At 38.7% G+C, this 143288-nt stretch overlaps 4 protein-coding genes across 5 annotated transcripts in view; 1 reads left to right on the top strand and 3 right to left on the bottom strand.

The window, feature by feature from the left end:
* Positions 1 to 26728, bottom strand: part of LOC121380881 (probable G-protein coupled receptor 19) — a 32482-nt gene extending 5754 nt beyond the window's left edge. Inside the window, exon 1 of the mRNA XM_041509885.1 lies at positions 26600 to 26728. The gene's annotated coding sequence lies outside the window, so the exon portion shown is untranslated. The remainder of the gene's footprint in view (positions 1 to 26599) is intronic.
* Positions 50 to 559, bottom strand: LOC121381774. The gene has a single exon (XM_041511126.1). It carries the CDS (start codon positions 557 to 559, stop codon positions 50 to 52), a length of 510 nt encoding a protein of 169 aa, XP_041367060.1.
* LOC121380882 (UPF0565 protein C2orf69 homolog) lies at positions 24843 to 36913 on the bottom strand. 2 transcript variants are annotated; one of them, XM_041509886.1, is made up of 2 exons: positions 36533 to 36913; positions 24843 to 26878 (listed from the first exon to the last, which is right to left on the bottom strand). In XM_041509886.1, exons 1-2 carry the CDS (start codon positions 36785 to 36787, stop codon positions 26159 to 26161), a joined length of 975 nt encoding a protein of 324 aa, XP_041365820.1. In that variant the 5' UTR covers positions 36788 to 36913; the 3' UTR covers positions 24843 to 26158. The 2 variants fall into 2 exon arrangements, with proteins under 2 accessions (XP_041365820.1, XP_041365821.1); XM_041509887.1 differs by having other exon boundaries at positions 36659 to 36913.
* A 30083-nt stretch (positions 36914 to 66996) lies between these two features.
* LOC121380871 (CD9 antigen-like) lies at positions 66997 to 142970 on the top strand. The gene is made up of 8 exons (XM_041509876.1): positions 66997 to 67460; positions 121733 to 121933; positions 124870 to 124944; positions 126059 to 126151; positions 129030 to 129119; positions 130109 to 130192; positions 133672 to 133724; positions 136865 to 142970. Exons 1-8 carry the CDS (start codon positions 67398 to 67400, stop codon positions 136869 to 136871), a joined length of 666 nt encoding a protein of 221 aa, XP_041365810.1. The 5' UTR covers positions 66997 to 67397; the 3' UTR covers positions 136872 to 142970.
* The last annotated feature ends 318 nt before the right edge of the window (positions 142971 to 143288 follow it).

Raw genomic sequence — 143288 nt, 5'->3', positions numbered from 1 at the left:
TACAATTTCTTCCATGATAATGAAAAGTCAAACATGTGCTGAGGTCTTTTTATACTGTCTGATATCGAACAACGTCTGCTTCTTGAATCCACGAATTGTACTTCTTAGGCCAGTGAAGCCATTTGACCAACACTTCTTTCTGTTTGTTACGAGTTCTCCTTTTCACAATGTCTTGGATACGATACAGTTGATCAGGATTCTCAGTCACCTTTTGAAGTTCAGCTGCATAGAATGTCCCTTCGATGGCATCACCACCCCAGTCCTTTAATTTGTACAAGTCTTTACCTTGAGACCAGTACCTTTTCTCAATGGTAAATATTTCGTCAGACCATTTCTCTTGGTATTCCCGATCAAAGGTGCCCCGAAGATGACTGACTCGTACTTTATCACCTATGTTAAATGCAAACTTCTTTTTGTGGATAGCCTTTTTAGGTTTGATCAGGTACTGAGACAGACGGACCTCTCCTTCGTTCGTTTGGTTGACACTGGCTGGTGTTTGACCTAACATTCGATGCTTGGTGTGGTTATAGCTATAGACGACTTTCTCTAGAACATCCATGTACTTGTAAGTAAAGTTTTTTAACATGTAGCGACAGAGACGCATTTTGATGGTTTTAATGACCCGTTCGGCATAACTGCTTTGGTTTCATTAGAGCAAAACAGCTGTGTTATGCCATGCGACTTCAACAATGCTTTGACCTTATAGTTCTTGTATTCTGACCCTGAATCGGACTGAAACAGTTTGGGTTTTCTGGACTCTAATTTCCAGAATTCTGTCAAAGTCTCTACCACGTCGTTTCCCGTTTTCGACTTGAGTGGTAGCACCCACAAGTACCTGGAGAACAGGTCAATGATCACCATGAGGTATCTCACCCCATCATTGTATTTAGCCAAACTGACCATATCCATTAGATCGGATTGCCAGTGACTGTCTAACCCTTCCACAACATAGGTATTACGTGGAAACTTTCGCCTCACTTGATGTATCATGGTATAGGTCTCTTGACCTTTCAACGATGACTTAATACGTGTCAGAGGAATTTTAAATTTACCTTCTGCTTTAACAGCTTGATACAGTTTACTAGGACCTGCATAACTCCCATGATGTTTTACATCGTAGTAAATAGACTCTAGGTACCTTTCCCACCGAGACATGGTTCTCAACTAACATACATGTCACAAAGTCATGCTATTTATAAATAACGGAAGGATACAACGCAAAATTTTATTACTAAACAACAAAAATGTAGTACATAAAATATATGACAAAACATACAGTTATGTCAAAAACATTCAAGTGTCTCACACGTGTTTGAAACAGTTAATGTCTGAACACATTATTCACATGGGGACATCTCGGGGACAGTCTGTAATGTTCCATCACTGGGTCGTCCATTCTCTGCCATCGGTAGGCGCGTAGTCCACAACAGTAACAGACGACTGCATCGTGATCCCCTGTGTAGAAGAAACCGGCCTTGGCGAGCTCCCTCGGTTTCTGGCGTAACTGTATGGGCCACCACCCAAATGTCTGCATCCGTGTGTAGACGTGGCGCATTTCGGGACGATGGCAGAACAGGTAACGTCTCGAACAGCAGTCTTCACCATCCCAGGCAGCGTCTGTTTCACAGGCAGCATCTGTTTGATCTACGGCTTCTTTGATTTCACCATCTTCATTTTCATCCATATTGTCACAGGCAACATCCGTTTGATCCATGAAATGTTCTTCTGGTTTGGTAGCCACTCTTTTGATCGTATGTCTTTCTGAACATTTGCAGACCAAGATATCGTCCTCGTCGCTACTGCTGCTGCTACTAACACTGCTCGAATATCCCGATGCCATCTTCTTCGTTCCAGATAGAGTGCAACAAGACACAAGAATGTCAGAATCGTAAAACACGTCTGTTCTCTAGCACAGTCACAAAGCAAATGAAGTGTAAACCATAAATCCATTTTTTTATACCTTCGAGTTCATCCAAAACAAAACTCGTTCACCACTGGTGACACTCGTTAGGGTTGCAGAAGTTACACTGAAGAAATCTCATCTGGTTTTTATGGTCGTCTTGCATGGCGCAGGGCACAATCGAGTTCAGCTCTGGTACAAAGTCACACATGACTGTGAAACAGCCTTTCAGTTTCTCCCATTGTTGTAGAGAAAGGAATATTCCCTTCTTCGAAGGTTTCACGGATTTAGTTTCATCACACCACCACCACTAACGCAGGTCCACCCCAGCAAAGTTCTTGTCGACGCTGACTTGGACGTTGGCACCAAGGTGTCTGAAATTTTTTTCGTCTTTCCCCTCGTTTAATGCTGAAATTGTTTCGTCAATTTGGCTTTTACATCCACACAGTTCGATCCACTGTTTAAGACTAAGGACAATACCTCGCTTGGTGGGGAAAGTTTTCCCCTTGTCACTGTCAAATTTCCTTATGTGAATAGCAGTGTCCCCTTTCCATAACTTGGCCACCACGTAGACGTTAGTTCCAAGTTCTAGACGACATTTCGCTTCATCACTTGTGGAACAGGCCATCTCTGGATTGAACGTAGATCTGATCGTTTTCTGCGAGCGAATGACAATGAAACCGTATCTAGCCTTTTTATACTCTTTCGTGCCAGTCTAAGTAGGTCAGGGGCCGGTCTAAGTAGGTCAGGGTCGGGTCGGTAGGACGTTGCACATGGCACAGTAAGCCAGTCTAAGTAGGTCAAGGTCGGTCTAAGTAGGTCGGGGCCGGGTCAGTAGGACATTGCACACGGTACAAGGCCGTGACGTCATCAATGTCAAGGTCAGTCTAAGTAGGTCAGGACCGGGTCAGTAGGACGAGGTCACGTGACAAGGCCGTGACGCCATCAAGGTCAAGGTCACGGAAAGTAGGTCATGGCACTCAACAGGCCCCCTTACTACTTGGATTATAAGACCAAAACGCAATGTAATAATCACATATGGATTATATGCCCAAAACGCAATGTAATAATCACATATGGATTATATGCCCAAAACGCAATGTAATAATCACATATGGATTATATGCCCAAAACGCAAGCCGTAGATATATGAGACGCGTCAGTCGGGCCACGCGCATTCGCCGCATCCAATCTATATGGGCCTTTAGCTGTTTCTCACACAATTTAAATGTACGTACTAAATGATTTAATTGTTTAATAAAATATTATAAGCTTCATTGCCCCCCAACACCCCCCCAACAACAACACCCCCCCCCAACAACAACAACACCCCCCCACATACACAAAAAAAACCCCCCAACATAAAACACAAAAACACAAACAACAACAACACACACACACACACACACACACACACACACACACACAAAACCCGAAACCAAAACAAATACAATCACGCAAGCCCCCACAACACCTCACACGCCCCACCCTCCATTAATTCTAGCTATCGTTCATCGACTTTTTCCACTAATCAGGAATGGTACTTAGAAATATGTAATACAGCTCTGCAATTAGTTTGATCAATATTGAAATTTACTTTGATGCTCTGTGTTGTCGTATTGTTCCTATTGCCGCGATAGTAATGGTGATTAACCTGTAGTGATTCTTGTTTCTTATTGTACATCTAAACCAGCTTCGGAGCATCCCTCGGCAATTATCGCTTATTTGCCATTTTCCCAGTCTACGGTCGATACATCTTCGTTCAATAATATAGGTTGTGCATTGATCTAATTGGTATCCAGGTATTATAATACAAGAACTGTAGATCGGTTTATTGCATTAGAGAAAAATTCCTTTTCATGTCCATGCTTAAATGACAAGATTCTGCCATTAAAGTGACACGCCCGAGTTCTTAAACATTATAGCATATTTTTCACTATTAAAGCCATTTTTGATAATTGAAATTAGAAGTACTTATGTGGCACAGTAGCTCATTATATAGTTATGTCTTGTCAAATTAAACTTAAAGAAAGAGATGTTCTGTTTAACAGGGTATGTGACTTGCTTAATGTTGAATTATTTGTGAAGTTAGTGGAAGATGAAGATTTGTTTTGTCATTTTTACTTGGCGGTTTGCCTGTAGATTGCCAATTGTCTCTAGATTACGACATGTGGGAAAGTGTAATGCTACTGGTTAGCTATACACTACGAAAGTGGAACATTCTTCTTCAACACTAATAGGAAAGTTATATGAAGTTATTTAGTATTGATTAGTAAATGTTTTTGTATTTTCACATTTATTTATTTTGATACTGTATTATGTTCTATGGCCTATTTGTTATTGTATTTGTAAACTTTTTAATAATCTTCATTTTATGGAGGAAATAAAGAATATCTATCTATCTATCTATCTATCTATCTATCTATTTATCTATCTATCTGTCTTACATTTTATTATTTAGAATATTAATTTTCGTACTCCTGAAGTGGTTCTGGTCACCCATGTTTTTGCAATGGCCAAAAATGCATTTTTCATAATTCTAAAAACACACGTTCGTCTGAGAAATAATTGTTATCGAGACAAGCTCTAGTTATTTTTAAACGGCATTTCCCTGCTTAAACACCAGACTTCAGTTTGATTGTGTTATAACCATAACTAAATGTGTGCTGCAGATTTGTAGATCAGCTGAAACTAGGATCTATGCCTTTAAAGTGACACACCCGAGTTGTTAAACACTACAGCGCATTTCTCACCACAAGTGCTGGTTTTTGATATTTAAAATCAGATATTACTTAAATCTTATTTAGATAATCCATTTCCGTATATCAGAAGTGTTTTTGTCATCCTTATGTTTCTAATACCACAAAATGCATTTTTAATATATTTTTAAAACGCACGCACGTTTGAGAAGTAACGCTTATGGAGACGAACTCTGGTATATTTTTTTAAGGTATTTTCTCGTTTCAACGTCACAAACTCTTGTTTCACTCTGTTGTAACTTACAAATGTGCTACAGGTTTGTAGACTAACCAAACAGACCTACGGGCCTGGATATTTTCCTTTAAACTCTTTTACAGGTGAAACTGTCCGCATGGCCGTTCTCGACATTGTCGAAAAGACGGTCTCAAATTGAATATTCCATAAACGTGGAGTTGGGGGACATAAAAATAAATTTTCGAAACATTCCGGGCACCCCCCAAAAAACCCCCCAAACAAACAAAACAAAAACCCACTCGATGGAGAAATGTCATGTTTTTTATCCTAGAAAGAAAAGAGAATATTATGGCTAAAACCACATGTGAAAATAAATCACCTGATATATAATTTGTAAGCGTGTCTTTAAGTTATTCTTTGATATATTTTCACTAGCCTTTACAAGCTGTACCATACTGTCTTTATGCTACAATCTGTACTATAATGTCTTTAAGTTATTCTCTGATATACCGTTAACTGGTCTTTACAAGCTATACTATACTGTCTTTAAGTTATTCTCTGATATACCTTTAACTAGCCTTTACAAGCTATACTATATTATCAAATTATTTTTTGATATACCTTTACTAGCCTTTACAAGTTGTATTATACTGTCTTTAAGTTAGTCTCTCGTATACCTTTAACTAGCCTTTACAAGCTATACTATATTGTCTTTAAGTTAGTCTCGGTATATCTTTACTAGCCTTACTATATTATCAAGTTTTTCTCTGATATATCTTTACTAGCCTTTACAAGCTATATTATATTGCCAAGCTATTCTCTGGTATACCTTTACTAGCCTTTACAACATATACTGTATTACCAAGTTATCCTCTGATATACCCTTACTAGCCTTTACAACCTATACTGCATTACCAAGTTATTCTCTGATATACCTTTACTAACCTTTACAACCTATACTGTATTACCAAGTTAGTCTCTGATACACCTTTACTAGCCTTTACAACCTATACTGTATTACCAAGTTATTCTCTGATATACCCTTACTAGCCTTTACAACCTATACTGCATTACCAAGTTATTCTCTGATATACCTTTACTAGCCTTTTCAACCTATACTGTATTAAAAAGTTAGTCTCTGATACACCTTTACTAGCCTTTACAACCTATACTGTATTACAAAGTTATTCTCTGATATACTCTAGTTTACTAGCCTTTACTATATCGTGTTTTAGTTATTCTCTGATATACCCTTACTAGCCTTTACAACCTATACTGTATTGCCAAGTTATTCTCTGATATACCCTTACTAGCCTTTACAACCTATACTGCATTACCAAGTTATTATCTGATATACCTTTACTAGCCTTTACAACCTATACTGCATTACCAAGTTAGTGTTTAATATTATCTAGTTTACTAGCCTTTACAAGCTATACTATATCGTGTTTTAGTTATTCTCTGATATACCCTTAGTAGTCTTTACAACCTATACTGTATTACCAAGTTATTCTCTGATATACCTTTACTAGCCTTTACTACTTATACTGCATTACCAAGTTAGTGTTTGATATACTCTAGTTTACTAGCCTTTACAAGCTAAACTATATTGTGTTTTAGTTATTCTCTGATATACCTTTACTAGCCTTTACAACTTATACTGTATTACCAAGTTATTCTCTGATATACCCTTACTAGCCTTTACAACCTATACTGCATAACCAAGTTATTCTCTGATATACCTTTACTAGCCTTTACAACCTATACTGCATTACCAATTTATTCTCTGATATACCCTCACTAGCCTTTATAAGCTATACTGTATTGCCAAGTTATTCTCTGATATACCTTTACTAGCCTTTACAACCTATACTGTATTACCAAGTTAGTGTTTGATATACTCTATTTTACTAGCCTTTACAACCTATACTATATCGTGTTTTAGTTATTCTCTGATATACCCTTACTAGCCTTTATAAGCTATACTGTATTGCCAAGTTATTCTCTAATATACCTTTACTAGCCTTTACAACTTATACTGCATTACCAAGTTAGTGTTTGATATACTCTATTTTACTAGCCTTTACAACCTATACTATATCGTGTTTTAGTTATTCTCTGATATACCTTTACTAGCCTTTACAACCTATATTGCATTACCAAGTTATTCTCTGATATACCTTTACTAGCCTTTACAACCTATATTGCATTACCAAGTTATTCTCTGATATACCCTCACTAGCCTTTATAAGCTATACTGTATTGCCAAGTTATTCTCTGATATACCTTTACTAGCCTTTACAACCTATATTGCATTACCAAGTTAGTGTTTGATATACTCTAGATTACTAGCCTTTACAAGCTATACTATATCGTGTTTTAGTTATTCTCTGATATACCTTTACTAGCCTTTACAACCTATACTGCATTACCAAGTTAGTGTTTGATATACTCTAGATTACTAGCCTTTACAAGCTATACTATATCGTGTTTTAGTTATTCTCTGAAATACCTTTACTAGCCTTTACAACCTATATTGTATTACCAAGTTATTATCTGATATACCTTTACTAACCTTTACAACCTATACTGCATTACCAAGTTATTCTCTGATATACCTTTACTAGCCTTTACAACCTATACTGCATTATCAAGTTATTCTCTGATATACCGTTACTAGCCTTTACAACCTATACTGCATTACCAAGTTATTATCTGATATACCCTTACTAGCCTTTACAACCTATATTGCATTACCAAGTTATTCTCTGATATACCTTTACTAGCCTTTACAACCTATACTGCATTATCAAGTTATTCTCTGATATACCCTTACTAGCCTATACAACCTATACTGCATTACCAAGTTATTATCTGATATACCCTTACTAGCCTTTACAACTTATACTGTATTACCAAGTTATTCTCTGATATACCTTTACAACCTATACTGCATTACCAAGTTATTCTCTGATATACCTTTACTAGCCTTTACAAGCTATACGGCATTACCAAGTTATTGTTTGATATACTCTAGTTTACTAGCCTTTACAACCTATACTATATTGTCTTTAAGTTATTCTCTGATATATATATTTAACTAGCCCTTATAAGCTATACTATATTAGCCATATTTCCTGTCCATTTGATCCAGGTCAATTCACTGGAAAATATAAACAGCAAAATCGATATGGGCTCTGGTTGATAGCGGTCATTATAAAAAACCACGACGTTGCCTGATAATTATCAGGAACATCGACCTGTAGATTTATTTTGACCATTTTGTTTGGTCTCAGTATGACGTCCGTAGAAAATTCTACAAAAAGAACAAAAGCTTTGAATGTAAATTGAACAACAGAATGATTACTATGATATGTTGGAAAGCGTAAACAGTTCACAAAGGTCTGAGGGTCGTCGTAGCATGCACGTTAAAGTTTGTCTTGTTTAACGACACCACTAGAGCACATTGATTAATAATCATCGGCTACTGGATGTCAAACATTTAGTAATTTTTGACATACTGTCTTAGAGAGGAAACCTGCTACATTTTTCCATTAGTAGCAAGGGATCTTTTATATGCACCATCCCATAGACAGATTAGCACATACTACGGCCTTTGATATACCAGTCGTTGTGCACTGGCTGTGACGAGAATAGCCCAATCGATCCCAGACCAACCACGCATCAAGCGAGCATTTTACCACTGGGCGGGTTTCCTCTCTAAGACTATATGTCACAATTACCAAATGTTTGACATCCAATAGCCGATGATTAATAAATCAATGTGCTCTAGTGGTGTCGTTAAATAAAACAAACGTTAACTTTTATTCATTGTGTACTAAGTGAAACGTGGTCAAGTGTTCATGAACTGGGCCGTATCTAGCGGGGTGTGCAGAGGGAGGTTGCTCTCCCGCCTCCCTGAAAAATATGACAAAAGTGTCATTTTTCTTATCTACCTGAAGAATACCAAATATTACTGAGCCCTGGTTCCCTTTTATCACTCATTCATTCATTTGAACTGATTTCCGTGCTTATAACCAATTAAGGTTCAAGCACGCTGTCCTGGGCACACACCCCTTAGCTATCTGGGCTGTCTGTCCAGGACAGTGGGTTAGTTTTTAGTTGTTAGTGAGAGAGAAAAGGGTGTAGTGGTCTTACACCTACCCATTGAGTCGTTAAAAGTCGCTCTGGGTGGGGGTCGGTACCGGGCTGCGAACCATGTACCTACCAGCCTTATGTGCGAAGGCTTAACCACAACGCCACCGATGCCGGGTTTTTTATCATTGCACCTAGGTACCTATAGCAACACCGTATTACCTTTATGAAAGAACTGGTTTGACATCGTTTTACTAGAAATCGGAACAGAATAGACACGTTTAAATATGCAAAGTCGAAAAGTCATTTATTACCCATATGGTTACAAATATCTTGGTACATATCAAAGTGATATATATAAATGATATTGTAAGTGATATTACTTCAAATATACGACTGTTTGCTGATGATACTTCGCTATATATAACTGTTGAAAATCCAAATGCATGTTATAAAATTTTAAACACAGACTTAGAGTGTCTTAATAGATGGGCAAAAAAATGGTTAGTAAAATTTAGTCCTAATAAAACTAAAACAATGACTTTTAGTCGTAAAAATGTAAACACTAATAATCCTGGGTTATTCTTAGACAATGTTCAGATATCGGAGGTTAAGATTCATAAACATTTGGGTTTAACGTTTTAAAAATCTGAAGAATGGGACTGTCATATAAAAGATATTGTGGATAAGGCCAGTAAAATGATAAATTGTCTTAGTTCATTCAAATTCAGATTATCTAGAAAGGCATTAGAAAAAATATATTCTTCCCATATTTGACTATGCAGATATAATTTGGGACAACTGTACTATATATCAGGCAAACACCCTTGGAAATCTCCAATTAGATGCTCTTCGTACAATTTGTAGTGCTGTTAGAGGAACATCTCATCAATTGTTATATGGAGAAACCGGTTTCATACCTTTACTAGAAAGGAGGAAGCGACACAAACTTTGTATGATATATAAACTTTCAAATAACATGTTACCAACTGTTTTAACCCTACAACTACCTCGCTCTACTGCAGAACGTAATGAATACTATATGCGTAATGCGGAGAATCTACAAACATATTTTTGTCGAACAAAATTATTTTCGAACTCCTTCTTTCCTTCAGCAGTAAAATTATGGAATAATCTGTTGCCTGATATTAGAAATTCTTCTTCATTAAAATTGTTTAAAATACAAATGAACAAACACGACTCTGCTGTTCCATCCTATTTTTATGAAGGTGATGGATGGCAACAGATTCTACATAGCCGACTCCGATTGGGTACCAGCGATTTGAATGGTCACAAATGTGTACGACATGTGACAGATACCCCTTCTTGTATTTGTGGCCATCCAGTTGAAGATGCAGAACATTTTTTATGTTTTTGCCCAATATATGCTGCAGCTCGCAATACCCATTTACTGAACTATTATAATCTCAAGTGTCATACTTTGCTATTTGGAGATTCAAATTTAAGTGTCCAAGAAAATATCTTTATATTTAAATCTGTTCAGAATTTTCTTATTAATAGTAAGCGTTTCGAGATCATTTAACCATTCTAACTGTTTGCTATTTATTCTTTGTTTCTTCTACACACTCCTCTCTTCTATCCCCCCATCCCCAATTATCCATGTTATCTTTATTGTAATATTGTTCTAGCCATCTTGATGTATAACATGTATAATTGTTAAATGTAGGGAGAGGCCTTAATATAGGCACTTGCCTGTTGGCCAATCCCAAATTTGACTTGATAATAAATATTGTTTAAACCAAATGATACGTCCCACTAGAATGCCAAGTGGGTCGTAACACTTTTTATCACCCACCTGGTGAACGTATAGCGGTGTCGTACAAATACGGTACGCACCACGAGGGTCGTACCGGATGTACGTCTTTTCATTGGTTGGACAGTAAGTCTACCGGGACTTTTTTTTTCATTCGTGAAAAATTACGTTGTCAACATTCCACAATTTTTACTATATATTTCATTCATTTTTTTCTGTAATAAAAATATACATGTATATATGTAAAACTGGGACGACAAGACAGGTAGCGAACTTGTTTGGGGACGAAATATGGATTTAAAAAAAAAAACGGAAGTAGAAGAAACTATTTTGTTAAGCGGCGACCTTTGGGACATACTGTAGTGCACAGTCTTGTGATATCATTCCGCCACAGTGTAAAATGTTTACATATTCGAAATGCAGGAATTTCTATTTTTTATGACAAATATTCAATTGTTTGAAGGTAGGTAATAAATAAAATACCACACTCGTTTTCGCTAGACATCATTTTTACGAAACTCGTGAACTTCCCAAGGTATCTGACCTCACTTTCGTTCGGTCAGATACCTTGGGAAGTTCACTCGTTTCGTAAAAATGATATCTAGCGAAAACTCGTATAGTATTATATATTGGCGTCACACGATGACGTCATCAAGTAGCGCACTACAACCTTACAGGAACGTCAACAAAAAGAGATGAGTAATATAAATTAAAATTGATTATGGGTAATAAATAGGATATTAAACGAGCTTCCATTTCGTATCATGTTTATGTCCCCCGTAAAAATTGTTTCAACTGGGACATAAACATGATATGAAATGGAAGCTCGTTTAATATCTTATAACTATTTTACTTTACTGTAGTAAGTAGATGTCTGTATAGCTTTAATACACTTTTAAATAGAGAAATACTAGTAGTAGAGATAGTCGTAATTTGCATACATTTTAGAATATATATATGGAATGTAATTATTTACTGACATTATGGTGTGACCAAAACTATCAACTCACGCGGCGAGTCTGTTTCAATCTTATCACTAATTAACCGAAGCACCATGGATAAAGGAATACTATTTATATCTCATTATTTGACTCAGTAAGTATAGTTAACGTCATCGTGTTGACAGTGATTAATTAGTTCGTGCATCCGCCTCCATTTTAAAGATATTGCGACGCAGATCCAACTTGTCATAAAACCCAAATAGGGCCTCTTCTTTTGACTGATATTATCAGTGATTACATATCAGAGAACATCTGATGCCCACCCGGTACCTGATAGCCTTGAAGTGACACTCACGGGGCCTAATTGTTAAACACAACGGCGTATTTTTGACAGGCCCTAATTTTTCAACACGGCGTATTTATCACCACGTGAAATCGGATACTACTTAGATTTTGTTTACATTATCCATTTTCAACCACCCGAAGTGTTTCTGGTCATCCAGGGCTTCTAGATTATGGTAGCCCCACTCCATTGGCTAGTGATATTCAATGTTTGGCTAGTCAATAATTACTATTGCCATGCCCGACGGCTAGTGAAAAAAAGAAGAAGATCAAATGTTGCAGTTAAGTCTATTTTGTAAATATGAACATCCTGATCCCACCCCAAACCCCCAATTTTAGTGTTTTTAGGTGACATATCTGATTATTATTATTATTATTAAGTAAAATTGTAATACAAAAATTCTAGAAGCCCTGGGTCATCCCTGTGTTTCTAATACCTCGAGATGCATTTGTCACATAAAAAAAACCCGCGCATACCTCTGAGAGGTAAGTTGATGGAGACGATATTTAGTTTATTTTTAAGGTTCTTTTCCCGTCTCAACAACACAGACTCTTGTTGCACTCTATTGTAACTTTAACCAAATGTGTTACAGCTTTGTATATTAACCACACTTGGTGCTAATGTTCACGGATTGAAACAAGGATCTGCGACTTTAAGATCGATGGATTAATCTTAAGGCTGATGGAAAGTAATTAATTTAAACTACACATAGAAACAAACTTAAAGAGAAGAATAGCGCGTCATGAGAAGATGCGTAAACAAATGCTTAAATATTCAGTATATTATTACTCGTACTTGAGAATACGGCTTTAAAATCACCAAATCCAGTACAAACTACAGTGAGTGTAAATGTTAATACATATTGTGTGTCTGTACCTTTAAGATACTTAGCCTAAAGACACAATAATGTAGGCTCAAATGTTTCCAGCAACACCGTGGTGTTTGCACATATTATTTTGTAAGCATGTCTCACCTTTCTTGAAGACAACGCTTGTCATTTTTGGGACAGTGAACTACAGACGTCAAACAAACCGGAATCCTTTCTGCCATTGTAATGATCATAAACAATTCAAGTTTAAGCAGTCTTAAAAATTAAATTAAAATTTGTTTTGTTCAACGAAACGAAATGTTTTATTTAACGACGCACTCAACACATTGTATTTACGGTTATATGACGTCGGACTTATGGTTAAGGACCACACAGATATAGAGATAGGAAACCCGCTGTCGCCACTTCATGGGCTACTCATTTGGATTAGCAGCAAGGAATCTTTTATATGCACCATCCCATAGACAGTATAGCAAATACCACGGCTTTGATGTACCAATCGTGGTGCACTGGCTGGAGCGAGAAATAGCCCAATGGGCCCACCGACGGAGATCGATCCTAGACCGATCGCGCATCGAGCGAGCGCTTTACCACTGGGATACGTCCTGCCCCCTTGTTTTGTTCAAAGCACCAATAGTACATCGATGTATTAATCATCGGCTGACAGTCTTAGAGCAAACCCGATTAGCAACATGGGATCGGTTATATTATGCACTTATAACGACCTTTGATATACTAGTCGTGTGGCAATGGTTGAGATCGTGTGTGTGTGTGTGTGTGTGTGTGTGTGTGTGTGTGTGTTGGGGGGGGGGGGGGGGCAGGTACCCAATCAGAGAATTGGTCCACCAAGGGGATTCTATTATATAACCCAAACATCTCAGTCATGCGGTTTACTGACTGAGCTAGACCCCGCCACTAAACAACCTTGAATTACAATACTAAAGATATTGTACCAGATATTCTTAACTACATATATGACGAAATGATCAGGACAAATTTGGTTTGTTAATAACCTTGATTATGCATTAGCCATGCAGTATCGATTCGGTTCCTGGATGCGGGGTGGATCGGTGTAGGTGGAGGAAATCAAAGTTTGTTTTATTTAACGACGCCACTAGAACACATTGATTTTTTATCTTATCATCGGATATTGGACGTCAAACATATGGTCATTTTGACACTGTTTTGAAGAGGAAACCCGCTGTCGCCACATAATAGGCTACTCTTTTTTCGACAGGCAGCAAGGGATCTTTTATTTGCGCTTCCCACAGGCAGGATAGCACAAACCATAGCCTTTGTTGAACCAGTTATGGATCACTGGTCGGTGCAAGTGGTTTACACCTACCCATTGAGCCTTGCAGAGCACTCACTCAGGGTTTGGAGTCGGTATCGACTGGGATCCGAACCCAGTACCTACCAGCCTGTAGTCCGATGGCCTGCCACGACGCCACCGAGGCCGGTATTGGATGAAATCAAAGCCAACTGTCAAAGCAAACGAGGATACCAATAACAGTAGTAGAGAATGAATCACTGATGTGAAAATCATATTGATTTTAGGCTTAAATTGTAAAGGAAAACGTCAGTACATTTATTTTAAAATCATGCTGGCTATTATGATACTGACTGTTAATATCTATGTTTTTGTTTCATCTACCATAGAAACTAACGGATTCGCATTCAGTTAATTAATTTAGAATATAATGCACATTGGCTTTAATTTATGTGACTCTATAGTGATGTAGCACTAGTATTTGCGAAATACAGTTGCGGATCCACCTGGAGGGTGTTGGGGTGCGCACCCCTCCACCGAATTCCACGGTGCCTCGAAAATCCAGTGTTTAATCTATTTATTTCTTTTTAGTGCGAAAGTAAAAAATGGCTTTAAAAGCAATTTTATTTATCAGTTTCAGTTCCTTTTTTGTCTTTGTTTGGATGTGTAATTTTCATATGTAAATTGTGTGAAAAAAATGATATGATTCCAAACATACATGACAAAATTAACAAAAATTATGTTGCAAAAAAATGTCAGGAGTGTAACAGTTTCATGTGACACAGCAATTGTAAGTATATTTGTTGATGATTGCTGAATGAAAATAAGGCTCACTAAAAAGTCGTTTGGTGGTACTGGTGTTTGGGTGAAGACTGACAAACAAATCCTAAAAATCTCTCCCTACTTCTAAAAACCAATAAAAACAATCAGTCCTCAGAGTTTGTCATTTTTTGGGTAGAAAATTATTGTTTTCCAAAAGCAAAGTGAGTGTTTTTAAAAGATTTATATAACTCCTGTAACTTCATCTGCTAGTGTTTATATACACATTTACGTATGTTTTGTGTAACAATAGTGTTAGCTACCCTCAAAGGTTAGGGGTGTAACATACATCTATTATTTGGCTGTATATTCCTATTGTGTTCTTGTTTACTTTCTATGTGTTTCTGCATTTCACTGATATATCCCCTGCGCGTGCTGTAACCTCACCGTGGTGCAGGGGTGTACCATTCTCTTTGAGAATGGCCAATAGAGCACAAATTGAAATTTTGAGTAAAAGTCAGTATCTATCTGTGATATTTGTGTTTTTGCACATTTCTTTACACCTTTTTTATTTAAATCTTGAATTTTTATATTGATCATCACCTTATTTTTTATTGTATCACCATAGTTTGACACCCAATAGCCGATGTACTTTTCGTGTTGGGGTGTCGTTAAACATTCATTCATTCATTCATTCACTGATATATGGGTATGCCAGTGGTAAAGCGCTCGCTCGATACGCGGTCGGTCTGGGATCGATCCCCGTCGGTTGGTCCATTGGGCTATTTCTTGTTCCAGCCAGTGCACCACGACTGGCATATCAAAGGCTGTGGTATGTACTACCCTGTCTGCGGGATGGTGCATATAAAAGATCCCTTGCTGTTAATCGAAAAAAATAGTAACCTATGAAGTGGCGACAGAGGGTTTCCTCTCTCAATATCTGTGTGGTCTATATCCATATGTCTGACGCCATATAACCGTAAATAAAATGTGTTGAGTGCGTCGTTATATAAAACATTTCCTTCCTTCCTGATGCATGGTAGCATAAGGTGGAAAGTTATAATCAATCTGCTACTAAAGCAAACCCTAAACAAAACAACAATAGACAAAGAAAACTACAAAAACAGCGACGAGAACAACATCATCATCATTTCACTGATAACATATTGTTATATCAGAAGTGTAACATTTTCAGCATCACTGTGGTCCAAACATGAATAACTATTTTATAAAATTGTATTATGATATCCATATGGAATTTTCATACAAAATATAACGAACTGCCGCTAATGTAAAAGTAATATATTAGATATTAATTCCAAAGTATTTCTTTAATTGAAGCTGTAATTGTCAAACAACTTTTATCACCATTTGCAACCCTCACTTTTGCTGTTTTGTAGATAAAATTTGTTTTTGTTTACAAACGAAATTGCATATAAGAATGTAATTACTAATTACAACAAAATACATGAAATTTTATTTAATGTTACTGAAATGCATAATCCTAAAATTGTATTTGGTACTGAATGTTTCACTGTGACGTGAATAATTAATTTTGTGATGGAAAGACATTTATAAGGGAACACATAAATAGTAAGAGAACATATTGACTGCTACCAGAATCCTCATCATTAGTATCAGGAAGGTAACTCTGTTACCGACATTCAGTCTCTGTATTGTATACAGGCATAGCTACTGTAATAGTGAATAAACGTTGGTCTCAAATGCCATGTCTTTCCTTATCTCGTTACAAATGGCCTTCTGTGTATTTTCAGCTTACTGCAAAAGTGCAATGTTTATAGACAATAGCTCAGAAGAGATTTAAGTTTTGGTTTCATTGTTTATTAAAATGTGCAAAACTCACTTATTCATCAAGATTTTACTTCCTTTTTTCCCCCCAGTAAAACTGCAAGTTTGTTAATAAATACTTAAAGTGACAAATCCTAGTTTCTAAAAACTACCGCACATTGTTTACTATTAGAGCCGTTTTTGATAATTGAAATGAGACATTGCTGAGATTTTATTGTTTGGATTATCCATTCCCATACATTCGAAGTGTCTCTGGTCATATTACTGGTGTTTTTAATACCACGAAACGTATGTTTCATATATTTAAAAACGCACGCGCGTCTGAGAAATATCTGTCATGGAAACGAACAGTGGTTTGTTTGTAAGGATGTTTCACCGTTTCAACGACATGTAGGCTCGTGGTTGACGTTATCGTAACTTTATCCATATGTCTTACAGGTTTGAAGATTAACCAAACATAGCGACCATAAGGCCGTACCCTGATCAAAATCCGGGGGGAGGGGGGGGGGGGGGGCACTACTTTTTATAAAAAAATTACACACTATACAAATTAAACCCTGAGATATGTATGCTATTTTCTGGAATAAAAAAAAAAGTGAGATTCTCGGGGTGAAGGTACGGTCCTGAGCGTCCATTTTCACTGGTTAAAACCAGGGTCTGCATGATAAATGATATTTCATAAAGGTTCATAGGATTTGTATTGGATATATAATTAAGTATAACTGCACTGATGTTATATCATTGTGTTTAATGCGAGGAGTGAATGTTTCATTTATGTATACAAATTTTACATATACGACCTAATTTTAGTCTTATTGTTACATGTATATTAACACTACAAGTTTTCCATGGGTTCTGTTTACGTAAACTACTCTGACTGTTGGCATACCAAATGTTTGACATCCAATAGCCGATGATTAATTAATCAATGTGCTCTAGTGGTGTCGTTAAATAAAACAAACTTTAACTTTAACCATATCACAGTTTAACCACACAATTTCTTTTTTCAACAATGGCGATTTTAATATGGTTCAACGATGCTAAGTTTTAATCAGTGTATTGTTTATTTAGCTTTAAAAACATAAATATAGCTTCTGTTGTGAAACAAGAAAGGTAATTTTTATTTTAAAAAAAATATAAAAAAATTCGAATTTAAGTCAGTATTAAATACTTATAGTTTCTTAACATTCGTATATCCCCTTAATAAAGTTTAAAAATTTTTGCATACTTATTACATATAGATATATAAATACAGTTTTTCGTGTGTGTGTGTGTGTCTCACTGTGTGTATGCACACACACACACAAATAAGAAAAAAAGATGGAAAAAAGGTTTAAAGAAATATCATTTTCTCACCTGCTAATCGTGAATAATACGACATTACTGTCATAATATGAAGCCTATTCGTGAATCAGACAATCAGGACATCACAGATGTTGGTTTTCCCATTTAATACACTGTTACAATACCACCTTTGACGTACAGTTTTTCTCACCTGTTACAACACTCGCATTTGATGTACCTATCATAGTGTCATCCGACTCGCTCGATCGATGAAACCGCTCTTAATTATCGCATAACAATCCAGAGAAACTTTTATGTAAGACTAATACCATCACCTTGACGTTGATTCCACCACCCTTACACTGTTTAATGTGTCGCGTCGAGTGAGTTGTCTTTTCATTATAATAACCACCCGGATATAACGTTCTGCTACAATATGGTGGCATCGACGGTTCCGAGGCGTGTCCGATCGCCAATCTACGACGTCGTGTACTAATGGCATAGTCGGAACCATATTCTACAAACCATTGCCTAGCAACGCAATATCAACGAAAGCAGTCGCTTCCACTCAAAGTAAATCATATATTTTCTCGTGTCGGATCGGAATCAATAGTCGAGATAGAGTACGCGACGTCACGGTCAGATCAATACCAGCTGGAGTTGAGCATGTTCGTGAACAGCATGTCGTGAGAGACAAACTGCCTATGGATGGAACAAACCGACGTTCAACGGACACAATGGCCATGGGGGACATCACGGTCAAAATGTTAAAGGAACAAAAAACCCAGTGAATTTATCCAGTTACTTCCTGTCAAGGTAGCGGTATTTAAAACCAAAAGCGGTATAAAGGATTGTGCATGACCGAATAGATGATAATAATAATTATGTGGCTGAACAGAAGTCGATAGTAATTACCAAGGGTATCCGATAGATTCCTCTGAAACATCATATGAATATTATTATCTATGGAAGGAAGGAAGGACATGTTTTATTTAACGACGCACAAAACACATTTTATTTACGGACATTATCTATGGAGAGCAAACAAAAAAGGTTGCTATGTAGAGTTTAGTGAGAGTCGTTATAAAATAACAACAATAAACCATTGTTTGTACATGTTGAACTGTAAACTGTTATCGTCTGCTAATAAGAATTTGTTTTCGAGGTACAAAATGTTGCCGTCTGCCAAGGTACAATTATTTATCATGTTCTTGTCATGTTTTTTTTTTTTATGTTTGTGTTGTTGTTTTTGGTTTTCGTTTTTTTTGGGGTTTAATTTGTTTTGGTGGGGGCGCTTTTAGGTGTAGGCTTGATACTATAATACCACTATGTACTGGAGTATGAGTATTTTTGAGGGGGTATATCACATTAAAACACGGCCACGTGCTGGGGTGCATGTTCTGAGGGATATTAAACAAAAGTATGGGATTTGGTACTACTCAACAGAATACTTTTTTAACGACACAACTACAACACATTGATTTATTAATAATCATCGGCTATTGGATGTCAAACATTTGGTGATTTTCACATAAGCCTTAGAGAGGAAACCCGCTACATTTTTTCCATTAGTAGCAAGGAATATTTTATATGCACCATTCCAGACAGGATAGCACATACCACAGCCTTTAATAAACCAGTCTTTGTGCACTACCTGGAACGAAAAATAAACCTAATGGGCTATCGACGGGAATACAAACCTATGATTATCTACCTAAGTGACTGTCATGGAGAGGATATTATAAAGGTTTTATCAACTGATCAAATGATGGCAGGTCAGTATAATATGATATGATATGATATATGATATATAATATGATATGATATGATATGATATGATATAAAATAAAAGATAAACACATTTTGAAAAGAAATCAACTTAATTTTAATCTGAACAATGAATGAATGAATGAATGGATGTTTAATAACACTCCAGCACAAACAGACGTGTGTTTTTATTTTTGTTAATATTAAAGGTCAGACATGTACATGTGACTGTTGGTTTCTCTTCGCATTACAGCAGCAAATGTATCCTTCAGAAAACGGTCCAAGCACGTCTGCCGTGGGCACAGCCTCTAACTAAATATCCAAGACGGGCGTATCTGCTCGTCTCGATTCTCTAATATAATATACATATACTAGCATTATGAACAGAACAGAACACAGAACACATCTTTATTTACACTCAGATCACATAACAAGTGATACATGAGCACATAGTTACAGTATGTGCAATATAATAATACAGCGGTTTTACATATATAATATAATAATACAAGATTAACGTGGGGGCATAAATGTTCTCATAATGTTATCTAAAAATTTACAAGTATTATTTAATAAAGTGATATTCGTGCTACAGAATAGATCATGATATTTAATTGCATTTGGTTTTATATAGTAATATTTTGGTATGTACTTGCATCTTTCATTTCGGAAAAAATAGCATTCAAATAGAAAGTGATATTCATCACCAACAACATCGTGACATAAACAACATTTCCGTTCACACCTGGGAATATTTTCCCCATCTACCAACTTCTACTGGGAGCCTGTGATTGGCAGTGCGATAATTAGTGAAAGTAGACCTATGTTTTGTATTTAAAAGTAATGAATATGGTTCCAAATTTATGATTTCTTTAAAGATCCTATAGTCAGTACCTTTGCTAGAATGGTAAATGTTGTCTCTCCATAACTGCAAGTACTGGTCTTTAAGTCTCTCAAGAATAATATCGCTAACGTGTCCATAATTAACAACATTTTGAGATAACCATATGTGACGGAACATGCTCTTAATTTGTTTTCGCCTGTGGCGATATTAATTGTTTTAGAAGGCCATGTGCAGTTCCAAATTGCACTTATCCAGGTGGGCAACTTGTTACGTAATACTTCTGCGCGACGGTCATCGAGCTTTTCTAATACACACCCAGAGCAGGTTTGGAGGCCATGTGGCTAGTAGTTACGTAATATCTCCGGTAGTGCTGTTTATGGCCGGGGGATTGCTCACGGATTGGCGACAGCCAGACTGACGATCAGAGAGAAATATACCGACTCTGGGAGTGGTGGAATATCAGATGATAGGGGGAGGACCGCCTTGTACCCCCAGGCGATATTCTGATTTTATAATAAATAGCTAGGGTTTAGAGATATCTGGGAGAACTAGGAAGGCTCCAGGGGATCACGGACGTCGTCCACTGAACGATCTATATTAGTTCAGACGGGACTTTGGTAAATATTTTATTTCTGCTCTGTTGTATAATCTTGATGTGATTGATGTGACTTTAAATATTTTAATACTGTATTATACCAATATGCTTTAGACAGTCTTCGGTCATCTGACGAAGTAAATCGTAGACTTATTGTTCTAACATTATACGAGTATTTGGTAATATAAAGCTTAGCCAGTCATCCTAGAAGACCTAGGTAAACTGTAGGTTATTGACTTTATTGTGATAGGTACCAGTATTAATTCTGTATTACAAGGTTACAGAATAAGTTGTTAGGGTTAATTAAAAATTAACCAGTTAGGAATAGAGCTGTAATTCCTTTATTAATTAAGTTCCCCTGGAAGCGTTTCTCAGTTATCACTCGTGTGGGTGTTGTGTCACGGTGAAGTGATTAGCATATTGTGTAAACTAGACACCTAGAGATTAACTAATTAAGTGATCAGTTCCTTGGTTGTTATTATTGTTGTTATTAATTAACTACTGCGGCAGTACATTTGTCAGCGTAGGTTAATACAGATTCAAAAGTGTATTGTGTTTTTGTTGTGTTTTCTAGTGAACTAAACGTGCTATATAATATATACTTTATATAAGATCGTATCTCTGATCATACCTAGAGACGAGCCAACGTGGGTATATACTGCCCGTTACAGAGAGATCTAATAGATATACAGTTAGGAGAGATATTTGGACAATCGTGTTTTATTCAGTTACGGGTATTATAGAATCCCCGTGACACCATACGTACGTAAATCCAGTTTCATTAAAAATATTTTCTACAAAATTAAACCATTTATATGCATGTATTCCATAAACATAATCAGATAAAAGGGCATTGTATATTCTAAAGAATAGCTTATTTTTGTTATCACTATTTAACATCCTACACCAATAGTTAATCATTCTACTTTTCACATAAACAACAAGTGGGTACCTTCAAAGCTCACCATAAATCATATATAGTGGTGTGCTACAATGGACAATGGGTAATCATGTGTTGACATGCATGAGACTACCGCGTCAGCATCATATGGGTAATCAATGTGGATTAATTCTAGTCATTAGCGTCTGGAGACCGCAAAAACACCAATTACACGAAGACGTCTCGTCTCCTTTCATTTACTCTACATAGCATATTTGCCAGTAGTGTAGTATAGTTTATTAGCTTTAAACCTTCCGGTTCAAAGGCATATATTTCATATACAAGTCAATAAAAAAGTTTGTTTTGTTTAACGACACCACTAGAGCACATTGATTAATTAATCATCGGCTATTAGATGTAAAACATTTGCTAATTCTGACTCGTAGTCGACAGAGGAAACCCGCTACATTTTTCCTAATGCACAAAGGGATCTTTTATATGCACTTTCCCACAGATAGGAAAGCACATATCACGGCCTTTGGTATACCAGTCGTGGTGCACTGGTTGGAACGAGAAATAGCCCAATGGGCCCACCGACGGGGATCGATCCTAGACCGACCGCGCATCAAGCGAGCGCTTTACCACTGGATTACGTCCCGCCGCTATACAAGTCAATAACATCTGACATTTGACAAGACTTAGTATACATTAGTATTATGATATATGGTATGGAGGATGGACAAATTAAATATGTTGAGAACGTAGATATAATGTATTTTAAAGCTATTTCCCAGTGTTACATAGTGTTTTGTTTTTTGAACAGACAATAATTGCACAAGTTTTAAACACAGATGGTTTGCGTCTGTAGTATTTCTTAATATATATTGAACGTAAATGTATGTGCAATAGACATTTCAAAATAAAGTTATATGCATCTGACATTTCCGTTTATATCTTTAAATACCATGATATCTATCTTGTTCAACAAACAACTATTGAGAAAACCCCCCACGAAATTCTGGTAGTGATATTCTAAGATAAAACTTCAAGCAAAGCATATCCATTAAATGTTTATATACATTACATTTATAAATGTAGATATAACATTAAGTTTTCAACAACCTAATTTAATATATTTGTTGAAGCCAGGTCTTTAAAATAATAGGATATTAGGGGTGGGGGATGCGGGCACTTAACAAAAAGGGCATCGATGACATTCTTAAGTACATCAATTAACATGCAATATATTACAAGCAATCTTCATCAGAAACTCCCTTTAAAAAAATCTGCCGACTAATATACAACTCCGCCATCAAAATGAACAAATTAATTGAATCCATCTGTTTGGCTAAACACGGTTTAAACACTGTTGTGGAGACTTCAGAGTTTGAGCAGGAGTGAGCATCCTGTTAAATCCACGCTGACTTCGAATTATCAGATAAGCCTAGGTGTACCTCTAGTATCGTACTCATGTCCTGTCCCTTACCGGCCTCGGTGGTGTCGTGGCTAATCCATCGGACATAAAGCTGGTAGGTACCACTAACACTAACCCACTGTCGTCCTGGTCAGACAGCCCAGATAGCTGAGGTGTGTGTCCAGGACAGCGTGCTTGAAACTTAATTGGTGTGACGGTACATGCTCTTAATTTCTTTTCGCCTGTGGCGATATTAATTGTTTTAGAAGGCCGTGTGCAGTTCCAAATGCACTTAGCCCAGGTGGGCAACTTGTTACGTGATACCTTTGCGCGACGGTCGTCGAGCTGTACTTCTAATAAACACCCAGCCCAGGTGCGGAGCCATGTGGCCAGTAGTTACGTAATACCTCCGCGAGTGCGGTTTTTACAACCGTGATTTGGCGACTTGGCGTCATTGAGTCTGGCGATCTAAGAGAAAGATATGCCGTCTTGGTAGCTGTGGAAATTCAGATGATACGTGAGGTACCGCTTTGTGCCCACAGGCGATATTCGCGTTCTCTGAGAGTTTTGAATAAATAGCTAGGGTTTTAGAGATATCGGGGAGAAACATATTGGAAGGCACCAGGGAACGTTAGTCCGTTTGGACTTGGTAAATATCATTTCTGCTCTGTTGTATAACCTTGATGTGATTGATGTGACTTTAAATATTTTAATACTGTATTATACCAATATTATTTAGACGGTGCTGCCGGTCATCTGACGCAGTAATCTGTAGGCTCACTGTCCTAAATAATTATAAAAAGCTTAACCAGTCATCCTAGAGGACCTAGGTAAACTGTAGGTTATTGTCTTTATTGTGATAGGTACCAGTATTAATTCTGTGTTACAAGGTTACTGAATGACTAGTTAAGGGTTAATTAAAAATTAACCAGTTAGGAATAGAGTTGTAATTCCTTTATTAATTAAGTTCCCCTGGAAGCGTTTCTCAATTATCACACGTGTGGGTGTTGTGTCATGGTGAAGTGATTAGCATATTGTGTAAACTAGACACCTAGAGATTAACTAATTAAGCGATCAGTTCTGGGTTGTTATTATTTGTTGTTGTTAATTAACTACTGCGGCAGTACATTTGTCAGTGTAGGTTAATACAGATTCCAAAGAGTATTGTGTTTTTGTTGTGTTTTCTAGTGAACTAAACGTGCTATAATAATATATACTTTATATAAGATCGTATCTCTGATCATACCTAGACGAGCCACTCGGGTAAATACTGCTCGATACAGAGAGATCTAATAGATATACAGTTAGGAGAGATATTTGGACAATCGTGTTTCATTCAGTTACGGGTATTATAGGATCCCCGTGACAATTGGATATAAGCACAAAAATAAGAAGAAATGAAAATGAATGTCCTGTCCCATTTATATGTTGAATCAGAGCTATAGAGTGCTCTCAAGATCTGTATTTCAGCACATCATTACACCTTCCACATCTCGTTCCTACATAACAAGCTGTGTGCCTTCACACCCTTGACATGTGGACATATATGTCCAACCTTTAAACTTTTCGACTTTCGTTAAAAAATTTATGTCAAAATTATTGTTTTTCTATATTATTAAATAATCCTATTTTCTTATCTTTCTCTCATTTATTTTTCGACTGTTCCAAATTATATACATATTCGGCCGATCAGTCAATGTTTTTTTTTTTTTTTTTTGGCTTCTTAACTTCTTTTTTTTTTTTTTTTTTTTTTTTTTACTTTTTCACCAATTGTTATTCCAAAAGTCTGCCAATTTCCAACTCACACCCGTCCCCTTCTGTCCCGGACCCAGTCACTGGAGATTGTGGTAATCCTAGAGTGATCTGTGTAACATTTTTTTTTCTTCAACAACCAAATAGTCGCCAAGTAATGTGTCTTAATGTGTCTTAAATACATAATATATTTTCCTAAATATGATACTACAGACCTTTAGTTTGATCCTTTTCAAGTTTAATCATAATACTAAGCTAACATGTTAGTAACCAGTACAAATTCTACAAGAATAAACCAAAAAGCTCTATTGAAAACACGCTCATTCTGTGTTTTGGAGATGTATGTCGTCGTTTTTTTCTTCTTGTAGTATTCGTACTAGTAGTCAACAACATATAAGTTTAATGTTATGGATGAACTCCAAAATAATAAAATTAAAAGTTTGTGACATCAGATTTTAGAAACTTATGACACAGTACTTCAAGCCCCTTTAGTCGTTTGAAATATCGAAACTGACAGTTTATAATACTAATTGCAATCTAGCTGTATCCTCACACATAAACAGAATAGGGCAAAAAAACATTCGAACTAGCCTAGGCGTTATCGGGTCACTGGAATTAGAATAATAAAAATTCTAGATTATCAACAGGCTTTCTACAAGCAAATAATTTAATGCTACGTAATAAAAACAAGACAGGTCCTAAGTGCCCTACTTATGTGGTTATGAGTTTGATATCTTTGGACAATTAATTTCATGTACGGTACCCTGTCAGATTTCAAGCAGTGGTTCTCTTACTATAAACTTTCGTAAAATTATTAAAATGTTAGAGTACACAATTTTATCCTTCGTACCCTCTGAAACTCTGACCTATACTATCTTATTACGAATAAACATCATCAACCGGATTCTGATTTAAACAGTGAAATATGACAAATTGAATATGTATTAACCTATATACAAAGAGTGTAACTAAAAAACAGTCAGCACTTTGAAATGGTTCTCAATGGATCCTGGCTCGGCATCAAAATGAAGTGCCTCGTCAACGTCTACTCCAAACTCTTTCAGCAGCTTTACAAATCGCCTCTGTTCTTTTCCAATCCAGGCACGCATTGGGTCTTTCACCTGGTAGGGGGTCACGTGCACAAACACTTTCACCGGAAGTGTGGACAAGAACCTTACTACATCTTTGTCCTTCACCCACGTGTTGCGACCACCGCTATGACCACCATCCAGCCAATAAAATTCTTTAATTTTCTTAACAAAGGCAGACAACTCTGGGTCGTCTTCCGTTTCCTTCGAATCGTAAAGCAACTGATTGAGAACTATGCACCCTTTACTGAAGCCTATGACTGTGAGAGGAATCTCACAAGAGGCGGAACAAGAGTCGGTCGTACAGCTGGTATTGCCTACCTTTTCGGAGTCCGTTGACACTGTTAGTAAGATGTTGTCGTACATTGTCTTCAACTGACGCCAGGATCCAAATCCAGGCTGATGTGTTGGACATCCAAAGTCGTTGGATTCGACAAAGTTGGAATAGACACTGAAAGTGTTCAAGTGCATTTTGGTTGCTTTGATAACGAAAATGGCGGACTGCCTGAATCTTTTCTGAAGGATCCGACAAGTTTCTTCTAGATTCCACTGACTGTATCTCTTATTAACGGGATGGCACTGCATGTATTCTGGATAGTCCTGAACAAATTAAAAAGAAAACATGTTTTAATAGTTCGTGAGTTAAAATATAGACGTTCATCATAACAAAATCGAAAATCAGTTCAGAACATATAGTTTGTGAAAGTTGCAAATTCATACACTCACGATTCATGTTGGTTTTCATTAGTTCCCCCCCCCCCCCCCCTCTTTTACTTTAAAAAAAATAAATTGTTATTTATTTATTATATTTCTTCTTCTATTTATCCAATTAAACTATATAACCAAAACAGATGTTATGAGATCGTTTTGAGTATCACTGGTTTACTATCAGCAACAGTTAAAACGGATGTCATTTTTAACACATACTGAACAAAATAAGAAATTCCGCTAATTTTGCTTAAACATAACTTGACGAAAACAAACCGGAGGAATAATTGTTATATATGCGTTTAAAGAGTGTTCCATGATGCATCGTTTGGTGCAAAAATCATGGCCATAGGTTAACAGAAACTGGGAGAAATTTTGACCAAGTGTTTTAGGGGTAAAAAAAAAAAAAAAAAAAAACCCCCACTTAATAACGGGTATGACCACCTCTTGAATTGACCACTGCAGTGCATCGCAGGCGCATAGAATTGACTAAAGTGTTGATTTCTGCCTGTGGAATATTCTTCCATTCCTGAATGAGCGCTTGGCGAAGTTCGTTGACGTTAGCGGGTGGGTTGGGACGACGCCTCAATCGTCTGTCCAGACTATCCCAGACATGCTCGATGGGGTTGAGATCAATACTTTTAGCGGGCCAGTCATCAATGAAATCAATGTTATTTGTCCTAAGAAAATTTACAGTGTCTCTAGCTGTATGAGAGGTGGCATTATCATGCTGAAAAATCGAGATGTTGGTGTTGTTATAGAACAGAGGAATGACGTGATGAGCAAGAATGTCATCGCGGTAACGTTGAGCATTTAAATTGCTATCAATGACGACTAGTGGTGAACGATAACCATGGGTAGTGGCTGCCCCACCCCGAAAAGATCTCGTTCAAGAACACTACAGTCAGCATAGCGTTCACTTCTCCTACGGTAGACGCGCACCCTGCCATCACCACGTTGTAAAGAAAATCTGGATTCATCTGAAAAAAGAACGGTATTCCAGCGTCGCCGTATCCAACGAGTGTGTACACGTGCCCAATTAAGACGATTTAGACGATGACGTTGCGTTAAAACGCATCCGACGTAAGGACGTCGTGCATGTAAACCGTTCTCCCGCAGACGATTACGAACAGTTTGCCCACTGATTCGGTTATTATGAAGCCCAGGTGTGTTGGCAGCAGTAGCAGTTTGGAATCGATTGCGCAAATGCGTGTTCATAATATAGCGGTCTTGCGTTGTAACACGCGGACGTCCACGGCGTGGCAAGTCCTTGGTGCTTCCTGTCGTTCGAAATCTTACGCGAAGATTTCGTATCGCTCGACTAGAACTCCCAACATGCCTGCAACGTCTTCTGTCGACATGCCAGGATCAAGCATGCCAATCGCCCGTTCTCGTAAATTATTGGGTATTCTTGGCATACTAAAAATGCTACAATGTAAAAAACGTTATTTTTTTTACAAATTTTGAAGCGTTTTCATTCACTTGACAACAATGTCAGTAAGACAAGTAAAACAAATTGACCGAATACTACACGGGACATGTCGAACCATGCATGCACGTGCAAATTGAATTTCACGTTGTCGACGATTAACAGTGCAAAAAAAATTCGCTAAAATTCATGAATCCTGATAATACAGCTCACAGCTAATACTACCTATATAATTTCATTACACAATGCATTCTTTAACACAACAAATACTATATGTACAAATCGGAAGTTTCTTTTTTTGTTTAGTATATATGTACGTAAAAGGCATTATGGGACGGGACGTAGTCAAGTGGTAAAGTGCTCGCTTGTTGTGCGGTCAGTCTAGGATCGATCTCCGTCGGTGGGCCTGTTGGCCCATTTCTCATTACAGCGTGCACCACGACTGGTATATCAAAGGCCGTTGTATGTGCTATCATGTCATTGGGATGGTGCATATAAAAGATTCATTGCTAATAATGGGAAAAAATGTAGCGGGTTTCCTCTATTTATATGTCAGAATTACCAAATGTTTGACATGTCATCCAATAGGAATAGCCGATGATTAATAAAGCAATGTACTCTAGAGGTGTCGTTAAACAAAACAAACCTTTTTAAAAGGCATTATCGTCGCACTATATCTAGGGAGTTGTTAATAATGAAGAAAACTATTTTGTAAGCGTATCTACGCAAGGGACTTTTCACAATTTTCGCCAGTGTTAAATAGTATTAGAAAATTTGTTTCTAATTTTCATTATTATTCATACTTACCTAGTGCTAGCACAACAAATATGCTATTCAACCTGAGTCATACCTACACACTGCAGAATTCTCTCCCTTGCCGGATATGCGCAATGCTATCCTTGCACGGCCTACCTGTAACTTCATTCTCATTCAAGTCCACCCACCGAGGGAAAGCCTCATAGGGGTGGGTGGGAGGTATAGTTTGTTGTGCTAGCACTAGGTAAGTATGAATAATAATGAAAATTAGAAACAAATTTTCTAATAGTCTTATTCAACTTACTGTGCTAGCACAACAAATATGCTATAACGGACGTGCAATGACACCGTTAGAGCACGTGAATTCAACATTAATGGGAGGAGGTAAGAAAATAGAGGACTTACCTGTACCCAAAAAGCTCCTTTGAAGTAATGACATGGAGATAGGACGAACCACGACATACGGTAACAAGGAGTCAAAAACTTTTGGGAATAAAAAGGGGCTTCCCAAAAGAAAAACTCATCCCCATGAAAGGGAGGAAAAACATCTCCCCAGGGAGAGGAAACGGTAGACAACACTACAAAAAAACCCATCCCTCAGAAAAGGGTGGAGTGTTAAACATGTCCGAAGCGTGAATCGATGGCAGTCGGACGGAAAAGAGGTCGACCCCTTTCCGTTGCCCTGCGCACAGACACGACGTGTTGAGCTGCAATGACTGTCTGGATCCTACGCGTACCGTCAGGACCAACCGCCATATCCCGGAAATAGAAACGGTCAAAAGTGTGTCGTCCTTTCCAAACCCCTGCATTCATGACCTTTATAATATCTAAAGAGTCATGAAAATTCAGGGAAGCAGAAATGGCTCGGATCTCATGTGGTTTAACAGAGAAATTCCGTAACACATAATCACCCGCCATCTCATATGCTAGCTTGATGGTAGCTGCTATCCATCGAGACAAAGCATTTTTTGTGACATCACCCGGCCTAATGGTATAAGAAATAAACAATCTCTTTTTACCCTGCCGCCGGTTTTTCGTACGCTCCAAATAATACTTCAATGCTCTCACCGGGCAAAGAAGTCTATCCAAGTTATCAGATGACAGTGTACGAGATAAACTGTGAATGACAGAAGGTGGAAACTCTTCCCCCGGAGACTGGCTTTTAGCAACAAAGATAGGGTCAGTACGTAAAGTGACAGACCCGTCCGAATTGTAATCAACCAAGTCATGCAAAAAAGCATGTATCTCACTGATCCGACGACAAGCTGCCAGTGAAACCAGAAACAGAGTCTTCCACGTCAAGGCACGAAGACTAGCAAACCTCAACGGCTCATAAGGCGCACCCTTAAGAGCATGTAACACCAGAAAGACATTCCATTTCAGAATAATGGAAGGTCGTTCAACAGTGGATTGTAATGATTTAAGTAAATCATGCAACACCAAGTTGGTAGAAAAGTCACGACATCCACGCTGTTTAAGAGTAGTGAAAATCGCAGCTCTGTGACTTTTCACTGTCGTAACTTTAAGTTTCCTTTCTTGGACCAACGCCAGAAAGTACTCCGCTAAATCGTTGACAGTAGGCGATAAGGGATCGAAATCCCGTGCATTCGCCCAACGAACCCACATACGCCAGTGACACTGATAAACCGACTCGTTAGATTTGCGCTTTGCTGAAGAGACGAGATGCGCAATTCTTGTCGAAAAACCTCTGCGTCGCAAGGAAGCCCTGATAACCTCCACGCGTGAAACCGGAAGACCTCCGGCTTCGGATGCCACACCGTCTGATTCAGTCGCTGGCTGAGTAGATCGGACAACACTGGTAACCGGAACGGGACTGCCACTAACAGTGACAGGAGCTGTGGAAACCAGGGCTGCGCCACCCACAGAGGAGCTATCAACGTCACGTGACAAGGTTCCTGGACCACTTTGGTCAACACCTTGCCGAGTAAGACAGGAGGAGGGAAGGCATAAAAATCCAGTCCCATCCAATCCATACTTAACGCGTCGTACTCCAACGTCAATGTGTCCGGTACCGGGGACACGAACACCGGCAATTGGTTGTTCAACCGTGTGGCAAACATGTCCACCTGTGGACTGCCCCACACCCGAAGAACCGCTGCGACCACCCCTTTGTTCAACATCCACTCCGTCTGAACACGGGTATGTCGACTGAGGGCATCTGCTAACACATTCACCGATGAAGGAATGTGTTTCGCCCACAGAGTGGTCCCTAGTTGGTCGCAGAATTCCAAAATCGCAAGAGCTTTGCGACCCAAAGTCTCCGATTTGGTACCACCCCAACGATTGAGATATGCCACTACCGACGTATTGTCGCATCTCAACAGAATTCGACGGTGTCGAAGAACACACCGGAAATGAAGACAGGCACGATGCACTGCCTCCATCTCCAAACAGTTGATATGAAGCTTCCTCTCGGAGAGATTCCATACCCCTGAAATGTGTTGATCCAACAGATGCGCCCCGTACCCGTGCAGCGACGCATCAGTGAACAGGATCAGATCCGGAGCAGGGGGGCGCAACGGAACCGATAGGGACATGCACTTGTCCGATCGGATGAGTGAACCATGGGCCCAGAGGCACTATCGTGTCCCAATTGTGACCGTCCCACCGTGGGGACAAATCCACTGGAGTGGTCGTTTGAATCGTCCGAACTGCACGATCAATGAGGCCAGAGATTCGAGGTGGCCCAACACCATGTGGAGAGATCGTACCGTAGTACTTTGCTCCCCCATCAAACGTCGCGCCGACGTTTGGAAATTGTGGATACGCGCATCGGTGGGACGAACCGACGCTACCACAAGATCGAAGACCACTCCGAGATATGTGAAAATCTGAGCCGGCGTTAACTCCGATTTCACCCAATTGGGAATAAAACCCAATTGGAGGATCATGTCCAAAACCAACCCGACATTGGTCTGACACTCCTGTTGCGATGAAGCTGGGATCAACCAATCGTCCAGATAGGTATGCATTCAAACCCCTAACAAATGAACATGACCTACCACCACTTTTACCACACGTGTAAAAGCACGGGGACTCGTCGCCAAACCGAACGGGAGCACACGAAACTCGTATGCTTTCCCGTCGAACAGGAAGCACAGAAACTTCCAAAACGCCTTGTGCACCGGGACATGGAGGTATGTGTCTTTCAGATCGATCGACGCAGCCCACTCCCCAATTTGAAGCAGGTTCTGGACCAAATGAACCGTTTCCATTTTCATGGAAGGAACATCGACGTAGACGTTCTGTGGCTTCAAATTTAGGATTGGTCTCCATTCCCCATTTTTCTTCCGGGCGAAGAAAAGATGAGAATAAAATCCCAGAGTGTCCAGACTGACTCTCTGGATGGCCCCTTTGTCGAGAAACTCGGCAATCATACTCTCCACTAAAACGCGCCGATCCGCGGACGGTAACGGCGGCATTCTCGGAGTGGAAGTAAGAGGGGGGCTTGAAGAAAAGGGTATTTTGTAACCGTGTCGAACGACCGACAGAACCCAGGGGTCGAGACCAGGCAGCTTGCACCAATTTCGAAGGAAATGGCGGAGCCTGCCCCCACGGGTATGGTTGCTAACGGTACCTCCGAAAGCAACTGCCGATCGTTCACGTACCCTCACCTCAACCGCTTACCACCCGTAGGCACAACACCTTTGGTGGACTGAGAACGGAACGCAGTACAACGTTTGCATCCTCGCTTAGCGGAAGACGGGTTGTTACCTGGTTGCCTCCTAGTGTCAGGAACCCTAGGGATCTGAGCCGACTGTAAAAAAGCAGCCTTTTTCACAGGAGGAGGCTTGAACCCCGAAAACGTGGACCGACGTTTACCAGAGGTTGAGGGTCGAGTGTTCGGGACTGGTCGCGACAAATCCTTGTCTAGGACAATATTAAAATCGGGACTGAAAAGTAAATTTTCCCGTACCGAACGTGTACGAAAAAACGTCTTCGCAACGTTTGACGCACTCAAACCCGCCAGGTAATGGTCACGCCGTAACAAAAGACTGTTCGCAAACAATCGGCCAGATAACTGAGCGATATGCTTAGAGGCTTTTGACGCAGCCTCCAAACAGCCTTTCGCCATCGCGGGAAGGCTCTCGACAGCCTTATCCAAGCCAAATAGGAACGTACCTAAATGGTTATTAACCTGGAACATCGACTTAGCCAGCCGTTCGAATGATTCCAGATCCGCGATTGACAATGACACATGCGGCGATGGGGAACAAGCGGCTCGGACACTAGCGGGAACGACCGCCGGATGTTTGAGAAAATCCGCCCCCAACATCTCACAGGAGTCGGCACGAAAAATGCGCGCTTCCGTTAAGATTTTCCCCGTAGACAGTGCCGTTGGGTACTGATCAACACCCACTCCCAGGATACGATCACTGCCAGTGTTCAACACATCAATGTCACAAAGTGAACTGTGCGCCTCCTGTGCAAGTGGTAAACCCGACTCCTCACGAGGAGTGACCAAATTCAAAGAACGGTTCCCAAAGGAGACACCCTTGAATGTAGGCTGGGCCTCAACCTGAGGTATAGCGTCCCAGCATATCTGTTGGACCTGGTCCCTGACAAAAGCCAGAACCGCCGGATAATCGCACTCCTCCTCTACCTCCGAACCGAAGTGAGAGAGAGCTGGGTCAGCGACAGAATCCGGTCCAACCGACACTTCCTCTGAAGCCAGGTCACTGTCCACTGGATCCCGAAGATCTATATGGACTCCTCCCCCTAATCGAGACGCCCCTGGGGCAGCGTCTCTCGAGACGGAAACAATAGGAACCGAACGACAATCCCTAACTGCATCGTCAAACTGCTGTCGAGACGCAGTTTCTGCTGGGGGTTTTTTTTTGGGGGGGGGGGGGGGGAATGGGAGCCGCACCTGACGGTCCCGTCTGCGAAAGCAATGATCCCAACTGAGGCGAAGCGTTCAAAAATTCCACAAAACTCCGAAACAACGTTTCCTGAAAGCCTAACGGTCGTTCCTGGGCCAAGTGCGGAACGGTCGGAGTTTGCGGCCACAGAGTACCCCCAGCCGAGGGGTATCTGCGCGAACCTCGTCCTCTATCGAGTAAAGTCGAAGAGGTAGGGACCAAAGACGGTGCAAACTGTGAGGAGATGTCCGTTGCTACCGAAGTGACCGGACCCTTGGGGTAAACATATGCAAACGGAGGACCCAAACGGGATGAGTCCTCCACCCAACGGTAAACATCGGTCGGGATGCCATCAGAGACGGATCCCGGCATCGGAACAACTGGCTCAGTTCGAAACAAACTGGCAGAACTCTCCTCGGGCCTTGAGAATGCTGAGGTGCCGAAGCAACTGTCAGCAATCGAAGGCAAAGTCGGGGCCACCTGCTCTGCGGACGAAGCAGTGGACCTATGCACAACGGAGTGCATGTGCTTGGTAACCGATGAAGTCGTCAAAACCGGTGCCGCGACGACTCCACCCTGCCCCCCCTTCTGTTTGTAACGGTAACCGTAACGACGATGGCAACGCCCGCGACGAAGCCACACAAACAGAAGAAGGCGCCGTCACTAACGAAGACGGCTCACATACCACGGTCACAATAGGAGCCCGGGGGGGGGGGGGGGGGGGGGGGGCGCTCCCGAAGTATCTGTAACTGTACTCGTAACACGGACCGAAGAAGAAACACCCTTGTGTTTCCCCCCTTTCCGGACACTTTTTAAAGTGTCTACAGACTTATGGGACCTACCCACTAAGTCCGACTTGCCGACTACTGCCGAAGCAGACGATAAGATTTTGCTGGTACCCGAACCCTGAGTCTGCGAACCGAACCGAACCCACTGGTCAGGAGACCACGTGGCGCAGATCTCACACTGACGGTCTTGAGAACAAGACCGACAGTCCGGACACAACACGGGTGTGTCTTTACGTCGTAAAGGAAATGGACAACCATCTCACGCACAAACTTTCCGTGCGCTAGCTGTCAACGAACTCGCGTCGGACATGGTAAATTCAACACAGAATTCCCAACTACCAACCGTATGTCAAGTTCAACCAAAAAAACAAACACAAAATTACAAGTAAAGAAAACTTTTTGCCAAAGCTTAACAGGTGTTAACAGGTGGACTGCAGAATTTAGAATGAAGTTACAGGTAGGCCGTGCAAGGATAGCATTGCGCATATCCGGCAAGGGAGAGAATTCTGCAGTGTGTAGGTATGACTCACGTTAAATAGCATATTTGTTGTGCTAGCACAGTAAGTTGAATAAGACTATTGGGATCTGAGGGGGGTGGGGGGGGGGGGGGATTCTGGCACTAGCCTACGTTTTCAATACGGAAAACCAGTCTATTAACATATCCCTTACAAACTTGACATTTTAAATATACACTTTTGTTGTTAGCCGAACGCAGTTGGAGACGTTGACAATAGTTTAAAATGTGCTGAGACCCGTGTCGTCAAAAATGTTGTATATTCAGGGGGAAATGTAGCCCCGAGTACTCTGACTGTAAGCGAGCTAGACGGACATTTGGACAAATACGCTCTCATTATGTCTCTTTATGTCCAAATGTCCGTCTAGCTCTCTTACAGTCAGAGTACTCGGGCTGGGGAAAATGTAGCTCAATGGTAGAGCACTTGCATGAGATGATGTGGGTTATGGAACTTGTTTTTCTCCGTTTCAACAAGTGCATCGCAGTTGGCACACAGAAAAAGGGGCAAGTATATAAAAGGCTGTTGTATGTGCTATTCTGTCTGTGGGATGGTGTATATAAAATTTTAGCGGCTCTCCTCTCTAATACCATATGTAAAAATTACCAAATGTTTGACATCCAATAGCCGATGATTTATAACTCAATGTGCTCCAGTTAAACAAAAGCAAACTTTAACAAACAAAGGTGGGGTTTTTGGTGTTTGTTGATAATGGGCCTAACTTGATAACTAACCTTTTATTAGTAATCATTAAAGGGACAGACCCTAGTTTTTAAACACTCAGACATATATTTCACTATCACAGCCGTTTAATACGTTTATGATCATCATCACTGAAATAAAACATTACTTATATTTTATTTAAGTAATATTTTATTGTTTAGATTACCATTTTCGTAGAACCGAAGTGTTTCTGGTCATTCTGCTGTTTCTAATACCACAATGCATTTTTCATATTTTTAAAAACGCACGTGTAGTAACGGTTATGGAGTCGCTTTTAGTCTATTTATAAGGATATTTCACTCTGTTTAATCCAAATTTGTTAAGGTTTGTAAATTAACCAAACTTCGTGTCCATTTTTACGAGTTGAAACTAGGGTCTAGATAAAAAAAAATATGCTTTAGTGTTTAAAAAACTAGGGTCTGTCCCTTTAATAGTAAAACAAAAGCAATACACACTTGCACATCTCCTCCGAAGAAAAGCACGTGTTGTTTTGCACTCAGTATATCTATATCACTGCAACAGACAACATTATTTCGTTTTTCCCCTTCACCGGTGACATTTAAAAGACGGCGACATATTACCCGATCACCGGTTTTCGAGTTGTCCACACTTTCTCCAGACGAAGAGGACATTGTGCAGAAGCTATATATAGTGAGACAAAATCTGTGAACGCCGAGAAAACCGCCAGTTCTGTTAATTAACTTCTGCATTCCACCCCAGAAGCATAAAATAAGACAATATTAGTTCGTCTGCCATAGGCGTACAGCCAAAGACATCTAACTGTACGAAACCGTAAGTTATGGCATAACTGCACGACTACATTTCAGTGCTATATCGACAAGCCAACGCAATGTTACCGAATAGATTATAGATTGGTATAGCCTTTTTCTAGACCGTCAATGCGCGGTTTGTACTACGTTTTCGGATTTACTTTTCGATGCGTTCAGTTATACCTTTCGATACATTCAGTTAGGCTAATAACAAGAACAAGAAAGGTACTTCCCAGACAGTGGCTATATTAGACAGATTCCACAGTAATTTGAGTTCGACGATGAGCAAACCGAATTTTGTAGCAACTGAACATGTTTATCGATACTAGATTAATAATTTAAAAAAATAAAAAACTACAAATCACTTGGTATAAGATTGTCCGCATTTTCATTTTTCATTCTTTGTAACACAATAAAACAATAACAGATGCGTAGTGATTGACACATCGTCTCTAAGACTTGCAGGTCCTGCGTTCGCTTCCCAGTACCAACACTATCCCACTTGAAGTCATTGGTGTTGATAATTTTATCGATTTCTTTCACACAACCAACTAACCATTAACGTCCATCCTGAACATATTGTCCAAACAGCTGAGATGTGTCCAAGACAGCGTACTTGAACCTTAACTGGCTATACATGGAAAATGACGATATTCTCAGAACCGAACATACGGGTACTTCGACCCTGGCCGCCATTGTTTATCACGTGACGCGGTGAAGCTTCTCCTTAGTTACGTATGGTTTGATAGTGAAATGAGGCAACTTTTGTCGATCATTTACAACAGTTAACGGTCACGATGCCTAACCCATGTTGTGCAGTTGGCTGCATAAACCATAACATGATGATAAAAAAAATATCGTTTTACAAATTTCCAAAAGAAGAGACTAGGCGCCGCTTGTGGGTAGGGTCATTAAAACGACAAACCTGATCAGGCTGATGGAATTCCATGGCTTCCCTCACAGAATGTGACCACGTTGACATTAATGTTGTTGCTTGTTGACACCAACAGAGATTAATTTAGCAAACAAAATGGTTAAAGCATGTGCAGTGATAAAAATCCCACATTACACTGTAAATAAAATACACAATTCCATCGTCTTCCATGGGGGTCCCAACCTGAAAACAAAGGGTCCCAAAACCACACAAACGACAGAGAGCTGCAGATAACAAATCACGTGTATACTATATGTTTCATTAAAGTAAATTTAACAAGCTGTGTAATTTTTCCTTTCGGGAAATCAATGTCGGTATTCATTGTTTATTCTTTCAAAATCAACATTTCACTTTGATCTGTATAATTATTTGAACCATTTCCTGCTAGCTAAATGACACAATACCATGCGTTGTTTATGAATCGTGCTACTTTTTGTTAATGCAAATCAGAACATTTAACCAATTTGTTTTATTCGCCCGGGAATTTCCGATTGTGTTCGGCCTGTTGACGAGAAGTTCCAAATGATCGCAAAACCGCGATCTCTTTCCGGAAATTACCAACTTTACCCGATTAAGCGCAGCAAAGGATAAAGACGCTGTGTTCCCAGAGATTAAAACTTTTTGTTTTCGATATGGGGAATCCCCATTTGAATACGCGGTAGAAAAGAAATAGTGTGTTACACAGAATGATCGATCTTTGATGGTGGACAGGGTTACTGAAAATGTCAGATATTTTATGCGTCCCACGGGACGCAGTATCTCTATTTTTGCGGGTCCAGTTAAGTTTTAGTGCGTCCTATACGCAAGTTTTGTGCGTCCGGTAAATCCCTGAAAAGGCTTATTTAATCTCAGCGCAGCATGGTGCTGATTAAGGCAAGATGGTGCTAGACTATTGAGGCATGGTGCTGCACTGTGCTAAAACAAGCTAGGGAAAACACTACACATACATACACATAAATCTAAAAATACATAAAAATCTATTCTATTGTGGATCAATGTAATTTGGTGGTTGTGGTACATTTGTAAATTTTACTTGGTTCAGTTAGAGGACTTACCTTTTTACATATATATGTAGTTTCATGGTATTCTACAGTTCAGTGTGTTGTGTGTGTAATCTGCTTTAGAAATTACCTGCAATAAAATGAATGTTCAACTGCCATATCCGATATTTGTTTTCCATTTTGAAAACACTGTTTGACATGGAGAATATAGCATTTAACTATCTCATTCATACATTTTCCTTGAATATGCTACATAAGTGCATCTACATGAGGTAATTTAACCCGGGTTAAAAGCAACTTAGGTTAAATATGTGTAGTCTAGTAGAAGGCATACTGATATAGATCAGTTTATTAACAACCATATTTGCCTCCTTTCTCCAGCTGTATACTATTAAAAATTAGTTTTGTAGATATTACTTAAATTGAACTGCAATAACAATAACAATTCCAATACAGCACAAGACTGAACAAGAAAATATCTGCAATATCCATTGTGACTAGATTCAAAACACCACCAATATTATACATGTATATATTAACCATTATTTACTCAGGTAAGTTTTTGTGTTTTATTTCTAAATATACCAGGTTAAACCCTATTATTAAAACATTTGCATGTTTGTTTGACGAGGTAACACTTACGTTTTATTAGGTTGTAGACCTCGACATGAAAATAACTGAGGGAACTGATTATTTGCTCCCTAATGTAGTTTATGGGGGGCAATTTAAAATATTACCATATTGATACTACATGTATATAAATTCTCATGCCAAAGGAAACTATATATTATTCTCCTTGAAACTAATCTCAGGTGAGGGAACTGATTATTTGCTCCCTAATGTAGTTTATGGGGGGCAATTTAAAATATTACCATATTGATACTACATGTATATAAATTCTCATGCCAAAGGAAACTATATATTATTCTCCTTGAAACTAATCTCAGGTGTGATGGGTAAGTAGAGAGAGATATTGCTTCCCCTAGATGTCAAGGTCTGAGGATGGCTATATTTTATTATTGCTATTTTTTGTTGCCTGCATTCAACCGGTAAGGAAGGGCAACATCATGTGGTAATTTTGCAATCTGTAAAAACAAAAGCATTTCATTATTTCAATAAACTGTATTTTGTTTTAAGAATAAAAGAATGTATTCAGTGAAACATTATACTGTTGCCAATACATCTATATAATAAGATATGACAATATTACTATTGTAATTTTGAACTTGTAAAGTAACAACTTTGCCATTGTTTAATTATTACATATTATTTGGAAATAAAATAATTATTAAATCATAAAAATAATCAACTTAATCATGCATACAAATTTTATTATAAATACAAATAATATATTTTGTAGCCCACATCATAATTATTATATTAATAATTATCTTATCATTTCAAAATGGTTGAAATTTATAATTAACATTGCATCAACAAAAATTATATTCTGCCCAACCTGCCGTCCTCTCGACATTCAAAGTACACGGAAACACATCGGTACTAAATATAGATTATATTAATTCAGATTCCCGTTGTTCGTTTCTCTTATATGGCAACCCAAGCTGTTATAATACTCATAAGACGTATTGCAACTGTGTGTTAGCTACAGAAAATAAATGACAATATGTAAGGCATGCAAAAAGTTAATATGATAACTTTATTCTATGTAAACCAGTAATCACTAAGGCTTTGCTTCACCCCCAAAGACCCGGATGATCGGTAACTAGGCCGTGTGACGTCACGCCGGTTCCGAGAATTGATGAAACAGGACATGCTGTTATTTAATAAAAAGGGGAATAACTGTTGTTCGCTATAAAGCTCGTCCAGTTGTCCCTCTTCCTCCAGATCATCACATTTGACAAAAACTTTATTACCTTTTACTCAAGCTGACTGAAAAAAAAGTTAATGTTTGCTTTGTTTAACGACATCACTGGAGCACAAATTATTATTCATCAAGCTGATTGAAATCAGACCAGCGTGGTAAAGCAGTAGAGCTGCTTTTAATCGGATTGCATTTTACTTTTATTAAAAAAAACCCACCAACATTTCCGTTACAATTGTAGTAATGGCCCTAAAGAACCAATGGGGAGGGCGGGGGTATGTGCTCCCCCCACTTGAAACAAAAATGTTTGGGTGTTTTCCCTACTCTACACAAATGATGATAATAATCTGGCTTGTGGCGGATTGTTTATATATTGATTATTAGATTTTTGTTCAGGCACATTCATTTGAAAAAACAATCTTATTGCCCTTAGATATTTATATATCCTTGACCTATTGAATTCCATCCCATTAGCAGGAAAATGCTACTGTGCATGTTCAGTTCAACAATCTGATAAATTTAACGACATCATTGTTTTGCCTTGTCCAATACATATTCAAGATAAAACAATACATACTCATAAATATAGGAAACTTATATTCTAGTGCTAACAACTTTTATAGGTGGCTGAAAAAGAAGAAAAGCTTTCTTCTACAAACATTAAAAAAATCTACTAATGTTGTTTCTCAATAACAATTGAGGATCTGACACAAACAGCCTTTCACACATCACCCCTCCACACACACACACACACACTTACTTTAAGAGTGACAGTCAAGTGACTTGTAACCAAATATAAACAAAACTCATGCCGACAACAGCGATTACCGATCTGTCAAATCTAGTCTTCGTTTATAAAGATTTTGATATATACTCTTCAAAAAAGATAGGGGAACTCTAATAAGAATTTAAAATAGCCCAAATTTTAAGGTATATTAGCTGTGGGGAATGGTTATATTGTAGTAGCATTATCGTTTTGGAATAAATGACAACTGCATTGTTTAGGGTCTAACAGCACTTTAATGGTCAATAGTATTTTCTATTTTTATCACCCTGTAACAATATAATTAAAATACAATATAACATTACATTCATTATGCATATATAAATCTCAGGACACAATATATAATATTCCTTCATTTAAATAATAGTATTTAACATGGCATGACATATAAAAGTAATTAATGCATAAATTGCCATAATACACAATATGTCTTCTGATTATAACAGACATAGTTATAATACATACATAATATACATTATCACTCACATGTCCAAATAAATGATTTAACATATGAATCCTTTATAACAAATCACAATACACAAGGTATTTTCAATCATATGAGATACATACATGTCCTGAAATAACAATTATATTATTAAAATACATATACAAATATATTACATACCAAGTATGTGACACCAGGGTTTAATGGAACTGGTCGATTTAAAGATTGACGTATCTGCATAAAAGAATTACAATAAATAACCACGCAGACATGTTATGTTTCATAATATATGATAAAATACAACAATTTCTAAAGTGTTCATCACCACAAACATATACATTGCATTCATACTAAATTATATTTATCACATACTTAGATTTAGATTAATAAAATTACTGAATTAACAAGAATTAATATTACACTGTACAGTTTATATAAAGTTATACAAAAATATATAATAATTGCTTATTATAAAGTATTATTTAGTCAATTACATTTACATTAAAGTAGATGTTATTATAGAATAGCAAAATATGATGTGGACCACAATACCAGACTTACAGCAGTAGTTAAGAAAACCGTGAACAGTAAGCTATCACTTCATACAAGAACACTAAAACCACATCAGCTTACACTGTACCCCAAGCTCGAAGAAACAATATATGGTTGTGATAAACTTAAGTTAGTGCTTCCATCAGCGTATGTAAATGATGCTTTAAAAGGTTTGCATACAGACATTGGGCATCTTGGTCGTGATAGAACGTTGTAACTTCTCAGAGACAGATTCTTCTGGCCTGGAATGTCAGCTGATGTTGCGATGCTTAACAGCAGTTGTGTGCCCAATATAATCATCACCTGTAGAAAAGATATCTTGAAATTCGTGAATAACATGTTTACCTTGTTCCAGTTGTTCATCTGCTTCAGAAAAATCATCTTTTTAAAAATAGAAATGTTTTATTTAACGACACACTCAACACATTTTATTTACGGTTATATGGCATCAGACATATGGTTAAGGACCACACATATTTTGAGAGAAAACCCACTGTCGCCACTGCATGGGCTACTCTTTCTGATTAGCAGCAAGGGATTTTTATTTGAGCTTCCCACAGGCAGGATAGCACAAACCATGGCCTTTGTTGAACCAGTTATGGATCACTGGTCGGTGCAAGTGGTTTACATCTACCCATTGAGCCTTGCAGAGCACACACTCAGGGTTTGGAGTCGGTATCTGGATTAAAAATTCCATGCCTCGATTGGGATCCGAACACAGTACCTACCAGCCTGTAGTCCGATGGCCTAACCACGACGCCACCGAGGCTGGTTTTTAAAAATAGAATCAAATCCATTATCTGAAACTGATGTTTTACCTGGCATATCTTCCACAGTGACCACTTGGAGTTCACAACAAAAGAGCTCGAGATGGTATACTGATGGCTCTAGTTGTAATATTGATAACATGAACATCCACATACATTTTGTCTTTACTGTTATAATTCACAATGGTTGGTACAATGTCAAAATCTTCAGGTATAATGGAACCTTTTGTGGGTTGAAGTAAAGCACATGTAGATCTATAAGCCATAGGTTTATCTACATACATTGGCAAAACCACTTCGCTGTTGGCTGGAATCAGGATACGTCTAGAAGATGCACTTCTGACTTTATCCAAAGAAAAATGTTGTCTGGGTAATTCCGTATCCTGAATCAACATACACCTGAAAGCCCGATACCATGGAGTATAAATATCTGCTTCCTGGAGGAAACGATTACCATGTTGTAATATGCACTCATCCATAAATGTAGACAGGACATTCGTACCTAGAAGTAGTGGAACATTCATGTTATAAGAACTGTCGGGAACTACGTGTAGCTGCTTAATTCTATTAGCACCCTTTGCTTATAACTCAACTTCGATATAACCATGATATGGAAGTTGTTGACCATCTGCACATTCAATCTTTAAAATGGCATCCAAAGGATTCATGGCTACATCAGGAAAACTATTTTTATAAAAAACCTTCAGAGATGGTGGATACAGTGGAACCAGTTTCCAACAATGACTTAGTTGGAATATCATTGACAGTTACTTCACTCTCATTTGGATATCCCAACTAAATCAGATTTGTTTTATTGTAGCATACTACTGGGGCGCTTAAACCTAGAATCTACAGGACGCCCATCCCCATAGATTGATTCTAGCTTAAAGGATGTCGGGAATGGTCTAACCTTACCCTGCATCCATACTTCAGGTGTCCTGGTTGTCCACAGCGGAAACAAACTGGTTCACCTCTTGGTGGTTGACGTTCTCTTTTCTCGATAAAAGCATGCAGTTTTGGCTGTTGTGGCTGCTGTTTCCAGTGTCGATGTGGCTGCTGCTGTGTAGAAGGATTAGCATAGTTACCAGAAGAGTTCTTGAGTTTAGCAACATCGGCTGATAGCTGTTTAATCATATCTCCTGTAGTTCAGATGTCTCATTTGATGTAGCAGCTTTACTCAGTCTTCTTCGTCAGCTTCCATACGTCTTAGCGACCTCAGAAGATTTCCAAAGCTTCCACCTTGGTCGAACAGGTATGCTGACTTGTCTCTTAAGATCTGCCCTGAGTTCTGACCACAGTTGATTATGCAGCAGTTCATCACTGGATGTAGGCGTGAGACTATCATGGGCTGAAGCTCTGTTAAGGATCTCCACTAGTCGACATGCCTATAATGTAACATCTTGATGTCTGTCTGGTGTGCGCTATGGAACCCTGAAAGAAGACTGACCACGGACAACACTACCAAACATATCTTCAAGCTTAGAAACTAATTCATTTACATCACCATCAGGTTCCACACTCATAGCAACTGTTGCAGCTTTACCACGCAATGACTGCTGTACTACTTTAAATAGCACCCTATCAGACAAAGATTCATTTTTCAACAAACAGTTATACTGATGTTTCCAAACATCGAACGTAGTTTCGCACTTGGTGTCACCTGAAAAGAAAGGCAATTTTGGAGGTTGATTTAAAGTAATGGATGTTGTGAAATCAGCTTTTGAAGAACCTGGTGTATCTGCTGACTGTACATCTGCTTTTGGTCATGTTTTCAACTTCTGGAATGCTGAAAAAAGTCGTCTAACTTCCTCGCTTGTAGGTTCAGACATAGTGAAACAGTAACATTCACAAAAACTGAAAATGAACAATTATGTACAGAAATATGATATACCACACCAGAATACAAGTAGCTAAATATATTCAGCCATTTTATCCTGTGTATGACGCTGATAAAAACAATGACCAAACAGGAATATGCTGCAAATAAACAATGAATTACATGATTAGTATTGCATGTGCACATAAAATTTAGAAAAGAAAAATGAAATGAATAAGAAAGAGAAAACAACCAGCAACTAATACCACTGAAACAACTAATATTACCACTAACCAACTGTTGTTGACTATAGATCTAACAACCTAAACTTTAAGTTTAAATTAAGTTTAAGTTTACATTGTTTTTACTGCTTTATCTTAGTAAACATTCAACACATCTGCTCAGATGAACACATGATCATCATGTAAACATTTGTTAAAGTATTATAGCCGACATTGTAAACATACAAGAAAAACAATAACACCAAAAATATTGAAAATAAAATAAGAAAAGCAAAACAATGATCAAAAGAAGAACAAAAGAAAATGAAAATAAACAATTATGCACGTGAAAGTAATATAGTCCAAATGTATCAAAACACTTGATTATTGCGCAAAAATAACAAATATATAATATATCTGAGAGCTCAATAAATACTATTCATAAAATACAAAAATATAACTCACAAATGACACAACTCCATAGAAAAGTCAGTACTGCAGCAAACAATAATGTCCAAGTGGAATTCCTTTAAAATGTTCACAAAAATCACGATCACAAATGTCAAGGATACTCATGTTAGGACGTCATTCTGTAAAGGGGCGAAGGTCAATCCTGCATCGAAACCATCTGTCAGTCCGTTGTTGGTCCCTACGTCGACTCCAAATGTAGTAGCATCATCATTTTAAATAAATAACAACTGCATTGTTTTGGGTCAAAAGGCTCTTTAATGGCCGATAGAAATTTCAATTCTTTTCACCCTGTAACAATATAATTAAAATTACAATATAACAATACATACATTATGCATATATAAATCTCAGGATACACAATACATAATATTCCATTATTTAAATTATAGTATTTAACATGACATGACATATAAAAGTAATTGATGCATAAATTGCCATAATACACAATATGTCTTATGATTATAACATATATAGTTATAATACATGCATACATAATATACATTATCAGTCACATGTTCAAATAAATGATTTAACATACGTCTCCATTATAACGAATCACAATAAACAATGAACTATAGTAAGCTATCACTTCAGACAAGAACACTAAAACCACATCAGCTTACACTGTACCCAAGCTGGAAACAATAGGACAGGCGCGGCGCATGGGTTATAGTGCTATTGTTATTAAGTTGTGCAAGGTATCAAACATGCTTGTGCAATTTATAACAAGCCAAGATACCTGAAAATAGTAATCAACTTGTCATTATTATATTACAAGAATAAAAATAATTAAAGGTACACAATCTGTTATTATTCATTACTTGTTTGTGGAAATAAAATCATTAATTACATGGAAACAAATAAAACCAATGCATTAATATAAAACAATAATTATATACAAATATCCACAAGTCAATAGTATTACAATATGATAATAGTGAATTGATTGGGCAAACATTACAACCGGTAGTTCAGTATTACAGCAGGTTTTATGACCACCAAAGATCTTGGAAGGACGATTGGGGTCAGAAGTGAAATTTGAAAGTTGACGTATTTTATCAGTAAATCGCAAATTCAAACAATAAAAATGACTAAACAACAAACAATAACAACTGTATGATCAACAGAATGAAAAAGATTGTACGGGGCAACTGCGTGATGTATGTGCAAACTATGAAATGTGTTTCGGTGTGTTGATAAACAGACCTGAACGTCGTTTACTATGAAATGTGTTTCGGTGTGTTGATAAACAGACCTGAACGTTGTTTACTATGAAATGTGTTTCGGTGTGTTGATAAACAGACCTGAACGTCGTTTACTATGGAATGTTTGTTGATAAACAGACCTGAACGTCGTTTACTATGGAATGTGTTTCGGTGTGTTGATAAACAGACCTGAACGTCGTTTACTATGAAATGTGTTTCGGTGTGTTGATAAACAGACCTGAACGTCGTTTACTTACGGTATGGAATGTGTTTCGGTGTGTTTCGGTGTGTTGATAAACAGACCTGAACGTCGTTTACTATGAAATGTGTTTCGGTGTGTTGATAAACAGACCTGAACGTCGTTTACTATGAAATGTGTTTCGGTGTGTTGATAAACAGACCTGAACGTCGTTTACTATGAAATGTGTTTCGGTGTGTTGATAAACAGACCTGAACGTCGTTTACTATGGAATGTGTTTCGGTGTGTTGATAAACAGACCTGAACGTCGTTTACTATGAAATGTGTTTCGGTGTGTTGATAAACAGACCTGAACGTCGTTTACTATGGAATGTGTTTCGGTGTGTTGATAAACAGACCTGAACGTCGTTTACTATGAAATGTGTTTCGGTGTGTTGATAAACAGACCTGAACGTCGTTTACTATGAAATGTGTTTCGGTGTGTTGATAAACAGACCTGAACGTCGTTTACTAGGATGCTGTGGTCAAAACGTATGTTCTGTTTAAAGGGACAGACCCTAGTTTCAGCCCACGGAAATTAACACTAAGTTTAGTTAATCTACAAACCTGTAACACATTTGGATAAAGTTACAACTGAGTGAAACATGAGTCTGTGACTTTGAAATGGTGAAATACTCTCTAAAAATAGACTAAACCTCGGCTTCATGACTTACCTCTCAGACGCACGTGCGTTTAAAAAAAATATTGGAAATGCATTTTGTGATATTAAAAACACCAGAATGACCAAAAACACTTCGAATATACCGAAATGGATAATCTAAACAATAATATCTAAGTAAAGTATGATTTCAGTTCTCAAGAAAGGGCTCTAATAGTAAAAAAATATGCTTTAGTGTTTAAAACCTAGGGTATGTCCCTTTAACATTAATATTTCAGGTTCCCCTACTTTTTTTGAAGAGTATATTATAACCTTTGGATATGGTTCCTGTATTCAATAATAGAATTACCGGTACTGTACAAGGGAGAATAGTTTAAACCTTTGTCCACCCTCATTTTCTATTTTAATCGATCGAGGCTAGGTTACTTGATACATATGCAGTGATATTAAAGTTTGTGCTTGCGCAGTGTGCTTAGAAAGAGTGCGGAAGTGATATGGGACGGAATTCGATGGGGGACGGTAATTCGCTAGTTTAGGATACATGTGCGTGTCAGTGAGCAGGCCGCAGAACGATTACATACAGTACTAGACATACATGTATGACAAAGATGTGTCATTTTCGAAAATGCATGTTTGTTCTGTTACCGGGATCATAGTTCTTGGCCATTGAAATCAATCCAGTCTTGGAACTGGACCTGGCAGTCATGTAGACGAAATTCCAGGGATGGGTTATCCTGGGATGTAGCCCGAGTACTCTGACTAAAAGAGAGCTAGACGGACATTTGGAAGGTTATACGCTCTCATTACACTCAGAGATCAAGCTATATGTAATTTTCTTTCAATCTCTGCCCACCAAAGATTAGTCAAAGATTCCCGCTCTAATACCACAACAATCCTATGTTTGACGTCAAATACATTTATATCGATCATTTTTGAGTTTCTTGATTTAAAAAAAATCCAGATATTAATCACTAATACACACACTACAGAAGGAAGGAAGGAACTATTTTATTTAACGACACACTCAACAAATTTTATATGGCGTCCGACTAAAAGAATCCTTCATATGCCGTCGCATGAGAGCTAAAAGGTCGTAAGTGGCAGATACGACCTAAAACGTCTTTTTTGCATATTCGGAATCGCCATCCCCGATTACATATTATCACAAAAAATCGTAGCTGTGTTCCTAATTGCATCGCTTATAGTGAAGGATTTAAATGGTCGTAAGTGAATCACAGATACCAATTTGCACGAAAATAGACGTAACTGACACATACGACTTTCCTCCGATTTGCTTGCTGTCCATTATGTGAACTCGACTGGTCATGTCTGGTAGATACACCCTTTTTAAATACAGTTCGTTATATAATTATGTCTGACATAGGTTGTATGTGCCAAATACGACACATATGTATTCTTTGTTAATGGTCTGTGATAGAAATTACAAATGCGAAGTACAATAGAGCATACATTATGACAATATTTTTATGTGCTTGAATCCTTAAAATAATATGACTTTTGTCGTTGTGAGAGTCCGGTCTATTTAAGAAAAACATTTGGTACTGCATGCAATGAACCATTTGGCAACAGACAAGAATGGTGTCTGTATATATAAATAGGAATTGCAGTAACATTAATGTTTGTATGGTTTGCTATTTTATTATTTTCCTCCGATTTGCTTGCTGTCCATTATGTGAACTCGACTGGTCATGTCTGGTAGATACACCCTTTTTAAATACAGTTCGTTATATAATTATGTCAGACATAATTATAATAATAAACATGTTTTGGTGAATTTTCTTGAAAAACAAATATTTGTTTTGAAATGTTTTTAGTTGAAGCAAAGTTTCCAACATGTAATTTGTATCTGTGGATACAATTTTAATTCATAATAATGTTGTATGTGGCACGCGTTAATTAGTCACCTGCGCATCACAATTCTGAACGTGACATACCAGCATAGGGACACGCCGGGTGTGGTTTAACCATCATCTTATGGAATATATGTCGGTCACTAGGAGGTAAACTAAAAGACACTGAATTCTTAAATATACTGAAAAAAAAAAGAAACTTCCGATTTGTACATATAGTATTTGTTGTGTTAAAGAATTCATTGTGTAATGAAATTATATAGGTAGTATTAGCCTTGAGCTGTATTATCAGGATTCATGAATTTTATCTATTATTTTTTCACTGTTAATCGTCGACAACGTGAAATTCAATTTGCACGTGCATGCATGGTTCGACATATCCCGTGCAGTAGTCGGTCAATTTGTTTTACTGACATTGTTGTCAAATGAACGAAAACGCTTCAAAATTTTAAAAAAAATTAACGTTTTCTACATTGTAGCATTTTTAGTATGCCAAGAATACCCAATAATTTACGCGAACGGGCGATTGGCATGCTTGATGCTGGCATGTCGACAGAAAACGTTGCAAGGCATGTTGTGAGTTCTAGTCGAGCGATACAAAATCTTCGCGTAAGATTTCGAACGACAGGAAGCACCAACGACTTGCCACGTCATGGACGTCCGCGTGTTACAACGCGTGGACAAGACCGCTATATCATGAACACGCATTTGCGCAATCGATTCCAAACTGCCACTGCTACTGCTGCTAACACACCTGGGCTTCATAATAACCGAATCAGTGGGCAAACTGTTCGTAATCGTCTGCGGGAGAACGGTTTACATGCACGACGTCCTAACGTCGGATGCGTTTTAACGCAAAGTCATCGTCTAAATCGTCTTAATTGGGCACGTGTACACACTCATTGGATACGGCGACGCTGGAATACCGTTCTTTTTTCGGATGAATCCAGATTTTCTTTACAACGTGGTGATGGCAGGGTGCGCGTCTACCGTAGGAGAAATGAACGCTATGCTGACTGTTGTGTTCTTGAACGAGATCGTTTTGGGGGTGGGGGTTCTGTCATGGTCTGGGCAGCCACTGCCCATGGTTATCGTTCACCACTAGTCGTCATTGATGGTAATTTAAATGCTCAACGTTACCGCGATGACATTCTCACTCATCACGTCATTCCTCTGTTCCATAACAACGCCAACATCTCGATTTTTCAGCATGATAATGCCACCTCTCATACAACTAGAGACACTGTAAATTTTCTTAGGACAAATAACATTGATTTCATTGATGACTGGCCCGCTAAAAGTCCTGATCTCAACCCCATCGAGCATGTCTGGGATAGTCTGGACAGACGATTGAGGCGTCCCAACCCACCCGCTAACGTCAAAGAACTTCGTCAAGCGCTCATTTAGGAATGGAACAATATTTCACAGGCAGAAATCAACACTTAAATCAATTCTATGCACCTGCGATGCACTGCAGTGGTCAATTCAAGAAGTGGTCATACCTGTTATTAAGTGGGTGTTTTTATTTTTAACCCCTACCACACTTGGTAAAAATTTCTCCCAGTTTCTGTTAACCTATGACCATGATTTTTGCACCAAACGATGCATCATGGAACACTCTTTAAACGCATATATAACAATTATTCCCTCGGTTTGTTTTCATCAAGTTATGTTCAAGCAAAGTTAGCGGAAGTTTCTTATTTTGTTCAGTATATAATTTGCAAATATGACATTGCATGTTTATATGAATGTTGGATTGACTCTGACTCTAGTGAAATATCAATACCTAACTATGTAACACACTGTGTACCCAGAGAACATGGCAAAGGCGGAGGTATTGTGATATTTATACGAGACAATCTCAAAGATAAGTGTTTTTGTGTTGAAACAGTATGTGATAGTATTGTTATTTTAAAGATTACAGGGAATTTGGCTACTTTTAATAGAGATGTGTATATATTTGTAAACTACACTACATACCCCCCCCCCCCCCCCCCCCGTTAACAGTGTGTACTATGATATATATGACAATGACGTATTTACAGTTCTTGAAGAAAGCTTATCTAGATACAAAGAATTAGGAGATACTATCGCTATTTCAACAATCGTGTAGGCACTGAGCATGATTTTATCACACATGACACATTAGACGAAAGATCATCACATATATTAGCTAATGTTATCAGTTATGTCCCTGATATAGATTTTACTATGCGGAAAACTGAAGACAAAACCGTTAACCAATGGGGTAAAAAATTAATATCTCTTTGTAATTCTAGTGGGCTGAGAATTGTGAATGGCAGAAATGCTGGTGACAAAGATGGTAAAATTACTTTTTATAATATTAATGGCACTAGTCTTATAGGCTATGTCCTTGTACATGAATCGTGTTTTGATATAATTCAGCAGTTTGCCTCTGGCACATTTAACTGTTTTTCAGACCATGCATCGGTATGTTTCTCAGTAGCACATGCCTTTAATGAAGTGGTTATCGAGGTAATAGACGAACCGAAACAGAATAATACTAACGTTAAGTGGAATGATGAGCACAAGGAGGATATTGTTAAGAAACTTACTGAAAATAGAGATAACCTAATAAACATATGCAATGTGACTGACTATAGTCAAGTAACTATAAATACATGTGTGGATGATTTCACACGCGAATTGAACAATCTCATATTACCTTACTGTTCGGTTACAACACCTACACATTTTGTAGGAAATAGAAAAAGTCCAAATGTTAAAGTTGAAGATAAACCATGGTTTAATGACATATGTAAAGAACGATACAGACAATATAGAAAAACTATCAAAGTTTTTAACAAAAATAAATCAAGAGATAATCGTATTAAACGTATTCAAGCAAAAGTAACTACAAACAATTAGAACGCAAATTGAAAAGACATTACAAGTCCACACAAGGTAACAAATTAAATTATTTACGAAAAACAACCCGAAAATATTTTATAAACAATTTGAGAAACGAAAACATGTCAAATCAGAACTTACTAGTGATGACTTTTATAATTATTTCTATCATCTTGCGTCTAACAACCCGGCAACCAATAGCAAAGTTGAAGATTTCTTAACTAATTATGACATGAATACTGACGATCAAATAGAGTGCTCTTTAGATCAAGACATAACCGAAAGTGAAATATCAAGTGCTATACTTAAGTTAAAGAAGGACAAATCTTGTGGCTATAATGGTCTTCTTAATGAATATTTTATTAATTGCATAAATGTATTGATGCCATGTCTATTGATGTTATTCAATGCTGTTTTTAAATCAGGCCATTTCCCACAGAGTTGGGCAATAGGTTGTATAGTGCCAGTTTTAAAAAAGGGAAATGCCAATGATACGGATAATTTCAGAGGCATCACCTTAGTTAGCTGTTTAGGAAAACTGTTCACCACTATTATGAATGAAAGATTGTTTAAGTTTGACATGGAAAATAATATTATAACTGATGCACAGTTTGGTTTCAGAAAACATATGTCTACTGTAGATGCAATTTTTGTTTTAAATGCTTTGATAAATAGGGCGTTAAAGTCTCGCAAACGGTTATATTGCTGTTCTGTTGATTACAGAAAAGCATTTGATTTTATCAACAGGCAAATGTTATGGTATAAATTAATTAAACAAGACATCAGAGGAAAAATGCTTACTATTATAAGGTCATTATATTATAATGTTAAATGTTGTGTCAAATATAATAATATAATTTCTGATGTCTTTATATGCAAAAATGGATTATTACAGGGAGAAGTGTTATCCCCCATATTATTTTCCATATATGTTAATGATTGTGAATTGCATTTAATGTCTGATAATTGTCCATATATTGATATACAGATGTTAAATATTTTTCTTATAATGTACGCCGATGATATGGTTCTTTTAGCGGAGACACCCGAAGGACTACAGAAAATGATTAATTATCTGTCAAGTTATACACGTAAATGGGATTTAACAGTACATACGAAAAAGACCAAAATAGTTATTTTTAGAAATGGAGGACGAATTCGAGACAACGAGAAGTGGTACTTTAATGTATGTAAACTTGATGTTGTAAATGATTTTATTTATCTTGGTGTTTTATTTTTCTATAACGGCAAATTCGCACGCACACAGAAGCGATTTGCAGAACAAGGGCGTAAAGCATTGTTTTCTTTAATGAATGTATGTAAAAATAATGTTTTCAATATTGAAACAATGCTGTCTGTTTTTGATACATATGTTAATTCTATTTTAAGCTATGCTTCTGAAATATGGGGTTTCCACAAGGCACTTGATGTTGAAAAGCTGCACATACAATTCTGTAAAAGACTATTGGGTGTTAAGTCAGGAACGTGCAACGAATTTGTTTATAATGAACTTGGGCGTTTCCCGCTGCAAATCACAAGAAAACTACGCAACTCCACTAATTATTTAATATGCGGAATATATGAAGAAATGATACAATAAAATGATAATTGGTTAATGAATATTATGCAGGAACTTAACATGCTGGGTTTGAATTACATTTGGAATTTAGATTATGTTGACAATAGATGTTATATTATTATTAAAGAAAGAATATGCGACACATTTAAGCAACTCTGTTATAGCAGGACAATTACAACATCCAAGGGATATCTTTACCAGCATTTATTAAACGAGTTCAAATTACAGTCTTACCTAAAATTACCAATAGATGAACAATATTTAAAGGAAATATGCAGAATCAGAATATGTGCTCATAAATTAAATATAGAATCTGGCCGATATCGTAACATCGAAAGATCAGAAAGAAAGTGTACAATTTGTAATACAAATGTTATAGAAGATGAATACCATTTTATAATGCAATGCCCACAATACAAAGATTTGCGAAATAAGTACATAAAAATGTATTATCACAGGCTGCCAAGTGTTTTTCTATTTATACAATTGTTAACTACAAGTAACAAAAAAGAACTTAATAACCTAGGAAAATATCTAGTACAAGCAAACAAAATTAGAGATCAGCTATTACAGTAAGGAAAACTTTTTTTTATTGTTTTATTTTTATTTTTATTATTATTTTTTTTTTTTTAGTATCCCTAATTACTTTTAAGAAAACCATACCCACCATTTTTGTGCACATGTATGTATATGTTTTGTATTATGTTTTGTATATATGCTGATGAGTTGTAAACCTTAAAGCTAATAAAGAATTGAAAAGAATTGGCATATACGACCAAAGTGCAAGCATAATCACACTGATTTTGGATGTACATGTATTTAATTATATGTTACGCCTTTCACCTGCCTTTGAAGATCTACAGGATTGCCCTAATGTAGGCATTATGGATTAACAATATTGCACATACAAACGTCATTGTAAGTTATCCAGGACAAAGTACAGTAACAAAAGACAGTGTAATTAGACGTACGGTTAAAAGGCCAATAAAGTGAATGTGGCCCCAACATAAACGATAGCAAGATCTATGAACTTTGATTAACTTTGATTAACTTTACAGTTAACCAATATTTGCAACAGAATACCCCTGTCCTGAGTCAGACCCCCGATCCTATTGGAGGCCAGACTAGGGATAGGCGTGTTCGAAACCCTAGTGGTATATGGACTATTGAGACGTTAAACCAATTACTAAGCTAAGCAACAGAATGTTGAACGTGAACATGACACAAGACACACACCAAAACATTAGCACAACATAGCACACACAACATAAGCTGAACATGACAGCTCACACAACAGGACATGAACATAACATAGCTCACACAACAGGACCAGAACATGATATATGTACATGTAGCACACACAACAGAACTTGGCACATCAATGACAACAAGACCTGAACATAACATAGCAAAAAGCTGAACATGAGAAAATAATCACCATAGAAAATTAACGTGACATAGTACTTGCGACAGTTAATTTGTTTGTTTTGTTTAATAACACCACTAGAGTACATTGATTAATTAATCATCGGCTATTGGATATCAAATATTTGGTAATTATGACTCATAGTCATCACAGGAAACCCACTACATTTTTCCTAATGCAGCAAGGTATCTTTTATATGCACTTCCCCACGGCCTTTAGGCAGTCACTTGCGACAGAACCTGAACATGACATAGCACTCAATACAGAACCTGAACATAATAGAGAACTCACAACAAAACCTGAACATGACGTGGCAAACACAGCAGAACCTGAACGTGACATAGTACACACAACAGAACCTGAAGAAGAACATGACAGAACACACATACAGCATATCATGATCATGACATAGCACACACAAGAGAACTTGAACATGACATATCGCTCACAACAGACGCAGAAAATAATTTAGCACACACAACAGAAACCGGAGGATTGATCACTTAACACTCAACAAAACACGGAGAGGACACTGCACATAACATAGTCTGGAGATATCACTGAACACACATCATACATAACCTGGAGAGATCTCTGAACAATAGAACCTGGAGAGATCACCGAACACACAACAGAACCTGGAAAGATTACTGAACACACAACAGAACCTGGAGAGATCACTGAACACACACCATAACCTGGAGAGATCACTGAACTCACAATAGAACCTGGAGAGATCACTGGACACACAACAGAACCTGGAGAGATCACTGAACACACAATAGAACTTGGAGTGATCACCGGACTCTCAACGGAACCTGGGGAGATCACTGAATACACAATATAACCTGGAGAGATCAGTGGACACGCAACAGAACCCGGAGAGATCACCAAATACACAATAAAACCAGGAGTGTGCACTGAACACACAACAGAACCCGGAGAGGAGAGTACACCCAACACACAACAGAACCTGGAAAGATCACTGGACACACAACAGAACCTGGAGAGATCACTGAACACACATTATAACCTGGAGAGATCACTGGACACACAACAACCCGGAGAGATCACCAAATACATCACAAAACCAGGAATGTGCACTGAACACACAATAGAACCCGGAGAGTACACCCAACGCACAGCAGAAGCTGTAGGGTTTACTGTTCACTCAATATAGCCTGGAGAGAATCCTGCATACTCAACAGGTGAACATGGTATAGTGTTCACTACTTCTGGATTTGATATTCAGTACACACCCTCATTGGTAATGTAAACCCTATATCCTTTGAATGAGCTTCGCTTGAACACGGTGTATCCCAAACCAATAAGCTGCTAAACAAAGTTTCTTCATTAAAGAATACCAGTTTCGGTTCGGACGATCGCCCACGCAGGATTGAGAGTTCCGCTCAAATGAAAAAGAAAATCGGATTTTATATATAAAAGTCCTTGTCCCCAAATGACCGGGATAAGGTAGCAAGAACGTCTGTCTGAGGTTCCATTTGCTGAAGGTTCGATCCTCCTCAGTGGGCCCGTTTGATAATTTCCCGTCCCAACCAATGATCCATCAAAGGACGTCGTGTATGCTATCCTGTTTGTCGGATGTGAGAAGTATGCCATGTATCATTTATTATAAATACATTGGTACGACTGAAAACAAACGGTTTCTTGTCGTGGCTCTGTGACCAAGCCATTTTACATGCATACCACAATTTAATGCAACTTGTTAAAGTATATTTCGCAACAAAAGTTCGTGTATTATTCTAGAGTGTAACCGGCGTCATCTCATTGTTTGGCAAGTTGTTATATATATATATATATATATATATATATATATATATATATATATATATATATATATATATATATATATATATATATATATATATATATGTATGTATTATGGAAACCCCTTACCTACGGCTCCGCGCCTTCGGCGCTCGCGTTTGATGAGTTCCGTTTACATGACATTTCGATCCCCCCAACCCCCCGCTACGGGCCTGAAGTTACATACAATATTCATAAGTTAGACCAAACATCAAATTAGGATCGTATCGGGTTGCATGGGTCTACCACTCTGGAAAATTTGCTGAACTTTATGTTATGTATAATCATGTACGTTATAAAAATGTGTGATACTTGCATACCATATCGATATATAGGACTTCTCCCTATGCTTATAAATGTGTATCAAAGTACTGATGGTATCGCTAACTATCTCGATCAATGTTCTCAGGTACAAAATACAAAATAGTAGCCAAACACTATTGTACATACAGATATATGTTTACTTTAAACTGATCTTCATGTAAAGAAAAAGATGTCATCTTCTAAATTCTTCAAAACAAACAAGGCAAACAGCATGTCAACTTTTAATAGGTGTTAGTGCCAACATTGCTGGGTACCCCCTCTAAAATATGGAGATGGTGTATCTGAATGAAAAATAGCCATGCTGGGTAAAGTAGTTAGTTGTAACCCCCATGTACATACCCCATGAAGTTGTCATGCCCCCAATATAAGGCATTTTGGCCAGAAAAAGAACTCACAAGGGTGAAAATAACTAACAAATCAAAAAAAAAAAAAAAACCCCAACCCATTTTGATTTGTTAATTACTCAATAAACATTGTGTAGAGTAAGAAGTGATAAAATACTTCCACAATTTTTATATATTAATAATGTTCAATATGAGAGTAACTCTGATCTTGTACACGGTATGTTAGCGGCCATGGTTACTTTGCTTCAAGAGATATGCTTCTTTATGAATGAATGCAGTTTTGTTCGATTATCATGTACCTTTAATATTTTTTCCGCACAATTAATGTCTAGTTACATTACGAATTCTTTAGCCTATATATATGATGTCCAGTGAAACCCTACACAATAAATGTAGTATTTAGAGTGATTTTTTTTTTATGTTGTAGATAATTATTTTGCCATTATTCATTTTACCTAAAATACATGACGATGTATGTATAACAAAAGTAACATCATTTCAGATGTTTTTTCAAGCCTGTTTTAATCAGCTGGTCAAACTTTGATACTTTTATACTCAGAGAAGTTTTTTCTATATTTTTAGGGGGTATTTCATTGAAAAATTTACATTTGCAAAATAACAACTCCCCCTAAGTTTACTTCCGCGTTTACATGTGACGTCAAACTTTGAGCCGCGTTTACTCGGGCCATGCTAAGTTGTAGGTTTTCGCGTGTGACGGCTCATATATGTTTTAAAACTTAGTAAATATCAGATATTATCATCCATTAAAGGCTTTTGTAGGAGATATCGCTTCTTATAATCTTGATTGGTCAAATTTTAATCACAAGACAATGTTTTGTTACGTCACTGTGTTTGTTTCAGCGCTAAACCTACTATTAGTGACGTCACACCACTGCCGTTCTGCTAGTTAACGAGTCTACCGCTGACATTCAACCCACATTACCGACATTGTTTACAACTGTCGCAAATGAAAAGAATGATAATGGATCATAAAAAGAATACTCCCCTCGTGTCTTGTGATATCATAATTTATCAAAGCACTCGTTTATAAAAGTATAAATTCCTCGGCAAGCCTCGGATTTCATACTTTTATCAACTCCTGCTGATAAATTATATCACAAGGCACTCTGGGAGTATCCTCTAGACATGTAACATTGATTAGTAGTTGTACGACTGTCTTTTTTTAATGAAACGATAAGGGGGAAGGGGAGGCATATTTTATTAAATTTTAAATACCAATAAATCATTGGTAAATCCGCGTGAATACAAAAATTAATTTTATTGTATGAATCTTTTAATTTTGTGTTGCTAAAATACCCTTGACAGACGGCTACAGAGACTTCGTCTAAGTTAATGTTTCACTGCTTTTGGTCTTAAACCATTCCGATGTAAACTTTAGTAGACCGATCATTTTAACATTTTATACGAAATATGTACGTTAGTCGCTAGATATTCACAGCTCCTACGAAACTACTAACGACGCTCATGACAACTGTCGATCATGCCCCCCAATTTGTATACAGCCTCGATATCGTCCAATTCGGAAAGGTGCGGTACTCTGCGCGCACATGCGCAATGGGAATGTGAAAAAGGTCTATTGAGGTTATCAACACACCAATACATTGTTTATCAGTGGCTTTTAAAATGCACGATTTTATCGTTTGGTTGTGAAACAGGGCACTGGAGGTTTTAGGAGGTGGGGTGCATTATGATAAAAAAAAATTATCATTTCTAAGTGTGAGCTCCGTAGCCTATATGAATTTTAAAAAAACAAAAATACACAAATGTCTCTCAAAAAAGAAGAAAAAAAAGAAGAAAAAACCCAGCAACAAACTAACAAAAACCAAACAAATAACTATAAACAAAAACAAAACGAACAATTGTTTTTTTAATCAACCACTTTTAAATCTGGGACGTCGCCGGTCTGTGCGGAAGTGTAGAACTGATACATGGTTGGGGAATGGCCTCCTTACTTGTGTTAAGTTTTACAAATCAGAAGCGTAGGAAGATTGTTGCAAATAAAGGGGCCAGTTACATTAATTCGCCTTTCAACCGAGGAAGTGGGTGGGTGGGCAATGCACAATCTTCACAGATGGGGATATTTCCATATGCTTACCTTTTCTGACACTCAATAGCTAATGTGTATTTTTGTGCTGGGGTGTCATTAAACATTCATTCATTCATTCATTCATTCATAGATGGGGTAAGAGAGTGTGGCCATGTTATTATTGGTACATTTGTATATATTTAATATCTTCAAGGAATATTCGTTAAAATTAGGGTCAACGTCTCAAAAGTTAGAAAACGGCCTCAAGGAAGGAAAGAAGGAAGGAAATGTTTTATTTAACGACGCACTCAACACATTTTATTAACGGTTATATGGCGTAGGACATATGGTTAAGGACCACACAGATATTGAGAAAGGAAACCCGCTGTCGTCACTTCATGGGCTACTCGTTTCGATTAGCAGCAAGGGATCTTTTATATGCACCATCCCACAGACAGGGTAGTACATACCACAGCCTTTGATATACCAGTCGTGACGGCCACTAGGAAGCGGTACGAAAACTATCGGCGCCCCAACCTTACGAACTCTGGTCTTTAGGTCTAAGATCTTGTTAAGTTGATAGAACATACCCTGGGGTGCTTTGGTCGTATGTTTGAACATTCCCTGGGGTGCTTTGGTCGTATGTTTGAACATTCCCAGGGGTGCTTTGGTCATATATTCGAACATTCCCTGGGGTGCTTTGGTCATATATTCGAACATTCCCTGGGGTGCTTTGGTCGTATGTTTGAACATTCCCAGGGGTGCTTTGGTCATATATTCGAACATTCCCTGGGGTGCTTTGGTCGTATATTCGAACATTCCCTGGGGTGCTTTGGTCATATATTCGAACATTCCCTGGGGTGCTTTGGTCGTATATTCGAACATTCCCTGGGGTGCTTTGGTCGTATATTCGAACATTCCCTGGGGTGCTTTGGTCGTATGTTCGAACATTCCCTGGGGTGCTTTGGTCGTATGTTCGAACATTCCCTGGGGTGCTTTGGTCGTATGTTCGAACATTCCCTGGGGTGCTTTGGTCGTATGTTCGAACATTCCCTGGGGTGATTTGGTCGTATGTTCGAACATTCCCTGGGGTGCTTTGGTCGTATGTTCGAACATTCCCTGGGGTGCTTTGGTCGTATGTTCGAACATTCCCTGGGGTGCTTTGGTCGTATATTCGAACATTCCCTGGGGTGCTTTGGTCGTATGTTCGAACATTCCCTGGGGTGCTTTGGTCGTATGTTCGAACATTCCCTGGGGTGCTTTGGTCGTATGTTCGAACATTCCCTGGGGTGCTTTGGTCGTATGTTCGAACATTCCCTGGGGTGCTTTGGTCGTATATTCGAACATTCCCTGGGGTGCTTTGGTCGTATGTTCGAACATTCCCTGGGGTGCTTTGGTCGTATGTTTGAACATTCCCTGGGGTGCTTTGGTCGTATGTTCGAACATTCCCTGGGGTGCTTTGGTCGTATGTTCGAACATTCCCTGGGGTGCTTTGGTCGTATGTTTGAACATTCCCTGGGGTGCTTTGGTCGTATGTTTGAACATTCCCTGGGGTGCTTTGGTCGTATGTTTGAACATTCCCTGGGGTGATTTGGTCGTATATTCGAACATTCCCTGGGGTGATTTGGTCGTATGTTTGAACATTCCCTGGGGTGATTTGGTCGTATGTTTGAACATTCCCTGGGGTGATTTGGTCGTATGTTTGAACATTCCCTGGGGTGATTTGGTCGTATATTCGAACATTCCCTGGGGTGCTTTGGTCGTATGTTTAAACATTCCCTGGGGTGATTTGGTCGTATATTCGAACATTCCCTGGGGTGATTTGGTCGTATGTTTGAACATTCCCTGGGGTGCTTTGGTCGTATGTTTGAACATTCCTGGGGTGATTTGGTCGTATGTTCGAACATTCCCTGGGGTGCTTTGGTCGTATGTTCGAACATTCCCAGGGGTGCTTTGGTCGTATGTTCGAACATTCCCAGGGGTGCTTTGGTCGTATGTTCGAACATTCCCTGGGGTGCTTTGGTCGTATGTTCGAACCCTCTTGGTGGACGCATTCTCTGATTGTTTTTTCCCCGTCCCAACCAGTGTACCACAACTAGTATAATGAAGACTGTGGTATGTACTGTCCTGTTTGGGAAAGTGTATGTAAAAGATCCCTTACTGCTAGTGGAAAAATGGAAAACTACCAAATGTTTGACATCCAACAGACGATGATAATATAAATCAATGCACTCTAGTTGTGTCGTTAAACTAAACAAACTTTAACTCTACTTAACAACTTCAAATATCAATTTAAAAGGTTTTAAGGATGCTAAATCCGAGTGTAATATCGATTTATTGATTAATAAGTGTCATTATCATATGTAGTCTATTTCACCTTCTCTGGAGGGGCGGGACCTGATCCCCATGCACCACTTAAGTCCGTCCTTGTACAGTAAACGAATAAATAAAAAGGTTCAACCTATGTGTGTGTGTTTTTTATGCAGTGGCGTAGCGGGGGGTAGAGGAGGCACCTTTAAAAGAAAAATGTATCAAATATGATAGTCATACACACACACACATACATGCATACACACAGACATACATACACACACGCACACACACACGTACGTACGTACATACATACATACATACATACATACATACATATTATAGGTCCCCCACCCCACCCCCCGAATGTGGGTTGTGCTCCCAATACAAAATCCTGGCTACACCAGTGGTTTTAAGTGAACACTGTAAATGGAAGTAACCAGATTACTACTCGAATCAAGTTGTTACAGTAAACCACTGTTCCATCCATTATTTGACTGCGCATTAAAATTACTAATAAGTGCGCATAAATTTACCGTAGTTTGACACTTGAAACGTCATGTTACTAAGTAACAAGTTCCTGAATGGAATTTATGAAAAATCAGATTCATACTGAACAACAAAAGAAACGCAATTATTTTAATATATAACCAAAGTCGACGGCGGCGGATCCAGGATTTTGTAAGGGAGGGAGGGGGTGGGGGTGTCACAAAATTATGTAAAGGGCAATTTGAATTTGTCGAAGGCTGATGAGTCACGCTTCCCAGAACATTTTAAATAAAGATGCTCAGACGCATTTTCAGGGCAATTTAGTGATATATTATGAATTGTGAATTTTTAAAAAAAAGTAATTAAAAAGAGCACTTCAAACAGGACCTCTGTGATCGCCCCCCCCCCCCCCCTCCTAGTAGAACCTACCGGTAACTGGTGTAGGGTGGGGGATAAACGGGAGGGTCTAGTTAATATTATACGTGATGTCATATATATAAATTTCTTGCACACCCGTTGGTGAGAACACCATGTGTTATTTTTTGATGGTTGTTAACACACGTACAAACATGCACGTACGTGTGTTAACAATTTCAAGACGTACGACTGGCTGTTCCTAGGTGATGACCAGGTCACCAATGCCATACATCCTATCAAAAACTACACGGTTTAAATCTAGTAGACTGTGACGTATAGTTAACCTGACATTCATGTGTCTGTGATGCGCAAGTCAGCTACAAGTGCAAAGGGTTGTAAATATCTTTTAGTCGAAAAATATGTTAAAATTTGCTTAAAACCTGTTTTTTGAGGATATGTAAGAAATAGAATAATACATTCGTGTCCGTTAGATACTATTTATCTCACAACTCGTTGCTTAAAAACATATCCAGCTCGCTTTCACTCGTTAGATACATTATAAAACAACTCGTTGTTAGATAAAGTGTATCTAACGGCCACTCGCGTATTATTAGATATAGACATTGCGCAATAACTAGCGTCAGTGCTTTTAATAGTGTATAGTGTCCTATTTTCCGAATGGGTGATAATATGACTAAAACCGTTATGTCATAGGCGTGACGATTTCTAATCCTGATACTGATCTTGATCTGCACGATCTGGCACGAACACAGGGTAATATTAGGAATTAATAGTCACTATTCAGAGTATTAGTAGCTCACTAAATGATCTCAATAGGAAGTCCGTTGACTATACAACCACATGAACTGTGTCAGCCAAGAAAATGTCCATTTAACATCAGTGGCAACCGCTGGAACCACTCAAAAATAATAACATTGTATTTGTCTTTTAATTAATTTTCTCTCCAGATGTTACGCTGTGGTTGTTCACTAAGATAGATAGCACCTGGCAACCCGTATCCCACCCCCACTATAAGTGTATGGAACTCTGTGTGTGTGTGTGTGTATGTGTGTGTGTGTGTGTGTGTGTGTGTGTGTGTGTGTGCGTGCGTGTGCGTGTACTGCTTCTTCATCCTCAATGCTCGAGGAAATCCTCGAATTTGAGTAAATATTATGGATATATTCAGGCAATATTATCTGGCCTGAACCTTTTCACTATGTATTTCCATCATTCAACTCACAATAATAGTTGTAATCCATGTCAAAATGCGTAGTGATCCGTTTGCAACCCTTGGTAGTAAAGCTAATATGAATAATCGTTTGCCAGAATCGGGCATTTTGGTTTGATTATGACAAAAAAAACCTCCCACAAACCTGTCCCCGCCCATCTCCATCTTACAAAAATGGGAGCTCGTACGCCTATGTTCCCCACCCTAGGACGTCTATGTCTAACATGCAGTAGAGAGTTCCCATGGACGAACGAGTAGCTGACAATAAAATGTTTACTCGAACCAATCTGATGGACGTATCTTCAATATTCTCCATATTCCATAATATCTTTGGCATTTCTACTTTATCGCACGCGATGTTAGTCCTACCCTTCTGCTACACAACATCTCCACAAACAAGATTCTCGGTGTCCCCTGCGCTCACAGTTTGGCACATCACGGTAACTTGTTCCCAATTAACCAGGCTACACTGAGGGAGTTCCCGTATCAGGTGAATCCCCAGAGGTGCATGACCCATCATTGTATGAACACAGTCCAACACTAACTAATCCATCCCCAGCTATGGACACATACAACGGACAGAAAAGAATGAATGAATGAATGAATGAATGTTTATCGACACCCTAGCACGAAAAATACATCGGCTATTGGGTGTCAAACTATGGTAATGCAAATAAATAAAGTGATGATCAACATCAATATAAAAATTCAAGACTTAAACAAAAACAGTGTAAAGAACTGTGCAAAAACACAAATATCACAGAATTTTACGGATACTGAATTTTACTCAAAACTTCAATTTTGTGCTGTATCAGCCATTCTCAAAGAGAATGTTATACCCCTGCACCACGGTGAGGTTACAGCACACGCAGGGGACACCGAAAAGAAAGACAACTCGGATAATAAATAGGGGAAGGCTGTTACAGACCATCAGAATTTCTGATTAGACAACTTCTAGAAAACCTGAACAACGTAGCCTTACTCAAGGTGATACAACAACAGTTGATCTCTGCACATTTAGAGGTTTCAGGTAACGAAAAGGCTGACCAGCTTGCTAAAGCCGGTAGTTGCCTCCCACAACTAAACTCTTCCTAAACATACAGTGAAGCCAAGACACTTATAAAATGAAAATTCACCATGTGATAAGGAGACAACATGACCGTGACAACATTAACCAACTAAACAAAAAAGAACAAATTTCAATTTTCTGTCTTCGCAATGGACTCTGTGGTCTAAAACAGCACCTAAACACGATAGGACATGCACAGACGACCCAATTGAAATGAGATGCTAATGGCAAACACCGGAGCGCATTCTACAAGTCTGCCCACAACTAGAAGATATTCCACAGATCTGTCGCTGATCTCCAAAACACGGCAATCTTCATCGCCACATCCAGTTTACTGATATGACGTCCGTAAAAAGGTTGAACGCGGAAGCAGAACATTAAAGTTTGTTTTTGTTTAACGACACCACTAGAGCACATTGATTTATTCATCATCAGCTACTGAATGTCAAACATTTGGTAATTCTGATATATAGTCTGAGAGGAAACCCACTATATTTTTCCATTAGTAATAAGGGATCGTTTATGTGCACTTCTCCACAGACAGGACAGCACATACCAAGGTATTTGATATACCAGTCACGGTAGCACTGGTTGGAATGGGGACAATCAAATAATGGGTCCACTGAGGTGATTCGATCCTACGATGCAAGAATCTCAGGCGAGCTACATCCCGCCCTAAGAAGAAATAATTCTTACTATAAAAAGTATATTGAAATCTGATGTAGCTACTAGCTTGGCAGGGCTTCTAGAATTTTTATAAAATCCACTAGCCATGGGATCAGTGATTTTACAAATTTACTAGCCACGATTAGAAATTCACTAGCCCTACTTTACGTTAAGCTAATACAATTTTACTAATTAATAGTAATAATCGGATATGTCACCTAAGGAGGGAGATAGAATTGGTAACAGAACTTTAACCCGAGGTGTGAAGGGTCGAAACATCTTCTTCTCTATCGGTGGATACATTATTTTTCCTATTCCAACCTAAATCCCCAGCTGGTTTTGGTATACCAAAAACTGTCGTATGTGCTTTCATGCATATACATTAAATGTTTTTATCCATTTAACTATTTGCTAGAAGCAAACACGGCAGCGAGTTTCCTCTCTTATACACTGTAGCAAGTTTTAAGATAAAAGTCGTAGTTTTTAATGTGCTGAGGTGTAAATATTCCTTTCTTTTTATATACTAAAAGTAAATCTCAACAATAGAAGTATTCGATCTAAGCTCCCATGCTTAAAAACAACAAGAGCAAAAAAAAACCAACAAACCCAGCAACACACACCTCAAAAGTCTGGCTAGAATCCAGAAGAACTGGAATCATTATTCTGATATGACATTTTGTGGGCAAAATCCAAACACACGTGTAAGTACTTAGAACATGACTCAACATGCCATGCTAGTAGACGCTACAACCTTCAGGCACAACCAAGCCGTACGAAATAATGTAATTAAATTTTATTCCAAGGAATAAAAATGTAACACGCCTGGTGGTTCCTAATTACCACCAGTTGATAATATTTCCCCCAAGAAACGACAACCGAATTCTGACACACTGAGTTTCAAGTATTAGCCTCGTTTTAGTTTTGAGGTCAGACGGAAGGAACGCTTGCTCATTTTGGCCGTAGATCGAAGTGACGCTGTGAATCGACAAGTGTTGGTGTGTACTTTCTGATCGACTTGTTTATCCTTCTGTCGCACAACACAGGTTTGCTACAGTAAATACCACACTCGTTGTTCTGCTAATTTAGTGCGCGGGTTTGTGACGTAATTTCCTGTGAGCAACAGTAGATTCCACCGTGGTCAGTGGGAGCGATTTCGTCGAGTCGACTGGTGTTCATCGATCAAAACTCCTTTGCTTGGATACCTAAACGCCTGTACTTGTTTGAAAGTGTGTTTTTCGTGGACGGATAAAACGAATATACCAAGATGGCAGGAAGCTGTTATACTTGCATCAAGTATTTGATGTTTGCCTTTAACTTCTTGTTTTGGGTGAGTACATGTCGTTACACTATTACCGCACGTATTGTCATATGTTACATACGAGCGCTACCTCCTGTTTATTTCATATATGTAAATTGGTGCATTCTTGTCGGACTTTGCGCTCAGCTTTTTCATTCACGTCATTGCCCTGTTCCACTTTACCCAGATCGCCCGGCACCTTGATCACAGTTTGAGAATTTACGACCACTAGGTGAAAGAGAGAGAGAGAGAGAGAGCTGATACTAAGCAGCTCGAGTTTATTTTTTTCTGCAGTCAAGGATATCGAGTGCATTCAACAGCGAGAAGAAACGAACGACCTACTTTTCTTAGTGACTGAATCGGGCACAGTCGTTATTAGGATTACGAAATCCATTTGGTTCTGTACGATCGTGTGTGTGTGTGTGTGTGTGTGGTTGGTTGTGTGTGTGTGTGTGTGTACTTTGCTGTGTGTTATATGAACAGTAAATATATAATTCATACATGTTATACATACTGTGTTCCTTCCTTATTTATACAGCAATTAGTTTTATTTCTTTTATAAATTTAATCAGATAAATAAAATGTTATTTCATAATTATAATTGCACATGTATACGTAACCGGATTCAGAATGGAGTAAGTTTTAACGGTTTCACTGTATAAAGTACTAGTAGCTCTTTAGTGTTTGATCGTCAACGTTTATTTATGGACACTGCAGCAGGAACTAAGTGTTTCCTGACAAATGTCAAATTTAATCCATTGTTGTCTTGTTATGAACTTAAATATTGTGACTCATACATTGTAAATTTCATGCAATATTTCCTGTTTCGGTTTCACTACTATACTGTATACACTGTATTTTAAAAGGTAGTACAAAGTCTATATGATTGTATTATCTGTTGACCAATATACCTAACGTAATACTAATATTAAGTAAATGTCGTTAAATCCAGTAACGGATCCAAAATTGTCTCCTAAGGGGAGGCTCTCGTATCAAACGAAAAAAAGAAATGATGGAAGATAAGTTGTGTCTCTTTAAATCGTGTTTTTGTACACCAAGGGAACTAATCTTTAACCGAGATAAAATGTGTTAGGGCGGCCAAATCCAGTTTGGCTACTTATAAACATTAAGACGACGAGAAACACATTGACTATACAGTCATGATACCCATAGCCATTGATACTCTCTAAACAAGAAACTATATAAATATGTAATCGCATAGGCGTACGGATTCCCATTTTTGTAAGGGGAAGTTTGTGTGTGTGTGAGGGTGGGTGTGTGTGTGTGGGGGGGGGGGGGGGGGGGGGGGCTGATTTTGCCCGAATGAAACAAAAATGCTCTAATCTGGATTTATAACAAGGTTTATTCATATTTGCAGTTTATTATTACCCAACAGCTATATGTGGTATCAAATGAACCACTACGCATTTGTAAATGGATTACAACTAAGATTGTAAGTAGAAGATGGAAATGCATGGTATAAAGTGTTCAGCCCAACTCATTTTGCCCGAACGTCGGTCTCCATTGTTTTTACCCGATTACGAATATTTGCTCCAACACTATGGGGGAGGGGGTGGTAGTTGCCCCTCCCCCGACCCCCACCCGCCCCGTCTCATACACTTAGATGTAGTCGTTACAAGATTTTATTAGTCCTGAAACGTATTACATTAACAGTAAACTCAGAACACGGAGGACAGTCTCTTTAATCCTGAGTGACAAAACGAAAGAGAATCTGAACTTCTGCATCCCCCCCCCCCCCCCCCCCTGCCACCTCGCCCGCGCTTCGACCCTGTATACTATAAAGTATACTTTATAAACAACTGCGTGATGTTACGACGTTCTAACACAACAGGCTGTCGCTATGCCGCATAACTGCATTCCACACTCGTTCAGCAAATTTGTACACATTTTACATGCATATATAGAGGATACTTTCCTCGTGTCTCGTGATATCATAATTTATCAGCACGAGTTGATAAAAGTATGAAATCCGAGGCTTGCCTTGGTTATACTTTTATCAACGAGTGTATTCTTTTTATCATCCATTGTCATCAATTTATCATCCATTATTATTCTTTTCATTTGCGACAGTTGTAAACAATGTCAGTAATGTGGGTTGAATGTCAGCGGTAGACTCGTTAACTAGCAGAACGGCAGTGGCGTGACGTCACTAATGGTAGGTTCGGCGCTGAAACACAGTGACGTAACAAAACATTGTCTTGTGATTAAAATTTGACCAATCAAGATTATAAGAAGCGATATCTCCTGCGGAGAATATCGCAGGAGATATCACAAATTATAGTGCCATCGATATCTCCTACAAAAGCCTTTAAAGCCGCACGCCCTAGTTCCATCCAGCGAAAATAAATTATAATTTGGTTAATCTACAAACCTGTAACACACTTAGATCACGTTTTTATCAAATGGAGTGAAAAAACAGGTTTTATATCGATAAATACCATGGGAATCCCCATGTTCCAATTGCTTGAAATAATTTTGAAAATTAGTATTTTGATGTCACCGGTAGATGTCGCTCGAAGCACAACATTGCCTACGTCACGACAAATTTCACAGAGTGCGCACAGACTTGGGGTGCGTTCCTTTCACCTCTCCTGGACATGTTCCAACTGTTCTGTCCTGGTTGTATCCCCTCTCCAGATATCGTAAGACTTAGCAAAATTATTGGTTTTGTAACGTTTTGTATTGAGACACTTACTTGTCTGAACTTTATTGTTACTGAAAATTTTCAGGAACTGTGAAGAAAAATCTCACAAATGAACAACAAGCAAACGACAACAAATCGGATGTTGATTGCGCGAACCGTGCACGAACCAAAATGATAACGGTCACGTGGTATACCAACGTCTGTGACGTTTACACAGGAAGATTCCCTCTAAAAATAGATTGGATCTCGCTTGCTTAACGGTTTTTTCTCGAGTGCGCGCGGCTTTTTAAGAAATACAAAAAATGCATTTCGTGGGTTTACAAACATCAGGATTACAAGGATTACCAAAAAGCACTTCAGGTGAATGGAAATGTGTATTCTAAATAATAAAATGTAAGTAAAGTGCAATTTTATTTGTGAAAAAATGGGTTCAATAGCGAAAAACAACGCCGTAATGGTTAACAACTAGCTGTAACTAGGGCGTGTCCCTTTAATGGATGATAAATACAAATACGAGCGAAACTCGTATAGTCCCCAACCCTGACAGGTGGCCGCCACATGTGACCTCAAACACAGGAATCGTGTACATGTACAATCTGAAGGCTGAAGGTCAGGTCTCATACCACTTTTTTTTTTTATTCCACCGGTTCTTTCTGAAGCGTGACTGGTTAATAGAGGCCCACACATTGCCACACTAGCAGAACTGACAGGCAGTGTGTACATAAATAGGCACCGTTGAAAGAGGTATCCCTTACGCATTACACTACCGACTATTTATAATGCTTGATCAGTGATTTTATTTGTCTTCTTCAGTCCCAAATTGTAATATATTATGTACCCATTTAAGAACAAAAACAAACGTTTGTATGTCTGTCAATTTGTCAGTTATTTAGCAAAGCCGTACCTAACAGGGGTTCAGGGAGCAGTTGCACTACCGATATCGAAAAATACAAAGAAGTAACTTTTTTGTTTGCTCTTGTCGTTGTCTGCACACCTGGAGATTAACTTCCATTAGTGTCTTAATACGTGTTTTGGTACTGCCACCCCACATGTTTTAAGCTGTGTACTGTCCTGGTTAAAGTTGCAATCTCCACCACAAACCCCGCCCCCTTTAACGTAGTTGGCTGATTTAAAGCTCAAGCACAGCTATATTTTTTTATTATAAAAGTAATCATAACAGGTTCAAACTTCCCTGAAGCAATATTTACATGTATGTGTCGTCGCCATTTTTAATACAACATTGTAACATTAAATATACAAACAGTGTGTATATAAACATTGTCACACCCACGGTATTTCGTAACAACTACTAGTAACTTAAATAGGATGATCTATTTTAAATGCTAAAACATATTAAACGGAGACAATGCATTGCAGCTTTCAAAAAATTTGTAAACGTAGGAATAATTATAGTATGTGTATTTTTGGCCGAGGACACTGTATGAGGAAATAACATGCTGATAAATAATAGAATATGTTGATCACAAAAATGTTAATATTTTTTTTCAAAATGTCATCTTTTCATAATTTGCCACAATTTACTTCACATACTTGTACGCTGCATATGCTACTCGGTGCCGGATTTATAAGGGGGCAAAGAGGGCAAGTCGGTATCTGGACTTCCTTTAAAAAAAAACCCATGCCTCGACTGGAATCCGATAAGGGGCCCCCAGTACCTACCCCCTGTAAACCGATGGCCTGCCACGACGCAACAGCCGAGGCCGGTATTATAACTGTATTAACTGCTTTTCTTTTAACAGCAAATGAAGTTTGTCTAACGACGTGACGAGTATCAACTTCATAATACATATGGTACCACTGTTTTTAGATATACCCGCTGTCACTACATAACTTTTTTTAACGACAACACTAAGGGCTTTTATTTTACATAGGATAGCACAAAATGGCCTTTGTTGAAAGTTATGGAAACTTTTGCAAGTTTTCTTCTTAAGCTTGCGGAGCACTCACTTTTTTGGAGTCGGTATCTTTAAAAATCCCATGCCTCGACTTCCCAACCCATAGCTACCAGCCTATGGATGGCCTGCCACGACGCCATCGAGGCCTGTATTATAATAACTACTATATAACATAAATGAAGTATGTCTGGTATATACTTATATACGTGTATATATGATACATAACATTAAACAACACTGCTTTTATTTTATATAATTAAATAATATAAAATATATATTTTATATATTTTATAGCTATATGGTACTGATATATATGTAGCCTACCAACTGAATTATTAAGTAGCGCCATTCTTGTACAGTGCAGTTATATTGTTCTAGTGGGTGCATTGTATTTATAACTTTAGGTAATGTCATTAACTAAACCGATTTGCTTAATTTTATGTTAAAAGAATAGATATAAAATTCTCAGGGATGTGTTGCATTTTACCTATTAAAAGAAACCTTTAAGCTTACCAAACAAGCAAGCAACCAACAACAAAAAAGAAGAAAATGGAAAAAAAAGAAGAAGAGGGGCAGGAATGTTTGTTTTAACGACATCTAAACCTACTGATATTTTGCAGGCCAAACATTTCGTGTTGTGCAGTATTGACTTGTAACTCGGCGATACAGTACTCGAGTAACCTATTCTCAGTATTGTGTTCACAGGATCCAAGATATAGCGAGGGTAATTAGCCGTGTTTTAAAATGTGCTGAGGTGGGCGGGACGTAGCCCAGTGGTAAAGCGTTCGCTTGGTGCACGGTCGGTTTGGGACCGATACCTGTCGGTGGGCCCATTCCAGCCAGTGCACCATGATTGGTATGTCAAAGGCTGTGGGATGGTGCATATATGTTTCCTTTCTTTGCTGCTAATGGGGAAACTGTAGCGGGTTTTCTCTCTAAGACTATATGTCAAAGGCTGTGGGATGGTGCATATATGTTTCCTTTCTTTGCTGCTAATGGGGAAACTGTAGCGGGTTTTCTCCCTAAGACTGTATGTCAAAGGCTGTGGGATGGTGCATATATGTTTCCTTTCTTTGCTGCTAATGGGGAAACTGTAGCGGGTTTTCTCTCTAAGACTGTATGTCAAAGGCTGTGGGATGGTGCATATATGTTTCCTTTCTTTGCTGCTAATGGGAAACTGTAGCGGGTTTTCTCCCTAAGACTGTATGTCAAAGGCTGTGGGATGGTGCATATGTGTTTCCTTTCTTTGCTGCTAATGGGGAAACTGTAGCGGGTTTTCTCTCTAAGACTGTATGTCAAAGGCTGTGGGGTGGTGCATATATGTTTCCTTTCTTTGCTGCTAATGGGAAAACTGTAGCGGATTTTCTCCCTAAGACTATGTCAAAGGCTGTGGGATGGTGTTTATAAGTTTCCTTTCTTTGCTGCTAATGGGAAACTGTAGCGGGTTTTCTCCCTAAGACTGTATGTCAAAGGCTGTGGGATGGTGCATATAAGTTTCCTTTCTTTGCTGCTAATGGGGAAACTGTAGCGGGTTTTCTCCCTAAGACTGTATGTCAAAGGCTGTGGGATGGTGCATATATGTTTCCTTTCTTTGCTGCTAATGGGGAAACTGTAGCGGGTTTTCTCCCTAAGACTGTATGTCAAAGGCTGTGGGATGGTGCATATAAGTTTCCTTTCTTTGCTGCTAATGGGGAAACTGTAGCGGGTTTTCTCCTTAAGACTGTATGTCAAAGGCTGTGGGATGGTGCATATATGTTTCCTTTCTTTGCTGCTAATAGGGAAACTGTAGCGGGTTTTCTCTCTAAGATTGTATGTCAAAATTACAAAGTGTTTGACATCCAATAGCCGATGATGAATAAATCAATGTGCTATAGTGGTGTCGTTAAACAGAACAATTTTGTTTTAAATTTCTATTTTTTCCCCCCCCCCCCCCCCCCCCCCCCCCCCCCCGTCAGGTGGGTTGGGTTAGTGACAGATCACAGGATCAATTATCTTCAGAAAAATAAATGGTTTTCCCCATTCCAACCACCACTCCGCTTGTAGTCTTGTACTTGTAGTGTTTTGTATACCAGCAGGCACATATGAAATATATGTAACCCTTACTGCTTACTTGAACAGAATAATGTATATTAGGTCACCCAGTTTCTAGACCACGCGTCACTATAATATACTAATATACATTGAAAACGTAACAATGCGATTCGTAGTGCTCAGTAAAAAGGATACGAGAAGAAATATAAAATAATCCATTTAACTCATTTTGTATAACTAAATGTATTTTGTTAGGCAATGACTAACCCAAACGCTTTATGTACACGGGTTAGGGCTACTGTGTCACTGTATAATAGCAACTCCCAAAACTGGGTGATGCGTTTTCAGTGGAGTTCAGTATAGTTTGACTGTGCTGTGAAACTAGTAGAGGCGAATAATGATACACCATCCTCCCTTTGGGGTCGTTCTTCAAGCTATTCGCATGCGTAGATTAAATTCCAGATTTATGGACCCATCAGTAAAGCTTTCTGTGTCACGTGATACATCACGATTCAAGATCAGATCATATCTCCTTGAACGAGAGGATGATCCCTTAGTTTTAATATCTTCCGAAGGTGCTTGTACAATGTACATGTACTTCTGTAGCTAGCTTATCGGTATATTAAACTGCTTGAGGTGCAGTGACCCTCCTCAATTGACCTTGTGGGTCAGTACAAGCAGGGCTGCGTTCAGCGAGACTGAACAGAAATACGTCCGCTAGACTGGTCTAAATATGCTTCATGATAAACCAAAATGGCCACGTCTGGAAGCCAATGAAATAATTCGCGGTCAGCGAAACATTCGCAGGCTGAACTTTGGTCAGTGTTCAGCGATAAATACTGTCCTTTTTTATATACAGGACAGCACGACATGGTTATTGATATATCGGCAGTGTGTCCCTGGTTGGAACGGGAACACCCAACATGTTTATTGTGGAGGCGTCTCATCTCATGCAGACACACTACCATTTTTAAGGAGAGACAGGATCTAGCTCAGTCGGTGGAATGCTCGTCTGAAATGCTTAGGTCCAAGGATCGAACCCACTCGGTGGACCCATACTCTCATTGTGCCCCCCCCCCCCCCCCCCCCCTCATCTCAGCTAGTTCCCCACGACTGGTATTTCAAATCCCGTGGTATGTGCTCTTCTGTCTGTGGGAAAGTGCTTATAAAAATATTCCTATCTGCTAATGAAAGCTGTCCTGGACGGAGGAGCCGGCCGAGGCAGGCACCTGCGCCCAGGATAGGCATGCATTACAACAGCTTGTTCTGAATGTGCACGTAAAACCCTATGACCTGACCTGCTAACGAAAACAAAAATGTCGCGTTTTCCCCTGAAGACGTCTCAGAATTGTCATTGGTGTCGTTAAATAAAACAGGGCTACGTCTCGCTAGTTACAGCAGAAGCAAACCAAGATATTTTGTAGAGGATGGCTTGAACAAAAATGTGCGTTGTCCTGTTCCCACATAACAACCAGCACCACTCCCAAAACGAGACCGACTAGAAAGCTGCCGACACCTACGCGTACAGTCTTCAACGCGAAATACCTGTACGACGTATGTGTAACTCCCGCGGAATCAACAATAAAACTAATGTCAGACCTAAGAAAAAAATAGAAGAGGAAAATAATGTTTAACAAAACACCTGGGCCCGGTAACACAACGCACTCGTAACACTTACTTCAGACGTACGCCACACATTATGTATGGTGTACGTCTGACGTAAGTGTTACGAGTACTTTATGTTACCGGGCCCCAAGGGCGTATTCACAATATTCTCACAACTTTGCGTTCTTGCAGTGCAATGCAAAAATACTGTGATATAGACCTCAGGTTACTTTGTAATATGTACCATATGATAATTCTGTCAGTTGGTCTAGACAGTTAGAGAGAAGAAACCAGCTGCCGCTTACCGATTGGTTAATTGCACATGCACGTGGACAACCCAGAACGAGTTCTTAGGGCTCTATGACTCTTAAAGCCACTACACCCTCTTCTTTCTCACTAATCACTAACCAAGTAACAACTAAACCACTGTCCTGGACAAACAGCCCAGATAGCTGAGGTGTGTGTTCCCAGGAGAGCGTGCTTGAACCGTAATTGGATATAAGCACGAAAATAAGTTGAAATGAAATGAAATATTTATAATGACTGATAAACATGCAGTCGAAATATCACTTTAACTAGGAATTGTTTGACATCTCGTAATGTATTTGTACAGGAAGTCCTCTCGGGGAGTCGTAACATGAGACAGATTTAAACTTTTTAAATGTTTTATTTAACGACGCACACAACACATTTTTATTTACGGTTATATGGTTAAGGACCACACAGATATTGAGGGAGGAAACCCGCTGTCGCCATTTCATGGGCTACTCTTGTCGATTAGCAGCAAGGGATCTTTTATATGCACCATCCCACACACAGGGTAGTACATACCACGGCCTTTGGTGCACTGGCTGGAACGAGAAATAGCCCAATGGGCCCACCGACGGGGATCGATCCCACACCGACCGCGCATGGAGCGAACGCTGTACCACTGGCTACGCCCCGCTCCCAGATTTAAATGTTACAATTCTTATGCATATTCTCAAAAAAAAAAGAGAAAGAAGTTCATTTCAACCGATGTGAGATTTAGTCTAAATACATCATTTAGATTTGATATTTTAAGTCTTAGTCTACAAACTAGGTCGTGTTACAGAAAACGGAATACTACAACCGAACGTACTGACCCAATTTATTATCTCCCCCCCCCCCCCCACACACACACACATACCACCACCACCACCACCGACATTCGCCAGTGAGTATGATTATGAATGCAGTATGCAAGATGTCGTAAATAGCATGTATAACAGCCCACTTCGTTCCCGGGTTTAAAGTCTTAATACTCTTACTTTTGCACGTAGCAACTGTCACGGTCCAGTAAGTTTGAATGGTATGTAGTGGCGGACGGGGGCGTTTGTAGCATTCCAGCTAGCAAAAAACATGTATATGTAACACTTCTTAACCGCGCCAACTAAACAACAAAATGCAGTATTACTCCTTATTTCAGTGATATGTGCCAAAGGATAACTTAAGCCTATTTCTAGTATTTGCAAGCCGGCAGCATAGCTTGTAGTGCTGTAGCCATACCATTATCGATAAGGACTCAAATGCACTTTAAATTGTTTTTAAAAATCATCTCATCTGAAATATTTGGTGTCATAAATAGCAGGTTCTTTTTAGTTTGGGGGCGGCACTTAGCCCAGTAACAAAGCGCTCGCTTGATGCGCTGTCGGTCTTGGATCGACCCCTGTTGGTGTGCCCATTGGGCTATTTCTTGTTCCAGCCAGTGCACTAGGACTGGTATATTAAAGGTCGTGATATGTGCTACCGTGTCTGTGGGATGGTGCATATAAAAGATCCCTTGCTGTAATGCTTCCCTTTCTACGACTATATACCAAATGTTTGAGATTCAGTAGCCGATGATTAATAAACCAATCTGCTCTAGTGGTGTTGTTAAACAAAACAAACTTTAACATTTTACTTTGGCCAGAGTTGTTTTTTGTCATGGCTGCGCTTCCAGTCCTGATACGCGTTCAGCTAATGCGAATACTTCGTGACGTTGGGAAACAAGTTCTAGACTGGCTAAATGAATATAGAAACCAGTCACACTGTTGTGGGAAGCCCGCTACCAAACAGTACTGAATACAGTTTAATTAGTTCTTTAGTTTTATCTATTTCACCTGCATTAACCATCTCAGGCTATGGCATACAGTATGACGGCAGTCTACAATATCAGTTACAATTTATCGCCTTTTGACATTCCATCATTTGCAGTTTGTCAGTTTGTATTTTAATTGGATCCCAGTATATAAATAGCACACATTGAATTACTTATCATACCAATCATGATAGAAACTAAACACTTATAACAACTATCGGTTCTTGTTGGCCTCGAAGGTGTTGCTCAGAAAAGTACCAGGGACTTCGGGCGTTTAATGATTTTTGCCAACCTTGAACTGTGCGTTCTTGAGCAGTATGGAGTGCATGGGAGTTTTCAAACAGGCATCTATAACCACGAAACCTTGTCTGCCCCCAGTCTAGTGCACTGAATACATTAAACAGAAGTTGATTTTTGATCGGGGGCGGGATTTAGCTCAGTTGGTTGAGTGCTCGCTTGAGGTGCTTGCATCGCAGGATCGAACCACCTCGGTGAATTCATTCAGCTGATTTGTGTTTTTTTCCATTCCAACCAGTGCACCACAACTGGAGAAAGGCCATGGTATGTGTTTTCCTGTCTGTGGGAAAGTGCATATAAAAGATCTCTTACAGCATTAGAAAACATGTGGCGGGTTTCTTCTTTTGACTACGAGTCAGAATTACCAAATGTTTGACATCCAATAGCCGATGATTAATTAATCGATGTGCTACTGTGGTGTCGTTAAACAAAACATTTTTTCTGATCGACTATCGGATTTGTAGCTAAATTGATCTGTACTTGGATGATGTACCAAACATTCCTTTACTGTTTCGTTTCAGACCGTTTTGTTTTGTTTGTTTTCCTTTCTTTTTTCTTGTAGTCATGTAATGTCATGTAAATGACTAGGAAGAAAGAAAGAAACGAACTCGGTATTTGTTTCGTTGATCTTTAGAGCAATACATATTACAAGTAGGGCTTAATGTATAATATATATGCAGTAGTCTGTTCCATTGTTCTTAACGACGCTACAATGTAATTTATTTCTGACGGTGTACAGTGTGTTTGTGTACTGTGTCATATTGACCATGGCCGCTAAGACGTGCTACAGAGCCTAGAATCGGACTTGCAAATGATCCTTTGGCGGGATTAGTGGACCATGTTATGAGTATTTTACACTCAACTCTGGCAGGCCCGTCAGTTATTGATACAACATACAGATGGAATTTTTTTACTTGGTCTTACTTAATTCTGTCAGAATGCACTCAGTCTCTCTCTCTCTCTCTCTCTTCTCTCTCTCTCTCTCTCTCTCTCTCTCTCTCTCTCTCTCTCTCTCTCTCTCTCTCTCTCTCTCTCTCTCTCTCTCTGTGTGTGTGTGTGTGTGTGTGTGTGTGTGTGTGTGTTTTCGTATTTGATAGGCTTGTGGCGTATGTTTCACATCACTGTTACTCTTTCACAACAGTCACACGCCGTAACGGACAGGAGGGCTGATAGCAACTGGCGACTAAACATACACAGTGAAATCAACACTTGTTAGAGTCTGAACTGACATACAATTTGACGTTATTATATAAATACATACTCGAACGGTTTTGCCTTTTGTAGCTGTACTAATGGATAAAATTAAAATTATACATTTGTATGTAACTATCATCATAGGGTTAAAGTAATTGGGCACTTTTCTTTTAATTCTTTTATATGTACTTTCCCACAGACAGGACAGTACATGTCACGACCGTTGATGTTGGAGCTACGAGACACGATCTATCCTACAGTCCATCGCACCTCTGACGAGTGTCTGCGATGGAGGTACATGGCGCCCATCTCGCAAATGATCTCTTAAATGCTCGGGGAAGAATGTAGTCCAGTGGTAAAGTGCTCGTTTGATGCATGTCAGAGAACCCATTCGGCTATTCCTAGTTTCAGCCAGTGCTCTACAACCCAGAACTGGTGTAACAAGGGTCGTGTGCTATCCTGTCTTTAGGATGCTGCTAATCAAAAAGAGAAGCCCATGGACTGGGGGCAACTGGTTTCCTCTTAAACATCTCTTATATATATATATATTGACACAAAGATCACCGTAAGTGCATAAGGTGGCTATGCACTTGAAGTGATCTTAGCGCTAAGATTGCTTCGTAAAACGGGGCCTAGGTCCTTAATCGTATTTTCAGCACCAAGTAATCGTAACAATAAGAAGGCGGTGAGTGAGTTGAACCTTCTTTAAAGACACTGCCAGACACAATAGCACGTATCCGAGCCTTCGCTGTTTCTGCCATGTAGAGCAATGAGCACCGAATAAACATATGAATCCATGAGGGGATCGATTCGAAAGCGAACATTCTACCACTGAACAACACTCTGTTCAATGAATACACCGAAATACCAGAGTATGGTTATGGAGATGTACCACAGAATGCTGTTATACATGGCACGACAAGGCCTGACATCAAAATAGTGCACCGTAATTCGATTATGGTTCCAACACTATTCTGGAATGTCAAATGAGAAGACTGCTTACCCGCCTTACCCAGAACTCTAAAGATAAAAAATTAATAATATTAGTAAAAAGGCAAAACCAAGAACGCGCTGCCTGACTCACAAAAGGATAACACCATTCAGTATTAATCAGGTTTCCTTGATCACTGCTCAACGAAGACGTATAATGGAGCATTAACGGCGTTCAGTGCTGTAATTGCAGGAACCGTGTTTGTCATAGACGTTATCCCGTGCCGTTGATTGATGACTGTATTTCTTGCATGTTGCAGCGTATCGCCGTGACAGAACCAGTAGTGTGTAGTCACGTGATCGACGACGAACGTCGCCGAGGCTACTCCTCGTATCGCGACATCGTTGACAAATTATCATTGCTCTGAAAGGTTTATTATCACAAATGTGCCAATTATTGTTTATCAAAGTGGGTGTTAATAACCAACACTCTGGTTCACACGGTAATATCTCGAATTTCGCGCGTGTATTTATGATATAATTATTGTCATTAGGCTCATTTTGACTTGGCAGCCATCTATGACTGCCTTATTCCATGTTATGTATTCGAAAACAAAAAGAAATTAAAAAAAAAACACCGAAAAAGAAAATGAAGAAGACCAAAGCTCAGGATATTTATGTTTAATTGGAGACATTTTGTACATTTACATGCATTTGCAGTTTCAAGTGTCATATTTCGCTGTTTTTGATTAATAATTACAAGTTAATCGATTCCGCATAACACTAACTCGAGGTTCATCCAGCCATGGCACCACGACTGGTATATCAAAGGCCGTGGTATGAGCTAACCTGTCTATGGGATGATGCATATGAAAGATCCCTTGCTACTAATGGCAAAATTACCAAATGTTTGACATCCAATGAATTAATTAATCAGTGTGCTGTAGTTGTGTCGTTAAACAAAATACTTTTTTAAAAACTAACTCGAGGATATGAAAATTGGAGTGTCTTTTCACTGGGTGTGTTTAACGGATACCACTAGAGCACATTGATTTATTTATCATCGGCTATTTAATGTCACACATTTGGTAATTCTGACATATAGAGAGGAAACCCGCCACATTTTTCCATTTGTAGTGATCTTTCACATGCACTGCCCCACAGATAGGATAGCACATACCACGGCCTTTGATATACCAGTCGTGGTGCACTGGCTGGAACGAGAAATAACCCAATGGACTCACCGACGGGGATCATCCTAGACCGACCGCACATGAAGCCAGCGCTTTACCACTGAGCTAAGTCCCCACCCCCACCCCCCAGCATAAACGGGGCTTTCCTCGAGACATTTTGGCGGAAAATAAATAATACAAGGAAAATGTCCAAATCAAACTGAGATGTCACACGTTAACCTTGCTGTCATCTTTGTTGGGCGTTGCAATAAATATAAATGATAGTAAATGAAATTATGTGGATGTAATTTTTTTTGTAGAAATAGTTTTTGTTATTATGCAACTTTGAAACCGTCCCTTTAACAGACTGTTAATTATTCATGTGTGTTTAGCGTGTTTAGGATGTGCCTCGGTGTCGGTGGCAGTCGATTGATCTCTTTTCAGAAGACCCGTTGTGGTTTCCCCATTTTCAGTCCGTGCTCTACTACTGGCGTTTCAAGGGAGCAATAACCGATCTTTGATGAAAAGCTACCTTAGTTATTGCTGGTAGAAAAAGCCTCAATCTCCAGGAATCAGTAGCCTGGAAACTGGAAGCAATTTCATGCGTGCCCGAACCTTGCGAGCCTGAACCGTACGGATATCAACAAATGGCTTCAGAAGGTTTCCAAGAATTATGTGCAACGTCCAAAAAGAGGCGGCACCTATGGCATTTCAAAGTATACTATCATGCATTAAATACAGATTTGCGTGGTATTTTGAAGTTCGGGTAGGAATGCGTATGCCCAGCACCCTCCACCGGGATTCGCTCCTGGATTTAGTCACAATATAATGGTGTCCAACCATCTGTATTTTACATGGAAAAGGAGTACTAGCAATCTATATGACGGTTGCGGAAATGAGTTCTCTCACGCTATTGAGTACGCAGCGTTTGACAGCAGATATCACTCATTAAACAGTGGCCTGGGTCGTTAAAAGGGAAAAACCTTAGACCTCGGACGTTTAGTTATGCTTTAATTCACTGGTCATTAATATCAGATGGTTAGCAATGTGTGAAAGCTTTAGCGGCATTGTGATCCTTTAAACCCCATTACTGCATTGATTTGTAATGTTAAATTGTAGCCTTGGGTTTTGTTCCTGCGGTAAGACGAGGAAAGGAAAGGAATATTTGTTTAGCGTTACCTCAGGAGATTTTAAACTACGGCTGTCTGGTGTCTAACGTGTATACACATTTATTTCGACATTTGATTGATTGATTGATTGAGAGAGAGAGAGAGAGAGAGAGAGAGAGAGAGAGAGAGAGAGAGAGAGAGAGAGAGAGCTTGAATGATTGAGAGGGAGGGGGAGGAAGGGGGCGGGGGGGGGGGGCGCAGCCAACATGAGCTACGTCTACCGATAAAGCAGCAAGAGATGTTCTATGCACTTTTCCACAGACAGGAGAAAACCCAATCCATCGATCAGTCCTTCGTCCCATCGCACCTCAGGCGAGTCACGTGATGTCTTGTACAACCATACGACATTTGATATGCTAACGGTTTGCCGTTTTATAATGCTATGATACACAATTACCAGCCTACGGAGTCAAAACGCTTGAGTGTCGAATACAACAACTGTAAGTCAAGAAATATTAACTAGTACACATTAGTTACTATTTCTTTATGTATATATGTGTGTGTGTGTGTGTGTGTGTGTGTGTGTGTGTGTGTGTATAGTTTCTGCCATTAGAGGAATCGGTAACACCCAATTATTGCCAATGGCATCAAATCTGAGCGTTTCAGTTGTTGCTCCAGCGATATTAGTACCACTATGTCCGGTTGTCATTGGTTATCCCCTGTAGACGATCCTATTTAACAGCACTAACGTCCTGTTATCTTGTCGCTTTTGCTGTCATCGCCATCTGCGACCCATCCAAGGGATTAATGCGCTTCTAGCGCGACACGAAATCGATAAAGAAATTAATCTCGACTGCTTGGTACATTAATCTTACGGTATATTAAAGGTTTGCTGCACGGGACTCTCTTTTTTATTTCCTGGCTTTTAGTTTTACTATTATTACAATTTATACGGAACTGTTGTCGGCTAAAAGAAGAAATGTGTTCACACATTTAAAACACGGATAGCTCTGAATCTTGTCTTGGAATCGTCTTAGAAAAAAAAAAATTGTGGTCGCTTATTGCCACACAAACACTGGTTAAATACAATTTTTACTGGATGGTTGTCATGGCAACCGATATGGCGTGCCAGTTTCGCGTAGCTGATGTTAGTCTGTGTGTGTCATAACTTGTCTACTGACAGGTCTATATGTGTGTGTATAGTGTAACTGGGAAAACACTAGGCACACGAATAATGACTGCGACTACTTGAGCTATATTTAGTACGGCTGGTGTTTACATTACAGTAACAAATCTTCCCAAATACGGGGCTTCTGTGTCTGTTCACAGTGTTCTGTTATGAACGTGACACGATAAACACTGCCCGTAACCCCAGTTGTGAGTACAGTAGATACCCACTAAACATAACAAGTTATTATTGTACGTAACGCAAGTTATTTGTACAGTGACATCTCATTATAGATATAGACGAATCAGCAGTTTTGTCTTTCATTGTATATGTTACTAGTATATTTACTTTATGCTGATCTTTGTAGTAAAAACACTAACCCAAGTTACTAGGCTTTGTCAAAGATGTCAGTGATGCACAGGCTAGAACGAGATATATCCCAATGGGACTACCGACGGAGGTCGATCCTAGAGCGACCGCGCATCATGTGAACGCTTTACCACTGAGCTGCGTCTCGCCCCATCGAAATTTGTTTTGAGTGCAAATTGACACCGACATACCTTTTAAAGTATGTTGGCTTGCATGATTGAGTTTCTTTTTATACCACGATTTATGCATATACATGTGTCTATGCAGTAAATAATATGGTGAAACCTGTTACATTTGGTCGTTTAGCTAATGCAAACACAATGCATACATTTAGGTCATGACCTAGTTACGTACCATTGTATTGTGTTTCCATTAAGATAAAAGTCTACAGCCGGTGGGAGTTTAAAAAACTTGTGGGTATAATACATTCCTATATCTTTTAAGTTGAAAATGTGTCGTGCATTTGTTTTGCTTAATGCTGGCCCTGGTCTTTGTGCATAGGAAACGGATCCAGTCATTTGAAGTCGTTGCCTCATCCACCCCAATCACACTCTCACTGACATTAAAGTGCCTCGCGACTTCTCGTTGACCGTGTTCAACCTGTATCCGACCTACTCCACTGCCCTTCTCAACATTAGTCAAAACACGACGCATTTTCAACTGAAGTGTGTGTGAATATGTGGATTGCAATCATGCAACCATGGTGAGAACGCATTGCACGGGCACAACATACAGAATTCCAGACAACCCATTTGTTGGGGTGATAGTAGGTACATTTTATTTACGCTTATATGGCGTCGGACGTATGGTTAAGGACTACACAGATATTGAGAGAGGAAACCTGCTGTTGCCACTTCATGGGCTACTCTTTTTGATTAGCAGCAAGGGATCTTTTATATGCACCATCCCATAGACATGATATCACATACCACAGCCTTTGATGTACCAGTCGTGGTGCACTGGCTGGGGCGAGAAATAGCCCGATGGGCTCAACGGCGGGGATCGATACCAAACCGATCGCGCACCAAGCGAGCGCTTTACCACCGGGCTACGTCTAGCTCCCACATCATAATGAAGCACATACAGTAACATATGAACAGGAACAAGTACCCCAGTGGCATATCTGTTATTATTTAATAAGGGAGCCTTAGGCATTGAGAAACTAGACTTCTCACTCACCCCTCCCCCCCCCCAAAAAAAAAAAAAAAACACCCAACAACAACCCAACCCCCAAAACAAGCCCCCCCCCCCCCCGAAGAAAACAACATACAAACAAAAAGAAACAACGCCAAAAACACCTAAAAAAAAAAAACCCACAAAACAAAACAACAAACAAAAACAAACAAACTAAAACAAAGAAAAAAAACGACCAAAACATTTGATTAAATATGGAGGTGTGCTAAGTGATGAGTTGGTGTTACTAACTCGTGAGTATTCAATTACACCAAACCGGAGATGCGTAACTATGGAAATATTCTCCAGACATTCCATCCATTGCTCACTGATCCCGTGCTCTTTGAATTCGGATACGGACATGGCGTCTGTACACTAGTGCGGTTTCACGCCCTCTGATTCATGGTATTAATTACCAGTTACTTACTAAACTCCCCTGTAGCGTGAATAATTTCCATGTAAGTAGAGAAGAGTCTAAAAAACAGTTACTATCAGTGAAGACCATATCTCTGTACAAGTCTAGAGTTGAAGGGATCTTCCCATGAAGTCGTGTTTGCATCCACTCGTGAATTACTGAAAAAGTGATATCTATCTACATTCAGCGACAGCGAGCGATGCTAACGTTCGCGAACTATTTGACTGTTTTCCAGTGTATTATTTCGGTTTAATACGAAACGCATAAACCAGTCTAGCGAGTGTTTATACTGCTCTGTTTTGTTTTAACTGAATGTGTGTTTTCTGTAGCAGCGCAACAAGTGATATGTAAAAACAACAAACAAAAAACAAACAAACAAAAACCCGAAAAAGGCTTGACGTAACGGGTGGAACTGCTGGCATTATTAAAAGTGCCATTTAAAAGTTAATATCTAATATTTAAACATCTTCCAATTTGATCTTCATCCTTTAACAGGGCGGGACCTAGCCCAGTGGTAAATCGTCTGTCTCAGCCCATTGAGCTATTTCTCGTTCCAACCAGTGCACCACGACTGGTATATCAAAGGCCGTGGTATGTGCTATCCTGTCTGTGGGATGGTGCATATAAAAGATCCCTTGCTACTAATGGAACAATGTAGCGGGTTTCCTCTCTAAGACTATATGTCAAAATTAACAAATGTTTGACATCCAATAGCTGATGATTAAGAAATCAATGTGCTCTAGTGGTGTAGTTAAACAAAACAAACTTTACTTTTTATTTTCATCCCATAACACGCCATTCTTTGATTTATGTTGGTTGTCAAAAAGAAACTGAATATTCACGATATATTGACGATATTAGGTGGCGAAAACATTTGTTTGTGTTTTGCACTTGTAAGTAGACAAAGCTACAGTGTAGGAACGTGAGAATTCAGCTTTTAAGAAAATAAAATGACTCATGTAGTCAAGCACTTAAAATATTTAATCAACTTTTCAATGTACAGTTTAATCAAAATGTTGGCGATGAAGCGTAGAATAGTCTGGATGCAGTTCCAATGGTTTAAAGAACAACATTAAAACCGTTATACAGTTCGTACTGAGGTGGGTGGACGAGGGTGAAACACTCACAACACTATGTCTTGATGGCGAAAATGTATGAATTTGTTTTTCCACTCTGTATAAATGAAGATAAATATATGGTCTGCGTTCATCCAGACCGAGCAGAAAAACGTCCGCTAGACTGGTTTATGCGGTTTACAGCAAACCAAATGGCCACCTCGGGAACCAATCAAATATTTCGCGAACGTTAGCGAAACGTTATCTGGCTGTGCTTTGGGCAGATTTGTGCCTCCTCCCCCCCCCCCCCCCCCCCCCCCCCCCCCCCCCCCCACCCCCCACGAGATTGTGCCTCCAATCTAGCTATCGTTTCTACGGTCTTACAGACCGGTTTGGTGGTACCACCCACCAGCACCTCTAGCGCCATTTAGGCTATGAGATCTGAAATGCGATAATAGGACAGAGTTTGTAATAAAGAACCAAATGTATCAGCTGTGCCCGTTTCACCCTAACGTCGGGACAATAGATCATCTGTTTCATATGTAATTCCTATCTATATGAGCCGTCTTCTTTAGCGTTATTAATACTGTAACCTTTTATTAGGTGAAACTGAAAGCAGAAAAACATATCACAAAAACAGATCCGGCCCCATGTTTATAAAACCTTTAAAGTCTGATCTCAAGTATCTAACAGAGTACATGTATAAGACTTCTATCGTCATGACAATGCCATACAAATTGTATGAGTGTGACGTCGTTAGAGTCTAGACTCTTAAATTTTTTATAAGCACGGGCCTTGTAGGGACGGGGAAAGGAGGGTGTTTTTGGAGTCTAAATCTCTCATGACAGACATACCCAAACTTAATTATTCTGGATGTACGCTAATACCACCCACACTTTCAAATTAAAATGTTGGTTTCCGTTAGTCGGACAGCATCCCCTATTTACCGATTTTGATTTTGTTCGTTCTGACACTGGTGATGATGTTGATGGTGGTCGTAATAATAATCATCATCATTTCTTGATTATATGATGAATATATTTCTTGATTAAATACAATCTTATTCTTTGTAGCAATGTGGTTTCTTGTGCTCTTTGTGCGGAACTTAGTAAAGAGCTTGTTTGAGACGCGGTCGGTTTCTGATCGATCCCCGTCGATTGGCTCATTGGACTATTTCTCGTTCCAGCAAGTGCACCACGACTGGTATATCAAATGTCATGGTATGTGCTATCCTGTTTGTAGAATGGTGCATATAGAAGATCCTTTGCAACAAATGGGAAAATGTAATGGGTTTCCTCGCTAAGACTGTCAAAATTACTAAATGTTTGACATCCAGTAGCCGATGTGCTCTAGAGGTGTCGTTAAACAAAACAAACTTTTACTTTTCTAATGCTCTATCATTAGGGCCCCCTTCCACGGACCATAACGTTAAGTGCATAACGGCCAGTGCTTTTACAAATGTTTTAGAGTTTAGACTTAAGAATGTAATAGAGTCTGAGACTGTAATGTAATGGCAACGCCATACAAATTACATGCGTGTGGCGTCATTAGAGATTTGCATAACCATGTGTCTGACGCTATATAACCGTAAATAAAGTGTTGAGTGCGTCGTTAAATATTTTTTTATTTTTTTTATTAGAGATTTGAGTCTAGAATTTTATAAGCTCGGGCCTAGAACTGGTGCTTATAAAACTTTTAGAGTCTTAGACTTAAGACTCTAATAGAGTCTGAGACTAATGTTACGACAACACCATACAACTTCTGTGCGTGTGACATCATTAGAGATTTGAGTCTAGACTCTAAAGTTTTATAAGCACGGGCCCTAGTGATCTTAGCGCTAAGATTGCTTCGTAGAACGTGGCCCAGGTCAGACATTAATGTAAAAAAGAAATCCGCTGCTACTGCCACACATTTTATTTTATCAACAAGAGCTATCTTATTTGCTTCAGCTAGACAGAATAGCACGGACGGATCTTCTGTTGATGAAGCATGGGTCACTCAGAGCTCACCCTGTCCATTGCCAAATTCGCCCAATTGCTAATTTTATACAAAGCGGCTACAACATTTAGTCTGTGCGTAAACACATTTGTCTTAACTGAGTATAAATTAATCATATTTTAACATTAATAATTTTCACGGAAATATTCTACATATCTCAAAATTGGCTAAACGAGAATGTGTTCCAGTGCTCGCCCTGGTCACAGGCATGAATTCGCCAGTGAACCCTTACGTAACACACGAGTATTAACTATTTAATAGACATGTACTAGCACTAGCTAATGTTGAAGAAGGTCTCTGTGATGTAGTGGTTAAGTCATCTGACTTGCGGTTGGTAGGCACTGGGTTCGCCTCCCATTACCGGCTCCCACCCAGATCGAGTTTAACGAGTCTGTGGGTAGGAGTAAGGACCACTACTCAGACCTCTCTCAGTAACCACTACCCCGATCTCTCTCAGTAACCACTACCCAGACCTCTCTCAGTAACCACTACCCCGACCTCTCTCAGTAACCACTACCCAGACCTCTCTCAGTAACCACTACCCAGACATCTCTCAGTAACCACTACCCCGACCTCTCTCAGTAACCACTACCCAGACATCTCTCAGTAACCACTACCCAGATCTCTCTCAGTAACCACTACCCAGACATCTCTCAGTAACCACTACCCCGACCTCTCTCAGTAACCACTACCCAGATCTCTCTCAGTAACCACTACCCAGACCTCTCTCAGTCACCACTACCCCGATCTCTCTCAGTAATTACTACCCAGACCTCTCTCAGTAACCACTACCCAGACCTCTCTTAGTAACCACTACCCCGACCTCTCTCAGTAACCACTACCCAGACCTCTCTCAGTAACCACTACCCAGACCTCTCTCAGTAACCACTACCCCGATCTCTCTCAGTAACCACTACCCAGACCTCTCTCAGTAACCACTACCAAGACCTCTCTCTCAGAACCGCTAACCACTACCCAGACCTCTCTCAGTAACCACTACCCAGACCTCTCTCAGTAACCACTACCCCGATCTCTCTCAGTAACCACTACCCAGACCTCTCTCAGTAACCACTACCCCGACCTCTCTCAGTTAACCACTACCCAGACCTCTCTCAGTAACCACTACCCAGACCTCTCTCAGTAACCACTACCCCGATCTCTCTCAGTAACCACTACCCCGACCTCTCTCAGTAACCACTACCCCGATTTCTCTCAGTAACCACTAACCAGACCTCTCTCAGTAACCACTACCCAGACCTCTCTCAGTAACCACTAACCCACTGTCCTGGACAGACATTCCAGATAGCTGAGGTGTGTGTGTGTGTGTGTGTGTGTGTGTGTGTGTGTGTGTGCCCAGAACAGCGTGCTTGAACCTCAACTGGATAAAGCACAACAACAAGTATACAATGAAAAGTTGGACTGTGACGCTAATGATGAAGATTATGCAACCCGACAGGAGCAGCTTTGCGCGGATTGAGTTCAGTGGCACGGCGTTCGCTACAGGTGCAAGTCGCCTTAGTATTGATCTCTCCCATTACATCTGATCCGGTGGCTTCTTTCGGCTTCCAGTCAGTGCTCCACGACTGGTGCATGAGAAACTATTGGTTGTGAAATCCTAAAAAAAATAATTCACATTTAAAGTTTGTTTTTTGTTTAACGACACCACTGGATCACATTGTTTTATTGATCATCGGCTATTGGATGTTAAACATTTAAAATTAAAGTGTGGTTTTTGTTTAACGACACCACTAGGGAACATTGTTTTATTCATCATCGGCTATTGGATGTCAAACATTTAAAGTTAAAAGTTTGTTTTGTGGAACGACAGCAGTTAAGCGCATTGATTTATTAATCATCGGTTATTGGATGTCAAACATTCGGTAATTCTGACATGTAGTTTCAGAGGAAACCCGCTACATTGTTTTTATTCCATTAGCAGCAAGGGATCTTTTATATTTTGGAGCACTGGCTGGGACGGCGGTGGGGGAGACCCAATCAGAAAATGGGTCCAACAAGGGGTTTAGATCCAGCTACCAACCAGCACTTGTAGAATATTTATAAAATCCACTAGCCATGGGATCAGTGATTTTTAATATTTACTAGCCACGATTACAAATTCACTAGCCCTACTTTACTTTAAGTTAATACAATTTTACTAATAGTAATATTGCCACCTAAAGAGGGAGGTAGAGCTTAAAAAGACTACGATTGAGGAATGGGGGTGGGATTTACAAAATATACTTAAATGCAGCATTTGACAATTTTATTTCACTAGCCGTCAGGCATGGCATTAGTAGTTATTTACTAGCCCAACATTGAATGTCACTAGCCATGGGAGTGAAGCTATTTAATCTAGAAGCCTTGCCAACGCACTTCATTCAAACGCGCTATCGATTAAGATAGACCCTGCGTATTACCGGTGTCGGTGACCTCAAGGCTGGTAGGTGCTGAGTTCAAGTACCAGTACCGATCCTCATGCTGAATGATATGTAACAGCACAGCGAGTGGGTGTTAAGCCATTTCGCAGATTTTTGTGTCACTAATTTAGCTTAGATTATCTAAGATGCTTCAGGACAGTGTGATTGAATCTTAACCGGATATAAAACGAAAGTGAAGTCAAAATTATAAATACTATAGTAGATGTAGGAAAGTGTATGTAAAACATACAGATTATGTTTTCAAAATTAAAAGCATTGATGGGTTATTCATCCGTCTTTGTTATCAATATCTTGATGGTGATGGAAGTGTTTCCAGCTAAGTTCAAGCACGTTGTACTTGGCATATATCTCGACTACCTGGTATGTCTATCTAGGGCATAGGTACTGATCTCCCAAAAATGTGTTTTGGTATATGTACAAACTGGTTCATTAGTCCCCATACTAAGAATGAGATATTTAGGTGTCATGATTAGAAGGTGACCTAGTGTTGTGACCATTCATTTAAATGTATACTTTACTATAGGGACATATTTCTTAAACGTTGTAAAGGGACCTTTGTTTCCGTTAATTTGTTTTTAAACTCCTGTGCTAAATACAGACACGGCCATTAAATCATTTACTTGTTGGAGATTTCGCAATAACGTCTTGTCCCCGGATGTTACATATTTCCTGTGATGTCATAACCACTTTCCACTGAATCACGATTTTGGGGAAAGTCAAAGTACGCAGTATGAAGTTTTAACAGCTTTGTTTGGAGAACAAACATTTTAAACTGGGAACTGGGAACTCTTTTAACGTGCGCATATCCAATGAAGGTTCAGGCACGCCCACTCCGGACTTAGCCTCTGACTTCGCCAGTGACCAATTCCGGGGCAGGAAGACATTTTAAATAGAGACACAGTTAACTTCCCTGCCTAAATAGAGACATTACCTTCACTGATTGTTGCCAGTAATTTGACAACAGGTTGTTAAAACCATGCTTGACGTGTCAAAATAACACAGGCCCGGAGCCAGAATTTCAAAAGACTAAGTTTATTTTTTGGGTTATAATTTAAAGTAGACCTCCAGTAGCCAAAATATCTTCATTTGTTTTGCTTTAAAGGGGCGTTCGCACTATATGACTTGTATTAACAAAGTGTAGCATGCAATTTGTAGTATTCTCATTTTTGTATATTTCTCACGCTACATAATTTGTGCGTGCGTGTAAAACGTAATTAGTATGCAACGGTTCCCACAATACTCGCATTCTTCATTTCGTTACTACAAGTAGTAGTGTGAACACCCATTTATAAATGATAGGTAGGTATGACACACGTAGATTATCCACATTTACATCATTGCCGGTAATACATCTTCACCATGTAAAATACACGTAATAACTGTTTTGTTTTCATTTCAACAAAAGATCTTCAATAGCTTAAAGGGGGGCGGGACGAAGCCCAGTAGAAAACGCTCGCTTGAAACGCGGTCGGTCTATGATCGATCCCCGTCGGTGGACCCATTGGGCTATTTCTCGTTCCAGCCAGTGCACCACGACTGGTATATCAAAAGGCCGTGATATGTGCTATCCTGTCTGTGGAGTGGTGCATATAAAAGATCCCTTGCTGCTTGCGGGTTTCCTCTCAGTATCTTTGTGGTCCTTAACCATATGTCCGACGCCACATAACCGTAAATAAAATGTGTTGAGTGCGTCGTTAAATAAAAATTTCCTTCCTTCAGTAGCTTAAAAGGGGCGGGACGTAGCTCAGTGGAAAAGCTATTTCACGTTCCAGCCATTGCATTACGACTGGTATATCAAAAGCCGTGGTATATGTTACCTTGTATGTGATGCGATGGTGCATATAAATAAACCCTTGCTACTAATGGAAAAATGTAGCTGGTTTCTTCTGTTAAGACTATACGTCGGAATTACCAAATGTTTGACATCCAATAGCAATGATTAATAAATCTGCTCTAGTGGTGTCGTTAAACAAAACCTAACCAAAAGTCTGAATTGTTTTTTGTTCACCATGTGGGCACACATCCACGAGTCACTTACTAATACATTTTCTTCTGTTCGTGATTTCCAAGCGCCATTAACTTTGACCCCTTTCACAACCCGCTAACCGTGATCATGAAATATTCACCATTTACAATAGCCTATACCCAGGAGTTACATTTGGACTGGGACAGATCAATGTGGTCAATAATAATCATCACTCCTCGAGTTCCCGTATCGTGTCCTTTATTTGTCTCCGTGCATCGCAAGCATTGAACCTTTGACATAGTTCACTACAGGTTAAACATTGATTGATTGTCGTTACTGTTAAACCAGTGTCACGTGACGACGCCGTTGCACATCCTCCAATGAATGGTGTTTATTGATTAAAGTTTATTTAGCTAGGTTGTTGTGTGCAAATGTGGAAGAAGAAGAAGAAGAAACCCTCACTATGAGACAGAAATAAAGATAATCGATTGTTTTAGAATTCCGAGTGGACACGAACATGATACGCGTATGTTACTAGCGTCATATTGTCACAAGTGTTTTACCAAGACACGAACATGATACACGTATGTTACTAGCGTCATATTGTCACAAGTGTTTTACCAAGATTGCTACTACTGCTGTTGCTGCTATTTGGTAGCGGTACTGCTGTTGCTGCTACTACTGCTGCTGCTGCTGCTACTACTGCTGCTGCTACTACTGCTGCTGCTACTACTGCTGTTGCTGCTATTAGGTGGTGGTGCTACTGCTACATTTGGTAGCGGTACTGCTGCTGCTGCTACTACTACTGCTGCTGCTGCTGCTACTACTGCTGCTGCTGCTGCTACTGCTGCTGCTGCTGCTACTACTGCTGTAGCCCGAGTACTCTACCGTTCGAGAGCTAGACGGACATTTGGACGGTTATGATCGCTCGCTCAGTCAGAGATTACTATGTAGCGAAAACACGGAATGGCTGACTACCACACGGTAGACAAAGATTCCTGCTCTAATATAACACAAATTCTAAGTTTAACGCTAAATACCGTGACATTGATAATTTCGCCGATAACAAATATTTTACATAGTAACCACTAATACACACTACATGAAGATACTCGACAGCACACTCTTTCAATAATAGTACGGTTAAATACATAGGTGCTGACTGGTTTCTTCCTGTAGTGTGTTTATTAATAGTGAATAAGCGAAATATTTTCTTTCCAGTTTTCTCCGCCAAGAGAAAGACTAAATTACTAAATGTTTGACATCTAATAGCCGATGATTAATAAATCAATGTGCTCTAGTTAAATAAAACAAACTGTAACTTTGCACTATGTGACCCACATACTGACCCTCTCTTCAACTAGACACCCTTTTGAGGTGACGTCCGAACCCCATCTCTCTCTCCTCTCTCTCTCTCTCTCTCTCTCACACACACACACACACACTCTCTCTCTCTCTCTCTCTCTCTCTCTCTCTCTCTCTCTCTCTCTCTCTCTCTCTCTCTCTCTCTCTCTCTCTCACCATGTGCTGTTATTTTAGATACGGCCATGAAATTTGGGTCCATCCATTATCTATTTTTAATTATTTATATTTGACCATACTTGGCATAGCTTGGAGGATTTAAATGATTTTGTATATTACATGGAAACACGTTGAATATGCTAAAGTCGTCTGGTACGCCCAGTGCGCGGTGACATTAATCTTTCCGGTTGTCCGTTGTGAAGGTACGCGAGATGGGAAACTGTGAAGCAGCGTGACTGTGTACACAGGACAATCGACATTATTCACGCGAGGATCGGTCTGAATAGCTCAACACCTACCTACATGTACCTACCTAACCCATCCTTATGGTATTCACATTTATTTGACAAATACTTCCAAACAGGACTGTACCTAACCTAACATAAGAGAGGTGTGGGTAGGGTCTCCACGAGTACTCGAGCACGGGTCGAGTCTAGGAAGACTCGGAGTCCGTTCACAGGACTGAGTACCCGTACAAGGTGGAATACAATGATCAACTAAATACAATTTGGACGATATAGGACAATAATGTCAGCAGTAGATAATCAGCTACACAATAATTATATGATTTGGGGGGGGGGGGGGGGGGGGGGGGGGTAAAAATAAGGGTGCAGTAGTCCAATCCTTATAGTATTCAAATACTTTTAAACAACAGGGGCGTACCTAACCTAAATAAGAGAGGTGTGTGTGACACACAATAGTCCAATCCTTATAGTATTCAAATACTTTCAAACAACAAGGGCGTACCTAACCTAAATAAGAGGAGTGTGCGCGCGCACGTGTGTGTGTGTATAAAAATCTTGGCACAGTAGTCCAATCCTTATGGTATTCAAATACTTTCAAACAACAGGGGCGTACCTAACCTAAAACAACAGGTTGGGAGGAAAAGTCTTCCACTAGGCAAGAAGACTACTATCGTCTAAACCAAAATGGTTCGTATGTTTGGGTGGAGCAACTGTCTGTTTGAAACCCCATATAGCTGTTTGGCAGTAATGCTAATATGAATAAATGATGTTATCCAGATTCGGACATTTTCATTTAATTTGGGCAAAACTCAGCCTGCTCTCTCCCTCTTCCCATGAAAAATGGGAGCCCGTACGCCTGTTTTTAACACACCCTTTCCCACGCATGGTACGACCAAGAAGAAACACTTAGCAATGCTATTATTGCTAGATTATTTTACATTATTTGATACACACACACACACACACACACACACACCTTGGGCCACACAAATTGCTTATTTACGCATGTTAGTGAAAACGGGGACTCGTTTTGTTTATTCTACTTGTTCTGTGTAGTTGTCTTTATCCGTGGTCTGCCTGGAATTTTACTTGATGTAAAACATTTTAACTAAATCAAGTGCTGATCTGGAACCCATCGCATCTCCTACGAGCACTAAACTACTGTTCAACTATAGTCCGTCCGTCCCATCACGTTTTCACTGACTGTTCAACTATAGTCCGTCCGTCCCACCACGTTTTCTATGACGTGAGTAGAAAAGTAAATGAATTCTGGAAATATAAATTTTTTAAAACTATTTTTGTATCCAATTTAGAAAACAATCGGCTTATAAATAAATAAATTGTAGTAAATTACATAGAATTTAAAAAAGGCGTTTCTGGTGAGACGGTCTATAGATTTCCTTCGCCGGTTTTGGATGTGACAATGGTGCTTTTGTAGTTTAAAGTTAAGTAGTTTTGGCAAGCTATCTGTTGAAAACGTTTCGCTCCAAGTCGAAGGCGATCTCACCAAAAGGGACTTGTTCGGTGTATTGTACACTGACAGATGAATTGGTTAGTCGACTTCCCAGCAGCAGTGTATCTGACGGAAGATTCCAAATCAAACAGGCGAGTTGTCTGATGTACTGGTTTCTGACGTGCGTTGCACATTCCGGTTTCCCCGGAATATTTCTCTTCATTTGTGTAAACCCGTTACATGTTGTTCCCATACAGGTATCGTTTTCTGTGAGATTGCTCGAAGCGAAAGACAAATACACAAATAGTATCTAGGTATGTGGAAAGTGAAGCACACTGTGCTACTGATATTTGCAAACACATGCAGTTCTTTCGAGTTCTACGTACCTGTATAATTTAGTGTATGAACTGGGTGTACTATACATTAGCTATTAGGACGATAGGTGACGAGTTGTTTTCTCAACAATAAACATTTATAGCTAAAACAAGAAAGACAAAATATTGAAAATAAAAAGTTTTCTTTCCTTGCATGAGAGAGAGTTAAGAGTTAGAGAGAGAGGGGGAGAGAGAGAGAGAGTGGGCGAAAGAGAGAGAGTGGGCGAAAGAGAGAGGAGAGAGCGAACAAGAGAGAGGGAGAGCGACGATGGTTACATTTGACATAATTCATAACATTCTTTGCATGAGACAGAGCGAGAGTGTGGGGGGGGGGGGGGGGGGGAGACGGACGGACGAAGATTACATTTGACATAATTCATAACATTTGCATGAGACAGAGCGGGGGGGGGGGGGGGGGGGGGGGGGGGGAGAGAGACGGAGAGAGAGACGGACGGACGAAGATTACATTTGACATAATTCATAACATTCCTTTGTTTTGTATATAAAATTCCACAATGTCTTTATAGTTGTTGACAAAATACACGCAGGAATAACAGATTTATTATCATATTAGTTTTAACCTTTCGTGGATGACCCGCGGCTGATGTCTCTTGAAGTCATATTCGCGAATGTTTCGTCAACAACGGGGTCAGATAATTTGCCATTTACAGGGTACAATTACCATGCTCGTTATACATGCAGATTCGCTATTTGTGAATTGTTTTACAACATCATTGGGGCTAATTTGTATATTTTCAGCTAATCTATGGATTGAACACAACACTAAAATCACCAGTGTAAAATAATTTCTAACAAAGGCTTGGGGGCGGTTCCACAAATACTGTAGTTATTTTGGGAGTTTTTATTACTGTAAAAATGTTTTTAATTACATCAGTATGTGGGCGGTGGGTGCGAGAACACATTGTTCCTGACCGGAACATGACACTTGTTGGAAGATCCCTTTATCGGTGTCACTACATGCATTTTTAATGGTATAGTAATAGATACGATGTTCGTGTCTTTGTGAGTGTAGCTTGAGTGACCAGATATAAACACACCAGCCCTGCAGGACACTTAGCTACTCGCAGCTCCACAACTGGTATATCAGAGCTTCTGGTATGTGTTGTCTCTTCTGGGAAAATTAATATAAACTATGTATTAGCATTAAAATTCCTTTTGTTTAACAACACCACTAAAGCATATTGATTTATTAATCGTCGGCTATTGGATGTCAAACATTTGTCATATGATAATTCTGACATATTGTCTTAGAGGGGAAACCTGCTACAGTTTTCCATTAGTAGCAAGTGATCTTTTATATGCACCATCCCACAGACAGGATAGTACATAACCATGGCCTTTGATATACCAGTCGTGGTGCACTGGCTGGGATGAGAACTAGCCTAATGGGCCCACTGACTGGGAGTGATCCTAGACCGACCATACGTCAGGTGAGCGCTTTACCCCTCCCTGCTCTTTTTAAAAATATATTTCCGGGGCAGCATATCTTGAATCCCCTAGTAATTTCGCTCGCCAGTCTAGATCCCGCTCCCCCTACCAGGGCTCGAAAAATAATAATGGATGTTGGCAAATTATGGTAAGCGAACCACGAACACGATTTTAATGTGGAATAAATACATATAAGTATATGCAATACAAATATTAATAGTGTTATAGCTCTGAAGAAGATCCCCAAAACGATAGTGTTTGGGCGACTAACTCCATTATGTTTTAATATTTAAGTCGCCCCAACGGGGCACTGGTTGCATTTTGAGCCCTGCCCTACATAAATTCGTGCACTCACCCTACATATTGGTGGGGATTTAAAAATACTAGTATGCAGTTTTTGCCCTGAAAGATTTGCTAAGTTTTCTAGTCTTGAGTAGAGCCGCACTCCCCTCCTGGGACGTCTTTGACTACATCTCTGAACAGATCCGTATGCTACGTTTCGTATAGTCTTTATGTTGATCAAAGACATTAAGTGAGTCAAGGTAACAACTTACAAACTGTCCATATCAGCCTTGGACACACATCACGTCTGACCTCTGCAAAAACAAATCTGACCTCTTTGAACTTAAGCTGTTTTAAACATTCTTAAAATCATCATCTCCGAGCCAGCGGCGGATTTACAGGTGATGCGGGGGTCATGTAGCGTTTGAGATATCGACACAATCTTATTTCAGTCCTAAAAGCTAAAAGATTAAAAATTAATAGCTGCGGGGGTGGGTGTGTGGGTGGTGGGTTGTGGAGAACCTTACATACGGAGATAGCGATTTCTATACAATCCTCGCTTATTTGCTATTTAAAGCTGTTGATTTGAAGAATAATTTACTCAATTTTGTTAACACGACTATTTCAATAATGTAACTGGCTTGTGGTCTTACATACAATAAACAACTACAGTAATTTTATATCGCAGGGTGTGTCGAACAAGCATTTCTTTCTTTTAAAATAATACACAATACATAGCCCCTAATGTAACAAGCACCTACTAGTGTTAGTCGAATTCATGTACAAAGAAACACTCATTTCTTTCTTTTAAAATAATACACAATACATAGCCCCTTACGTAACAAGCACCTACTAGTATTAGTCGAATTCATGTACGTCCTTTCTCTATACACATTTATTTATGTATTTTAACTTCTACATCAATAAAGACTACTTGCTTTTAAAGTCTGACGGTTATATACGTCCCTAGTTTGATTTTGTTGACATATCTCAAGCGACCTCACCCACCCCACCCTGAAACCGGCCTTTCATACACATTCTTAATCTAAGACTTCTACGTCGATGGAATATTCCCAATAAAATAATGTCCACAGAAATATTTTGCGAATCTGGTCAGACTGTTCTCAAAGCTTTAACCCGAAACCTGGCTTCTTATATCATCTGTCTCGAGTAAATAATGGGCTTATTGTTATTACGCCCAACGAATATTTTCATTCTACGTCACATACTTCTATATTTGGGGCCTCAAGGTTACGGTGCCATACATACGGGATTTATATTCTGACAGTGACCATTCTCTGTGTGTTAAACCGGGAGCCCAGAGAGGTTTAATTAGCACTGCGAGTATAAAAGGTCTGAGGCCTGGAATATGTAGGTGTGGGCTGTGGGACCCTCAAACGGCCATTCTTAAGTGTCATCTCCTGTACCAATCCGAGGGGTCGCCCCTCAAAATACCCCAAATTTTAAGTTTAATTAGCATGGTTGAGTACACCAATTAAACCTACACCAAAATGTTCTCTGTTGATGTACTAATTAAGATCCACCATTCTTAAGTGTCAGCTCCTGTACTTAGTCCACATAAGAATGCCCCTAATTAGCACTAATTAGAAGTTTAATTAGCATGGTTGAGTACATCAACGAAACTGATGCCAAAATATTCTTTAGGGTACCCTGACTAAGGATCAGTGATTCTTAAGTGTCAAAACCTGTACTGAATCCACTTAAGAACGAGTCAAAGATCAAAATCCACCCAATTTCAGGTTAATTAGCACGATCGAGTACATCAACGAAACTAACGTTAAAATTTTCTCTGTTGATGTACTAATTAAGATCTACCATTCTTAAGTGTCATCTCCTGTACTTAGTCCACTTAAGAACGCCCCTAATTAACACTAATTAGAAGTTTAATTAGCATGGTTGAGTACATCAACGAAACTGATGCCAAACTATTCTTTAGGGTACCCTGACTAAGGATCAGTGATTCTTAAGTGTCAAAACCTGTACTGAATCCACTTAAGAACGGGTCAAAGGTCAAAATCCATCCAATTTCAGGTTTAATTAGCACGATTGAGTACATCAACGAAACTAACGTTAAAATTAAAAAATTAAGATCCTCCACCATTCTTAAGTGTCAACTCCCGTACTTAATCCACCTAAGACTGCCACTAATTAGCGCTAATTAGAACATTAATTAGCATGACTGAGTGCATCAACGAAACTGATGCCAAAATATTCCTTAGGGTATCCCCACTAAGGATCAATGAAAGAAAGAAAGAAGTGTTTTATTTAACGACGCACTCAACACATTTTATTTACGGTTATATGGCGTCAGACATATGGTTAAGGACCACACAGATTTTTTTAGAGGAAACCCGCTGTCGCCACGTAGGCTACTCTTTTACGACAGGCAGCAAGGGATCTTTTATTTGCGCTTCCCACAGGCAGAATAGCACAAACCATGGCCTTTGTTGAACCAGTTATGGATCACTGGTCGGTGCAAGTGGTTTACCCATTGAGCCTTGCGGAGCACTCACTCAGGGTTTGGAGTCGGTATCTGGATTAAAAATTCCATGCCTCGACTGGGATCCGAACCCAGTACCTACCAGCCTGTAGACCGATGGCCTGCCACGACGCCACCGAGGCCAGTCTAAGGATCAATGATTCTTAAATATCAACCCCTGTACTGAATTCACTTAAGTTCAAAGGTAACAATTTGCCCATTATCAGGTTTATTAGCATTCACGAGTACATCAAAACATTAATATGATCTCTGTTGGTATGGTAAACAAGATCCATCATTCTTAATATCAACTCCTGTAGTTAGTCCACTTTAAATGCAATGACCGTGAAATGAAAATGTATGATTAATATAACTAAATAGTTTTCTATTTGATTGTAATATTATATGAATATGATAATATGACTATTTCCACATTTGAACAATGAAAGATTACATTTACTTGATCTTCTCATTGCCTTTAATTCTCAGGGTGAGTGTTATAGCAGTGATACTTTTTGTATGAACTGTTGTAATAGTTATACGTACTCGTTCCATTGTTTTCACCAGTGTCTAGTGAAATTCTGAGTGTACTATTAGTTGAACAGTGAAAAGCCTGGTATACCAAACTTAAGATACAAGCTAGTTCACAAGGTCCATAGGTGATGGTGATGTAATGGCCACTCATTTGAATAATCAGTTTTGGAGAATTCTGTCCAAGCTGCAAGCCACACGATATACTTTCGATTCTGTGCCAAAACACATGAAATAAAAATGGGATTTCTCCAAAACCACAGCATGAATAAAGAATGTGAGTATATGATTATACTAAATGCAGTCGAACTCCACGACTAGGTCAAAACGAAAAGTGTGTCCCTAAATCTAAACTAAGTTATTGATGTGATCAAAATTCAACTCAAGGTTAATTTTTCTGATTAGTCACCAGACAGAAAGAAAATTATTGATCAAAACAGAACTTAAGTTCCAGTCTGGTTCCATTTCTTTGCCTGCCTAAACAACTTTCACCTTCCTTAATCTTCATCCTCAAAAAGAACTACCTCGTCATCAGATGATACTGTCATGTCATCCTCTTCGATGCTCTCATCATCAACGATCCCGTTTTCATGTGGAATGAGGGTTTCTGGCAGTTGTATTAGTGAGATCGGCATTCACCCACATTTGTGAAACAAAGGATGCATGTTTGATATGCATGGTTAGCTCTGCTTCACATGGTGGAATGGCACTTGCAATTATGGCCTTCAGCTTCTCCAACAGATTTTTTGTCGTTGACTTTGGTCCATAACCCTTTTCAAATATCTTGTATTGAAAGGTATTGAGTGTTCTCTTGCTTGTATCCTTTGTTCCATAGATGCTAGCGGTAAATGTTTGCAGGGTATTTTGTATGATATGACTGAGTTCTGCATCAATCACCATATCTTCAAATGCTTTTTGTACCTCGGTATTCTTTTTCAGCATAGCAGATGGTCTCAACTTTCCCTTGCGAACAAATGATCCAGTGTAGTCACTACCGGTGAATGCATGGAATCCTGGTAGTGCTGCACATATCTGAGGGCCAAGTATCTGGTAAATAGCGATTATATTGGTATATCTGTGGTTATTTTTGGCAGCTATACCAACATCAATCCACAGTGGCGACTCAAACTTTCTGCAGTCATACAGCATGATGTCAGTATCTCCTTTTACCCCAGTCTTGTGGGTGTCATCAACTGCTTTTGCATGAAGGCCTATCTTGGTATCCGCCTCCTTTTGGTTATGTCTAAGGTCATCGGCCACTTCCCACTTGAGAACTCCATCTACAACTTTGCCAGGCACTGTGGTAGTTGGGTTTTGAATGATCTCGATTTCAAGGCATCACTGTTGACCTGTGGTCTCCTTTGTTCAGGTCCTGTTATCAAAAAGTCCTTGTTATCTGCTCAACATAAGCACAGGGAAGGCTGCCAGTGACAAGATTCGGAAAAGTCTGCTCAGCGTTCCAGAAAATGGACAGTCACACGACCGAGAATTCCTACAGTCCTGCATTAGTGATCTCAACAGATTTGAAGAGAAGATAAAAGTCCTTTACAAATGATTGTGTGAAGAATCAAAGAGCTAAAGACCACAGAATAGCTGAACTTAAGAGTACAAGATATCTTATGGTTCACCTGGTGTTACTAGTAACCAAACGGAATCTGGACTTGCCATTCATATTTGAATATTCACTCACACCTGTACCATTGTCAATGTGCAGCACAGATGGAAAAATGGCAAAAACTGAAAAAAGCGCTTCCTTCCATTTATTGGAATCAGAGGTGAAAGACGGAAAAGGCCACCCCGAATTCACACGTGTATGCATTGTAGACGGCCAATTTCTCCTTCATACATTACCTCACTGTTTACCGTCAACTTACGGAGGACTTGCAAGAAACATTCTGATCCAAACAATGGCATTGTCTGTCATTCAAATTCACCTCGTCTTTGACAACTACCCACAGCCATCTTTGAAAGATATGGAGTGAGGCAGAAGAAGAGCAGATAACAGAGAGTTTTTGATCATTCAAAACCCAACTTTCACAGTTCCTGGCAAGGGAGTGGCAGGACCAGCAATATGCACAGATAATTGGAAGCCGCCAGCTCTACCTTGATATTCCAGGGGAATGCCATCATTTCAAAGTTGTAGATGGAGTTCTCAAGTGTGATGTGGTCGATGACCTTAGAACGAGGAGGTGGATACCAAGATATGCCTTCATGCAAAAGCAGTTGATGACACTCATAAGACTGGGGTAAAAGGAGACATAGTCATCCGTGCGTCAGGACAAAGCAGTCATCATGTTGTATCACTGCAGAAAGTTTGAGTTTGATACTTGGCCCTCAGATATGTGCAGCACTACCAGGATTCCATGCATTCACCGGTAGTGACGACACTGGATCATTTGTTCGCAAGGGAAAGTTCAGACCATCTGCTAATCTGGAAAATAATACAAAGGTACAAAAAGTATTTGAAAATATAGCGATTGAAGCAGTCATATCACACAAAATACCCTGCAAACGTTTACCACTAGCATCTATGAAGCAAAGGATACAAGCAAGACAACACTCAATACCTTTCGATACAAGATATTTGAAAAGGGTTATGGACCAAAGTCAACGACAAAGAATCCATTGGAGAAGCTGAAGGCCATAAATGCTAGTGCCATTCCACCATGTGAGGCAGAGCTAAACATTCATATGAAACATGCATCCGTTGTTGCACAAATGTGGGTGAATGCTGATCTCACTGATATCCAACAACATCAAACTGCATCAAATGGTTGGGATTTTTACAATGGATATTATTAACCAATATTCCATGAAGAAACACAACTGCCAGAAACCCTCATCCAGATGAAAACGGGATCGTTGGTGATGAGAGCATTGAAGAGGAAGACATGACAGTATCATCTGAAGATGAGGCAGTCCTTTCTGAGGATGAAGATTAAGGAAGGTGAAAGTTGTTTAGGCAGGCAATGAAATGGAACCAGACTGGAACTCAAGTTCTGTTTTGATCAATACTTTTCTTTCTGTCTGGTGACTAATAAAACAAAATGAACCTTGAGTTGAATTTTGATCACATTAATAACTTAGTTTAGATTTAGGGACGCACTTTTTGTTTTGATCTAGTCCTGGAGTCTCGACTGCATTTAGTATAATCATATACTCACATTCTTTATTCATGCTGTGGTTTTGGAGAAATCCCATTTTTATGTCATGTGTTATGGCGTGGAATCGAAAGTATATCATGTGGCTCGTAACTTGGACAGAATTCACCCAAATTTATTATTCAAATGAGTGGCCATTACATCGCCCAGAACCATTACCTATGGACCCTGTGAACTAGCTTGTACCTTAAGTTTGGTATACCAGACTTTTCATTGTTAACTAATAGTACATTCAGAATTTTACCAGACACTGGTGAAAACAATGGATCAACTTATGTATAACTATTACAACAGTTACTCTTGTTCATGCAAAACGTATCACTGCTATAACACTCACACTGAGAATTAAAGGCAATGAGAAGATCAAGTAAATGTAATCTTTCGTTGTTCAAATGTGGAAATAGTCATATTATCAATCAAATAGAAAACTATTTAGTTATATTAATCATACATTTTCATTTCACACTCATTGCATTTAAAGTGGACTAACTACAGGAGTTGACATTAAGAATCGTGGGTCTTGTTTATCATACCAACAGAGAACATATTAATGTTTTGATGTACTCGTGAATGCTACTAAAGCTAATATTGGGCAAATTGTTACCTTTGACCTTAAGTGAATTCAGTACAGGGGTTCATATTTAAAAATCATTGATCCTTAGTGGGGGTACCCTAAGGAATATTTTGGCATCAGTTTCGTTGATGTACTCAGTCATGCTAATTAATCTTCTAATTAGCGCTAATTAGTGGTAGTCTTAGTGGATTAAGTACAGGAGTTGACACTTAAGAATGGTGGAGGATCTTAATTTGTACATCAACAGAGAAAATGTTTACGTTAGTTTCGTTGATGTACTCGATCGTGCTAATTAAACCTGAAATTGGATGGATTTTGACCTTTGACTCGTTCTTAAGTGGATTCAGTACAGGTTTTGACACTTAAGAATCACTGATCCTTAGTCAGGGTACCCTAAAGAATAGTTTGGCATCAGTTTCGTTGATGTACTCAACCATGCTAATTAAACTTCTAATTAGTGCTAATTAGGGGCGTTCTTAAGTGGACTAAGTACAGGAGCTGACACTTAAGAATGGTGGATCCTAATTAGTACATCAACAGAGAACATTTTGGTGTAGGTTTGATTGGTGTACTCAACCATGCTAATTAAACTTAAAATTTGGGGTATTTTGAGGGGCGGCCCCTCGGATTGGTACAGGAGATGACACTTAAGAATGGCCGTTTGGGGGTCCCACAGCCCACACCTACATATTCCGGGCCTCAGACCTTTTGTACTCGCAATGCTAATTAAACCTCTCTGGGCTCCCCGACTATGTGTATCTGATCTGCCACATAGCATGAACGTCCTGCCCCGTGGTTATGTTATGACAAGCGTGTCTCACAAGCGCTACAACAACAGTTTAGGTCAGTTAGGGTTTTTTTGTTTTGTTTTGTTTAACGTCACACCTCGAGCACATTGCTTTATTAATTATTGGCAATTGGATGTCAAACATTTGATAATTCTGAAACGTAGTCTTCAGAGGTAATCCGGTACATTGTTTCTAATAGCAACACGAGATCGTTTATGAGTACTTTCCCACAAGCAGGATAGCACATATTACGTCCAGGACAGCCCATGACACGTCCCTTGATATACCCAGTCGTGGGGAACTGATTGAGACGGGGGGCAACCCAGTTTGTCCAACAGGAGGTTAGGTCAGTTAAAGAGATAGGTCGTGAAACAGATCATCCTCTGTAGAGTGGACCCATAGTTTTCCGTTCCAGATCTGGGACCTAATTCACAAAGGTCTCTTAGGCTCTGCTAGACAACAAAGCATCCTCTTTGCAAGTCTTTTAGCATTGCACTGCGAGATCGCAAAGTTGCGAGAATTTAGTTAATTAGGCCCCTGTTCCCATAGTATGGTCTGAGACCACAATTAATTACATTATGTTTTCTGATATAGCCCTAGTGGCTGTAACACTTTTATTAATCTTTCTAGACCATTGACACGTACCAAGAAACTTGACCTGCCTAACACCAATGGACACTTAAAAGGACGACCCCACTGTTGTCCAGGGGACTTATTCACAAAGGTCTCTTAGGCTCTGCTAGACAACAAAGCATCCTCTTTGCAAGTCTTTTAGCATTGCACTGCGAGATCGCAAAGTTGCGAGAGTTTAGTGAATTAGGCCCCAGCTCTTTTTTTTACGTTATCGCAATGTAAACAAACACGTGGGCTTAGGGACCCAATCACACTCATTTCTGTGCATTTTACACAAATGTTGCATGACTTTAAGGTGCTGTGGGGACAGTATGCAGTATCCAGTGTAAACAAAGTGAATATATTCACAAACTGCATCCTCGTGTCTTCCCTGTCAAAGCCAGTGTAACAATTCAAAATACAAAGCAGCTCCCCAGCCAAGAATAACATCGCAAGAAAACTACATTTCCTCGCATACAGTTCCGTATTGTGGTCAACCAAATGAGCAGATCACAAGATCTAGATAGCCTTACGTGATGTTCTGAATCAACAAAAGTGTATATAAAAACATTTTTTGGCTGGTTAAAAGCAAACGCCTATTCGACCACATGTTTCTTCTGTAACATGCTGTAACATTGATCGTTTTTAACTGTCATTAAACATTCCTTTTTAATATGCTATTTATTCATCCTCATGTATAAGAATTCCCGCACTTTTTACACACAAGTAAAACCTGTTCATATTTATAGATATATATCTGCGTTTTTCGATGTAAACCGGGTCAAAAGACAATGGGAAATGGGCATTTTAGTATATACCTAAAAGTATAGGAGTGAGTAAATCTGTGTCAAGCATTCATAATGTATGAATTGATGGGACATAAATCCTATTTTTACATTATATACACTCTTCTGATCTACTTTAGAACCTCCCAATTACACTCGGTTTGTGAGTCCTTTACATTTTACATAAGGACTGTTTCACTCACAGCATGTATTTACCGACCTCTCTAGCAGTACAAACGAATACATTATCTGTATGCGGTATGTACACTGATCATGTATTCGTTTGCTCTGGGTGTCCATGCTTCGATCTGCCAAGTAGATCAGGTCATGAGATTCGCTTTGTATACGGAATGCGGTCTCCCGTGGATGTAATGTAAAATAAAGAACAGTGTGTCGCCTCTAGCGTGGCTACTGTCCATCAATATATGTATTACCGATAATGATGACTTATTCACCTGTAACAGCTAAACCGTGAATGGTGATCGTTGTGCATTTTACTGCCAGTGTTGCTATTCCTGATAGTGATTGTAAACCCACGTGTGCGTTTTACTGCCAGTGTTGCTATTCCTGATAGTGATTGTAAACCACGTGTGCGTTTTACTGCCAGTGTTGCTATTCCTGATAGTGATTGTAAACCCACGTGTGCGTTTTACTGCCAGTGTTGCTATTCCTGATAGTGATTGTAAACCCACGTGTGCGTTTTACTGCCAGTGTTGCTATTCCTGATAGTGATTGTAAAACCACGTGTGCGTTTTTCACTTAGGACTCTTTTTACTTCTACCAAGGGGCGGGACATAGCCAAGTGGTAACGCGCTCGCATGATGTGCTGTCATGTCAGCCTAGGATCGATCCGCGTTGGTAGCACATTGGGCTAGTTCTCGTTCCAGCCAGTGCAAATGCCGTTGTTATATGTACTACCCTGTCTGTGGGATGGTGCATATAAAACATCCCTCGCTACTAATAGAAACATGGAGAAGATTTCCTCTCTAAGACCACATGTCAAAATTACCAACTGTTTGACATCCAATAGCCGATGATTAATAAATCAATGTGCTCTATCTAGTGATTTCGTTAAAACCCTTTAACTTTACTTCTACTACTATGCAGGCGCAATATTAATATATATATATTTTTTTAATTACACCCCCCCCCCCCCCCCCCCCCCACTGCCCCCTTTCCTTTTACTCCTTTGAATTCCATCTCATTTCTTCCCGATCTGGCAACTCCTCAGATCTGGCAACTCCTCCTATCTTTCAACTTCTTTTGCTGTCCACCTCCACATCCCAGTCCTTGTCTCTTCAACCGCGACAGGTGCTTGTCTCTTGTGGTTATTTGTGCCACACACCTGTCATTCCCATCAGCTTTTAGCTGTGGGCTTAGTCTGACCACTTCGGAGAGTGTTTAGTAGTTACTTCTGGTATTGTTAAGAGGCACTTGTAACCACCTAATATGCTCCCCTACTACCGGCAGTCGTTCGTTAGTGCCGTGGGTCAGACCAGTTTTATTAGCGGCAGAAGATAATGAGAATGGTAGGCAGAGAGTGATAGATGATAAAGATGAATGAATGTGTGAGACAGCTTTGACGGGATTTGAACCACTGTCGTCACCTTGATTGTCCAGCATGTCAAATGTAAACTGCTGACAGTTTGAACGGACTAAACCTTTCGTCACACTATTTCTACGTATAATTTATTATATGACATTGGTCTCCGAAGACCTAAGGGGTGGGGACAAAATGTAGTTCAGCTATAGAGCGATCACCTGAGGTGCGAGAGGTTGTAGGATCGATTACCCTCAGTGGATTCGGGTACATAAAAGGAAATTGCTTTTTCAGTAACATTAACCTTTGTGCATATAAAAATTCCTTGTTGCTTTGTCAGTAACATTAATCTTTGCGTATAATACATCCCTTGTTGCTTTTTCAGTAACATTAATCTTTGTGCATATAAAACATTCCTTGTTGCTTTTTCAGTAATATTAACGCAGCAGGTATTAGTTATCCCTGCCATAGTTTTATCAGGTCTAGGATCCGTTGTGTAATAAGCATAATTATATACATAGGTAACTGACGACATACAGGTAGGTCAACATACACTTCGTTGACTATAACCTACAGGGCAGTAGCTAGCGGGGTGGGTGGGGGCAGTTGCTCCCCCAGAAAAAAATTCCGGCAAGTATTATAGAAACTTAAAACAAATTCTCTTCTTAACCGTTTAAGGAGTTTTAGACTATTAACTACTCAATTTCCCCCACCCCCACCCCCAACAAAAAACCCTAGCTACGGCCCTGACCTATATTAAAGCTGCTTACATCCATTTAGGTTCGAGCATACTGTCCTGGTACATACCTCAGTTATCTGGGGGTGTTTGTCGAGGATAGGAGTTCATGGTTTCGTTGTTAGTGGTCATTGAGAGAGACACGTCGGTGTACAGGCCTTACAAATCACTGTGGATAGAAACCGATACCAGAATGCGAACCCAGGACCTACCAGACATACGTCCGATGGCCGAATCAGTACACCACTGAGGCTGGCATTGTTAATGAAAAGACAGCGATATATGATGTCCTACCTCAGAGACTGTATGATCCGTTTCAGTCAAAAGGGAAGGAAGGAAGGAAGGAAATGTTTTATTTAACGACGCTCTCAACACATTTTATTTACGGTTATATGGCGTCAGACATATGGTTACGGACCACACAGTTATTGAGAGAGAAAATCCGCTGTCGCCACTTCATGGACTTCTCTATTCGATAAGCAGCAAGGAATCTTTTATATGCACCATCCCACAGACAGGATAGCACATACCACGGCCTTTGATATACAAGTCGTGGTGCACTGGCTGGAACGAGAAATAGCCAAATGGACCCACCGACGGGGATCGATCCCACATCCAGTCAAAAGGGTACCTATGAATCGGCATGTAACTCTATCATATAATGGTATAACCTATACCAATTCAAATAACCTTTTTTCTTTATTTCTTTTTTAAACCAACAAAACAAATTCACAGTGTAAATGAAAAAAGGTGTCTTTACAAATTACCATCAAATTGCTTAGGTTAAATCTTCATTTTAAATACAGATTACTGTGGTATAAAACCAACGAATGCAACAGCTATGGTACAGCACACACACACACTTCTTTCTGCCTTTTATTTCTGTGTATTTTGCATTTATGGATTGCTGTATGTTAGACATTTTATATCTGCGATGAAACGATATTCTGGAGTATAATAATCAGTTCAATGCATCGTTTTCTAATTTGCATACTGCAGTTTATTATTGCAGGTGAAGTTGAATATATTGGCTGTTCTAACATTTTGTCTTCACCCCCCCCCCCCCCCCCCCCCCCCCCCCCCCCCCCCCCCCCCCCCGTATTAAAATGATATTTAATCTATATAATGCAATGCTTATATAAAAATGTTTTGTAAAACATATGAGAGTTGGTATGGATTCAAAACTTAATGATATGTTTTTATACGAGTTTTAGCACAATTTAGTACGTAGTTATATGCCAATTCATCAATTCCCTTTTTACGAAAAAGGACTTAGAAAGCAGATTTTTTCCTCGTATTTAATTCCACATCACGTGGTAATTGCAAGTGTTTGACATTTATGTCAGCCAATGATTTTTGATGTTCTGCGGTTTGTTAAACACACACACTGTTTTCCTTTCTACCGGCAGCGGTGGCTATTTTTATAATGTCTTTGTGTGTAATGACTACATTAGCCAAGCTATAATGTAACATTAACGTCTTTATTAGATTCCATGGTCTTGTACAAATTGATTTTCTCTGTACTTTCATTCAAACAAACAACATTCTACTTCCAACCCTAATCACCGCAAATAGCAATTTCATCATGCTGTGATTGATTAACAAAAACTATAAACGTCTTAAGTTTCTAAAACAAATCACATAGGCGGCCATGATAATTATTTAAACAAAAACTCTGGCTGGATGAAAATAGTTCTTATTTGGTTTTTGGCCAGGTATTAGGGCTAGTGGGAAAGGTTTTCTATCATCACTACCCATATAGTATTGAGCAACTGAATTTATATTTTTTATTGACGATTAAATATGTTGCATTTAAACTCATCGCCTATAAAATAACACTGGTCTTTACGCCTAAATTGGAACACGAAATAGTTCAATGGGCACACTGACAGGGATAGATCCTAGATCGACCGCGTATCAGCCGAACGCTTTTACCAGTACCACTGAGCTGCGTTAGAAGGATGTGATATGATAGAGGACGATGGTACCAGTCAAAAGGTTCACGAGCGCTCACCTCTCTGAACAAGCCACGTGTCACGCTGGTTTGGAATGCTCGCCATGACAACGAAAACTTAACCCAGACACGACGCAACTGACAGTCAACAGACAATGAAAGGTTACTTAGATAAGAACATGTCGCAGCAAGTCGCAACAACCTGCATCATTAAAGCCGTCCTGAAAACTGTGTCGTATTCAAGACTTAAACTTAAATTGTCGCCATCAAAGATCATCTCTCTGTTCATGAATATGAAATTACGATTACAGACATAATATATTATGCACAATATAAAATAACTTTGTCCTACAAATTAGGAGATGATCTTTGTAAAATAAAAACAATGATTAACATATTAAAGTCAATATTTTGTGATATTCCAATGAAGAATAACGTTTGATATATTATACTGTAGTTATTGCTCAGAGCCCAATGGGCATACGTGTGTTTGGACTGGGAATAGAGCAGATAATTATTACAAAACCAGTAGTAAACATCTTGTAGCGCTCTTTGAAGATCCGGAGGGCATCTGAACTTTAGAATGCTGCGAAACGCGAGTTTCTAGTATTCTAGACGTCTAAAGAAAAATAATATTCTTGGAAACAACATAACTTGTATGTACCTTTTACGGTGCAAGATAACACACACACACACACATGCGCGCGTGCGTGTGTGTGTGTGTGTGTGTGTGTGTAGAATTAAATATAAATGTCTCTCTTCGCTCCACCCTTATATCTTGCCATACTGATGTCCATCAATCCAGCATATTTATCGGCCAAAGAAAGTCTTGTTAAATTTCTGACAACAAGACTTGTATTTTAAGATGTGTTAACCACGTACGCCAGCAAAATTCTAGTGGGAGGTTCTGACGGCCACTAGGACTATAAATAGTACTATTCTGGAAGAGTGGAGGAAACAGTCATCAGGAAATGAGTGGCTGTATCAAGCCCACACAATACCTAGAGTTTCCCGACCACTTCAGCTGCCCTGAATAGAAGCCGTTTCGAAAGTGACTTTGGACTACTCAGATTATAAAGATCCGCAGGGATGATTTTATCCAAACATTACAATTCGGTGATTTCGTCTTGCACAAAGAACCAAAGACTATAGGATCGATCAGAGTCGGTGTACCGTTTGTTGTTTTTGCCCCTCTCCAACCAATACTCAATGACCGACATAACAAAGGCTATATAGAAGACATTTTGCTCCTATCTGTGGCATGTTTGTTTTTCTTTCACATTCTAAACAACATATCACCATTACCTTACGTCTGACAGCTGTTGACCAAATGTATTAAAACGACTAGTATTCAGGGACGGATACAGAAATTTGTGAAGTGGGTGTTCCGGGACATGAAAAAGTTATTGATCATCGGCTATTGGATGCAATACATTTGATAATTTTTACATACGGCCTTAGAGCGGAAACCCGCTACATTTTGGAAATTTCCATTGGTAGCAAGAGATTTTTTATATGCACTATCTCACAGTACAAAATAACATATCACGACCTTTGATATGCCAGTTGTGGTTCACAGGTTGGAACGAGAAATAGCCCAATGGGCCCATCGACGGACATCGATGCTTGACCGACCACGCACCGGACGAGTGTTTTACCACTGATGTACGTCCCGCTACTTCCGGAATCTGGATATGAAAAAGGGGTAGGGGTCGGGACATATTGACTGAAATATTACTGTTAATAAGGTCGAGGAATAGTGTTAATAGAGTACACACGCCATTGTATAGGCTGCTATTTCATGAAGTTCACACGTTTGATTTGGTTAAAAAACAGAGGGTATATCCATTCCATTCAGTCTACAGTTAAAATGTTCAAGTTGATAGGGGTTTCACAATCCACCCTCCACCTGGCATTAAAACACATGCGGTATTTGTTTTTCCCTAACTCATCCCAGTAACGCCAAAACAAAGAAAAACATAAATTATTTGAAAATGCGCTTGGCATATTAACTGATTTATGTTTTTGTCATTAAGTATCGGGTCGTCATGGCAATGAGACTAATGCTCTAATTTGATTGGTTCGGTTTCTATCTTGAGAACGCTTTGATGTTGCTAAATACTGGATCAGACTTGCTATATATTGTTTTAAATCCACAGATTATATGTTTATATGATCCTACCATTTTTATGATGACGTACTTTACCTGCTAGATGCGATGTATGTATTGATATATGTCTGTCCGTCTGTCTGTATGTGTATGTGTATGTGTGCCATTTAAGTTCATGCGAGTAACATAACTGAGCGTATTGTAGCTTAGTAGATGGGCATTCTACGGAGATACCGTAGTTTGTGGGATCGATTTCCTTCATTAAACTGGTGTATCACATTACGCTAGCGGTTTCTTGTATGCATTATCATCATTAATGGGATAAGTTCTAATTCACAACAGGAAGAATCGGTTTGATCGCACATAGTTATGTAAATTAATGTGTTTTAATGGGGAAATATTATAGTCAGGAACACGTCTTAGTTGATGGTTGGTTGCAGCTGTGACCCCTTCCCATTTACTAATTTTGACATATAGTCTTGGAGTGAAAGCCTAGTACATTTTCTTCCATTAGTAGCATGGGATCTTTTATGTGTACCATCCCATAGACAGGATAGCACATTCCACGGCCTTTGGCACACCAGTCGTGGTGCACTGGCTGAAACGAGAAATAGTCCAGTGGGCCCACCGACCGGATGACCCATACATTTTAATAAAATCTCGCTCTTATTTGGGGTCGGTATAAAGACGCGAACTCGCTGAACTCGAGGGTTATCAAGCCAGCATCATAGTTCTAGTTGAGACTATGGCTGTTTTGACTGCCTTCAAAGATATCGCACGATCGTATTGTTCACTCCCCGAGTTCATGACGTGTGGAGCTCGCATGCCCATACGTTCTGCTCGAGTTTTAACACATAACAACTTGATCTATTCATTCTGAATGTCTCGCTCTTCATCGCACCGGTGTAACGTAGCATATATCAACCACTCTTTGGCATTTAAAAGCACACGAACCAAATACGTAAGATCAAAGCAAGATGGTTTCCAAATCGACAAGTAGACTTTCCAAGTCAATATAGGGAAGTTAGTACTAATGCTGAATAATGAATAGTTACTACGAGTGAAGTATGGCACAACCTACACCAGTGGATTTAGGAGGGGACATCTTATATTTCAGGCCCGTAGCCAGGATTTTGAGGGGGGGGGGGGGATCGTTTAAGCTTATGGTGAAGCACGAAGTGCCTCACATGAGGGCGCGAAACGCCCGAGTTGCTTGGGGGGAGGTCCGGGAGCATATTGAAAAAAGCCCCGCCCCCGACCCCTCTCCCCCCCCCCCCCCATTGGCTACGGCCTGTATTTGTGGAACATTCCGAATATATACACCACTGCAAGAAGAATCCCAACAAAATGAGCAATCCGTTGAGAAACCCCTTTTCCAAATTTCGTGGATCTGCTGTATTCTTAAATGTAGCACTAAATTTGACAAAGTCTCGGAAAAAACCCCAACAGTTGCATTGGCTAATGGTTGATCTAAAAGTAGAAATAGCTTGAGGAAAGACGAATATCGAGTATAGCGATGAAGACAAGGTCGAATAAATTCCCGCCAAATGAGCAACATCGTTCACCAAACTGCAGTCGAGATAAACGATAAGATAAAGCTTATTTTTTGTATTGCATATGACATTCCATATAGGGAACAAGTACCAAAACAAATCCGAGGGGGATCCTTATTATTGCCATAATGCATTTACATGTTGAATAATGCATGGATTCTAAATGTCAGTACAGACTCGGGACAACCGACTTAATTTGTATACAACACATAGAGTTGCAGAACACGAACAATGCTGCATATTAGTCAGTCATCGACTTTAGATAGGAAACATTTTGAGGGGTTTTCAAGGGCAGTTCTAAATTACGTTAAATACTACTATGAAGTAGTATTTAACGTAATTCATAGTAGTATTTAACGTAATTTAGAACTGCCCTTGAAAAAACCCAAATGCCGGCTATCCTTTTGTCATTGAATTTCACCAAAACGTCATAAAATGCAATTAGACTGGGGGAGTTAAACCAAACTGATTTTCTTAATATTTGATGATATAGACATGTAGGGCCGAAGTTTATACTTACATGTTTGTAACTACATATATTTACTATGATTAAACTTATGTTACATGTTTATAACTACATATATTTACTATGATTAAACTTATGTTTGTAACTACATATATTTACTTTGATTAAACTTATGTTACACCTGCGTTTAAGAAAAACAGGCGTCATAAATTCGGCCCGTAGTCTTAGAGGAAACCCGCTACATTTTTCTGTTAGCAGCAAGGGATCTTTTATATTAATTTTTGCGTATGTAGAACCTATATAGCGGCCTTTGGTATAGCAGTCTTGGGACTGGTTGGTACAAGGGGAAAACACTCAAAGAATTGGTCCACCGAGGTGCTTCGATCCTATGATCCAAGCTCCTCGTGCGAGATCTTTACCGATTAACCTAGATCCCGTCCCGCAGCCCCGACCAAGTTAATAGGGATATTCCCACAATTTACTTCATGTAGAAGCGTTTAGACAAACTGTACAGTACTACATGTGTGACATGCAAATGTACTACTCACTCTTCGCTAGGGATATATCAAATATATGTCATGATAAACAATTTGTGCAACACTTGATCAGTGACCATGAGACTATGCAGCCTGGATGTTCTATATACATCACCATGGTAATTCATGACTACAATTAGATATACCATCTATCGATTACAGTATATTTAATTGCTTTTATGTTTTCCAGCAAGCATTCCTAGTGAAAGTGGAGTAGTATATAAACGTCTAGTGTATATATTTTCGACTGTCTGACAATAGCCGTCATTACAAATATCTATTCCTGCTCAAACATATTACTATTTTCTTTTTTTCCAACATCCAGCCGATGACAATGTTTTTTTTATTGATTTCGTTCTTAAAATTATTAACAGTCGGGAATAAATTATTCTTTTGTGTTGGGACTTGGTGATGCTGACAGAATGAAAAGGTATTCGTCGCTGATCAATGGCACAAACAATGGCGTTTCCTATTGCGTGTTTAATAATTCAAGGCTGTGGCTTGTACGAGTATTAGTGTTCGGAATTCCACTGATGCGAGGATGGTGGGAGCAGTTTGACAAATAGGTCTTTCTGGGCTGAGAACCAGCGGGCATAGACATGTTTTTGTGGACTAGGGGTGGAGTCTGGTGCATTCAGCTGGAGTGCATGATAGTACCAGCATTGATGATGTAGTGGTTGAGCCACTAGACTAACGGTTGGTAGGTACTGGGGTCAAATCCTGGTACATGCTGTCTCTCTCTAACTCTAACTAACCATCTCCTGGACAAACAGCCCAGATGGCTGATTTGTGTGTTCAGGACAGCGTGCCTGCACGTTGCTTGAATATAATCCAGTTAAATTTCCATCCCTCTTGGTGGACCCAGTACTTGTATGTGCTGTGTTATTTGTGGGAAAGTGAATTTAAAAGGTGCGTTTCTTGTAACAAATCAGTTTTCTGAAAACTATATGTCAGAATTATTAAAATGTTTGTCATCCAGTATTCGATGATAGCTAAATCAGTGTTTTCCAGTGGTGTCGTTTCTATTAGACCATGGTCCTCTGTTCCATTCCTCCCGCCATGCCAACCATATCAGTCTCTTCATGTTATGATACAAACAAATGCAATTATTTCATTGTAAAAAGAAATCTGTTTGATGTGCGCACGGACGTTAACGAACTGTGCCCAAAAGAAATGATTGACGCAATTGCTAGGTCTAAAGCCTCACGTCCCCTTGTGTGGCCCTTGGCTGTCAAGACAAACACTTGTTTGACTTGTTAATAGCCAGCAGACCAGTCCGGCCAAACCAGAATTCAATTAGTGTTTGTAGTGGTAACAACCGACAGTAACGGATCATGCCCAGGAATCCCCTTCGCCCATAGCAACGAACAACCTTAGCCTTACCAACCCCTAGTAACCGCTATGTACATAATTGCATGACAAGAATTAACTGCTTTGTTAAGCCTGTCGCACTGCTGAGAAAGCAACTACTTTTAATATGACACAAATGCACATGCTGTACGTGATAAAATATAGATAACATAACCAATAGAACACATGTTATTGTTAATCAATTATGTATGATTTTTAATTAAATGTATTTAATATCAAACGTTGAACAAGTGTTTTAATACTAGATGAGGAAGAAGATTGCACAGCGTTAGCTGAATGGCGCTGACTTCAGTGTTTCCTTGTGGGTGAACAAACTGGATATAAATAACATCAATGCGTCAGTATTGGCCTATATTAAAAGCTTAAGTGATTTACATCATCAGTGGCGGATCCAGAAAATCCAGGGGGGGGGGGGGGCAGTGACATGAGGTGGAATGCAAAGGGAACTTTGGGGGAGGTTTGGAGGGCGATCATAAAAAAAAAAGAAAATTAATATATAATAAAATTATAACTATCGCAAAATTTAGGGGGGCGGGCCCCTGGGGCCCCCAATATACATGTAATAGACCCCCCCCCCCCCCATAAGGTTATTCTTAAAATATGTTAAATAATGTTTGTAAAATGATGAAGACTTCTTTAAGAAAAGGACTTTGTTTTATAACATCTCAAAATATTTCAAACTATTGCTGTTTGGTACCTAACTTTAATAATGTTCTAATTTTCTATATCGAAAATTATCGGTTGGGTTCCACCCGACATACTCAACACATTTTAATTACGGTTATATGGCGTCGGACATATGGTTAAGGACCACACATATATAGAGAGAGGAAACCCGAAGGAATACAATGAAATAGCATTATGCATCTTAATTACAGCGCTGAACATGGATGCCAAATCATGTCATTGTATTGCATTTCACACATTCGACTTTTTCCCCTCTATGTTTCATAGCCCTATAATGTAACCGGCTGCAAGCATATGGCAAAATGACGTTAATATTTGTTTAAATTTATTCAACTGAGAGTACTCTCACTTGCACGGGTACTCGAGTGCTGTGAACGGACTCGAGTCTTGCTAGACTCTGCCCGCGTCTGAGTACTCGAGTACTTGTGGAGACCCTATGTGATGATCGATTACAAAATTCAACAATCGATTGTCAAGGAAAACGTTAACTTTAAAGGGACATTCCCGAGTTTGCTGCATTGTAAGATGTTTCCGACTAATACAATATTTCTACGATTAAACTTACATATTAAATATATTTTCTTGTTTAGAATGTCAGTGTCTATATATTTAATGTGTTTCTGGTCGTCTTAATATTTGTAAGAAGCCCAAACTGGATTTCGTCTTCAAATAATTTCGTACGTACGAAAAAATATATCTTAGGAAATAAAACGAAATTTAACCCAGTACAAATATTAGAACGATCAGAAACATGTTTAATATATAGCCACTAATATTTTATGCAGAAAAATAAATTTGATATTTAATTACAATCGTTACAAAGTCTCTCTTAGTCGATAACATCTTAAACATTGCAGCAAACTCAGGAATGTCCCTTTAAGAGTTTTCCTCCAGTTTAGATAATGGATAGCTGTAAAATACTGTATGATTGTAGTTTGTTTCCATGTGTACACTGTGTAGGGTCTATCCCGGTTATCACGACAATAGATGAATGGTATTTATAATTAAAATCCTTCTTAAATACATATAATTATAACCGATTATAACCGATGATTAATATTGAAATTCCAACCGATTCTTAACACTACCGAACCGGATTAATTCGATTACGTCACGAATGGTGAACGAGAACATTCGCTGTTTCCACACAAGCAACTCCTACCGAATAACAACAAAGAATATTTTGTATGTACACTTTCCCACTGACTAACGGTCTTTGATGTAACGGTCGGGATGGGATTTAGCTTAGTCGGTTGAGTGTTTGCTTGAGGTGCTTTCATCACAGGATCGTACCACCTCGATGGATCCATTCAACTGATTCTTTTTTTCTCCTTTTTAACCAGTGCACCACAACTGGTGAAATACCAACGTATGTGCTTTCCTATCTATGAGAATGTGCATATAAAAGATCACTGGCTGCATTAGGAAAAATATAGCGAGTTTCCTCTGATGACTACGAGTTAGAATTACCGAATGGGATCATCGAGAGTGGTCGACCCTGTGATGTATCACATCCGAGGCGAATGTTCTACCACCGAGTTACATCCATCACCTTGTTGTGATGGAGAATTATCATTAATAAATAACGGGGGCGGGGTCAATACCTCATGTTAGCTATGAACAGTTTTCACTAGTATGCAGCAAGATATAGATCTACACACTTTGCCTCTGTCAGTAACAGATGGTAGAAATGCTGATTTCTACTGGTTATATTAGTAATTTACTAATGTACGATACAGTGACGTGAGGTATCAGGTAGCTGGTATAATGTATTTATATACATTGTACATGAATCCCAATTTATTTATAATCCTGTATTCACTAAATTGTAATACATGTAGTACCTGATATGCTACTGCAGTGTTCGACAGTGTTTGAGAAAGTCGATAGCCCTCACAGATGCTTTAGTTAGTGCCCTATGTATTAGAGCATTACAGTTGATAATATCCACTAGACCAGATCAAAAGTCACTAGTCGGGACCGAAGATTTGGCTAATGGATTTGTCGGACCCTGTTACTGTATCATCAGCCAATATACATACTATGTACACGACGTGATTTAAGAGAACTCTCCACCGGTTCCAAGAATTGGTTGAAATTTGTCATGTTGCCAACCAAAGTGATTAAAATCGAGTAAGTTACACAAAACTCAACTACTGGATCTTCGCAGATGTTAATCTGCGTACATTGCAACACAGATACGTGTTAACAAAGTACACCTACACGCGTATCTAGCGGTCCACACATGGCCCTTCACAAAAGCCAAATTTGTAACAGGAAGCGAGTTCTACATCTAGTACATGTATACAGAGACTACTATACGTATAAAGGCAGACTCTTTCAAAGGTTAAAAAAAAACGATAAATGATGACATAGGAAAATTAAATTAGACTACCATTAGTCAAAATCGAGAAGTAAGACAAGTAATCTAATTGCCATTAATATCACCAAAGTAAAATGGCTCCTATGGTACCCCTCTGACATATTCTAAATATAGAGGCATCTGGCCTGGTGCTTATAAAAGTTTTAGAGTCTAGACTCGAGACTCTAATAGTCTGAGGCACTAATGTCATGACAACACCATACAAATTTTATGTGTGTAACGTCATTAGATTGAGTCTGGACTCTAGATTTATGCAAACCTGCATACACGTTATGAACTCTAGAATCGCATTGCAGCAGTTAAGAATTAAAACAAAACAAAACAAACCTATTCCTTGATTACCAGGCCTTGAAGTATATCTCGACCATTACCCTCCGGTTTTTTGTTGTTTTTTGTTCAAGAATTGAAGTTCTTTTTTTCACATACGTGTTAATTTGGTATATGATTGTTATTAAACCAAACCCAATTTAATTGAACAATTGGTACACACAGAGACATACACATGCAATGACACAACTCTAGCCTTTTTCAATGTGTGCTATGTTTGGCGCTGCATAGACGTGGTACGGGCATGAGATACGAAAAACGGCCGCGTCAAAAAAAATTAAAAAAAAATTCCGTTTTACGGTTATTGGTGTTTTCACGCTAATAACATGCAAATATTTATTTATATAGCCTATATATATATGTTATCTTATTAGCTGACTAAAGCTGTGCATATAAAACGTTAGTCTCTATATTATTCATATGGGCCACACGTTTTTAAAAGCTGGTGCCTAGAGTTTTAAAGTTTTATAAGCGCGAGACTTGGTGGGACTTTAAATGGGAAGCATTGTATCTTTCTTATAGGCACCACTTGTTTAGAAATATGATAATATGGTTATTTTTACATTTTTGTCTTTACATCATCGTGAAAAGTTGAGATGCTGCTCGAGGAAACATATTCTGCTTTCATTTTTCATTTATAAGCAACAATTATTTTTGTTTTTCAGTATTGCATAGAGTCGGTGTCTAAATTTTACTAACCAAATAAAGTATGGTGTCTCTTTTAACAATGTTTATTCTGAATATTGTTGTGTTTGTGTTTTTCAGCTTCTAGGATGTGCAATTCTTGGCGTGGGTATCTGGATCCGCGTCGACCAGGACGTCGCCCAGTACGTGAACCAGTCGGCGCAGGTGAACCTGCTGTACACGTTCGCCTATATCCTCATAACAATCGGCATCGTCATCATGATCATAGGATTCCTCGGCTGCTGCGGAGCCATCAGGGAGAGCCAGTGCATGCTGGGAACGGTGAGCGCTTTTTAAAGGTTCCAACGTACCAAAATCAATTCCTGTTGCCAATAATGTTAACGTGTACTAATAAAACTGGTATTAGTTATTATATCATTGTTATGCTAGGCTCACACTACCAACTGTCATGGCGGAATTGACCAATTCACCGATTTCTCAACTTTTACGACTGTCCGGCTGGGTCAAAGTTAGACCCAGCTAGAAATTTTTTTGTTTAGTGCTACCTATTCGTATCAGGCATCTATTTCATGCTGACATTTTCATCAATATGGAAGGTGGAGTATTTTAAAGACAAAATAAAATATGTGCACTTCAAACTATATTTATTGTACTATAATAGTAGTAAGAATTGTGTTTTAATTATAGATTTACATTTACCTGCAAAACTAGGCTTACAGTGTTTTATGAAATTAAGCCCTGAGCTCTCTTACAAGTCAATTCTCATTGTATGCTATTCCTATGACTGATTGGTTGTTAATTTGAGTGCACCCATCAGGAGCTGGGGAAATTACAACACAACCATCGAGTTGGTAAACTCCATCATGACAGTTGGTAGTCTGAGGCTACCATAAGTTAAAGCATCGGATCAACACATCCAGGCAGTACACCAATACAAAGTGTAGCATTCCCCTGCAAGACAATAGGGGTCACATACCATTTAAGAGATTTGATTAATATTTTTATTAGCAACCCTCATTTTTGCTGACAATCAGTTTCATTTTTACACGCAACTTTCTTCTTTGGCACAATGCAACCTATAGACTGGAGACTGTCCTGGTTTGATGCTATTGTAGTATGTGTTTATGATGACTGAAATTACATATTAAATATATTTTGTTATTTAGAATATCAGTGTTTCTATATCCAGTGTTTTTCTAGTCATGAATCCGAATATTTGTAGCAGCCTAAACTGGATTTTATCTGCCAATACTTTTGTATGTGCTGGCAAAATATATTAAGAAATAAGATGAAGTTTGAGGTACTACAAACATTAGAACAATTAGAAACACTTTGAATATACAGATGTTAATATTTGTAACAAGACAATGCATTTATTATGTGATTTTAGAGGTTACAAGGGCTGTAAATCAGAAAGATGGCTGCTAGTCAGAAATACATTAACAATGGTAGCAAACAGACTTAGTGTTGCTCCAATAGATTGCTCAAATAAGGAGTTGACAGGCCTCGAATTTGGCAACTTAGAGGGCAAGGCCATTTGGCTTAGATGGATCATGTTCGAGTATGATGGCCAATGGGTAACATGCAAAATAAGGCATGGTCAGTTTGGTCATGAGTGTGTAATTTTCAGGGCATTGGGGCATGTGACAAGGGCACTACAGCAATTTGCCACATGGCTGCCTGTAAATTCGAGCCCTGAGATTGGGAGACACCCAAATTAATGGGTTTTTTTTTTATGTCTTATGGGTCTACTGTCAATTTTCTTAATGCCTTGTGGGTGGTGAATATAAAAAATAAATTGCCGCCATTTCCACTCAACCCTAACCCTCACCATCTCCTGAATTCTGGAACAGGGACTGGACATCGCCCAGTGGTAAAGCACTCTCTTGATGAGTTCTGGAACAGGGGCTGGACATCGCCCAGTGGTAAAGCACTCTCTTGATGAGCAGTCAGATCGATCCCAATCATGGGCCCATTGGGTTATTTCTCGTTCCAGCCAGTGCACTACAACTGGTATATCAAAGGCAGTGGTATGTGTTATCCTGTCTTTGAAATGGTGTATATAAAAGATCCCATGCTACTAATAGAAAAATGTAGCAGGTTTCTTCTTTAAGACTATTTGTCAAAATTACCAAATGTGTGACATCCAACAGCCGATGATTAATAAATCAATGTGCTCCAGTGGTGTTGTTAAACAAAACAAACATTAACTTTAATTCTGCAATATAGCTTAGTGCAACTAGATGCTACATTAGCTGTTTCTGATCTTTTTTTCTTCCCAGTTAGAAGCATAACCAAGTACTTGTACATGTATCTTTCTACTCAAATAAACTAGAATATCTGACATTGGTGGCTACGACGCCATATAACCATAAATAAAATGTGTTACATGCATCGCTAAATAAAACATTTCCTTCCTTCCTTCTGACATTGGTGGCAGAGAATGAGATTGTTGCCATGCACTTGCACCATTCGTGAATAATGAGACATAAAAATAGTTGATGTTTCCTCTTGACTGGCATTCAGATTTGCATATGTATTGGAATGTTGTATGGTTTGATTTCCATATAAACACTGCACATCTTCTGCAATTATTAGCATGTTATAGTATGAGAAACACATGTTGGAACAATTACGTTATGATATTATTTAAAAGTGTGACCTGAAAATATTCAACTTGAAGAACATTATTCAGTTTATCATTTAAAGAAAGTATTCTTTCTAATAGAAACTAAATATTTACGACAATGGGCCCATTAGATTTTATTCCAATATAATCACAGATGTTTAAACCATTACACTTTTCAAATACATGTTCAGCAAAATGACCAAAATGGATTAAATTAGTTAAATTAATAAAACAATCCTAAAAATACATAGAGTTACAAGCATTCAGATTTAGGCTGGTATTTACCAATATTCATTTTGTTCTAAAAATTCATTAATAAAAAGTCAGATTGAAGACATGTGACTGGATTATAGTCTTATTCAACTTATTGTACTAGCACAACAACTATGCTATCCAGACGATGGTCTGCCATGCAAGGAAATGGATATACATCCAGCAAGGGAAGACAATTCTGCAGTGGAGGAGATGACTCAGGTTGTATAGCTTAATTTGTTGTGCTAGTACTAGATAAGTATGAATAATAATGAAAATTAGAAATAATTTTTTTTATTTACTGCTAATCAACTGGTTATTTCCATGATTAACGAATATTAGTATTAATTTTTTGAATGTTTGTTTTTATTTTCAGTTCTTCGTATGTCTATTTGTAATATTTGCCATCTTGCTAGGAGTTGGAATCTGGGCAGTTGTTGCCAAGGAAGACGTAAGTAAATTATGTAATAGTATATTATTTATGTTCAATGTATTCTATACCAAATACTAAATCAATATATTTGTGTTTAAAATTGCAATGTGCATGCTTATTAGTATATACATGTAACTCCTTTCATTTTGTCGACAGAGTTGTTCCTACAGCTGTGAAATTAAGCCTTTGCCATGGGTCATAACTAGAACTAGGAGCAGAGAGGGTGGGGTGATTACTTTCCCATAAGTGTCCCTTCAGATGCCCTGATTTGTATATGAAGAAGACTAATTACTATGCCCTGTTTTGTATATGAAGAAGACTATATTACTATGCCCTGTTTTGTATATGAAGAAGACTATATTACTATGCCCTGTTTTGTATATGAAGAATGCTATATTACTATGCCCTGATTTGTGTATGAAGACTACTATATTACTATGCCCTGATTTGTATATGAAGACGACTATATTACTATGCCCTGATTTGAATATGAAGATGACTATATTACTATGCCCTGATTTGTATATAAAGAAGACTATATTACTATGCCCTAATTTGTATATGAAGAATACTATATTACTATGCCCTAATTTGTATACGAAGAAGACTTCCAATATTTCTCATACAGTGAAACTCCTCTTAACCGGACACCCTCTGGACCAAGTAAAAAGTCTGGTTTTAAGAGGTATCCAGTTTAGGGATATTCTCTTCTGCACATATATTTTAAAAGGGACCATGAATAAATTCTGGTTTTGAGAGAATTCTGGTTTACAGAGGGTCCGGTTTTGAGAGGTTTCACTGCATTTTTTTAAACAAAGGCCTAGGACTCGTCAAACTCTTAATGAGTGCCTGGGTTTGATGAATATCATTGTCATCTAGCTATTACTAATGAGTTTGTTCTTCAATAAAATAAAAAGTGCAAAACGTCTATAAGAAGACATTCCTTAAATATTTCAAGAAATTACTTTGTTTTTATTCAATATTATCTGACAAGGTGGGTTTTTTCAATTAAAATATATATCTACTGACATTGTGTTTTGATAGGATCAGAATCTTAAATGGATAGGGGCACATAAATAGAGTACCCTACGTTTTCCTATGAAGTCTGTGTATTTCATTCTTGCTGTTGCAGTTAAAGGGAGTCACTGGAAACATGCTTCAAGAAGCAGTAGACAATTACGATGAGCCTAACTCGAAGAGTTTCCTAGACACAGTTCAAATCAAAGTAAGTACACACATAGACCTACACCTTTACATATACATAGAGGATAATAAACAAGTTACCAGTTATTATCAAATTTATGTCCCGAGTGAAATAATTTTCAGTTGTCACAAGCTTTAGCGAGTGACAAATGAAAATTATTTCACGAGGGACATAAATTTGATAATAACTGGTACCGAGTTTATTATTCTATTTATTACCTCAGCTATTTTTTTTCTCTAAAAGCCTTTATTTTCAACACACGCACGTATATGTAAAGAAACAATATAAACCACTTTACGCACTGTTCTGAGTATTGCTATAACTTTGTTATTTAATCACGTTGATAGATAATTTTCAAAAACAAAAGTTCACTTTATTCTCATACAAAATCTACAATGAACTGCATTAAAATGACATTTTGTTATAAATTTAACACCAAAAACAGACAGCCTTAAAAACAAACTCTTTAAACTACATGACGTCATTGTGTGTGTTTGCCAAATCGTGATGACATCATATTTAGTAGCGACAAGGTCATTGGTTTGTAAGCATCAAATCATCCAATAGTATTGTTCGATAGACCAATGCATGATAATTTCTCAGTGAGATTTTTTTTTTCCCTCCCCCGTTATGAGTGCCTGCTGGGGTAATAAATACACATGTACACTGACACACAACTAGACTTTTATATTCTATTATTTCCGTCTGTAGAATCAAGTGATGTGGTTAAAATTAAAATTAAAATGGGGCATATTGTATTTTCAATATATAACAGCTGCTAGTACTTGTACAGAAATAGAATGTTGGGATTACTTTTGTGTTCCCAGTTCACTGAAGAGTTGCAAGGAAAGAGGGATTCAATCTACTTATATACAGCTCCATACTCAAGGTGTGTGTGGTGTGTGTGTGTATGTGGTGTGTGTCTGTATGTGTGTGTGTGTGTGTGTGTGTGTGTTTGTATGTGTGTGTGGTGTGTGTCTGTGTGTGTGTGGTGTGTGTGTCTGTGTGTGTGTCTGTGTGTGTGTCTGTTTGTATGTGTCTGTGTGTATGTGTGTGGTGTGTGTGTGTGTGTGTCTGTATGTGTGTGTTTGTATGTGTGTGTGTGGTGTGTGTGTATGTGTGTGTGTGTCTGTATGTGTGTGTTTGTGTGTGTGTGGTGTGTGTGTCTGTGGTGTGTGTGTGTCTGTATGTGTGTGTGTTTGTGTGTGTGTGTGTGTGTGCATGTGTGTGTGTGTATGTGCAGACCATTTGGGGAGGGGGGTAATTAAACACCATATTAGGTACATTTTAAACAAAAGATAACTGTATAGACTTTTCTTCCTGCAAAAAAACCTTTCTCTGAATCTGGAAATCCAGTGCCTTTGTCTCATTTACACTTGTATAGAAGGAAGATAGGAAGGAAATGACACACTCAACACCATTTTTAGTTAGGCTATATGGTGTCGGACATATGGTTAAGGACCACACAGATATTGAGAGAGGAAACCCACTGTTGCCACTTCGTGGGCTACTCTTTTTGATTAGCAGCAAAGGATCTTTTATATGCACCATCCCATAGACAGAATAGCACATATCATGGCCTTTGATATACCAGTTGTGGTGCACTGGCTGAAACGAGAAATAGCCCAATAGGCCCACCGACAGGGATCGATCCCAAACCGACAGTGCATCAAGTGAGTGCTTTACCACTGGGCTACATCCCACCCCGCCCATTAGGTTCGAGGCCAGATATAGGCAATGTAATGTTATATTACTCAACTCCATATATAGCATGTACAATTTCATTAGGTTCGAGGCCAGATATAGGCAATGTAATGTTATATTACTCAACTCCATATATAACATATACAATTTCATTTTATTACCCATATGGGCTCAAATATACAGGGTAATATTTTTTCGATGTCTGCACAGTCTGCAGATTGCTTCTACAGCCACTGATTGGCTGGCTTAAAAATCACAACGTTTGGTTGGTTGCTTGGCATGGCCGGAACTTCACTTTCATTCATATAATGTTTCCATTCATGAGTCATATTACACATACGTTATACGATCTACAAAGATTTACAAAAACAAATAGACTCATTTGTTTCGTAAACATGAAATGGTATAGTTTAATAAGCAGTGGCTTTAGTAATATATAAAAATAATTATTTTCAAATGCAAATACAGTTGTATTATTTTGTACTGTAAACATTTGGCTGTAACAAGAACGCCGTTATGCTATAACGTCACTTACATTACGTCATGTAATGCGCGTAAGATTATATGACGTAATGGCTGATGGCTTTGTTGTAGACTGCAGAGGAATATTTTTACATTAAAAATCAGTTAAAATTGACAATGGGTAATAAAGAGAATAACCAACTCGCTACGAGGAGTTACGAATTATCTGTCCCTCGTGAATGAATGTTGTAAAACCATCGCCAAAGGCTCGGGTTTACAACATTCATTCACTCGGGACAGATAATTCATAATTCCTCGTAGCTCGTTAGTTATTCTCTAAAGGTTCGAGGCCAGATATAGGCAATGTAATGTTATATTACTCAACTCCATATATAACATGTACAATTTCATTAGGTTTGAGGCCAGATATAGGCAATTTAATGTTATATTACTCAACTCCATATAAAACATGTACAATTTCATCAGTGGGTGGAGTGAAAAGAGGGGGAGGGGAATCAGTGGGTATCTCATTTTGTCTGAGTCATGTCTTTTAGAATAATGATTTTGAATAAGTTAATGATTTGTCATTAAAATTGAAGCATACTATTAGAAATGATAGATGTTACATGTGGTAAGTATAAAGAATGAAAATTAAAAACAAATGTTTAATAACTGGAAATTAATAAATTAATAACATATTTGAATTTGTGACTCCTTATTTTTCCCCCTCTAGTTACAATGTTGTGGTGCTACAAAGGGTGCAGATGACTTCAAAATAACTGCCAAGATCCCGGAAAGCTGTAAACTACCTAACTATATCAAGGTATACACACTTAATAACGCTTCATTTTAAAGGTGCAGTGCCATAGTTATATAATATTTGCATAAATAATTCAGGAATATCAAAATTGTAATTTGTCTTATCATGTCATAACAAATCTTATGAAATCAGATTTTTATTTGTCATTTCATATTACATTGCCTCTGTTAAGTGTTATTTGTTATTTCATATAGTATTGTTATTTCACAGTCTCTGTCAATTATTGTTATTTTATATTATATCGTCTCTCTCAATTGTTATTTCATATTGTATTGTCTCTATCAATTGTTAATTCATATAGTGTGTTCTCTACAAAGTATTATTTGTTATGTCACATTGCATTGTCTCTATCAAGTGTTACTATTATTTAATATGTACATGGATATTGTCTCTATCAATTGTTATTTCAGATAGTATTCTTAGTATTACGGTCGAAGACAGTCACTTTTCGGACCCTTGTTTTAGCTTCATACACAATAAATAAAATATATTCAACAGTAATTGTTTTATATAATATATTTGACAAAAGGTACTTTTTATTTTTTCATCTTTTATAACTTAAAATTAATATTTTGTCCAGAATTACGAAAAAAACAAAATACCAACTTGTAAACAGCTTTGTCTGCTTAAAATTTGATAGGGGTCAAAGTCAACAGACCAATTTTTATTTTAATGTTGTGAAACATTGTAATAATACAGCTATTCCAATGACATCACTTTGCATCTCCTTACAATAACAAATTGTGTACATGACATTTCTGTTTTAAGAATGCTGGAAAAATTCCAATGCAAAATTGCTATTGAAATTTCTTTTTTTGAACATTACTAATGCACCTAAATGTGTTGTACCTTTTACGAAATATGGATTTCAAGTGAAATTACGGTAAGATATGTTATATTTATTGTGTACAAAGCCAAAACAAGGGTGCGAAGAGTGACTATCATCGACCTTAATTGTTATTTTATTTCATATTGTACCGTGTCTGTTTCAGCCATGCAATGAGAAGTTCTTTAACTTTATTGCTGACCATCTGATCATCGTAGCTGGAGTTTTTATTGGTATTGCTGTTGTACTGGTAAGACTCACATATATTTTTAGTATTAACACTTTCCACCTTGCAAACCACCAGGACCAGGCCCCGTGTTTATAAACCTTAAAGTTTAGACTTTAATAAAGTCCAGACTTTAACGTCATGGCAAGCCATTCAAATAGCATTAGGTTAAAGTCTGGACTTTATTAAAGTGTCTAGACTTTAAGTTTTATAAGCACGGGCCCAGAAGTGTCAGCAGAATGAATAGTGCTATGAAACCCTACGGGTTAAAGGGTTATCATAACAGCTTGTTCTGAATGTGCAAGTAAAACCCTATGACATGACATGACATGGGTTATCATTCACTACCTTTATGGGTAAATGTAGTCATAGCTATGTCTCTATTCCGTGATTATGTGGATAATGACAAACAAGAGTGAATATGATACTTATGGAAAGTACATTCTATATTTTTCAGTTACAGTACATGAAATAAAATATACTGCAGTAAGTTCAGGTGAAAAATAAATAACCTGAATTTAAAACAAATCTTTTCGAGTAAATAATAGTGTAACCCAAACAAGTAAACCATAAAATATTTTATGTTTAAAATTCAATGATAGTGCATGTGTTGGGGAAAATACTCTTTTGTTTGAGCATGCACAGTTCAGCTTTGAAGGTCACTGCATGAAAAAATATAGATTTCAAAACTCTGCAAAGTAGATGAACAGTTTTATTAATATTTTTTAAAAGAAAATTTGAGTTTGTCACGAGCAGCCAGTTCAACTTTTTCTCTTTTTTTCATGATAACTAACAAAACCTGATGTGAATATAGATAGCAATATGTTCATACCAGTAAATATACTGAACCGCAAAAGAAACGCGACACATGTGTGGCTGAGAAAATATGTTTCAATTTATTAATATCAAAGATAAATTTTGAAAAATCTGATAAAGTCAATTTATTGGATGCACTTTGACCACAGTCTCTGGGTCGTTTGCCTGTGTTCAGGTAGTGGGGGGATCCAGCTCATCGAGATTGTAGGGAGTGACATGTTCAATACTGTGTATGTCCTCCCTGGGTGTTCAAAACGGCCATACACCGTCGGTACATGGAGTGCACGAGGCGGTTCACAAAAGCCATTGGCACCTGTGCCCACACCCTCAGGAAAGCTGCCTCCAGTTGCACACGAGTTGTCGGCCGTGGGACCACCTGGTTAAGCCGTCTCTGGATTTCATCCCACAGGTGTTCAATCGGGTTCAAATCAGGGCTGAGAGCCGGCCACGGCATGGTTCTGATGTTGTGCTGACGCAGGAAGTCCATGGTGATCCTGGCCGTGTGGGGGCGAGCATTATCCTGCTGGAACATGTGGTTATGGTGACGCGTGAAGAAGGGCACTATGTGAGGTGTTAGAATCTGGTCAACGTAGCGCTGCGCTGTGATGCCATTCCCTCTGCCTGCACCAACATTTTGGAACAAATGGGGCCCAATTCTCTGATTCAGGCCTATAGCACCCCAAACCATGATGCTTTGGCCACCCCACGGGTCTCTCTCCAGGACACATGCGTCTCTGTAGCGTTCACCCCTCCTACGCCACACCCTCACTCTGCCATCCGAGTTGGAAACGCAATACCGGCTCTCGTCAGAGAAGACTATCAACCTCCATTGTTGATGCCGCCAATGTTGGTGCTGTGTAGCCCACTGTAGTCGTGTCTGACGGTGGCGGGCGGTGAGGACAGGTCCTCGAGCGGGACGTCGGCAAAACAGGTTGTTGGCGGCCAGTCGACGTCGTACCGTGTCGTCACTGATGGGTCGCTGTCCAGTGCCAATGGTCGCGTGAGCTGTCATGCTGGCTGTTCTGAAGCGATCATGGAGGTGTTGCCGGTTGATGTAGCGGTCCTGCCTGGGCATGGTCACCCGGGGGCGCCCGCTGCGGTGACTGTCTGCAGTGCTGTTGGTGTTGATGTACCGCTGCTGTAGACGATGGATGGTGCTGACATGAACATTGTAAGCGTTAGCAACAACCAGGGCACGCTGGCCGGCTTGCAATCGGCCGATAGCTTGTTCTCTCTGCGCTGCTGACAATCGGGTCATACCTGATGCGTGCAAATTACGAATGCCAGGAACGCGGTTCATATTTCGTGCATTTCGGTTTTCATGACAATTGTTTGCGACTGCCACCCACGGCCTTCGAGACAGGTGCGTTTTGGCGTGTCGTTTCATGGAAAGTTGAAAGGGTACCTGCAATTTGGGTCTCAGTCATAAACCAGCATGTCTTGTAATATTGACAGTTACATCCCCGAAATAAATTGTTATAATTTACCATATAGAAATGACATTTAAAAATCTCGCGTTTCTTTTGCGGTTCAGTATAGTTTGTGAAATATCACTTTTCTAATGAACTTATTCTAAATTAAAACAAATTATACACTCAAAATTATTTACAATTTGTTCTGAATGGATTATGTCTACAGTTCGCTCAGTAGGGGTAGAAAAACAGAAGTCAAAGCCCTCATCCACAGTATCAAGAAATTAACGATATCAATCCCATAATTACTGACGTACAGTCTCACACAGATGTTGGGGGGGGGGGAAGACCCTTGTTCCCAGTCTGGGACCAGTTCTCAATCTCTGAGACTGAAATTATTTATAAAAAAAAACCTCTCTGTATAAGGCATGACTTATCTAGTAGTGAACTAAATTTGAGCTCATATACCATGTGTTCCCATATTTCTTTCCATCAGTCAGGGTTTCTAGATTGTGGTGGCCCCACTCCCATGGCTAGTGATATTCAATGTTGGGCTAGTAAACAACTACTATTACTATTCCTTGACGGCTAGTGAAAAACAAAATTGTCAAATGTTACTGTTAAGTCTATTTTGTAAATATGAATATCCTGACCCCACCTCAACCCCCAATGTTAGTGTTTTTAAGCTCTATTTCACTCTTTAGGTGACCTATCGGATGTATTAACTTAAAGTGAATATTTAATCATGGCTAGTAAATCACTGATCCCATGGATAATGGATTTAGAATGAATTCTAGAAGCACTGCATCAGTATATACATGTATGCTCTTTACATCTACCAAGTACAGCTGCTTAGGCAACTGCTACGACTTGTACTGTTATGACTACAAAATGATAAGTATGCCTCTTACAGCTACTACACATGAGTTATTTCATTTTCATTTGAATTTATTTCCATGCTTATATCCAATTATGGTTCAAGCACGCTTTCCTGGGCACACACACCTCAGCTATCGGGGCTGTCTGTCCAGGACAGTGGGTTAGTTGTTAGTGGTTAGTGAGAGAAGAGGCTGTAGTGGTCTTACACCTACCCATTGAGTCATTAAAACTTGCTCTGGGTGGGAGCCGGTACCAGGCTGCGAACCCTATACCTACCAGCCTTATATCCGATGGCTTAACCATGACACCACGAAGCCGGTGTGTGCAGCTGTTGCTACTGCTACTACTTATACTGCTACTATTACAAGTTAATACATTTTGTTTTCTTCTCTTTAGATTCTTGGAATGATCTTCGCAATGGTGTTGTGCTGTGCCATCCGAGACACAACGTAAGTTGGGTTTGATTGTTTCTCTTGGGTTCACCCATTGCTGCAACAAAATACGTTTGAATTTACAACAGATGTCTGTGATGGGAAAAACAACAAAGTATGAATTAACTACATGTTTCTAATGTGTTTGTAAATACACAGGGGGGGAAAACCCTATTATGTTGAACTTTACCCCACCATTAATTATGTTTATTGAAGATCCATTTTTTCTTCAAAATGCATGCCTCCTCCCACGCCCCAAACCCCATCCTAGTAGCATATCCCCTAGTGTAAACAATGTATTCTTTTGATCATGTGTATAAAATATTGGCAGTGGTTAATAGTTTATATATTCCTAAGCATAATTGCATTTAAAAAGGGTCCACGTCTGCAGTACCAAATCATACATGAAAACATGTTTATTTTTGTTGTTTTCTTTTTCTCCAAGTTGAACGATAACCTGTATATAGTAACTACCTGTGAGGAGTTGGGCTGTTTTTGTACATAATTTTTCATATAAAGATTGTAATGCATACAATACTTGAAAATGTAAAGTATGTGAAGTTTGGGCCTTTATTGACCAAAGAATTCTCCTTTACTTATTGTGCATTGCAAGCACCTTCCACAGTAGGTCAGTGGTAAGGAGCTCGCTTGATGTGGGTTCGGTCTAGGATCCAGGGCTAGCTCTGCCATTCGCCAACTGCGAATTATAAGCACAACTGGTGAATTTAATTTTAATTTGGCGGAATAATTTTACATAATGATTGACAGTTTCTTTAAAATAATGGTATGTTTCAGCAATTTTGTTTAGATAATATGGTGAAATATTTTGTATACCTAGAGCTAGCCCTGGCCGATGGATCCACGTCAGTGGGCCCATTGTTATATTGCTCATTCCGGCCAGTGTTCCACAACTGGAGTACTATCCTGTCTATGGGATAGTGCATATAAAAGATCCCTTGTTGCTAATTAATTGAAAAGAGTAGCCCATGGAGTGGCCTCAGCTATCTCTGTGGTCCATAACGATGTCTGACACAATATAACCATAATTAAAATGTGTTGACAGTGTCATTAAATAAAACACTTCTTTCTTTCTTTTTTCCCACAATCACATTACTCATTGTATACCGTTCATATGATATATACAAATAGTAACACTCTTTTTTGTGATCTTTTGCATATATAAGTGAGTTTATATTTCTTATTTTTAATTCTTAATTATTTCATAACTATTTGTCACATGTGTAATAATTATAATTTAAATGATTGAAAATTCTTACTAAAAAGTTATTCGAGTAAAGTTAAAGTTTGTGTTATTTAATAACACCACTAGAGCATATTGATTTATTAATCATTGACTATTGGATGTCAAACATTTGGTAATTTTGACATATAGTCACAGAGAGGAAAGTCGCTACATTTTTCCATTAGTAGCAAGGGATAGATTGCACAAACCACAACCTTCGATATACCAGTCATGGTACATTGGCTAAAAAGTTATTAATATTAATTCTTACAGAAAAGTTATTTGATAAAGTTATTAATATTAAAAAATGGCCTGTCTTCAATGTGGTTATTATTTTGTTGTTGTAATTTACCTTTGTTGTGTTTTTTGTTTGTTTATATGTGTGTTTCAGCATAAATTAATCAAACATTTTTAAGGGGTGAGACGTAGCCCAGTGGTAAAGCACTCGCTTGATGCGTGGTTGGTTTGGAATCTAACGCCGTCGGTGAGACGTAGCCCAGTGGTAAAGCACTCGCTTGATGCGTGGTTGGTTTGGAATCTAACGCCGTCGGTGAGACGTGGCCCAGTGGTAAAGCACTCGCTTGATGCGTGGTTGGTTTGGGAATCTAACGCCGTCGGTGAGACGTGGCCCAGTGGTAAAGCACTCGCTTGATGCGTGGTTGGTTTGGAATCTAACGCCGTCGGTGAGACGTGGCCCAGTGGTAAAGCACTCGCTTGATGCGTGGTTGGTTTGGAATCTAACGCCGTCGGTGAGACGTGGCCCAGTGGTAAAGCACTCGCTTGATGCGTGGTTGGTTTGGAATCTAACGCCGTCGGTGAGACGTGGCCCAGTGGTAAAGCACTCGCTTGATGCGTGGTTGGTTTGGAATCTAACGCCGTCGGTGAGACGTGGCCCAGTGGTAAAGCACTCGCTTGATGCGTGGTTGGTTTGGAATCTAACGCCGTCGGTGAGACGTGGCCCAGTGGTAAAGCACTCGCTTGATGCGTGGTTGGTTTGGGAATCTAACGCCGTCGGTGAGACGTGGCCCAGTGGTAAAGCACTCGCTTGATGCGTGGTTGGTTAGGAATCTAACGCCGTCGGTGAGACGTGGCCCAGTGGTAAAGCACTCGCTTGATGCGTGGTTGGTTTGGGATCTAACGCCGTCGGTGAGACGTGGCCCAGTGGTAAAGCACTCGCTTGATGCGTGGTTGGTTTGGGATCTAACGCCGTCGGTGAGACGTGGCCCAGTGGTAAAGCACTCGCTTGATGCGTGGTTGGTTTGGAATCTAACGCCGTCGGTGAGATGTGGCCCAGTGGTAAAGCACTCGCTTGATGCGTGGTTGGTTTGGAATCTAACGCCGTCGGTGAGACGTGGCCCAGTGGTAAAGCACTCGCTTGATGCGTGGTTGGTTTGGGATCTAACGCCGTCGGTGAGACGTGGCCCAGTGGTAAAGCACTCGCTTGATGCGTGGTTGGTTTGGGATCTAACGCCGTCGGTGAGACGTAGCCCAGTGGTAAAGCACTCGCTTGATGCGTGGTTGGTTTGGAATCTAACGCCGTCGGTGAGACGTGGCCCAGTGGTAAAGCACTCGCTTGATGCGTGGTTGGTTTGGGATCTAACGCCGTCAGTGGGCCCATTAGGCTATTTTTCGTTCCAGCCAATGCACCACAACTGGCATATCAAAGGCTGTAGTATGTACTACCCTGTCTGTGGGATGGTGCATATAAAAGATCCCTTTCTGTTAATCGAAAAGAGTAGCCCATGAAGTGGTGACAGAGGGTTTCCTCTCTCAATATCTGTGTGGTCCTTAACCATATTTCTGACACCATATAAATAAATAAAATGTGTTGAGTGCGTCATTAAATAAAATATTTCCTTCCTTCAAAAGTTTTTATGATTTTTTTAATAATAATTTTATTGTTCTTGTGTTTTAGGGTGTAGGAAAATGGACGATATATTCTGTTGAAGCTTTGCTTGTCCATTAGATGTGCGTCAGAATTGGATGAAACCGAGTTTCAAGAAATGTATTTAGTGTTCGACTGTCATCTTATTGTGCACATGCCCTTGTTTGTGTTAAATACTGTACTAGAATGTTGATTTTGGATTTCATTTTGAAACAAAGCAATCTTAGCTATGAAAAATAAATTGAAGATGTGTACAACATTTTTTTATAATGATAGTTATCTAAATCATTTGATAGATTTTTTATTAATTATATTCTTTTGTTGTTTTACACTTGTTTTTATTTATGAATTTAAAATTAGAACATTTAAATATTGACTTAATAAATCAGAACTCAATGAAGGAAGGACAATGAGACCGATTATGTAATACAGCATAATTCCAATATGATTGTCTCGATGAATCTGTATGTTGATGTTCTAATTTTAAATTCTAGAAAAATTAAGTAATAAATAACAAATGTTTAATATATAGGTGTTTTCATATTGTACCTTTGTATATAATTGTATTCACATATACATATATTCGAAATTTGCTAGTGATACCAGGAACGTTTTGGAAAGAACTGACAAGGGCAAAATGGAGTAAATAGCAGTTTCCTTTAAACCTTTCAACCATGTAGACAGCTTTAGGTCCATCAACTTTAACAAAATGGAGTGTAATGTAAAGAAATCTAGTGGTGAAAGGGTTAACAGGGCTGTGATAATGTGTTTATGATCAATCAAAAGTACGAACAAAAGAAACTGCTCACGATGGTGCTGGTTTACATTGAGCCATCACTGTTCTTATTAATAAGAGATGGAATATAAAGAGTTATTCATCATTTTATTACTAAGCGGTTTAGTTTGTCCCACTTCTCTTTTGTATGAAAATATTATCTATATGGCAAGGTTTTAAAATCACAAATGTTAAGTTGTCTATTAAGAAAACCGGGTATTGCTCTTGCTTTGTTTGAACAGATTTACCTCCCTTGCCTTATTACTTTAGAAAAGGTTAAAATGTTGAAATATTTATTTTACAGTATGCATCATTTGAGAAAGAACATTTTAAAAACTTGTTTTATATATGGTGCATATTTTAAAATTTGAAATAAATGTTTGTTCTATTGATTTGATTGTAATTAAAAGTTTTTAAAAAAGTTAAAAAATAAAAATAAAGTACATAATATGTATTTATATTTAACTTAATTTGTTATTGAGTTTTTATCAAAAAAAGTAATGAAAGTTAATTTTGAATAAAAACTGAAATATTGGTAGTTACATTTAGTGATGGACGGCAGCTATATAGACAGTGTTGAACTATTTAATGCTAATAAATAATTGTAAATATCTTTTAACTATGTATATGTATAGTTTTGTAATTCTGTGCTTTTGCTGAATAAATCTCTCCATTCCTACAATATTTTAGACACCTCCTATTGAATCTAACGTCAAAATGTAGGAATGGAGGGTAATATATAATGTATGTTATTGTTTATATATGTAGTTTCGTAGAGACATCTTGTTGTGTTAGAAATAGTTGTCTAGAGAATGGAATTCTTATTTCAAACCAAGTGCATTAACCAGAACCAAAGTGGCCAAGTGTTTGGGTGATGTTTGCTCAAAACTTGAATCAGTTTATAAATGTTTGCTTGCTGGTAGTAGCTATGTTGGTATAAAATGCTCATGTGTAATTTCCCCATTGTCCATTTCAGTGAAGTTTGGCTTCTGGTGTCGAGGCTCAGTTGCTAAAACTCTGACGGGTAGTATTATTTTATTTGGAATTTTTCATTTACTAATTTCTGGCTTTCTAGTGTGTGTACACAAAGTTAGCACCATACTCCCCATGTACATCAGCTAGTTTGGTCTACATTTTGAAATATTTTATTCTTACATGTATAAATCCCTGAATATCCCAACAGGTAAGAGCGGCCAATCAAACATATGCATGTAGATGACAAAACAGGTGGTTGTTGCTGACAATTAAGCTGTTTGATTTACATGTCTCTTCTAAAAGTATCACCTCCCCCCCCCCCACTCACACACACACACCTTCCTTAACCTCCAGGCCCCCCAAATCAGCCGCTGTACCTACTCCCCTACTCATCCTTCCACTCAATAGCACAGGTATCCTTGAATAGAAAAACACATTGCTTAAAGGACCATGTTTCTTACACATTCGTTCACACTTGCCAAGGTTTATTTCAAGGATGGTGCATCTTCTATTCAAAGTCTTGCAGCTGCTTTAGACCTTTGTGTCGAGGCTGCATAAACACATTTTGAATATTGTATCCAACTTGGCCATTTTGACATCCTAGGTTATTGTCAGGCATGAGCATTGATTACCAACACTTCTACATATACATGAGATTAGAAACAGTAATTTTAGTAGAAAAGTTGAATTGCTTCATTATTGGATGAGTTTATTTTAATCACATTAGGTTTGCAGAGTTGACATTTTATACATATTTATTACAATTAATCAATGATGTTGTGCAAATTGAAAACAAACTTAATGTTGTTCTTTTATCTAATATATGACATTTCGGGTACATTACTGTTAAATATTCTTTGCTAACAGAAATACATATATTCCTTGAATAATATATATTTTACAATATCATAAATATCCCAGTCTTTTACTTATACTTGCAGAGAAAATTAGTCCAAGGTTCTTGAAGCCAAATTAATGGGCTCTGTTAAATGAATTATATTTTTATCCCCATTTAGATTAAAGCACAAATATATTTACTCTTAACACATCAGCAAAAACCAAACACTATCTTATGCTTTTTCACTCCGAGGTTAAAGCCATTGCCAAGTTAGGTTTGGTTTTAGTTTTGGATGAGCTATAACAAACACCAGGATGACCAGAATTCTGAATTTGCCAAAATTGATCATTTAAATGAAAAAAATTGTTAAGTAATGTTAAACTTAACCGTGAAAAACAAAGTAACAGCGTATCATTTACACTACATAATAACTAAGATCCACTTATTTAATATGCGCTCTGCCACAAGTCATGCAAATCAGTGTGGTAGGTTCAAATCATGCTAGTTACAAATCAGTGTGGTAAGTTCAAATCCTGCCAGTTACAAATCAGTGTTATAGGTTCAAATCCTGCCAGTTGCAAATCAGTGTGGTAGGTTCAAATCCTGCCAGTTGCCATTGTGTGTGTTTAAATTTAAAAAAAAAATGTGTTTAATGTAAAATAGAGCCTTTAATTTTGGTGCCAATACTGGTGACTGGTTTTCATTTAATGCATATGTATGATAACCAATCATTAATTAATACAACATGTTAATACTGCATCTCTGTAACACTCATTTTTGTATATTATTGCATCATCTGTATTATTGATCAGTTTATGTTAATGGTTGTGCATGTCTGTAGATCTATACTATATATTTGTTCTTTAAATACATGTCAGAGTGTTTTTTGTTTTTTCGCTTAGATATTGATTAGAATGAAACACTGGAGTGCAATAATGTTACCCCTCTTTTTATATTACATTGTTGCAAGTCTTGGGAGAAAATATCAGATACCAACTTTTTGATAGTGAAAACAGGGAGAGGTTATATTTTAATCTAAATTGAATGTATTTTTATCATGTACATGTAAAAAGATTTTTTATAAACATTTTTGAAACAAAAAGTTCCACAAAAAAACAAACATGATAAAAATAAATTAAAATGTTTCATACCATGATACATTTTGAGATAAATAAAAGATCTATATAACAGTATGTTATCACCCAGTCATTTATTTGTTTTAGACCAAACACTGGCCTCCGAGATTATATATTTGTTTTTTTTATTGGTGAAATACACATGTATGATGGAATTATTTTTCTCACCTGATTTTGAATTTACCCATTTGCAACAATGTTGAATACTGGGAAAGTGGTGCTTTCTAATAAGCATTTGTGAATTATGCTTTAAAAAAGTTACTTTCACATACACATGTATAACTAACTACAAATCTATTTTATTCAAAATCATACCTGTGATAAAAAAATGTCCCACAGATATTTTGACAAAGTTCTTTGATGAGCACAAATCAGAACAAAAAATTATGTATCAGTAATATGTATTTTCATGAAAACCCCCCAAACAAAACAAATTATGCATTTATTTTGGAAATGTAATTATAAAGGACAAGAATATATCTTTAATTATCCCGCTACACTTTCATCAATACCTGTTAGATGTATATTATTTACAGGAGCGTTGGAAGCAATTAAAAGTTGGTACGTCCATGAAAGCAATGTATACGATGAGATCTATACTGCGCCATAGGCAGAGAGAGAAAAAAAACACCGTCCCTAGCCCAAAAATGGTACGACCGTGGCAGTACCGGCCGTACCACGTCTGACGCCCCTGATTTAACCATTTGACAGATTTCGTCCATTGCCGCCGCTACCAGGCGCTATGTTCCAGAAATTTAGCAGGGAAGGATGGGATATCTAGACTGGGGAGCGCAGTTTATAGGGAAGGGGGTTAAGTTATGCTCTTCTGGTAAATATATTGAAGAAAAGAACATTTACTTTAGCAAAGGGAGGGTTCCAACCCCAGCCCCCCAAACCCTCTTCCCGGCTATAATATCTGAGGAATCTTTTCTGTTTTACTTTCCCTCAGTGAGGATTGATCCTAGGATCCACTGCACCTCAGGCAAGTGTTCTACCACTGAATGGAGTTAACATGTTGATGATGTGTATGCAGAAACAATATAGACAGTACCCCTTTCCCTGAATGGTGTTTCTTACTGTACAAACTATAGCACTTCGTCCACCTGTTGCTTTATTTTTTTAATAAGATTTGGTAATTTTGCACACCATAAATGCTGTAACCTTTTTGTAGCCAAATTTTGTATATTTTGAAAAAAAAAGCAAAAAACAACTTTTATATGAACTTTTAAAACAGACTGCCTGTTGGGTTCAGTGTATTATGTACTAGTATTGAACAGAACGTACATGCAATGATAAACAGTTTGGTGTAAACTGAATTGCACTTTGACAGTCACTGCTGAAAAGAATAGCTATTTATTGAAAGTTTTGGAGGAATACATGTATATTTGACTGAAATCATTATAATTATTAATGTCCATCATAGATCAATTGAATTACAATTTGAACTTGAACTCGTAAATCTCATCCAATCTTTCAAAGTGTTTAAGACAACTTAGATATACTGTGATATTGAGAATCCTGATAGGAAAGGCAATTTAAACTGTAGTAATTTGTTATGTAACATGAAGTTGTTTGTCAACAGTATATGAGAGGAAACATCCTATCACCACATAGGCTACAACTGTCAAATGACAATAGATATTGGTTTATGCATTTATGCATGGGCCACCACGATTTTGATATATCACTATTGGGGAACAGAGACCTCTAAGATGACTGATGCTACAACAAGTGTGCTATACTACTGAGCTACATCCTGCTCCTCCGGCATCCGAGACAACCCCACTATTTGCTCTTTATTGGTGTTTTGGTGAAAATGAACTATGGTACATTTAGACAGTTCCAGCATAAAGGCTTTTTAACAGTTCTTCATTAGTGCATGCCAACACTTTTGTGATATACCACATTTGGTTCATCATCATGATATCCTAATTTCGAACTGAAAGGTAGTTAATGAGGATGTCACAGATGTCTCATTTACCCATTTAAATCATTTATACGACCCTGTAGTCACGAGATGAGTTTAAAATTCGGAAAACTCTGGGTTGCATTGTACCTCTGCATGATCGTTCAGAAAAAGAAACAAAGCTGGGCATCCCTTACCCTTCCTTTGCAATTTGCAAGCAAAAACATTGTTTTAGCTTCTTTACTTACATTGTCCGTCCGTACGTAAATGAAGTGACATTCCTAAAACATTGGTTATTTCGTGGGTCAGATGAGGGGTACTTGTGGTGGTTTTACATCACATGGTTTCTACTTTATTGTTCATGATGCATGTGAGGTTACTAACTATTCGGGCCACAGTATTCTACTGAATCCAACAGGCCGTCTGTTGTTGTGTAAACCTGTGACTTGTCAACCTTATTATGCTTGTCGATATGCTATGGTTTTATAATAAACGATTTCTTCTCATCATGTCTAGCTTTGTTCTTCACATCTGGTGTGACCAACTGAAAATAAAGACATTTTTTGTTCAATGACACCTCGGCAACTGTAGACATTGGTGTCTATCAGAGAGAGAGAGAGAGAGAGAGAGAGAGAGAGAGAGAGAGAGAGAGAGAGAGACAGAGAGAGACAGACAGACAGACAGACAGACAGACAGAGTTTGTGTGAGAGAGTCCGTGAATATAAATATTGAACATGCAGCAATAGGGCCTACACGAGTCCAAAATATTGACTTGAGTACCCGAGGGTCAAACTCGACCTGGACCAGAGTACCCGACACTAGAT

This window comes from Gigantopelta aegis, chromosome 9 (assembly GCF_016097555.1).
Source record: "Gigantopelta aegis isolate Gae_Host chromosome 9, Gae_host_genome, whole genome shotgun sequence".
NCBI classification, from domain to species: Eukaryota; Metazoa; Mollusca; class Gastropoda; order Neomphalida; family Peltospiridae; genus Gigantopelta; species Gigantopelta aegis.
This window is presented reverse-complemented; position numbering and strand designations above follow the sequence as displayed.

What these genes read in the sequence shown, in the direction of transcription:
- LOC121380882 (XM_041509886.1), bottom strand. Translation starts at nt 36,787, where the DNA reads ATGCAGAAGTTAATTAACAGAACTGGCGGTTTTCTCGGCGTTCACAGA. An exon ending in TCTTCGGAGGAGATGTGCAA is followed by an intron (nt 26,879 to 36,532) that starts GTGTGTATTGCT and finishes TAATTTGTTCAG; the next exon opens with GACTATCCAGAATACATGCA.
- LOC121381774 (XM_041511126.1), bottom strand. Translation starts at nt 559, where the DNA reads ATGGATGTTCTAGAGAAAGTCGTCTATAGCTATAACCACACCAAGCAT.
- LOC121380871 (XM_041509876.1), top strand. Translation starts at nt 67,398, where the DNA reads ATGGCAGGAAGCTGTTATACTTGCATCAAGTATTTGATGTTTGCCTTT. An exon ending in TAGACACAGTTCAAATCAAA is followed by an intron (nt 126,152 to 129,029) that starts GTAAGTACACAC and finishes TTCCCCCTCTAG; the next exon opens with TTACAATGTTGTGGTGCTAC. An exon ending in AACTACCTAACTATATCAAG is followed by an intron (nt 129,120 to 130,108) that starts GTATACACACTT and finishes TGTCTGTTTCAG; the next exon opens with CCATGCAATGAGAAGTTCTT.